This window comes from Populus trichocarpa, chromosome 1, assembly GCF_000002775.5.
Source record: "Populus trichocarpa isolate Nisqually-1 chromosome 1, P.trichocarpa_v4.1, whole genome shotgun sequence".
Lineage (NCBI taxonomy): Eukaryota > Viridiplantae > Streptophyta > Magnoliopsida > Malpighiales > Salicaceae > Populus > Populus trichocarpa.
In genome coordinates, this window is record NC_037285.2 from 7343584 (window position 1) to 7484306 (window position 140723).

Here is a 140723-nt window from a genome sequence, read left to right on the forward strand (position 1 = left end):
GAAATTTTTAAAATTTTAAATTAATTTTTTTATAATTATAGATCATTAAAAAAAATAAAAATAATCGCTATAAATCTAATAAAGATTTACGGACAACTATATTTTTCTTATTAAACATTTGCTCTATCGATTGTTCTATTTTTTTTTTTAAAAAAAAAAGATTTATTTTATGATCGATGTCCAAGTCCTTGTTCCAGTAGGCTACCACAGCTCCAAATTGTTCTTGAAAATCCCCGCAAACCTTCATAGGCTTGAAGGGTGGAAGAATCTAATTATAAATTGCCTGCCTGAAACACAAAACATAAGTAATTTCATATATCACATGCCATATACATATCGGCTATAGAGCAGCAACAAGCATTTCGATTCAGCACACTACTACACATCTCTCTCACAGGATGCAATATGAAACCCAGCACAAAACACACATAATATTTTATAATACTAATAGCTTCCAAATTTCCTCAAAAATTATGCTTCAAAAACTTGCGAAACCCCTTCAACAACCCCCACTTGTGCTCCTGTTCATGCTCATGCTTCTCTTCTTTTTCCCTCTCTTCTCCTTCCACTTGGAGGTGCTTCTGATGCTTCTTGTATCTCCACTCCCTCTGCTCTCCATTTGCCACGTCATCAAAGAAGTAAATCCTGGCCCTCTTGACAGGAATCTGCCTCCCAACGCCACGTGTCTCCTTATCATCAAGTCCATGTCCATGAACCTTCCCACCAGATACAATCATATCATTACCGTAGAAACGTGGCTTCACCATCCCTTGCCCATGACGACATCGGTGACGAGGACGTAACGGCAGTAAGGGACGTCGAGGGAAGAACTGACGGTTTATTGGACGGAAAGTCACAACTGTTAACGGCACCACCGTCTCGATCGATTCCGTTGTTGATGACCCTGGGTCCCTTTTTTCCTCGATTTTTACCTCCACTGGATGCTTTACTGCGGTTTCGAGACCCTGGCTAGGGAGGAGGAGAACAGGTGTGGCTTTCGGCTCGGATTTTGGTAATTCGGGTAGAGTCTCTAGATCTAACGGGGTGCGAGAAAATGCGACGGTGCATAGAAAGAAAAGAACAGTGACAGTGATGGTACCGGCGAGTTTATCGGCCATTTTGAGATCGAAAGGTTGTCAAGGGTTCGTCTGAACATGTGGAGGTTTATATAGAGGGAGGGAAAGCGGGACAGATTGGGCAGGTGGGAAAGAAACGGGCAGCAGGCAAGACGGGACACAAAGCACGTGCTCGGTGGAAATAAAGGATAAGCGTTTTGATCGGGTTTTTGTTTAATCGGTGGGAATTCCTTTCATTTTATAGAGTTTTTTAAAAATATATATTAAAATAATATATATTTTTTATTTTTAAAATTTATTTTTGATATGAGGATATAAAATTATTTAAAAAAACTTAACAAAAATCAGTTGAAACTAAACATGTCAAATACTCCCATAAACAAAAAGATTATTATTATTTAGAAAATGGTAAGAGTCAATAATTAAGGGAGACTTGCGTGTAGGAGAAATTTGGAGCGTGTATTTTATAAAAATACATTTGTAAATATATTTTATGAAAAAAAGACTATAATTCTTCTTAATTAATTTATAAAAATACATTTGTACCATGGAGCGTGATAAGCAAATTTAACCATTCTAAATGTATTTTTGATATTGTGAATTTAAAAAATTATATTTTAAAAAATATATATCTTGTTAAAATTAATATAAAATAGATTTTTTTATTTAAAACAAATGAAACATAGATTATTTTATCTTCTACAAAATAAATGTTTGAAATGTAATTATTTGTAGGGTTTGATGCAAAAGGCATAAACTATTTGGCTAATCATATGATTTATTTTCTATGGTTGGGCAAAAAATATAAACTACTACAATACCAAATAGTATTGTGAGTGCTTGTTTTTTGCATTATAACTTGCCTTTTAAATTACTTTTTATGTGGAAAAAAAAGCATCAAATTGATGTTTTAATTTATATTTTTAGATGATTTTAATGTGCACATATCAAAAATAAAAAATAAAAAAATATATTTTGATACATTTTCAATTAAAAAACACTTTTAAAAAACAAACATGCATCACAATATTAAATACATACTAAATATTTGATTTGAGAATGGTGAGGGAATGTAGTTAACAAACCAGTCATATGTAAAACAAATTATATGAACTTGAAAATCCTATTTTCAATAACAAAACATATTTAAATTGGCATAAAAAATTAAAATCAGATCAATTTTTTTAAAAAATTCCAATGTCCATTATTATTTTTTTTCTGGTGTCATTAAAGGTAGAAATCAACTCCATTTAGTTATTCTTTTAATTTAGAATACATACATATCAAAATAAAAGTTTTTGATAACTGAAATCCAGTCAACCAAGAATCTTTTTTTCCATCGATTTTTATAACTTTCTCGAGAAGAAGTAATAGCCTAATTTTGTAAAATCAGTCTTCAAACAACGTTAGAGAATCCTAACAAAACATAAAAAAACCCTTGAAAAAATAGATTAGAACATACATAAGTGCATAACACAAAAACATAACTTGAAAGGGCTTAATTGAAAAAAAAGAGAGTCAAGGGATCAAAAAGCAAAACTTGCAAAATACAATTGCCAAGTTGTCAAGTGTACATTTAATCAACAATGAAAATCACGGTTCTAAAAAGACATCCTATTATATAATTTTGTGCAATCTTGTTTCACTTTTTGGTTAATAAAGAAGGGATGTTGTTTTAATGGAAGAATGATGGAATTAATAAGTCTATTTTTGTATAAATGTCCACATTTGCTTACCTTCTCAGGGATAATGATATCACTCTTTATATATATATAAAATGTATTTTACCATATTTGCTTGAATATAAATAATATTCCAAGCGTGTTTCATATATTTATTATAATCAACAACTATCTAAAACTTAATATACATGTGTAAAACTTGCCTTTTTTACACCAATGTGTGTGTTTTCTTGTAATAAAAATAAAAATAAAAGCTCTTATTTGTAACAAAATAAAAATCTGTCCCATCAACTTTATATACCAAACAACTAGAGGAATGAATCAAATATTAAAAAAAAAACACATAAATAAGTTTAGTTTAACAGTTGCGTATTAAGTGAAGTAATGTTTGAATTATAACAATTACAGTTTCTCATTTATGATTATGTAATGGTAGAAAAATACTTTTAATAAAATAAAATAAGAAAAACAATTTAAACGCCATCCACGCGCCCCTCTCCAAATGAGGGAGGATTAGTGATGGTACAAATTCAAAGCAAATTTTATAGCTTATTTTGAATTGCGATAATGATTTTATTTAGAAATATATAAAAAACAATTTATTTTTAAAATTTTATTTTTAAAATTAAAATATCAAAACGATCTAAAATTATAAAAAATAATTTTTAATTAAAAAATTTAAAATTAAAAAAAACACAGTTGCCGCGTTTCCATTAGGATCCTATAAAAAGTTGGGGACTATATTGTAAACTCAAGGATGTGAAAAAAGTAGGGCAAACCGACGTCAATCAGGGGAGTAAAAAGCAGGAACGCGTTAAGATGGTACATTTTCAACAAGTCCACCTGGCATGATGGTGAAGGTGGGAACCACCTTTCATGGAACTACTTACCAGGCTTTCAACCGGGTCTTACACGGTATAATTTAAATTTTAACCTCTGCTTGTATACCTGTTTTGAACCGGGTCTTACACGGTATAATTTGGTGGGCTCCAAGTTTCCAATTGGATTAACTGGGCCAGACAAAGAAAATGAAACTTGGATATGCAGGACCAGGTTCATTTTCCAATTAAAAAAAAGTGCACGACCAGGCTTAGGCCTTCTACAAAAGTCTTGGAAAGCCCAATTACTGGGCTTTTAGCATGTCCCGTTATGCCTCGTGGTTCATTCATATTCTCATGCCTTTCAGCGACATCTAGTCGATCACTTGAGGACTTGATCCTCCTCAGGTCCTAGTCGCTCTTGGCCCTTGCACCCTTGTAATGGCCCTTTTAATTGCCACCCCATGAGGGATTCAGTGATACCGAGAATCCATGAATCTAGCTGCACTGCTTACAAGTATAGACGAGACAAATTAAGATGCCTCAAATAAAATAAAAGGTACCCAAAAAACTCTTTAAAATAACAAAAAAAAATCTCAAAAAATAGATGCAACAAGAATATTATTTGGGCTCGAGCTTGGTATCCAGAGCTCAAAATACAACAGCAGGCCTAAGAAGAGTCGGCTCAGGTGTGGTAGCCCGAGCCCAACTCTATAAAGGGCATGAGCTTGGGCAAGAAGCCCGAGCCCATGCAAGGTGCACGCCCTGCTAGGCATACACCCAACACCCCCATGGGCTCGGGCTTCCATACCGGAGCCCAACGTGCTTGGCCTTAGAAGTGCGCTCCAAGCCCAACATGCTTGAGTTCAGGCAGTGCACTTGGATTCATTTCTCACTTCCAATACTTTCGAAGCTTATCGTATTTGGATCCCGTAAGCACGCCCGGACCCACTTTCACCCTCGTGGGCTAGGACTGCCACACCCGAGCCCAACGTGTTTGGATCTAGGCAGCGCACTCGGGCCCAGTTGTAATTTTTTTTTCATTTAGCTTGTAATTTTTCCTGACTTGCCTTTTACTGTGTTGTCCCATTCACACCATCCGAGTCTTGAGACTTGATAAGCTAATCCGGGTTTGCTGGATTGTTTTTTCCTTTTTGTTAATTGATTTGTTTTTTCAAATTAATTCTTCTATATTTAATTTGTTGGGAGATGGAGGTTGCATATTTTTTTAATTTGCTTTTTAATTTAAAGATGTACTTGGATTGACTTGTATTATTATTTTTTATTTTCTAATCTTTCTTGTTTTTATTTTTCTTTTAATAACTGCTTTTCTTCTTCGTTCTCAATCCATCTGATGTTGTTACTTTTTTTTCTTTCTTTTTTTTTGGTGTAAAACAAACTTACTCAACACAATGGGTTATATGATCTAAACCAAGACTTTTTCTTACTTTTTAAAACACCCTTGTGACATCTTGATATTCTTTTTTAAAGGTTTTTTTTTCCTTCCCGGCCTGAAGCGTATCACAGGCCACGATACCAAGTAATTCCTAAACAACAACAATAATTTGGACACCATTAATCGCAGGCATATGTTAAAGGTCTGACGACCCGCATCTTATAGTGGGAACAGCATAATGAGCACTCTTGGAGGATAAGATTTGTCGTGTGGGAAAATAAAGAGTAGTACGCGAATCACTCTTAAAAATGTTGGTTTCAAGGGGACACGATCCATTCAAATTCCATTGGAACATAGGTCATGGGAAGTTCATCATGATATTTAAGAACAATTCTTTTTGTGTTTTGGCAAGAAAGGTTCAAAGAGGGTTGAAGATACTTACTAGCAAGGTTTCACCTCTGTCTTTACAGGCTCTCTTTTCTCAACGCCAACACCCTTGAATCTTTTCAAAAAGTGCCAACGTAATCTATGGTCATCAAATAGTTGGCTGAAAGCTCGTCTCTTCTACTTTTCTTTCAGTTTTTCTTATTTTTCTCTCTTCTTTCCCTCTTGAACTCTTGTAATTTCCCACGAGAAGCACTCTTAAGAAACCGGAAAATTTAAAATTACAAAAAATGGGTCCATTATTGGCTTCCATGGCTATTTATCAGCCCGTGACTGGATTGGAAATTGTTGAAGACTTGTAGAATTGAAATTGATGAAATCAAAACTATAGGTCAATTACTTTTCATTGTGAATTTTACCCCTTAACTTTGTGGTATTCAACTTCTGTTCCGTAATCGGTAAAAGCAATAGCTGGAATGGTAAATGCAGATTTATCCAACTCGGTATGATGGCGCTATAAATGTTCTTCTGCAACCCATGTGGTTCAAACTGATTCGATATTGGAGTTTTCTTGCAGTCATTCACAACAAACACTCAGAAGTTCAGACCGATCCTTATCCTCATTGTACAAAACGGCATGTCAATCTCATGTGGTTCCTGTAACTGCATGTCCTCCTCCTATGTATTAATTTCTGAACTGTTCAAAACCGACCAGCCCGCATCAAGATTTCATTCCTACGAGTACGTTTGGAAAAAATAAAACACAATCTGTGTTGTATCTCATCTTCAATATCTCTAGCTTAATCATTTGCAATAAATAACCAAGATGGGGATCTACTGAGGAACAGAGAAACCTTTCAGAATATTATGTCTGATGAACAGGTGAGGAATAAGTTGAACAAGGGTTAGACCGACGAGGAAAACTATCTTCTTGTTTTGTCTCTTGTATATGCACACTAATTAAGAACCAAAACAAGTAAGATTACTCTATCATATCCTGTACATACGATCCTTTTCCAGTATACCAAATACCGTCACAGTTTGAGAGTTTCTGTGGGCAGCCGGGTGCATGCTTTCATTTGAAAAGGCCGGGCTTGAGAGTGGGAAAGTTGTGACTCGTTATGCAGAAATGTGTGGATCTTATGCTGATGCTATGTGCCAGTGGATTGATTAGAAAAAAACATTATCTATGTGCTTCAAAGAAAGGGCATTATTAGGCTGGAGAAGTGGCATGATGTATTTTGATATGTGTAGTGGGTTCCCATGTGGTGGAGAATATTTACTTGTTGACTGCTAGACCAATCTTCGCTCCCAAATATATAAATATAAAAGTTGATAAATAAAGGACAAGATTAATTGTTACATCAAAATTACTTATTTCTAAAAAGAAAAAAAATAATGTTAAAAATAAATTTTAAAAACCAAAGTCACCGTACATGCACTGAGTGCCAAATGCCAAAAGGCAGCTCTTGTGAGTCAACTTTAGACAACTAAATAAGTTAAAGGTTCGTACTTGTCATGAGTATCAACCAAATTCCTACATTTGCCCTGAAACAACAATTTGGAAGGCACACATGCCACGCTGTATTACTTTTCCTGCTTCCTCCTTACCTTACAGTTAGATATCTAGTGCGATTAGGTGTGTTTTCTCAGTCTGATTAAATGCTAATTATTCATATCGGTGCTGCTTAATTAAATTTGCGTGGATTTACCTGTCTTCCACAAGCAATTCTTGAATATCTCTTTCACAAAACTTCAAATTTATTACCCAGCTATTAAGGTAGTGTCAATTGTACACCCAAAATATTTTTCGTGTCGATTTTATCGTTATTTTTTTTTTTATTTCTCAATTGAGTCATTATGTTAAATATAGTTAATAGATTCATTAAGTAATCACGTGCGCCTCCTATGATCCCTATTAGAGAAGGAAATTAAAGGGGAAAATCACTGTTTGCCCACATATATTTATATTATGATGTCACATGTGTCCAGTTGACAAAACCCCAGATGATAAATTTGTCTTTTTTCCTTCTTTCTTTTTTGTTACTGCTACCAAGGTGGGAACTTCAAATGGGAGTCAAATGATGGTGCTTCCATAATCAAAATGTTAATTAAGCATTTGCATTATCTAGCACCAGAGCAGGTAGGGGCACGCTAGAAATTCAGGTTTTCAAACCCTATTGAATCATTCAACTTTAATAAAATAATAAGAAGAAGAAAGTTACTGCTGGATAAAAAGACTTGAGAAATCACCCCTCCTCCCATTTTATCCTTCTCTGGAGAAATATTTTCTCTTGACAATCAGAAATCGACGAGCCTCTCTTTTGACTCCAGAGTAGACTGAAACTCTTTATAAATAGCTACCATATGGAGCTGAAAGGCATTATATGATAAAAGAAAGCAGAGGCAATGGGGAGTACAAAAAGTGAGAGATACTTTGTTTTCATGAACTATGATCCTGAATACGAGCGCCTTCGAGCTGATCGGTCAGCGATCTAAATTATTAGTCATTACTAATTAGAAAATGTTAATGTTACTAATTAAGATATCTTTATCTCTTTGATTATGCGTGCACTGTATTGTTCTTTGGATCTCTGGCTAGCTATCTAAGATCAATGTTCTTCTTGTTTGTGTATAATAGGACAAAGAGAGGGGCTTATGAGCTTGATATGTATCTAAGCAGGAAGCATGATGAGTTATTGGCAAACACCCTTGAGCATGGCAGCTACGAGAAGAAAATATCTTTGGTCATTGTTGATGGCTTTGCAGTAGAAATCACCGAAGATCAGGTGACCATTTATGCAACATGCATTTTGTTTAATCAGTATTTGTCCAAGACACACCTTATTTTTTTCCTATTTAATTTGTTATTCAAAACAGGCCAGTGTGCTTAGATCTGCTAGTGGGGTGAGAGTTGTGGAGAAGAATCAAGAGCTTCCTAGTTAATTATCAAGGAGTTACAAGGTAGGGTATCCACCATGCAGGAAAGAGCTGCAGTAAATTTGGTGTCCCATGAGTTTCTATATACAAACTCATCTGTATACATGGAGGTTGGGATTACTTATCTCAAAGAACAAAATCAGACATATAATAATGCTGGTGAACACTAGGGAGATAAATATGTAGCATCATGGTGCTATCTTAACAATCCTGTTCCCTCATTAGTTAGATGGGATTTCTTCATTAATGATGACCGAGTAGTATTGAAAGTATTGGAATCTATGTATTAAGTTTTGGAAGATTAATGATATCAAAATGAACGCTGGAAAAGCTTATTTTAAGTACTTGTGATTAGAACTTTATAGTTAATTTTGATGGATGATTTTACCTGGTACTGGGTTTCCATGTGTTTGTATTGAAGACTTGAAGATGTCCTTCCTACATCATGTCCATTAAAATTATCTTTGTTCCACTGCAACATGCAAACAAATTTTGAGTGGCAGAAAGGTCGACAGGCTCCTGTAATGTATGCTGGATGGGACAGGACAGTTTATGCAATTCACATGTAAGGGAGCAAGGGGGTGGGGTCTCCCTCTGTCCAGTTGAGGTTATTAAGGAACAGCAAACATGCTTTAAAATGGTTCCACCTTTCAGCCAAGTTCGAGAAAAAAACCAGCTGACCCATCAGTCATATGATGCTCTGCTATCACATGTTTGGTAAATTTGCTTGGGCGTTGCAGTCTCTTCCCGGCTTCAATTTCTTAGTCCAGTTCTTTACTTCTTCAATGGCCAGGTGCCCCTCGATCATTTTGTGCCTCGAAGTCTCTCTTCGTCTTGAATCACCCTGCCGGAAGCCGTTAGCAAATGTGTGCTTCTCCTTTACCTAGCTATCTAACCTCTCCGTTAAGGGTGTAAACTTTCCTCCCTGCCTCTTAAATAAATTTTTAAATAATATAGTTTTGGGTTGAATTAAGTTCACTAGTAAAAACTCTAGCTTGGGACAGTTCATGATCTAGAACAGTTCTTATAACCATGTCATAAAATTATTAGATAGTTGGTGCGGTAAAATACTCAAGATACCAGTATTGATATGGTACAATGAATCAATTGATTTGATATAATATACTGATAAATCAAATTGTTTCACTTTTCCTGTTGAAATTTGTGCCTCTATTATTCCAACCTAATCCCACAATTAAATGGACGCCCAAGATAAAGCTTGTAAAATACAAATTCGACAGGGGCATCCATCTTGCACGGACCACTCTGGAGGATTTCGTACGTACTAGTCTTCATGATCATGAGCATTTCTTTCTTCTTTTTTTATCACAGATTTCAAAGGCTAGTATAAATCCCATCTCCCACGGAAGTACTCTTGCCTCATTGACTGAATGTCTATTGCCGACAACTTGTAGGCAACCGGCAGAAGCTGCAGAACCAAAATTCTATATACTGGTATGTTCTTTTAATTCTTAATTAGTTTAATGCTTAGATTAGTGGCTCGCGTGATGTTTTCGGCTGGATTAATTTTTTTAATTTAAAAAAATAATTATTATATTAAAAAAAAACAAGAAACTCGATCATCAAGTTAAAATTTAATTAATTTGATAATACTATAAAAATTAAGGTAACATTAATGAAAAAACAAATGAAAAAAATATTATTATAGGCAAAGATGGGTTAACACACGAAAGACATTACCTAGATATGAGATATATCAAGATTACATGTCTTTCATGCATCATAGATCATGAAATCGGGATAATTCGATAGAAAAAAAAATAACAATAAATAAAAATAAAATTGCAAAAATTAAGAGACAAATATAAATTAAGATATTTAATAACGCAACAAAGGATCATTTACACGATAGTGTTTAATGTTTTTGTTTATTAAAATCAATATGTAATAGAAATTAATTGACACAAAAATTCTATTACATATTAAAATTTTTATGTAAGGTTGCACATATTAAAAATATTATAAAAGAAAAAATTTTAAATTTATAAAAATAAATTTAATTCATATTAAATATAAAAAAATTTACAAATAAATCATATTAACCTCATAAAAAATTAAAGACACCCAATATAATTAAAAAATAATCTCTATTTTAAAGAAAAGAAGCTAGATAAGCTAGGAAAAATGACATAAAAGAGGTATTAATTAAAAAACAAACTTAAAAAGTTGATTTACCTATGGATCCGTGTATTGATGCTTTTTTTTTTATATATAAAAATCAATAAGACTTTTATAAAAGATCAAGAAAAAAATTAGAAATAAAAAAATAAAAATTAAATTGAAAAAAATATCATATAATAAATTATAATTGAAGAACTAAATTAAAAACAAATAATTTTTCCACAAAAGAGCCGAAAATCAAAATAAAAAATAAAAAAAATAAGTGCCTGAGTAGAAATGTAAATAACAAAGGGGACCAATATGTAATTATAAAAAATATATTAATTAAAAAATAAAAAAAACCAAAAAAAAAAAAAATCAAGCGTGTTGGCTTTTAAGCTGAGACCTGTGCACTTACGCCTGCTATTTTTTTCTTTCAAAAGGGTCATCCTTTTTTTAATAGATAGACGACACGTCACTTACTGTCATAGACGACACGTCACTTACTGTCATAGACGACACGTCACTTACGACCAACAAATGGCGCGAAGATGTGTCTGCTGTGCTGATATTTCACCAGCAACTAGCGTGAAGTAAATCAATTTTCGGTGAACGATTCTGATTTTTAGGGTTTCGAAAAGGGGAAAGATTTCTGAACATTGAATCTTTATTTCTTGAACACAAATTATGGATTCTTCACCTCCAACAAAGAGAAGGCGCAAGACCAAGAGTGAAGGCACAAACGACAAGTCGTCGTCCTCGCCTGTGGTTGTCTTTGCTCATGGCGCTGGTGCTCCGTCCTCTTCAGATTGGATGCTCAGGTTGTTCTCTCTCCCATTGTCACTGAAAATGTTCAATTTTCTTAATAAGTTTTTTTGAATTCTTAAATTTTAATTAAATGCAGATGGAAGGAGATGTTAAAGAATGCTTTGGATGCTGTTGAAGTTGTCACATTTGACTATCCCTGTAGGTTAATTATTAGCAGTAAAATTTATGGTCTTGGATTTTTGGAGTCCGAATTCACGCGCCAATGCCATTTAAAATAACGGGGTTTTTGTTTTTTTTAAAGATATTGCTGGTGGGAAAAAAAGGGCTCCTCCAAAAGCGGAGAAATTGGTGGAGTTTCATAAAGATATTGTGAAAAAGACTACTGATAAGTACCCCGCTCATCCTCTTATCTTGGCTGGAAAATCCATGGGTTCAAGGTATAAATTTATGGGAGTTTGGAAGTGTAGATATGACAGGTAAGTGATTTAGGAGCGTATTCTACATTGCAAATCCATGGTGTAGTATTTTATTGTTTTTATGCCTGAACTTTTTGTCATCGATATATGCAAGAAGTCAAATAACAATGGTATGTTGTGGATGTGTTTTGGATTTTTTGATGAGGTTGCCATCATATAGTAACAAGGGATCCACATAACTAGATATTTTAGATTCATATCAAATGCTTGTTTCTGTAAGTTTTACTGATTTGAGACTAAACCTGTATACATACATAATATTTTGGTATGCTGTAGAGTGAGCTGCATGGTTGCTGCCGAGGTTGACATAGATGCTTCAGCAGTCATTTGCTTGGGATATCCACTTAAGGTTCATCACTTTTCATTCTTGCCAGTTTTTTACTTAGTTGGTAAATTGTCTTAGTTGGTAAATTGTCTAAGAAATGTTGTTTTCATTCCATTTCAAATATGCTTAATAAGCTCATTTCAAATATGCTTGTATCTTGCCTGTTTACTTTTGTGTATTGCGATGATAGAGGTGAGATGTTTTTTATTTATTTATTATTATTATTGGAGCCATTTTGTTTTCAATTGTCTGCGACGTCATCCCTGCTATTACAGATGTAGAACCCATTGAACAAGGTTTATTGAATTTAATTGACTAATGTTTCAGGCCATGGGTGGAGCTGTGCGGGATGAGACTCTATTGCAACTTACTGTCCCTGTCATGTTTGTACAGGTACCTCTTTTGAATTGTATTACTTTTAAAATAAGTTTGAAACAACTGTGGTAATTGTAATTGTGCATGCCTTTGATTACCTTCATCTAATCATCACTCCGAGTTTGAATCAACTGATGGTAATTTTAATTATTAAACCTTGCAACTCAATCTGGTTGATTTTGAGTGAACTTTTTGTGTATGGCTGTTATTTTCACAGTTTTGTCATACTGCATAAAATTCTCAGCTTGATTCTAAGTCACTTCTGTTAGGTTTTCTTAACTCTATTTGTTCTCTACATGTATGTGTGTGAAGGGTAGCAAAGATGGGCTTTGTCCCCTTGAAAAGCTGGAAGCTGTTTGCAAGAAGATGAAATCTCACAATGAGTTGCATGTGATTAATGGTGGTGACCACTCTTTTAAGATTGGCAAAAAGCATTTGCAAATAAAGGGTTCAACCCAAGATCAAGCTGAAGATCTTGCTGTTCAGGGTGTTTCATCATTTGTCTCCAGGTGTCTTAAAGGAAAGTGACCCTTCTACTGTATTGGGGTTTTTAGCTAAATTCCAATTTTTATCATCTTTTTTTACCCTCTTTTGCCTGCATATCATCCTACCAGGATGGTTGGAATCATGTCTGTAGTTTCTTACTTCCTGTCTTTTATCAAGCTAACTACTACAAGTGTTCTTTGAACAATGCCATGTTAACCTGGAATTTCCTTTTGGTTTAGTGGTGAATGCAGCACATTCTTCATCACTGAAGAATGCATGTGATTACCTGCCTGTATATAAACGTGGCAAAATGGAGTTGATGTTTTAGGGCCTTGATTATGGAAATTCTATATGGTTCGGTAAGGATCTAAATTTCTGATCTTGACTGGAAATTTTACATTTCCAGTTACAAGTTAGATTGATTTGAGTCGGATTCTTAAATTTTATTTTGGCTGTTGCTAGTTATTTTTTGCTTTTGAGATTTGATGATATGGCTCACTTTAGCAGAGATCTATCTTCCTGCAAGTTTCACATCTGGAATGAAATCATTCTCTTGATCCCTAGCTCCGTGTATTGAGATCTAGAATCTTGTGTCTGTATATAAATTCACCCTATATTATGATTAGAATTAAAAATCGATAGAACACAAACATAAGTCATGCATAGGACACACATGCTAGTGAAGCTACCTGCTTCTCCAGTCAATGGTCAAGTATACTGCACTTATTTTGTATCGTCTTTTTTTTTCCACTTACATAGTGGTTTATTATTGTGTTGACCGGAATTTTATCCGACTTGATTTCTGTATGCTGCTCCTGCATCCGCATGCATTGAACAGGAAAAAAAACGTTTCGGATTGCTGAAAATATCAGCGATATTAATAGTTTTAGATTATAAGACGCCGTTATTCTGAAATGCAAGAAATGCATCGTAAGCCGCCAACAACACTTTCACTGCAGCTGCTGTCATGCTTCTTCTACTTCTTGTCCCCGCTCTTTTCTTTCTTCTTGTCATTCTCCTTCTTGCCCTTCTTCTCCTTCTCCTTCTTCTCCTTCTTTTCTTTCTTGCCCTTCATTTTCTTCTCGTTCTTTTGATGGTTCTTTTTCTGGTCGACATGAGCTTGGCTGCCGGGGCCATTGGTTTGGCAATTGCATTGAGTTACAGAATCGACCTTCTCATGGGAAAGGCTTTGCTCTGTTTGGACATGGACCATTTCTTGTTCTTGGTCGCATGCCTTCTCGTCTGGTTTGATGCATTGCATTGAGGCCATGGTGATCGAGGCTAAATGGGATTCTAATGAGTATTTTCTCTCTTCTTTGTTGTTGCATGTTACTCCATCGTAGAAACGTATAAATAGGCGCGGGGCAAGTGGGATTCCTTGTGATTATTTATCACCCTTTGAATCTGCTTTTTTACATGATGGACCGATAGCATCCCCATTATCAGAGAGAGAGAGAGAGAGAGAGAGTATGGTTAATTTGTGCTTGAGAAGGGAATAGATGCTCCCATAAATGTTGATGGGAACCAAATTCTGTGCCGTCTGAACTACTTACGAGTCCTTCAGAGAATCCGAACATACAGAAACGGATGTAAGATAGTTTAAAGTAGATGTAGCTTGACTGTCGTCATATATGGTTAGTAGTCTGACTTCACTTCTAACCTGGTACATTATGCATAACAAGCAGGATTTATATAAAAAAAATTGTTAATGAAAAACAAAATATCTATTTTATTATTTTTTAAATAATTTTATCAGGTTAATTATTTTTTTATTTTTTTTCTAACGCTACTAAATTATTGAGAAGATTTTTTTTTATTGAACCTTGTTTCTCATATGAGCCAACAAGATCAGTGCCACTTGACTTGACCGATTGATAATGAAGAAATCAATTAATAGAAAATGTACTTAGGCTTAAGTTAAAGGAAAACAAAATATGCTACTTTCATATGCATGCATAACATCAATTAAATCAATGCCACTTGATTTAACCGCTTGACCCTTGCTTGTAATAATGCACAGCAACATGTTAAAGGGACAATATATAGCCGGTCCATATTGATATGGTATTCTTTCACTTGGTTCGCCACACCATTTTGATAAAGTCGAAAATATACTCCGCAGAAATTTACCAGAAAAAAAAAACAAAACTATTAAATGAAACTTAATGTAGAGAGAAGTGAGAGAGAAAAAGAAAAAGAACTAAAAAAACTTTGGAGGCACATTAAGACGATGATACTATCTTTATTATGAGAAAAATCTTAACAAATTAAATCTAATAATAAAAAATGTTATCAACGATACTTGGAATGGGTCACACAAACCACCAAAAGTAACCGGTGGCTCGTGTGACTTATTTAGATCACTATTTATGATTTTTTTATATTATTAGATTTATTTTATCGAGATTTACATAATTAAGTTGTATTTACATGTTGCATTTATAAAAACAAAAATAATTTATTTTAGCAATTTTAATTATCATCTAAGATAAGAAAAAAAATGAAGATATATCGAGTAAAAAGAACAACCAGAGTAAAATAGTTGGTATTCATTTATCTTTTAATTTTGCGAAGAAGAAGCCGACAGATTCTTTTCTTACATCAGAAATTAACTTGGAGGACCACCGAACTCTAATTTTCTTGGAAGAATCAAGTGCTCTTGGGCCTTCTTATAGACCAGCATTTAATTTTTAATCGATGGCCCAAAAGCGAGAGAGGCATGGACAGGGTCTATAGTTAGGCCACTGTCCAGTACAGAAAAGCCTTAAGTGATTTTTAGCCTTAATTTTAACTAGGATATATATATATATATATATATATGTCATTAAATATGAAATTTGATTAATACTGCCTTGTAATTAAAATTAATCCTCCAATGACTCAGAGAAAAAGGCATAGCATAGTAATCGGATTATTAACTTGTTTGTTTTTGAAAAGTAGTTTTTAAGCTTTTTTTTATATTTGGTTAGCTCTAGAAAATTACTTTCCAGGAAAATGATTCCGACAAAAGCAAAAATAACCCTTTCACATAGAGAAAGTGTCTTTTAATTCTGAAAAACACTTTTCTTGTCTTTACACAAAAAACATCCCACACATATTTATCCTCGATACAAAATCTTCGTATCATAAAAACTTAAATATCTAACTCTCTCAAGTAATACCATTAACTAACTTAGTTTTTTCATTAATTTTACGAAGTTATTTTGAGGTTTAAAATAATTTACTTAAAAAATATTTAACAAGGTCATATGTTTATATTATTATATTTAAAATATTTATATTTTATAAAACAAGCTATATATAAATATATGATATAATAATTTTTTTCCCCGTAATTATACTTTTTATATTTCATTCTTTTATTGTGAGTAGTTAAATAGTTACATTCAATATTATATATATATTAGATAAACTGGGAAAAAAAATTAAAATATTTATAAGTTATTTTTCACTTTATTTTTCATAGCATTGCCAAACATTAGAAAGTAAAAACATGTTTTCCAACTTATTTTCTATGACGCTAACAGATATCAAAAAATAATTTACTTCTTGGAAATTTATTTTCTATAAAAATTACTTTCTAAAAAAATTTTATTTTTCAGCAAACAAACTGTTAGAAACTGAAAGCTTTATTCAGTGTATAACGTAGATAGATTTGTGAAAAAACTACATTTATTCATTGAACATGAGTCTGACTTAAATAGAATTACAAATAACCAAATTGCAGAAAAATAACAATGACTATCCCATGACTAACAATCTCCTAATCATCTGGGATTTTCCGAAGGAATGGGTAAAAACAACTGATTTCCTAATAACTAGGAATTTATCCAAATAAAAACTCTTAACACTCTCCCTTAAACTGATTTCTATGAAAACAGTTTAGAGAGTTTCTACCATCACAAAACCTGTCAAGGCTGCCAACCTTTCTTGTTTAAGATGTTTTAAATAAACACACTCCAAGTAAACCACGCAGCTTTTCAAATGCATTCAACTTGAGGGGCTTGGTCATGATATCTGCAACTTGATCTTCACTTCTACAATGAACTAAATCAATTATCCCTTCATTCGTAAGATCACATAGGAAGTGGTATCTCACATCTATGTGTTTGCTTCTCCCATGTAGAACTAGATTTTTTGAGAGCTTGATTGCCGTACTGTTATCACAATAGATTATTGTAGGTTCATGCTGCTGAAAGTGTAACTCTTTAAGAATTCTTCTCATCCATATAGCTTGACATGCAGACGTTGCTGCAACTATAAACTCTGCTTCAGTTGTATACAAAGTAACTACTTGCTGCTTTCTTGATGACCATGAGACAATTCCTGAACTCATCATAAAAACACTACAAGAAGTACTTCTATCATTTAAGTCGCCCACATAATCACTATCAGTGAATCCAACAAGTCTCGAAACTTCTCCTTTCTTATAAAAGACTCCAAAATCAGTTGTGCCTTGTAGATAACGAAACACCTTTTTTGCAGCTTGGGAATGAAGATTTGTTAGTAATTCCATGTACCTACTTAGGAGACTTACTGCACACATGACATCCGATCTAGTGGCTATTAAGTACATCAAGCTTCCAACCATCTGTTTGTAGTAGGTGTTATCAATTCTTTAGCCACCAAGATCCTTATGCAACTTCAAACCTGGTTCAATTGGATTTTTGACTGGATTGCAATTCTGCAAATTAAACCTTTCCAAAATTTCTTTTGCATACTTCTTCTATGTAATAAAAATTCCTGCTGATGATTGCACCACTTCAATTCCAAGAAAATAACACATCATTCCCAAATTAGTCATACCAAATTCAACCTTCATGGAATTTTTGAACTCTTGAAACATTTTTCCATCATTCCCGGTATAGATAAGATCATCTACATATAAACATACAATTAAAAATTTACCTCCATCCTCAGATTTGACGAACAAAGTATGCTCATATGGACATTTTTAGAATCCTGCTTTAGAAAAATAGGCATCTATACGACTGTACCAAGCTCTAGGTGCTTGTTTCAGTCCATACAAAGCCTTTTTCAATTTGTAAACTTTCTTCTCACTTCCTTGTTGCACGTATCCAGACAGCCGATCAACATAAACTTGCTCTTGTAGTTCTCCATTCAAGAAAGCTAATTTTACGTCCATTTGAAAAATAAGCCAAGAATTTTATGCTGCCAATGAGATTACAAGACGAATGGTGTCATGCCTGGCTTCTGGAGCAAATACTCCCTTGTAATCAACTCCATACTGCTGCTTATAACCCTTTGCCACTAACCGAGCTTTGTGTTTGTCAATTTCCCCTTTCTCATTCAGCTTGGTTTTATAAACCCATTTTACACCAATAGTTTTTTGCCCTTTAGAAAGACCAGTAAGCTCCCAAGTATCATTTCTTTCTATAGCTTGGATCTCCATATCCATTGCTTTCTTCCATTTTTCTTCCTTCACTGCATCTTTAAATTTAATGGGATCGGAATATGCAAATAAAGCAAATTGTACAATGGTATCCTCATCGGATAATTCATTGCCACTAACATAATCATGCATCTAGGCAGGTATCTTCCTTTGTCGTTGGTCTGTTGCTAGCTGATGTTCACGTGGCATAAGAACATTTGATGAAGTATTTGATAGACTTTCATCACCAATAAGGGATTGCAACTGCTCTTCTATCTCGTTATCATTGTCAGATGACATAATTTGAGGTTCAATCCTCTGACCATTCATGGACTGCTCTTCTATTTCCTCATAAACTACATCTGCATCATGATTAACTATATTTTGATGATTGTTTGTGCTCCTCCAATCCCATGTGCTTCGTTCATCAAACTGAACATCACGACTGATGATTATCTTCCTGGTGATGGGATCATACAGCTTGTACACCTTTGACTCCTCACTGACTCCAAGAAACACACACTTCACTCCCTTGTCATCCAGCTTTGTTCTCTTTACATCAGGAATACGTGGATATGCTATGCACCCAAAAATTCTGAAATGATCAATCGTTGGCCTAGCTTCACTCCAAGCTTTTTCTGGTGTACTATTTTTAACAGCAAATGTAGGACTTCGATTCAGTACATGGACACTTCAATTTACTGCTTCTGGCAAAAAATTCTTCGGAATGTTTCTATTCACCAGCATACTTCGAACCATGTTCATAATTGTGCGGTTCTTTCTTTCAGCCACGCCATTTTACTGTGGTGCATACGCAGCTGTAAGTTGCCTTTGTATTTCATGCATTTCACAGAAAGTTGCAAAATCATGTGAATTGAACTCGCCACCGCGATCTGTTCTAAAGACTTTAATGGAGTTTCCAGATTCTTTCTCAACTTGAGCTTTAAATCTTTTAAACAAAACACAGGCTTCAGATTTTTCTTGCAAGAAATAAACCCATGTCTTTCGACTATAATCATCTATAAAGGTGATGAAGTACCTTTTGTTGCCATTTGATGCTGGATTGATTGGTCCACAAATGTCTGAGTGAACCAATTATAGTGTTTGTTCACCCCTCCATGCTTTTCCTTTGGGAAAGGAAACCCGATGTTGTTTGCCAACAACACATTCTTCATATATTTCCGTGGGACAATGAATTTTAGGAAGGCCTATCACCATATTTTTCTCTTGCAAAATCTTCAAGCCATTGAAATTGAGATGTCCATAACGAAAATGCCATAACCATGTTGAGTCATGCACTTTTGTAGAGAAACACGTTTGAACGTTGTCCTGCATGTATAGTGGAAACATGCGATTGCTTGTCATTCTTGCTTCAACAATTAAGCCTTTCTCTAGATGATGAATTTTATAATAACCTGCTTGAATGATTATTGTATATCCCTTCTCTTGCAATTGACCCATGCTAATAAGATTACTCTTCAGTTCTGGAATATAAAAGACACTAGAAATTATTTGCATTGTTTTGTCTTTCATATGAAATTTGATATTCCCCTTCCCCATGACAGAGATGCATGAATTATTCCCAAGCTTCACAGTATCTTTGTAAGTTTCATCCAAGTATGAAAATAATGCCTTATTTCCACACATGTGATTGCTACAACCCGAATCTAAATACCACTTATCTGATTGGAGTTCATCTTTGTCAAGATATGCCATTAAAAGCATTTCTTCTTCTGTCTCTACAAGATTTGCCTTCTCATCCTTTTCTGTGCATTCATATTGATAGTGACCATATTTATGACAGTGATAGCACTCAACTCTGGACTTGTCAAACGGTTTCTGGTCATTTGTACGTCCTCTGCCTCGACCTCTGCTTTCTCGACCCCAACCACGACTTCTACCATATCCATTTGAAAATTCACCACTATGCATTATCACCTTCAGAACTTGTTCTTCAGGTAAGTTACTCACCATCCGCTGCTCATGCACTAACAACGAGCTCTGCAACTCATCAATAGAAAGCTCATCAATGTCATGTGACTCTTCAATTGAACAAACTACATAGTTGAATTTCGCAGACATTGACCGAAGAATCTTTTCGATTATTGTGATGTCCTCCATTTTGTCACCATGGATTCGCATCTTATTTGCGATTGCAAGAGTTCTTGAAAAATAGTCATTGACCGACTCTCCTATTTTCATGTGAAGAGTCTCAAACTCTTTGCGAAGAGCTTGAAGCTGCGCCCTTTTCACTTTTGTTGAGCCTTGATACTTTTTTTTCATGGAATCCCAGATCTGCTTAGAAGTCTCTTTGTGAAGAATAGTCTCTAGAATTGCACGATCAATAGCTTGGAATAAATAATTTTTGGCCTTGAGATCCTTCAACCTCTGATCCTCCAGTGTTCTTGTTTGTGCTTCTGTCATCGCACCTCCACTGGCTGGTTCAACAATGCCATGTTCTACAAGACTCCAATACTCTTTCGACCTCAGAAAATTCTCCATCAACATACTCCAATGGTCATAGTGACCATCGAAACGTGGAATTGCAGGTTGCACATAGTTGTTCTCAGAGGCCATCGAATCTTGCTGCTGCAAGAAAAAAAAGCTGCTGCTTTCTCAAATCAAACACCCCCAATGAAGGCTCTAATACCACTTGTTAGAAACTGAAAGCTTTATTCAGTGTATAACGTAGATAGATTTGTGAAAAAAACTATATTTATTCATTGAACATGAGTCTGACTTAAATAGAATTATAAATAATCAAATTGCAGAAAAATAGCAACGACTATCCCATGACTAACAATCTCCTAATCAACTGGGATTCTCCTAAGGAATGGGTAAAAACAACTGATTTCCTAATAACTAGGAATTTATTATGAAAACAACCAAATAAAAACTCTTAACACAAACAACACCTATGCGAATTAGAAAGTTAATGTAAATTTTTCTAAAGTTACATGATGGCAGAGAATTAATCGCGCCTTAATTAGGTAAAGGGAAAATAAAATTATAAACTCATTTCATTCCATCTATTAGAAACTTTCTTATGGGACAAGAAATTCTATGAAATCGAGCTCCCCAATTTGACGTTAGAGCTAAGAATAAGATATTGTAATTTTATTATTATTTAAGTAAAATACAGTTCAAAAATGATTTAAAAGAAAGTAACATAATAGATGGTAATAAAGCCACGAAGAGATTTTCACCCAAAAAAAACAAGAAGCTATGGAGAGGTCAAGCTGCAAATTATCAAGAATCTGTTTGGAAGTTTGGTAATAATTATTTTTTAAAGTGTTTTTTTTATTTCAAAACACATTAAACTAATACTTTTTTTAAAAAAAAATTATTTTTGAAATTAGTACATCAAAATGATCTGAAAATATCAAAAAATATTAATTTGAAGTAAAAAAAATAAATTTAATTTTTTTTTAAAAATACTTCAGAAACATAAATGACAAACACACTATATATTCTCGTTCAAAAAGCTTGGGAATGAAGTGACATAAGATTAAATAAATAAATTCAGGGAGGGGAGGCTGCTGATGGACAGACGACCTCGTTTTTTTTTCTTTAAAAAATAGTCTAATCCAGGTTTAAGTGGCCCATTAACTTAAATGGTCCACAATATATATATAGACACAAACTGTTGTAAAGTGAAAACATTACAATCACGCTACAGTTGCAACTATTTTTTTTTTTTTCCAATGTTGATGTTTTGGGATAGTTTTTAAAATTAATTTTTATTTAATTATATTATAATTAATACATATTTATAAGAAATGTTGTGTAGCCTACCCTACTATCTCTCTTTAATAGTTTTTTTTTATGAGTGATGAGATCAGAGGCTGACCTACACTCGAGGATGAGGAGCATTCCATTCCTAAAATTTAAGAACTTTGCATTTTAGTTTCATAAATTTTTAGTTTTTTCAATTGTTCCCTCAAAATTGAAATTGAAGTACTTTCTTTATAGAAATTAACATAGAAACATGAATATGTACGCATTTCTAATGCCTTTTTTTTTTACTTTAATAAATATTTTTAATTGTAAATAAAAAAATAATACATGTATTTAATTAAATAAATTGATAATCATTTATTTTAAAAAATACCAAAAAAATCATTAACGAGAACCAAATATTGAATTTAAAATTTAAGAAATATATATAAATCAAGATATGTGATCTCATAGCATGGATCATAGACTCGACCACATTTAATAATTTTTTTTCTTGGAATTAATTTTATATTTAATTAACAATAATAAAATCAGGTACACACATGAAAGCGAATGAAAAAAATTCAAAAAAAAAAAAGACTTCACATGGTTTCATAAAAATAATTCCTAGTTATGTTAGCAAAAGAATATTATAATTTTATTCAAAAACTAAATAAGAACTAAAAAAACATTTAACCAGAGACTAAACTTGACAGATGAGAGATAAATATAAATTAAGATTTGGTTTTGTAACACAGGTCATGGACCCGGTTGTCTTCAATAACTTTGTTTCTTGAAACTAATTTTTTTTATTCAATAAAAAATAATACAAATAGAAACGTATAAGAAAGAAATTAAATAAAAAAATATTATTATGGTTGCACAAAAAGAACATCTACTGATATCATAAAAAAACAATTTACAACCTTATTCTTAAGCCAAGTAAAAATTAAATGATATATTATTAAAAAATCACAAAAAATTATTTAATTTATTAATTTTAAGTAATCCCAATTACAACCGAATACCCGCTAGATTGGGCATGCCACACATATATTGAATTAATATATTTTCATCAATTTATATTTAAATAAAAATAAATTAAATTTAAAAAGGGGGATGGGTGTCTGGGACTAGTGGCCTAGTGTGCTTGACCTATAAAAATAAAAGGCCATGTGCGCGGGCATGCATCGCTAGGCCCATGGTAGGCCCACACTACTACCTTTTTTTTTTTTGTAATAGAGAAAAAAAAACATGTCATCTGGTTGTAATTCTTTAAAAAAAAACGTAGGAAGCAGATGTATCATTTGCATGCCTAATATTTTATCACTAGATAGGTGGTTGGAAAAATCAGATTGGTATTGTTTTGACATGGAATAAAGTTTTTAACCAATTTTCACCTAGTAAACATTCTTATGATGTCAATAAACTAAGAAATCAACTCGAAACACCTTAAGATTTTTCTAAAAAACACAAAATAAATATGAAAGAAAGAATTATCTCACAACTTTTATCTACTTTTTTTTGACACGATGAAGAGTAAAAACATTTAAATGAAACTCCTTCATCTAATACAAAGATATTTGATCATGCGTTGTGAGAAGCCCTTTAATTTTATTAACTTGATTATACGACACTAATATTTTTTTTACAAGAAGAGAAATAATTTAAATTCATTTGAAACAAAATGATTTTCTAGCAAAAGTATTCGCTCCCTTATTAATATCTTTAATTTTAAAAAATAAATCAATTTTTTCCATGTCATTTATTTAAAAAAAATGACGATTTAAAATGAGGATAAAAAAATACATCTCCAACTAAAATTTCTTTGTGTCATTAACATGGTTTTTTTATAAAAAGTTTTCACCAGAAAATTTGTTCCTTAGACAACATTCTCTCATCATTCAAAAACAAGTTTTAAAAAAATCATGACTATTTGAAATAAAGATAGAAAAGATACCTCTCCAACTAAAATCCCTTTGTCTCGTTAACATTTGTTTTTCAAAAAAATTCACTAGAATATTTGTTCCCTAAACAACATTTTCTCATCATTACATAAACAAATTTCAATTATAAGAAAATATGATAATTTTGATGGGAGTGTATCAAAAAATATGATAATAATACAACACTCATAGTTGTCGCGAGGAGCCATTTGAAAATGTCATTAAACATAACTCGGTTAAGCATCCTTGAAACCTTTTGCACCTGAATCCTTACCTAACTCAAGTTTCAAATTAAACTATGTTGGGATTGACGTAATATGATTTGATTGACTTGATGAGTCTAAAAATAATTTATAATATTGATAAAAACATGGTTTGACATAAGAGTTCAAGACATCATGCTTTTTTTTTTTTTAATATTAAGGTGAGAATATATCAATTCAATTCAAGCCAATTGGCCACACATGTGGCTCGAGTAAAGGATTTGACTAGGTTTAATAAATTTATTTTTAAAATTATTATTATTTATTTATATGATATAATAAAGAAATCAGTGACCATAACAAATCACCCAAATAAAATTAAAAATTTTAATTATTATGAGTTGTAAAAAAAGAACAATTGTTCAAGAACAAAGTAAAATTTAAATGGAATTTAATAAAATAAGATCTAATATCATTCTTAATTAATCTAACAATTTAAAAGAAATTGTATACACACACACACACGTGCTTCGACCATTAAGTTTTTTTTTTTTCAAAATGGATGGACGACACGTTGTCCGCCCAGGGTTGACCCGATGTAACCTGGTTGCCTTTGCGAGTCCAAAAACAACTTATACAACCTATAAAAATATAGTTTGACTAAAAACATTTCAATATGATATTATCTTTTTTAATATTAAGATAACAATATATTTGATTGACTTGAGTCAACTCGAGTTAACATGTCAAATCTGTGACCCGGGTTTTGAGACTATGATAACTCCATAGAAAGCAAATCAAAATAAATTATGAAACTTAATTCTCAATCAACCTAATATTGAAGGATGAAATTAGAAAAAAATCAATTAAAAAAGGATCTAAAAAAGTGACTCGAGTTAGCTTGTTAAACTCGTGACCCGAGTCATAAGACCGAGATAACCCCATGGAAAAAAATAAAATAAAAATTACAAATTTCAATCTCCAATTAGCCAAATATCGAATAATATGATTAAAAAAGAAATCAATTAAAAAAATAACATAAAAAACAACTCGATTCAATCTGCCAAACCTGTGACCTGAGTTGTCAGACCGAGATAACCTCATAATTAGAAAAATTGACTTGATTTAACCCAGGTTAACATGTCAAATTCACGAATTTGATCATGAGTCAAAAAAAATTATAAAGTTTAATTTTCAATCGCTCTTGTCGGATCCAATATTGAACGATGAAATTTATAAAAAATTTAATTAAAAAGATAATACAAAAATAAACAAAGTCAACTTAGGTTAACCTGTTAAGTACTATTACTGGGTCATGAGGTTGGGATAACCTAATAAAAAGTAAATCAAAACAAATCATGAAGCCTAATTCCCAATCAAACACAATATTAAATGATGAAATTGAAAAAAAAAGTCAATAAAAAAATAACTGAGTCAATTAAGTTAACCTGCCAATCCCACGACCCAAGTCATGAGACAGGGACAACCCAATAAAAACAAATCCAATGTTGAAGAAACCGTGATTCAGATTATGAGACCGAGATAACATTTTAGAAAAAAACAAAAAAACAACCCAATTTAATCGGTGTTAAAATGCCAAAACTCGCAACCTTAATCATTATACCAAAATATCCTCATAGAAATAAAAATAAAATAAAATTATGAAGCTCAATTTCTAACATGAAATTGAAGAAAAAATAAATTAAAAAAATGACACAAAAAACAACTCGAGTCAACCCGTTAAACACTATTCCTAAGTCATAAGGTTAAAATAATATAATAAAAAGTAAACAAAATAAATCATAAAATCTAATTCCTAATTAAGCCAATATTAAATGATAAAATTTAAAAAAAAGTTAATTAAAAATAATAATTGAGTCAACTAAATTAACCTGACAAACTGAATCAACTTATCAAATTGCTGATCCATGTCATGAAAATATAATAACTTAATAAAAAATATATTTAATATTAAAAGATAAAATAAAAAAATCATTCATAAAAAATAAAAGAACCAAAATACTAATTGATTTGTGAGGAGGGGTTTGCCGTTTTATAGTTAATATTCTAATTTTATATATCAAGATTAAGTCTTTTTTTTTAAAAAAAAAAACTGGTTTTTACTTGTGCCATCAATTTTTGAAATAGTGTACCAACCATGTTTTTCTCATAACATCTTATATATTAGAATCCTTGATGCTGACATGGAGAGGAAACTCATTCGCTATATGAACCAACACCTAAACACTAACTTGAATGTTAATTTTGAAGATAATATATACAGCACGTGAGGCTCCAGCACTTTGAACCTCCGTGCTGATGTTAAACCAGTAATGCGGAATGTTGAAAATTCTTGGTCCGCACTTCCCTCAAGCTTGAACTTTGACTTTCTAGTTTCTAACTTGATTCTACGTTTCAATCATTCATTCTTCTCGTACAGTGAAAGTAGAGAGCCCCTTTTCTTTGGAGTGTTTGAACTTTGAAGAGTAGAATCGGTCAGCTCTCTCTCTCTCTCTCATCTATTTTCTCATATGACCAAAGACCAGTCTAAGCTGAAAAACTCGTTTTCTTAGTCAAACTTCTAGCTTTCTACCTTCCAATATATTTACCAGCTCTCTTCCTTCAGGTTTTGTCATCCTCCTTTAAATTCCAAACCTTCACAATTTTCTCTTTAAATACAAAGCATCACTCTCTTTGCTTCCTCAGCTAAAGCTTCACTCATATAAATATATCCTCTATCTCTTCTAACATTCCATATACCACCAGCTTACCCAATAAAAAAATAATAATTCTAGCTCTGGCTATTCCTATGTTATTAGCTTATAACTCGATCTTTACTATTTTGCTCATTCCAAACTTCTTGGCTCTTACTTTTCCAGCTAAGTGGAGATTTCTTGCTTCTAAGTAGCCAAGTGTAGAAATTGTGCTAATGTTGTTGGACACGAAGTTCTAGCATCTTTAAGGTAGCAAGAAGCATAATAATTGTGTTGCCTGTTGTAACTTTTAAGGGAGGAGTACAAAAAATGGAGAATGGTTGGAGCTGGGAGCAAAAGACATTGATTACTGAGCTAATCCAAGGGATGGAACTAGCAAAACAGTTGAGGGCTCATTTGAATGCAACGTCATCAGTTGAAACTAGGGACATGTTAGTGCGGAGGATACTATCTTCTTATGAGAAGGCTCTCTTGATTCTCAACGGGGGTGGATCAATGGGACAACCACAAAATGCTGGAGTCTCTGCTGGTGTTCCAGAGTCCCCCAGATCCATTAACGGAAGCTCTCGAAGTGATGATTTTGATGGGAGTGTTAAGGATAATCAGGGCTATAACGAGGCCTCAAAGAAGAGGTGAATGTGTGGTCTACCGCTGTAACTCTTGCATGCTGCTAGGCGATTATGTCCACTTCAGTAGCACTAATGCTTCTTGTAAAATGTTTTCTGATTTCGATTGCAGAAAGACCACTCCCAGATGGACAGATCAGGTTAGAGTCAGTACTGATAATGGACTAGAGGGGCATCATGATGATGGCTTTAGCTGGAGAAAATATGGGCAGAAAGATATTCTAGGAGCAAAATATCCTAGGTGACAATTCCTTTCTCTTTTATCTTGAATTACGTCACAAATGTCACTTTTTTTTTTTTAATTCACAAGGTAAAAATAACATTTAAACTAACACAACTAAAAATAAATAAATAAAGGAATAGCACATTTTGGAAAGTTGTCATATTCTCATTAGTGCGAAATTCTCATTAGGGTCAGATAACATTGAAAAGGTGTCGCCAATCAAACACTGAAAATCATATTTCTCAATAGAATCTAATAAGAGATTGTTACATGTGCAGAAGCTATTACAGGTGCTCCTACAGAAATACTCAGAATTGCTGGGCTACAAAGCAAGTGCAGAGATCAGATGAAGATCCCACCGTATTTGAGATCACATACCGAGGAACGCACTCTTGTGCTCATGGAAACCAATCAGTCCCATCACCGGAAAAACAAGAAAAGAAACGAAAGAATACCAATAACAACTGTCAACAACAGCAATCACAGCAAGCCCTCTTTAACTTCCACAACAGCTTAAGGGTTAATACAGAGGACTTCGACAATAAAGAGATGGTATCTCCCTTCTCTTTTCCTTCTACAAATGGATGCACAAAGAGTGAGGGCAGTTTTTCTCCATTTATATCTCCAGCCACACCTGAACCAACTCACTACTCACTTTCACCATTCCAGATGAACAATTTTGTAGGAGTTCAAAATTTGCAACATTTGGAATCGGATTTCACCGATATAATTTCAGCCAACACATCAGCCACCAATTCTCCAATTGTGGACTTGGATTTCTCACTTGATCAAGTGGAATTGGTTCCCGACTTTCCATTTGACTCACCAGGATTTTTCTCATAATTTCATCTAGACACTGGAAATAAGAAAGGAAAAGGTGCTGCATTTGTGTGCAATTCAACACACTGGCTGGTTCTGCCTGTGGAACCTAGCTTGTATTATAAATGAGGCGAGGATGCATGTAAAATAGGATTAGCTATGACAGCATTGCAAAATTTTGAAGTTTCCTACAAATAACATCTGTAATTGTTTTGCTTCTAAATATCAAATTCCATTAACTTACACAAACTTCCAACCTCGGTAGACAATTCAGCAGCAGATGAGAGGCAACGGCATGTTAATTTCTAGGACATAAAAGAGAAATTTAAAGCCAAAGGAAAGGTAAAAACTTTAGAATTCTCGTAAAATGAGAATAAATTTAAATATCATGGAGAGACAGTACAGTACAATGGATTCATCACTCTTGTTGAACATGATCTTTTACATGATAGCTGGCAAAGACATTCTGTCATTCTTAGGATATCACACATACTGATGAAGTTTCTAAAGACAATAACCACATATCAAGATTGTACCCTTAGAAATATATACGATTTACTAAATGCTAAGTTGGAAATTTGTGTTCCTTATAAGCGTTTTGAATATCTCGAGCATTCAGTTGGAATTGAAGGCTTGATGCATAGGTGCACTTGGCGGAGCAGAAGTGACATGGACTGCAGAAAGTATAGAGTATTCTCTGCAAAAAGTGGAAAAAGAGAAAGAGCACTGAGCCCTGTTTTCCAAGTAAAGAAGGAGATATTGTGCTCGAATAAACTAACCGAACTTATGTAGTGTACCTAGATGGAAGACTTCTTCTCCTCTTCGATTGCTGAAACAGGATCTGATGATCTTTTTCTGGAACCACTTGCATTCCTAAGAGCTTGTCTTAGCCCCAAGACAATGAATAAGTTGGTTAGAGTGAGAAGTGCCTCAGCCCCACCGTGCAACCAATCCATCCACATTAGGTAAGGAAGTACCATAACGCACCTTCGCTGCCTCAACCATGCAACCATCAAGTCCCAATAGAAAGTTAAGACATAGGCATGAAGAATAAAGCTGATGAATGTTCAAGTAAAATCCTATTTAATGGGAGAAGTTACCATAAATTCTAGCCGGGACTGCTCAACAGAAGTGAAGCCACCAAGGTACAATTACGAAGAAAGACATATAGCTTACAAAAGCTGTTGACAACAATAAACATCCCAAACATGTATAGAGCAAGAAATATTAAGTTAACCAGGAAAAATTTCAGGCAGAAGGATGTGTGTTAAAACTCCACCAAAATTATACATCAACATATATCAAGTTAATTCTCAAGTTTTGATCCTACTATACAACATCATATCTCATTAATGGCACCAGTACAATGCCAATTGCATAACAATTTCTTCTTTTTAAAGGAACAAGTTTGGCTGTTTCCCTTAATCCGTTCATTCACAAGAACTTCTAGAGTCAGTTCCACTTTTACTAATTTCTACATTTAATCCACCAAATAATTAAAAGTCCTAAACTTCAAAATTCACCACCCAGAAATTTCAGAAACTTCAAGCACAAAAAAAAAAAAACAGAATCAAAATTTGCACATACACACACAAAAATATCGAGAAAGAAACTTACTTGTAGCCCCAACAAATGCAAGCAAGAAGTAGAAACCAAAGAGAGTGAGCTTAGGAGCAGACTTGGATTTGGTAATGAAGTACAAGATACCAATGTAAGGAAATAAAGAGAAAGCAAAAAGCTGTGAGGCAAGGCTCTGTGAATCAATGTTGGGTGCCCATGGATCAACTGGAAGCATCAAACCAGCACCACAAACAATCCCCAATCTCCTCTTACAGCCACCAAGGCTTGTGTTTTTGGTAAACCAAAATACTAGAAAATGATAAAATCATGGTTATTTTGGACATAAAGGAGCACACTAGTATTCGAGATAGTTGACATGTGTTATTTATAACAACAACTTTATTTTTTTTTTCAAGTTTTCAGATATTGAGATTTAAGGGATTTAAATTGATGATTTACAAAGAACAAATCTTAAATTACACTAATTAAATTACAGTCTTCAATATTTATTAATAACAACTTATTAAAGTGCTTGATTGATAAAAATTTTTAAGTATAGATACTCAAATAAAAAAAATAGTATAGACACTCAAATAAAAAATTCATAAAATACAAAGTACATCGTTAAAAAAAATAAAATTAAAATACTATCAATTTGGGACCCTTAATGGATAGTTAACTCCCGACAAAATAATAATAATAATAGAGGTAGTTGATAGATAAATTTAACGAGTATAATTACTTAAATAGAAGAAAATAGTACAAGTAATTAAATAGAAAAAGAATAAAAAAATATAAATACTTCAAAAAGTCATTATCCTTTCTAGATTTACTTCTAGATGATATATCTAAAAACCAAACCTACCTACCATACAAATCAAATTTCAAGGGCAAGTTCTTCTTCTTCTTCTTCTAAATTGTATACTCACATCGATATGGGTAAGTTTTTTTCTTTTTTTTTCAGCTTTCTCATCCTCTTCGTTATATCAAACTTTTTATTTAGAGTTTAACTACTCAGTTTCGTTTCCTATGCGCTGTTACAAGAATTTTTTTTTTGATAATATTATTAAACCCAACCAAACTCATTAGGTTAATATGAAAACATGTTAACCTTATCTCTAGATTGGATTATGTTTCAAGGTAAATTGGATAGAAGTTGACTTAGTGGAACCTAACTGACTTGATAGGTGCACCCATGACTCGATCAACTCAGCTAAAACCTAGTTTGATTTAAAAAAAAAAAATTACATTGATTTTTTGTTTTTTTAAATATTAGAACAATGATGTTCTGAATTGATTCAGATCAAATCATATTAACTTGCCTAACTTGTGACCCAAGTCACGACTCCAATTGAGTTTAATAACCTTAACTTTTGAAATATTTTTTATTTAATTAAATGGTTATAAAAATAGATATTTGTAGTAAAAACAATAAATAAAATTATAGAGGAGAAATATTTTTCTTCCATCTAAACTCCATTTCTTTATTAATGCATCTCTTTATTTTTTTAACAAAAGCATATTTTTTTTATTACAAGCTTTGTTTTGTTTTTAAATAAAAACCTATCATGATCTCAAAATCATTATTTCAAAAGTAATGTTTTTTTAATATATTAAAATAATAACTCAATTATTTTTTCTGTGATTGGAGGAAAACAAATCCATCCATTTTTTTTAAAAAATTATTTTCATTGAATATTCAAGAGAATTTTCTTATTTTTATTTTTGCATATTAGATACATAATAAATGAGAAAAACTATTAAAATCTATAATATTATTTAAGAACATGACAAAATTTAATAATTTTTTCAATATCATGTTAAGCCTTTCTTTTACTGCATTTCAACCATAATAATAATAAAAAAAAACATGGAAAGATGCTAGTTGTTTATGATAAATAGATGGGCTCGTGCTCTTTACCTAATAGTAAGAAGGTCTGACAAGTGTGGGCCTCTAAAACCAAACCCACACACCTATCATTCTATGTTTTTTGTATTGTTTTTTTTTTTAAATAAAACTAATGATACATCATCTATTATGGAAGACGATCATTTGCTTAAAAATCAGGTTAGAGTATTTTAAAACAAAAATTATTATTTTTTAATTTATTTTAACCAAAAACCACACAATAAATACCATTAAAATCTTAATAAACTAATTTCTTAACTCAAAACACTTATAAATCATTTTAAAAATAAACACTACTAAACCATCTAGGTGGTGACCCAGTGATAAAAGCTTGGGACCAAGAGGTTTGCTCCCTCTGTGGTCTCAGGTTCGAGCCCTGTGGTTGCTCATATGATGGCCACTGAAGGCTTACATGGTCGTTAACTTCAGAGCCCGTAAGATTAGTCGAGATGCATACAAACTGGCCCGGATACCCACATTAAACTAAAAAAATAAAATAAACACCACTAAAATCTTAATAAGCTTTTCTATCTCTCTTTTTCAGCTGTCATCCTGCTACAGAATAAATTAATGGAAGGCCCAGAAACTATAACGAGTTGCTTTAGCCATGTAGTGGAGGTGGACTCACAAGTCACTTTCTGTTCCCAATTTCATTAACTGCAAGCTTAGATAATGCTATACTTAGGTGTCCAAACACGACATATTCCCTTCTTTTCTTTGCATTTCTCAAGTAGTTCAACACCTCCTGTTACGGAGAATGTGCCAGGTTAGAAGTGAAATCAGACTACTAACCATACAAGACAAAGCCAAACAACTACATCTACTTTAAACTATCTTTATGTCCTTCTGTGTATGTTCGGATTCTCTGAAGGACTCGTAAGGTAGTTCAGACGGCACAGAATTTGGTTCCCATCAACATTTATGGGAGCATCTATTCCCTTCTCAAGCACAAATTAACCATACTCTCTCTCTCTGTCTCTCTGATAATGGGGATGCTATCGGTCCATCATGTAAAAAAGCAGATTCAAAGGGTGACAAATAATCACAAGGAATCCCACTTGCCCCGCGCCTATTTATACGTTCCTGCGATGGCTTGAAGTAACATGCAACAACCAAGAAGAGGGAAAATACTCATTAGAATCCCAATTTAGCCTCGATCACCATGGCCTCAATGCAATGCATCAAACCAGATGAGAAGGCATGCGACCAAGAACAAGAACGAATGGTCCATGTCCAAACAGAGCAAAGCCTTTCCCATGAGAAGGTCGATTCTGTAACTCAATGCAATTGCCAAACCAATGGCCCCGGCAGCCAAGCTCAGGTCGACCAGAAAAAGAACCATGAGAAGAACGAGAAGAAAATGAAGGACAAGAAAGGAAAGAAGGAGAAGGAGAAGGAGAAGAAGGAGAAGAAGGGAAAGAAGGAAAATGACAAGAAGAAAGAAAAGAGCGGGGACAAGAAGAAGTAGAAGAAGCATGACAGCAGCAGCATTATTGAAAGTGATTAGAGATGCTGCGAAATGAAGGCAAGTGTTGTTGGTGTCTTACGATGCTTTTTCTTGCATTTCAGAATAACAGCGTCTTAGAATCTAAAACTTTTAATATCGTTGATATTTTCAGCAATCTGAAACCTTTTTTTCTTAACCTGTTCAATGCATGCCGATGCAGGAGGAGCGTTCAGAAATAAAGATGGATAACATTCCTGTCAACACAATAATAAACAGATACATAAAGGAAAAAAGAAGAAGAAAAGATGATCATATAAAATAAGACCAGCAGCATACTGCACTTGCATGACTTACTGTTGTTCGTCTTATCAATTTTTACTACTCTTTCATGTTGTTAAGATACATCGAGTTGTTGCAGAAAAAGATATTTGGAAATACATGCTATTGAAAATGCTTGTGAAAAATTGCTACAGTGATATAAATAGATTTTACGTGAAGATAAAAATCGAATACTTTCAATACAAACAAAAGTCAAACATTATTTGCAATTTTTTCATCGAACACGCAATTGAAAATTAAAAAAAGGACCTCATGCTGTGGATAGTCAACCTTTGCTTTTCTTATAGCGAGGAAGGAGATCGAGGATTCAAGTTAGACAAACCAACTCTTAAAGTCTAGCTTGTGATTGTTCAAACCAATCAATAAAAAATAATAATAAAAAATTACCACTTCAAACTGCAAATTTAATATCTGAATGAAAAAAAAAAAAGAACTACAAATTTAAATTTGTGTGGTTGAGTTCTGAATTTGATTAACTAATTGGAGAGCTCCCAGCCTTTTTCCACATTCCAAGCTATCATCAATGATTTTTATCATGTCATATTTATACTCAAAGCACATCTTGATCAATTTTGATGAATCACATTTGATTCCTCTGGTCTCTGGTTCTTCGCTGAATCTAAAATCAAAACTTAGGCATTCTTATTAGCAAAATCAAGATAGAAAATATATATGGAATGCGCCCCCATTTTTTTTTTTCCAGAACTATAGGTTTTAAGCTGGACAAGCTTGTATTGGCTTGAAAATGTCACATGTAGTACTGAAATCTCTAGTTGTTTATCATGAGGAAATAACATTCTGATTCTAAGCAGAATCGAATGCAATTTTTTACAAAAAAGAAGAAGAAGGTGCATGGTTTCATTTTATGGGATGATTTTTTAATAGATGTTATTGCTAATCAGCTGATATCTCAATTAACATCCATAGTTTGTGTCTCCATACCTGGGGTTGAAACTATTGAATAATAATATAAATTATATTGTTATTGAGTTGAAATTGGTTCTTTGATATGATATCAGAGTCTTGATGATCAAGTGATCACGAGTTCGAATTTCATCACCTTCATTTATTTGATAAAAATCAAGCACGAGGTAATGTGGGTCTGTGCAAGTTTCAAGCCCAAATGACTTTTACTTGAGGGGGTGTGTTGGAGAATAATATAAATCATATCTTGGAACCTTACCTAACAATTTAAACTATTGGATTGAGATGGTTCTTTAACATCTACAATCATTCATACCTTGTACTTCCATAATACAGGAGTTCGAAACCAAATTCCACCTTGACCAGCGCTAACATCATAACATCTTTCCATCATGGCATGATATAGTTGTGCTGTTTCATAAATCCTCCTCTGTGAGGACCCATTCTCCACACCACGGTCAACTTGGGGGCAAGCTTTGTGATTGATGGTTCAGGGCAAGGTTGTTAAAATCGCGATTTTAACACGGCACGGAAAGCCGTTCATAAACTCGGATCGTAAAAACGGATTGTAAAATCGTAAGGAATTTTAAAATATATATATATAAAAAATTCATGATTTAAATAAAAATAAAGATTTTTTTTTAATTCAAGGCATTTGAAATATGTAGATAAAATATATTTCTTTAATCTAAACTTTATTTTCTTATTAATGCATCTCTTAATCATTTTAATGAAAATATTTTTTTTTAAATTGCAAACACGGTTTTCTAAACAACAATCTATCATAATATTAAAAGTAATATTTGCCTCCTGATAAATTTTGGTCCTTGAATTTTAAATTTTTTTTCAAGCAATGAAACTAAATTGTTTTGTTTAAAATTGAGCATTAACCTAATGACATAATCTTTTTTGACATTAAGATAACCACTTAGAAAAAAAGTAAAATAAAGTTTTAAGCTTAATTCCTTGTGAACATTACGTAGAATAACAAAAATGAAAAATAAATCAATAAACATAGTAGAAAAAATTTAAAGGACGGAAAAAAAAAATTTAAAGGATGGGAAAAAAAAAAAAACATTGTTGTTTCTCCTTTTAATACCTCCTAGTATACAGTAAAAACACCTTTAGATATTTTTGTTAATAATTGCATGTTGTACAATATGCACTGAAGAAACCAAAACGTGAACGGCTTTCCGTATTTTTCTTAAACCAAATCCTAGGGAAAGCAAATCATGCCCGCGAAGCTTTTGCTCTTACCAAAGCATCTGACAGCTGTTCAAGAGGGGGAGATTTTGTTTCAGGGCCTCATTTTATTAAAATCGCAAAATCGGTCCTGAAATCACGATTTTGCGCGATTTCATCCGATTTTTGCGATTTCACTTGATTTCAACCCGATTTTACCCATTTTCGATTTTTTCAAGCGATTCAACCCGTAATGCATGTTTTGACTCGTAAAATCGTATGATTTTACGAGTCAAAACGCGATTTTAACAACCTTGGTTCAGGGGCATTACCTCTCCATTATGCTGCCCGAGGAAAGGACTAAGGTGATGAAGAATAAAGAGTCAATTAAGACATGTAGTTTCATTAGATACATCAATTTTCATTTCTCATTGTAGACACCATGCATCATTCCTGGAGCTTTTGTGCATAGCAAATGTATCTTCAACAGTCAACAATAGCACAGACATAGTTCTCCAAAACCGGCCATTGTTTACTAGTTCAGGAGGAAAAAATTCATTATCACCAGTCATCAGGAGGGTGCTGTCTGTTCATTCTTCAACATGTCCACTTGAATTTGTCCTGTACTATTCATTTCAGGAGGTGCCTGATTTGTTGTCCAAATTTCTTCTGACACCTTAACATTTACCATATTCAAATTCGGAGAAGGCACATACTTATTGCTGCTGAGCATTATTTTTGCTCTCCTGACCAATTTTCGCTTCAAAGTGACCTTTTGTAGTTTGGACATCCCTGATTTTAGACCCACATAAGTTGTAACCACCTCTCTCAGCTTTAATAGATGCAATGAGATCAGCTGTAGGCCACAAACCTTTTCTCCCAATCAATTTCACTCTAGCTTCTCACATAGATAATTCATCCTCATTTCATCACCCCCTCTCACCTCTCTCAACTCAAGCGCGTGTTGTTTTGACAATAAAATGTACACATGAAGTGGTTGTTGCTGATTGAAATACGACTGAAGCTGCTGGAAAAGTAACTTATTGGAATGTCGTTGATCTGGCCTAGAACCTTCCTGACTTTTCTTTCGAGGTTCTCTAAATGTCACCCTTAAAATTGCTGTTGACTTCGGCTCAGTCCTCCATAACATAAATTTAGGATGGTGTTGGCCACGATACATTGTTATTGCTTTTCAACCCTCTCATATGAAGTAATTAATCTATATATATACATTAAAAATCAATTAATTAGTAGCCATCAATTGAAGAATCATATGCCTAAAATACTTTTCCAAATGATGTATTATTATCATCAACCATTTATTGATCCTAAATAACAATTGTTCCTGAATTTGAATATCTGATGGTAAGTAGCGTTCTAGCTAGGTTTTGAAATGACACTTCATGTGTATCAAAAACCGCTCCAATATTTTTTATTTATCCATCTATGCCTTCCAATAAGAGACCATCATTCAAAACACAGTAACGCACAGACAAAAGCCATTGAACCCATAAATTGGTTGGAAAAGAAAGGCTAAGCAACCAATCGAAGAATCTTGAAGAGACAACTGATGTGAAAAAGGAAAGATAAAGAACGCAGCCTCAACTCAGTGATGCGAACAACGCGGCAAACAGTCTTATGAGAAGACAACCACTGAAGCAGTTTAATCATTGCAAAACAAACTATAAACAGTTCAAAACAGATAGAAAGAGGGCAAGGATGGCGAAGAATCTGTCAAATCTTTGGTTTAAACAGTCCCAAATGAACTGATCAGCTATTCCCAGGGAAAAAAAGAAAAAGCAAACCCCTAGAGATCGTAGAGCCAGTGAAGGCATTTAGTGCACAACTAGATTTACGACGGGTTAATTTTTTTTCTAGCATCAAAAATGATATTCAATCAAATGATAATAAATTGAGTGAACCTACTTGATTAAAAAAAATATAAATAGTAAAGCCCAACAAAATTATTTTTAAAAGATAAAATATATATATATATAAAACCCAAGTCAACTCGGGTTCACTCTACTAATCCATCATCCACGAAATAAGACTAAGATAAAAAAATTATTTTTTTCTTAAAATGATCTAAAAAAAAAGATCAACGTTAAAAAAAAACCTGAATCACACTAGATTAACCTAATGAACCTGTAACTCGGGATAATCATAAAAGAAAAGCATAAAAATAAAAAATTTCAAGACCTAACAGCTCAATGTTAAAAAATAAAATTAAAAAATATTAAAAAAAGACCAAAGCAACCCTTGTTAACTTGACTAACCTGATGCCCGAGATAACTTTAGAGGAAGGAAAATGAAAAAAATAAAAAGCATAAGGTTCAATAATCTAATATCAAATGATGACATTAAAAAAAAATAAGTTAAATCATGCTAATCTTTGAAATCAACAACTGTGGTCATGAAATCAAGATAACTTTACAGAAAATAAAAACTAAATCTTGAATAAAATTCTTAACTATAAAAAAATTAAAAAGAAAACAAATAATAATCAAAACAATAAGAATCAAATCTAGTATAAAAACTAATGAAAAAAAATAATGAGGGACTTAATAAAAAAAGATTAAAGAAAAAAAGAAATTAGAAGAATAAGGACCAAAGTTAAATAAAAAAATAAAATAAAATATTGAGGGATAAAATTGAAATAAAAAATAAATTAAAAAATGATAAAAAATCAATTAAAAGAATGAGAACCAAAATTGGATAAAAAAACAAATGAAATAAAATGTAGAGGGACTAACCCCGTTTATTTTTTAGTTTCAAAAGCGCTTTTGATAAAATTTGAATTTATTTTATTTTTTTCTTTACTTCAAATTAATTATTTTTTAGTGTTTTTTTCTTTACTTCAAATTAAGACTTCTGGTTTATGTCAAGAAACACATCAAGGTGTGTTATTAGGTGACCTAACCATCATTCATATGGTTAATTTTTTTTTTTTATCTATTCAGGGGTAGAGGCGACTATTTTCCTAAGTGTTTGAGAATACAGTTAAAATCGTGTTTTTTAAAAATTTAATTTTTTTAATTTTAAAATTATTTTTTTGTTTTTAAATCATTTTGATGTGATGATATCAAAAATAATTTTAAAAAAATTAAAAAATATTATTTTGATACATTTTCAAACGAAAAACACTTTGAACCGCAACTGCTACCTCACTTTTAAATACCCCTAAATAATTATAAATTTGAACTTATATATATATAGCTCTAATACTTGTCTTATTTACAAACTTTGGATCACTAACGTCATCAATGCTGGCAAAAATCCCGAGTATCCTGCCATTTTCTATTTTCTTGATCTCATACGCAATATCATAATCTCTAACGTATAAAATAAATCTTATAGACAAATAGGCAGTCTAAACCGTACACGTAAAGGCTTTGAATTCAATTTGCTATGGGCAATTAATGACATATACATGTATCAATTATTTTCCAACCTTTCCGTAGTTCTAAAAATCACTGATCATATTATTAAGCGTTTGGATTTTGATCAAAATATCTTTGTGGTATTAGAGGTGATGGCCCAGTAGTAAGAACTTGAGATCAAGAGGTTTGCTCCCTCTGTGGTCTCAGGTTCGAGCTCTGTGGTTGCTTATATGATGACCACTAGAGACTTACATGGTCGTTAACTTCAGGGCCCCTAAGATTAGTCGAGATGTGTGCAAGCTGGCCCGGACATCCACGTTAAACTAAAAAAAAAATCTCAATAAGTCCAAATCTATCTTCATCGAGATAGGAACAATGGGTATAAATCCAAATATATGCTCATCAAGTTAGGAATTGTTCATGTGTTTTTGGTTTACTAGTAGCTAGCTAGGTCCATGTAAAACGTAAGCATTGTTATATAAAAAAAAAAAAAAAAAAAAGAAGAAGTTAAACATGCATGCATTCAATAAAAAATAATTCTCTTGACCTTTCTTAACCTAAATTGGAGCAGAAATTAATTAATTTCATGTCGCTCAGATCAACATCAAAAACTTCCTAATAGAATATTAGCCATCTTTACGTGCCATAGTTGAGGGAATTAAGGATTTGCGAATTAGCAAAAAGAAAGACTATACGGTGTAAAATATCTCCCTGAGTTTAAGAGGAAACATAAATACTCCTTTGAACAACAAATTCTTGATTTTCACCTCAAATTATATAATATATATATTTTTTAATTTGCCCTTTTTGTTAGAGTTTCATTTGAAGAAGAAAAAACTCATAATATCCTTTTAATTCCTTTCTCTTTCTTCGCTGATGACAAAATACAAACACATAGAAAAGAAGCAATCAAATCTCTCTCTCTCTCTCTCTTTTTATTTAAAAAATCTCTTCTTTTACTTTAATATTATCATCAACCACAACCATCCAAAATCGATTCAAACTAAACTTTGAAATGTAAATTCACAAATTAAATTATTATTCAAAACTCAAAACCAAAAAGAAAAAGAAAAACAGTGACTTTTAATGGGTTTTCTATAATTAAAAAATTCTCAAATTGCGATTTTAAAGATAGATTTAATTGGGATTTCAATGTGTTTTTTTTTTGGCTTCTTGGGCCTTTCTTTGAGTTTTTTATGTCTTACAATTTAGAGTTTGAAGAGAGAATAAAAGAGAAGATGAATATGAGTTTTTTTTTATATTAGGAGTTGCTAATAAAAAAAAATGCATTAAAAGAACTTTTTCTGTCAATTTCTGCTATTTAAGGGTAAATTTAAAAAATTATAAAGTTCAGGATGCAAAATCACGACTTTTCTTTTTTTTCAAAGAATATTTGTTTATTCACTTCGGCTTTCTACATGGCCCAAAAAGTAAAGTCTAGCTTGTGACTGTTAAAACCAAGCAACAAAAAATAATAATAAAAAAAGTTACCACATCAAACTGCAAATTTAATATCTGAAAGAAAAAATAGAACTACAAATTTATGTGGTTGAGTTCTGAATTTGATTAACTAATTGGAGAGCTCCGAGCCTTTTTCCACATTCCAAGCTATCATCAATGATTTTTCTCATGTCAAATTTATACTCAAAGCCCATCTTGATCAACTTTGATGAATCACATTTGATTCCTCTGGTCTCCGGTTCTTCCCTGAATCTAAAATCAAAACTTAGTCATTCCTATTAGCAAAATCAAGATAGAAAATATATATGGAATGCGCCCCCATTTTTTTTTCTTTTTTTTTTTCAAAACTATGTCATAAGCTGGACAAGCTTGTATTGGCTTGAAAATGTCACATGTAGTAATGAATTCTCTAGTTGTTTGAGGAAATAACATGCTGATTCTAAGCAGGATCGAATGAATTTTTTTTTACAAAAAAGGGTTCATTTTACGGGATGATATTTTAATGGATGTTGCTGCTAATCATATCTCAACTAACATCTACATTCCGCGTCTCCTACAGAGACTCGGGGTTGAAACCTCTCTCTTGCAAGAAGAAAAGGAAAGAAAGGAAGGAGATGACAACAACGACAATACGAAGGTTTTACTCAAGAGGGATTTTTAATCAAAATCAGACTATTCAATTTATCTAACACAAAAAAGATATAAAGATCAGAATTAGAGAAGAATTCTTACTTTTCTTCTATCATGAATTCTGGATGGTTTTCTTCAAGGTGAGTTTTAATTTCTTTGACAGTTGGATCGGCAGCTGAACAGAGGAATCTACCTTTCATTGATGGCTTTTCCATGCAAAATATATGTGCTTCACAAACATCATCAATGTGAACAAGAGGAACTGAACCCAAAAGCTCTTCCATGAACTTCAAACCTTGATAGTAACCAAATATGTTGCCTGAAATCTGTGAAAAAATCACTTGTACACTCAAAGGTAGATGGGAAAGTATAGTCTCTCCTCCCACTAGACCACAAGCAAGAGTCACCACTTCAAGTTTAGCATCCCCAATTTCATTATAGCTCAAAACCTCTTTCTCTGCTAATGTTTTTGCACTTGTATATTCCTATGGAAAAGGAGAGAAAAAAAAGCCAGTAAGATTTCAAGTTGTTTGTAATTTTTGAAAAGAAAGAGCAAGTTTCATACTGTGGTAATTCAGAGTAAGACAGGAGAAATACCAGAACATAATCATTGGCATAAGTGAGTGATAGATCAGAAGGAGTCCAACAGGATTCATCCGTGCAAGATTTATAGCCACTTCCATCTTCATTCAATGGTGATGTTGCCACCACAGATGCGGTGTAGATGAGACGCTTAACAGTTCGTGATTTGACGCAAATATCAGCTATAGCCCTCACTCCAGCAATGGTTGCTTCCACTCTATCTTTGTACTGTTCTCCAGCTTTAAAAAATATACGTTAATTGCCTGCCCACAATTTAAATCCTAACTACAAGTTTAATGAACACGGAGGCTGACCTGAATGCTTTTGGGATCATGTTGCATTGGAGTGGCAACATGGAAAACAAATTCACACCCTTGAATTGCTTCTTCAAACTCATTCGGATTGTATATATCAGCTTGGAACAGTACTAATTTGGTGTCTGCGTTTGGTAGGGACTTGAGGAGGCCTACTTTGGATTTGTCCCCTGTGATACAAAGAGAACATGTAAGACATCTATGTTAACACACAAAAAAAGTAACAAAGAGAGAGGAAAGACAGACCCAAACTTCTCAATGTTACATGGACAGTATAGCCTTTCCCCAGCAGCTTCATGACGAGCCAGGAACCAATATATCCAGAACCTCCTGTCACACAGACTTTTGTGCAGCGCTTGGCCATGTTGTACGACGATTGTTCTTATGTTGTTTCTGCTTTTGGGAGGGCAGATGGCGCCTTGCATATATAGGAGGACACTGGACAAGAACTTTGTCCTGTACCAAGGTTCATTTATCACCAGTAAATTTGCATGGTTGAATATTTTAAAAAAATGTGTTCAATTAAATCGTCCCTCGACTGAGCCCAAGTATTTTTAAATCTAGAAATCTCAAGTTCCATATTCGGACAAGAGATATTTTATCCTTTGACACGTCGTAGACATTACCTCTGATAAGTCAAATATATTTTGCCTCAGACAATGAGTCAGAAATATTTCTTCCTTTTAGCCTCTCTTCTACATAAAAAGAAAGGTAAGCTATAAAGATGAGAAGGATCTCCTTTCTTAATATTTGACAGAGCATTTCTCTATCTCCAAAATACGGTTTTTTTCTCTCTAAAAATATACTTGTTTAAGCTTTAGAAAGTCCATAAATTCATTGAATGACGTCTTTTGCAGGTATTAGAAACCAGACATCAGCCATCATAGATAAAAAAAAATAATAATAAGATTGTCGGAAGTAAAAGATTAATTTATTATCTAAACATAAACATTACCCCAAACTTCTTGAAGTTGTTGAAGCATCATCAGCAAGTTTCTCAAAGTGTCGTCTGTCTGACGAATGTAACTGTCATTTGCTCTGCACAGTAATTGTAAATGCTAATTTTTTATGCCGAGCGGAGGAGACGACAAAATTTCGTTCAACTTCTCTGGTGAAAAAATGTCCAGACGGTTTGGACGCCCTGTAAAAGATGAAAAAAATTCATTTGCCATAACGGCCCATTATTCTAGGAATATGTGGGGGACAAGTGCCACGTTGTCAACCTTCAAGCAGCAATTGCAATTTGCGGACCAAATTAATAAACAACAAATAAACCAAATGAAGGGTATTAATTAATAGCCACAGGGGATCGGTCCCTCAAACCGTCCAGCCCTTTCTCAAGCAATTTAACAACCACAGGGGATTGGTCCCTCAAACCGTCTAGCCCCTTCTCAAGTTGATGGGGTCAATTTAACAACCACAGGGGATTCGTCCCTCAAACGGTCCAACCCCTTCTCAAGTTGTCGGGGGTCAATGTCATTCGCTTGCCACTCTATCCACATTCCTAGCTTTTGTTCTTGTTTTTCATAAGACTATTTCCAGTTTTTTAAATGTTTTTTATTTAAAAATTTATTTAAATAATATATTTTTATTTTTAAAAATTTATTTTTAATCAGCACTTCATTACACCCCAATAACAACTAGAAATAATCATTTAAAATATAAAAAAATAGATTTTCAAAAAAACACATGGACGCCTTCAAACAATACCTTCGTTAAATAACATTTGGATACTCATAAATTTTATGATGGGTACGCATGAAACGTCACTCGTATAAGACACATTGAAAATAATTATTCTTTTTAATTTCCAGTACGGCACGGAACTATTCATGGACTCCTGGGAGCGTTGAAAGGACAGTCAACAATGGAAACAGTGGTTCCTGGAAGATGATACAGGGGCTAGGCTGTGGGTTCAAATGCAGCCTGTTCATGCCAAACCCCTTTCATGTTGGATTGCCACAATCTTACCACCCATCAGTTCCCGAGGTTGCTAAGGTCATCCCACTCATGTCCCATAATTCCATCTGCCATGAAGTGCATTAACGAATTTTAACCGAAAAAAAAGGGGGACTGAACTTACTAACCCTAATTTTGGAGGTGGTAGTGAAGGGAGAGGAAGCAGGGTCACGTGACGCGTTAACAGGACCAGTGGCTAGTCTTTGGCCACAGTAGTTCCATGAAGTGCATGCTGTGCCTTTGTCTAGCGTCGCAACTGGTTTCTCCATGTCTGAACTGAGCACACAGAAGTTGCGCCGAAGAAGTCAGAGGTTACTGAATCATGGCTGCTCTTGGAGAGGTTTTGCTAGGCCCAGTAGATTCCAGGCTCTTGGGTAGGAAATAAGATCAAGATTTTATATACACTGGTCTAACAAACCCAGGACGCCCAGATATTCCAAACGGGAACCCAAACCTCTCTGTTTTTGTATCTGCACGTATTCCTCCATCAATTCAACGAATTCTTCAAAGTTTACGCCCAGATGTCTACATATAGTCATCGATCACGTCTCCACAATTACATCCAATTAGACCTTAATAGTAAACGTACTTCCAAGTATCTTGTTAATTGTTGCTGAGGTAGATGCTAGCAGCCATGTTTCTCCTATTTTTAATGATAAATAACATTCAAAGTGATGCCTAGCCCTTGAATGGAAGTGCCAGTGCTTGAACAAAGAGAGAGTCGACGGGAAGTAATGTTTTTTTTTATTATTATTATTCTTCTTCTTGTCTCGCTCCTTGTTACACTAGAAAATTAATACATCCATTGTAAAATTCTACATTAAATCGAATATATGATTCGAACTCTAAAACTTAAAAACTTCCATTTTTATTGATACATGCACTGCCATGCTTTATGCTTTGCCTAGTACCGGAAATTACAAGTATTTGGTTAGTTCCAAACAATAAAAGAAAGAGAAGTCAATTAAAAACAGTAGATTGACAGCTTGATTTGGGTTTAGATCATGACGAGAAGAGAGAGATGGAGACTAAAGAAACAGAAATCATGTAGAGAAAGAAATTTTGATATGTTGTTTATGGAGGTTTCTGATGTATGATAAATAAGAATAGTTTGACCTTTTATCTAAAATGAAAACATGTTCTCAAATTTTCTTCTCTTCTCTCCGCTAGAAATCAATTGCTGTTATAAATTTTATATCTTTAGATTACACACTTGCTAATAGAGATTCGTTTTACATTATTGATTTCAATACATGTTAATGTTAATTAGTATGCAATTTTTTTTATTTTTTTGATTAACGTGGGTGTCCGGGCCAGCTTGCGCGTACCTCAATTAATCCCACGGGCCTTGAAGTTAATGACCATGTAAGCCTTCAGTGACCATCATATTAGCAACCACATGGCTCGAACTTAAAACTACAGGGGGAGCAAACCACTTGGTCCCAAACTCTTACTACTGGACCATCTACTATATGGCTAATTAGTATGCAATTATTGTTTTGATAATAAGTGTCTTATATTTATAATTAATATATATTTCAAATCATAGAACTCAATTAATAAGAATTTTCTTGCAACTGTTTTACTTGTTTATATAGAATACTTTACTATATCTCTATTAATTAGAATGTTATTAGATTATTGGCTAGTGTTAAATTGTGGTTTGGATCAATTTTTTTAATATATAAAAATTATTGAATGATATAAACTCAAAAACATAATGCATGCTGGAAGAAATTTTTTTAAAATATTAATACGATGATATATTAATATAATAAATAATAAAGTAAAATTCTAAATCATCCAAATATTGAAAGATAAAATTAAAAAAAATACAATAAAAAGAGGAGCCAAAACAAAAAAAAATAACAATTAAAAGAATGAGGATTAAGTTTAATACAAAAATAATTTAAAATCAAATACTAAGAGATGAAATTGAAAATAAAATTCAATTAGAAAAAATAATAAAAACAAATAAACAACAATAAAAGGAATGAGGACAACATTTAATATAAAAATTAATAAAATCAAATGATGAGGGGTAAAATCAAAGAAAAAATCAAATTAAATGGCACATTTATATTTTAGCAAGGAGAAGAGAGAGAAAAAAAATTCACTATAACCCAACCATCATATACACACCGTGACACCAATGGAAAAATAACGATGATGTGCTTCCAATATTACCCTGAAAAGCATTGTTTGGACTTGAGACTAGCCTTACACGTTGCATACTCACTCACTCGTATGTTGCATAATAAAAAATTTTAAAAAATAATATTCTTATTAATTAATAGATCAAATCGCCACCTTTCTACTTGTTTATTAAAAAAAAAATTGAAAAGATCAAATTGCAGCACCCATTCAGCCTTCCAAAAAATTCTGCCTTGGAACAACATAGTCATTACACAACGTATTTAAAAGAGAAAAAAACTGCAATTATTTTCAAATTGAATACGATGATAACTAATAGATCAAAGACTATTTATCTCCTATAAGAAGTTTATCGAACAGTGGATTTACCATGGTTCTCATGTGTATATATTTTTTTTAATAAAGAGCCTAATGGTAAATCAAGTGTGCTCCTTTCCTTGTATATACATAGAAACAGAAGGGTAAATGTGGCCCCACAACTTGATGCATCAAGTCACGTTATTCCTGGGATCCATCTTTCTTTTTTTTATATATATATATTTTTTATTTTTTATTTGAAAGTATATTAATAATTATTTTTTAAAATATTTTTATTAAAAAAATATATAAAAATTATTTTTGATATAGCACATTAAAATAATCTGAAAAGATCAAAAAAATTTTAATTTAAAGAAAATAAAAAAATAATTTTTTTTTAAATTTTTTCAAAAATATTTTTAAAATTAAAAAATAAACATGCATTAATTTTTTATAATGATATGCATGCATCCCCTTTTCTCATGTGATGAATAGAAAAATACAATCTCTTTGTACAGAGTAACTCCGCCTTCGTATTTGATTGCAAGCTTCAAATTAGCCCTCTAATTTCCATCTGCTAACATGGCCAGAAGCACACATAACACCCCCACAGAATGGCCCTAAATGCAATCACCCATTCGAGCCAGGCCCAATAAACTTCCTAATTTTAAGGCCCGTTATCAGCCCATCTAGCAACCTGCCGTCTCTTAGGGCATGCATTATCACTGGTAATGGCGGTGTATTTTAGTAGCACCAAAGAAGGGGTTAATTTCATGTGCGTGAGGGGTGAAGTGATTTATTAACCAGAGGAAAGAATTGAATGGGTCCTACTTGTTTTAATTGTATTGGCGACCGTTGGATATGCCTTGTTAGGTGAATGGGTGCGTGTGACAATGATGATGAGGTACGAGAGGAGGACACGTGGCGGAATGGGATGCACATGCCACCTGTGACTAGTTTTGCTTGTATCGTCCTCGCAGTATTCTATATATAGTATATTTCAAGAGTGTAAAATGAAATTAACCAAATAAAACGCAAGAAAAACATCAATTTGACGGGAAAGGGCCAAAATAGTAGCACTACATTATCTGAGGGTCAATAATGGTTCAATTTATTTTTATTCAATTTTCTATGTTTTTCAAATCCATTAAAAAAAAAAAAAAAACTTCTGAGGAGTTAGGACCCTCCAGGATAAATTGATCCACCTACCTGGAAATTATATGGAAGGCCTCCTAAATAATCTTATGGCCCACCTCACTGTTCGAGAGATGCTGCCATCAAGTTTTATAAAGACGTGGGACTGGGTTGGATCATTTCTTTCCAGGCTCAAGCTTGTTAATAAATGCAGGGTAAGTTTTTCAGCGGTCCACATTTTCAAACTATTTTATTTTCTCTGACCGTGTGCTCACAAAAATAGGTCACGTGGATAGGAATTAGGAAGCATACCTACTCCCCGGGTATGGGTAGATTAATAGGCTTCGCAACGAAAATATACCCAGCTTCTCACCCTTCTAAAATTATTGAGTTCATGTTATACGTATGTATTCGGTCAGCAACATTACATGTGATGTACCCAAATAAAACTAACCCAGGGAATCCTCCTAAATAGGTTAAAAAAAATTCATTGGACTCAGGCTTGGCAGTCCGAGTCCATGCTAAGCCGAGAGCACACCCAATATTGAGATGACGTGTGTGCCCAGTTAGTGTTGGGCGTCCACCCTAACACAAGGGTGAAATTACTTTTCAACCCATTCTCTATACAGAAAGACAAGATTAATGAGCTATAAATACATAATGAATTCTTCATACTCAAAGTTCATAATCTTTTTATTCTTAAGACTTTCAACATATATATTTTCAGACTTATCTCTCTAAATTATCATTACACTTTTACTCTATAAAATTATCGACTTTACCATTAGAGAGTCCTCACGTCCATCAAAGAGGACCCTTTTCAAGTACCAACTACCACCCACCTTCACTTACCAGACATCAACTGCTACTACTATAGTTATCAGCCACCTTGACTTACCGGACATCACCTGCTACTACTAACCACCTGAGCTTTCTATATCAAGCCACCAGACACCTTGACTATAGAGAATAGATCAGATTGCTTAAACTAAGAGATTAACTAATTATCCAACATATCAACCTTATTCCTAAGAATCTTGGATTTTAGAACTCATCAGTTGGCATCGTCTGTGGGAAACTAATAAAAAAACCATCAGTTTCTAAAACTTATTTTTAGCACTTCCAGGCCATTCCATGGTATACAACCAAAACACACCTGAGTTAGGATGCATGACAAATCTACCCGTTACCACGAACACTTTTACCAACCAGACCTTCAACAACTCACTAGTTAGGAGCGACTCTTAACTCAGACCGTGTTGGAAACCCAAGATCAAAATCAGACATTACCACCCCAATAAGTCTTAATACCCTTGGGAACACACAACACCCTAAAGCCACGACCACCAGTCTCACCTAGAGCCTGTAGATGAACACATAACTGTCGTTCCATGTCAAAATCCTCAGGATCCTAAGAGCCTAACATAAAAATGACTAAAAGACGGTTTGTACATGAGTATACCCAAGAGAATGACTACAACCCCAATCAGTGGAGGGGTTCTTCCTTGTCCAAAAGAGTATTGAAAACTTGACTCTTCAAGGATTATATTTTCATAAAAATGAGCTTGGACAACTATGATGGCCTGACTGGCCCGAGAGAGTATGTATAGAATGTGCGCGGTAACTTGGAGTTGTTCATCTAGGACAATAGCTTAGTGTGTAAAATCCTCCCCATAACTTTCTGAAGGTCTACACATGTATGATACAATAATTTAGAGACAAACTCCATTGAAGAGTTTAATGACCTTTACGCTAAGCTAGTAGCACGTTTCAACACTAGTATACCAGCCAATAAAAGCTCTACGAAGCTATTTGGTGTTACCTAACAAGAGGGCGAGTCTACACAATCATATTTAAAGAGATTCAATGAAGAGATGCCCAATGTGAAAGAATTCCTTGAGCCAGTAGCCTTATAGGCCTTAATAAGAGAGGTAAGAAAATATGCTCTCTAAAGAAATTTTATGCCTTACCAAATAAAAGCTTGCTCAAGATGAAACAAGTTATGAAAAATCATATACAGGTGGAAGAGTTCAATTTGCTACGACATGGGCCCCTTTATTTTTACATGGAAAACTAGTATAGATCTTCTAAGCGAAATCATTCTCCTAATAGAAATAAAGGCTTGGAGAAAAACCACGAGGGACCAATTTATATGCGCTTGATGTAGCCTAAAGATTTAGTACCCCGTTGAATCAAAATGGGATCACCCATTCAAGGCTATTATGGTAGCCATGGTGAACACCTACCAACTCTGTGACATGTTTGAAAAAATCTCCCCTATATTTGGCACTTAGATCACATCAGGACCACAATTCTTAGAGAGAATATAGGTTTATTTTTGCAATAAAAATATTATATCTGATATACATTTCTTATCTATAGATCTCCAATGCAATCTTGGACTGACACATTCTTTAGGTGATGTATAGGAACATCTCACCAATTCACTAGGGGTTGATATGGGATCCTCCATTCTTTGGGTGATGCCTAATGACCTCTCACTAATTCATCAAGGGTTGACATGTGATCTCTTATTCTCCAGGTGATGTCTAAGGGTTTCTCACCAATTCATCAGGGGTTGATTTTGGATCTTTGGCTCTCTAATATAATCTCAGACTGGCACTACTCTTCAGTGGGGGGCTTCCAAGCCCCCACACCAGAACTAGAGAGGTCATATACCTTTCACACTTTAGTGCAATCACTCTTCAAGGGATGAACTTGGTTATCCTAGTACAATAGAATCGCCCTCTTTGAGTTCCTCTTAGCTCTTTAGAAAATTTTCTAAGTATGGACGTCCTCATGGTTCACTCTTCTTGGGTTCCTTTTATCCTTTTAGAATATTTACTAAGTATAGGCTCACCCTCCATGGGTTTCCACCAGTCACTTATAAATTTTTCTAAGTATAGGTTTCTTCTCTATAAGTTTCCTTGACCTTAGAAATATTTTCTAAGTATGGAGTCTTTTGTATCTCACCACACTCCCTTAAGAGTTTTTCTAAATATGGGTTCCTTCATGGTTCCTCTTTATATACTTAGAGATTTTTTCAAGTATGGTGCACGCCCCTACACACGGGCTCTCTAGTTTATTACTCAAGTTTTAACTCATCTTCTCATATGGAGAAAATTCGACGATCTTGTCATGGTAACTTAATATTTTTAAAAGTCTTTGTAGATTAATACGAAAAAGCCTTGGGAGGCTGCTGGTGGATCCAAATAAAATGGACCTAAACCCCCCTAAAAAAATATACCAAAACAATCCTCCAAAATAGACCTAAAAAACACTCATTGGGCTTGGGCTAGGGCTATAAAGCCCGAGCCCATGCTAGGATTGGTGCACACCCAGCATGTAAGGCGCTGGGAATGCATCTCAGCACCTTGTGTGCTAGGTGTGTGCCCAACACTTGGCTGGCATGTTGCCCAGCACACAAGGTGGTGGGTGGAAGCCCAGCAAAGGTGCTGGGCATGCATTTCAACACCTTCTTGGGCTCGGGCGCACGCCCCGAGCCCAACATGCTTAGATCCCGGTAGCACGTCTAGACCTATTTTTCCACTTTTAATGGGCTCAAACACCTTACCCGAGCCCAACACTCGCCAAGAATTGTTTTTGGGACCCCACGCGGGTCCCCCAATATTCTTCATTGATCCTATACATATTATTTTGAGTAGAATATAAATCAAAATATCACAATGGTTAAATTACATTTCAGCCCCTACACTCCATATAAAGACAAGATCCATGAGCTATAAATACACCATGAATCATTCAAACTCAAAATTTACAATCTCTTTATTTTTAACACTTTCTGCATACATATTTTCAAAGCTTATTTCTCTAAAATACCATTGCACTTTCGCTCTCTATAAAGTTACTAACTTTACCATCAAAGAGTCCCCGCGTCCATCAAAGAGAATCCTTTTCAAGTACTAACTATCAACCACATTGGCTTACCGGGCATCAACTATTACTACTATAACTACTAGCCACCTTGGCTTACTAGACATCACCTGCTACCACCTAGATTTTTTTATTCAAGCCACCAGACACATTGACTAAAGAGAATATATTAGATTAATTGAACTAAGAGATTAACCAATTATCAAATACATCAATTTTATTTCTAAGCATCTTGAATTTTAGAACTCATCAACATGAAACTTATCAATAGTTTTAAGTTAGCCAACGAGGTTAAGAAGTTTATGGTGTGAAGCATTTTTCAGTGTTAACCACCAATATTTGATTAGAGATTGTTTTAGATGAATTTATGAATTAATTGACTAGGTATACTTGTCAAATCAAATATTTTTCAAGACGCAAACTCATAAAATCAAAGAAATGAGTTAATGGCTTTGACTACTAGATCTAACTACCCTTTTAAGGCAAACTATATTGAAATTGATCAAAGAAAAACATGCAATACTGAGATGGACATCACTTTCTATACGTTTTCAACTCAAGTTTATGTGATTAATTAAATTAGATGGAGTAATTATATTATAAAATCACTATTTCCGTTAAACAATAATTCTTTTATGGACACAAATAACATTCGTAATTAATATTCGAATCCTTCTTGAAGCTTCATGATGTGGTTTGGGACAATTTAAGGAGGGAGATTATGCAAAAATGTTTCCTAATGGCAGCATGATTGAAGTATTAGGTTGGCCTGCCTTAATTGCCAGTAATGACTCCCGGCGGTATTAGACATTTATAAGCACTTTAAGTTTATTTTCTTTCAATAAATTATCTGATTGTGAGTACTGAATTAAGCTAGCCAATGATCAGCTGCAAGGCAATGAAAATTGGAGTCATGCATCTCACGAATTTGACATTATTCTGCACATTTGATCAATTGAAACTCTCAGGCCCTTGAATTATATAGCTGAGACTCTCAGCTATATAATTCAAGGGAAAATCGAGAATAATATTGCTTCAAACTTCTTAACCACAAGATGTTGACCTCATTAGCAACTTCATTAGTTATTCAAACCATGAAATGGTAAAAAATTTAAATTCTTAAGCAACATGGACAAAAAGATTACAAAAAGATGAATTAAAAAAGCCCTCCTAAAACATCAAATTCTCTATTATAAACACAAAAGTCTACAGCATAGAAGACATTAACTAATTAATATTCATATGATCTACAACCAGGTAGAGTGTTAAGCTCATGAAATACCGATGGAGGCGGCAGTAAACCTGTCGGATACAGTCTTTCTTACCAGTGAATTAATCTCAGGCGAAAACCCTCCAAAATCAATTTCAGGCACTTCAGGAATGGTTGTAAGAGCTCCGGACTTATCATAGATGACGTAGTATTCATCTTGCAATCGCTCTTGAACCCGAAACATGGTGCTAGAATTTTGTTTAGATTTGAACATGGATTTCAGGAATTTGTTGAGCGACCGCGAAATCTTTGAAGGTTTCTTAGGTGGTGGAGGAGGAGTAGTTAGTACTTGACGATCAGGAAAATGAGGCATGGATAAGGTTCTTGAATTAATTGCTGAATCAAGTTGACGCTCGAAAGACTTAAGCTCAAAGGAGTCATACAGTGAGCTTCCACAATCCCATACAAGAGCCTTATTATTAGCTTGTAGGGTTTTTTGGTTTTGGTTTTTGTTTTGGTTTTGGTTTTGGTTTTGGTTTTGTTTCTGTTCTTGGCGTTTATTCTTTCCTTGAATCTTCTCCATAACGCAAGAATAGCAAAATACAAGCGAAGAGAATGAGACGAATCGAAGGGGATGGGTATAACTAGAAGAGAAGATTTGAGAGAAAAAAGAAAGAGATGGGGAGGTTGCAACTGCACTTGCTTTTCTAATGGTGGGTAAATAAGCAAACGCGTTGGCTATGACCTAAAAAGACAGCAAGAGTTACAATCTTCACGGCCTTCACACACGGACCATTGAATTTACCATCTTCCTAGTCTGCATTTATTGAATGATGGTCGCCTTTAGACTATCTTGGAGTTTTCTGTATATTTAATAGATTGGTTTAATATATAAAGCAACATTTATTCACATTTTTAAGATGCTCTTGACGTGACCTTAATCCTGCCACCAAAAGTTAAGCATACATTTATAATATATAGTCGATCACATGATTATACATCCTTCTTCCAATATCTGCAGAACACAACACCATCTTGTCCTTTCTCGAGGTCTTGTTGGCTTAATTTGATTTACGTTAGAAGATTTGTAAGGTATAATTTGATTATATGTGAGGTAGCTAGGCGGCTTAATAATTTTAATTTGCTGGGTGAGCTACGTGTGTGCAAGAACTCCTGTGAATAAGGGGCATTTTGAGGGGGACTTGTAACCAAATCTTCAAAGATCTAACTTGGTTAATTATGTCTTAATGACTCTCTAATTAAATTATGGCATTGATCATTATTAAGCATGAATGCAGGGAGTGAACAGCTGTTTTCTTTGTTTTTCTTAATCAAGGGTGTGGATCCCCTGTTTGATCATGCAAGCAATTACTACTCTGAACATGCAGATAAATACTGTGATATCCATCTAATCTTTTTTATTTTCTTCATTTCATGCAATTCTGATGTGAATATCTTATTATTTTTGCTATTCTCTGGTCAATTATTACTCTCTTTTTTTTGTTTATTTTATTTGCGTTCCATATAGTGGTCCTCTGGCCTGACACTAAGCCTTAAATTAAGCAAATTGTGTCCGAAGTCACTTGAGGAAAATAAAAATAAAAATAAAGATTGAAACCTAGCTGGCACCGTGTGACAGTGAAAGCGGCTCATACATGCATGGTTTAATCTTCCTCTCAAAATGGGAGTTAGGTAGGAAACAAGAAATGCTAGGTCTTATTTCAGCACAAGCACAAGTATATGCAACCTTAATTTGCCAGATCTAGTGAAAAGGATAAAAGCAAGGATCATCATAGAATAGCAAAATAACGTTACTCCTTATAACACCTTCGAATATTTAAGCATTTGTGAAAAAACTTCACACAAAAATTGAATTTTTTATGGGCTATGATCCTGAACCAAGATGTATGGACTTCGTGTGTGGGATTGGTTATATCTGGAAAAAAAAGTTTTTCATGGAACAAAAAATAACTTTTCAATACTTAAGTGTGGAAGAGAAATGAAAATGATATATAAAAGAAAATACGAAGAGCTAAAAAATATGTTGTATTTAATTGTTATATTTGAGAACCTGTTCTGTTTATCTAATGACCTAAAACATTTATAGATTTTGATCATGTTAGCTTACATTAAAACATGAAGAGTTATATGATTGGTGTAAAGGTTAGTGTCTATCATTAGTTATAGTTTATGTTTTGTTATTAGTGGAGAGTTGATGACTGGCGGTATTATGTTAGCAAGAAATAATCATAGGTGAAAAAGGAGACACCTGCTCTATGTATAATATGGTGCGTGTTCGCATTGCAATCATTAACAAGAAATGTGATGCTAACCCATATAAAAATATGTACTTGCAAAGTATATGTCAATAAAGCATTAAATTGTGCCCGAGTATGATTTGTACAACATGTGTGGTAAGAAGGAGATGAATAAAAGTGGGAGGCGGAAAGAGAATTTGGGCGGCCGAGTCTAGCCATTTGGGCTTAGACCCAAACAACTCAAAATTTATTTAAAAAACCATGCACCATTATTTGCCCCAAAGTTTTATAAACAACATATTTGAAGGACTTATTTATCACGGGGAAGAAAACTTATTTTGTATCGTGAATGTGTCTGCACGAGGGTTATCGGCATAATTTTGTTAATGTTTGTGTAAAAAAGATGAGAGTTTAATTATCTTGCTTGTTAAGAGAAGCAGCCTAATAGTAAAAAAGTAAGCATACAAATAAGTGATATGATTTGTGAATGAATTTTAGAGGGAAGTGTCTTATGAGTAGTCACAGATACTAAAAAAGGATTCGTAGTCACAGATACTAAAAAAGGATTCTTGATTCTTTTGGAGATATGTGGTCACATAGATCTAGATAAGGATATCTGATTTTTTGGAGATAGATGGTCGTAGAAACCTGGAAAAGGACATCTAATTCTTTTTAAAAATATTGTAGACACATATAGAGATTCAATGAAAATATAGAGATATCGTTGTAGAGATTTTTCATAAAGATATATTTTTAAACACCGATTTTAATGAGGATTTTTGTTGGTGAAATTGAATATATAGAGAAAAATTAATGCTTTTAATTGAGTAATTCAAAATTAAATCTATAATATAAGCAATTTTAAAAATATATCCCTCACATCATTTAAACACGCAAAATAATAAATTGAAATGTCAAGATTAATTGTGGTTTTCCAATAATTTAGGTATATCCAGTCTCCTAGCATGTGACATATTTCAAAGGATCTGTAACAAATATTCTATAATCGTATAAACTTAAGCTTTAAGATGAAAAAATGCGAAGGGTTGACCTTTTGCAACGTTTTCTCACCTTGTACTTCCCACCCTTTTAATGCCTTCTTTGGCGGTTAGTCTGAGTTCTTTTTTCCTTTTCTTTCTGTAACAAGTTATTTTGAGTTCACACGTTAAATATACGTACTCTGACAGCGCGCGCAGTTTATATTAACAAAAGTTAGATGATAAGTGGTAACAGACTAAGAGATTAATTTTTTCCTTTGTTTTCAAGATTGAGTTGTTTTTTTAGTTTAACGTGGGTGTCCGGGTTAGCTTGTGCGTACCTCGACTAATCCTACGGGCCCTGAAGTTAACGACCATGTAAGCCTCCCAGTGGCCATCATATGAGCAACCACAGGGCTCGAACCTGAGACCACAGAGGGAGCAAACCTCTTGGTCCCAAGCTCTTACCACTGGGCCACCACCTAGATGATTAAGCTTGAGTTATTTAGTTGCGTATATGATGGTTATTGAAGATTTATATAATTATTAATTTTAAAATTTATAAAATTAGTTAAAGTATATATATGCTAGTCTGAAAATCTACATTAATTAAAAAAAATAAAGTTAAATAACACAGGAGTGTAAAAAATTAATACTAACTATTAAAAAGTATTGAAGGTTTACACATTCAATTAACAAAAACAATAAAGAAACTCAAATAGAAAATATCATAAAATCTGCATACTAAAAATATAATAATTCTCTACTAAAAATAGGAAACGAATGGGCTTCATAATAATGATTTAATTAAACGAGGAAAAGGTCTTTTAGTATATGTAAATGGTAATTTTGTTGGCTGGTGCTAGATAAGATTAGTTTAACTCACCCCAAGCTTTTATCTCACATCACCGAGGCTGGCCGTGACGCCACCACCCAAAAAGTCGTCTTTTATTACCAAACCCACTACAAACTTCATGAAATCCAAGAATCAATTACATGATTTGCGAACCCTTAAGAGGCTGAAACAATCATCTGTTTGGACACGAACCCTATATGATGTGACCGTTCCCTGCTCATGGAATAAATTTTATTTATTTTATAGAAACAAAGGTATTGCTGCCTGATTTTCCAAAACAATCATGCGGTAAGGATTTGTTTTTCTCCAATTTCTGAAGAAACAAAGGACGTGCTTACATAAGCTAATGTCGTTCTATGTGAAAAATAATGGCCTGAGATCCTCACAGGAAACGATTTCAATTAGACCATGCTCTACGGCCCTCTTATATATGCTAATTTGCTGTCGCGTATCTTATCTCATCCTTTTTGGCTAAAATACTGTGCCTTTTATGCAGTGACAGTATACAATTTATCAAGTTATCCAGCTACTGATTAGTATGTTTGGTGCTATAAGCGGAATGCCTTCACCTCAACTGTCTTTCATCACCGTGTAAATGATATTTCACTTCATATTGGCATGTAGCTGTGCACTTTCTGGATCTTGAGGCAGCTAATACCTGTTGCATTGGAGAGCATGAACACCGATTTCATTTACTTTCAAGTTAATCTACCACATTGCTGCTAAATAGCTTGAACTTTTTGGCATCAAGGACCAATTTCCTTGTTGAGGAGAATGCACCCATGAGTCCTGCACCTGTAAAGACAACCATTATGGAGAGATTGAGCCAGTAGGTGAGGGATGATTTCGGAGGTTTGAAGGTCATGTTGTAGAGGAGCATTGGAAGTACGAAATCTAGAGGGATGAAACCAATAGCTCCTACGACACCATTGATGTCTCCAAAGAAAGGAAGCATAGCTGCCATAAATCCACAGAATATCATATAAAGAGTCCGAAGAACTATCCTCGGAATTAGATTCCTTTTGGAGAACATTCCTTGCTGGACATCAGCAGATTTCTTTTCCATGATCTCATAAGCTACTTGAGAATAAACCTGCATTATGTTGGGGAAATGTTACCTCAATAGAAATGAAAGTCTGAAACCTAAAAGGAAATGGGAAATGGCTATTCAAATTTTCTATAGATTATTTGAAGAGTGAATCTGTGAACTTACGAGGCCAATAGCAAAGAGCTGAAGCAGAACAAAGACAACACCCATGCCAAGAACCCATGTTGGGGCCAAGGAAGGCTCCTCATCAGGCATTAGGCTTTTGAGAATGTTTGAGTTAGATTTGTTACCAAACACCCAGTATCCAGACATTGCAGTTGAGTAGAAAGTAACAAGTATTACAGTATAACACATCAAAAGGCCTTTAACCATCTTCCCAGTAGCAGGTGGAGCCAAAGTAGCCTGTATTCATGGCGTAGCAGAATTGTATCAATAAAAGCATGTATCAAGACCATCAAGTATTATTCATTTTTCTTATAGAATGATCCCTCAACCAAATTATTATTCACACAGAATTAACACCAACGGATAGGTCACACCTCATTCAGCGAGAATGATCATGCAATTTAGTTGAATCAATCAAATCTTATAGTCTAGTTGGTTCGAAAGTGTTCAACATAGGATTTATGAAGTATGAGCTGAAATTTACTTGTATTTCAGGCAGTATTCCATTCCCAAAGATTGCAGCTATTATGGAGATGGAAGTGAATGCACTGAAGACCCTTGCTGACTCTGAAGATTCTAAGGAATAGTCCCTCGGAGGGGCATTTTTTGACAGACCTACAAGGCAAATGCAAGGTGTGAAAAACATTTTCTTATTTCAAATAAGATTTAACTCTTGCAGGGTCATTTTAGTTTGTCCCCAAGATAACAAACACAATTTAATAAACTGAACGAACACATGTTGACAAGTTCAACTACTTCCTCTGGATAGTAGCCACCTGGAAATTATTAGGACCAATAGTTAAGGATCACAAACCAATCTACTAGTCAGGTTCCACATCAAAATTGGCCCATGTCTGGCCTAGCACCATTTCAATCATAGGTTGCACTTTCCAAGATGCACCTAACCTATTCACTACACATTAGTAAAGGAGGGATGGCCTAGGATTTAATTCCTATCCTATTCCCAACGTGTAATCTTATTCATCTTTCATTTCAGGGGTTCTGGTTAGTTTTAAAAACAGGATACGGTGGTTGCAGCTACTCCACGAGACGAAAACAAGTCATAAATCACAGCTAGAATGAACATTAAATATCTATTTCATTATGGGATTTGAGTTGAAAGAATGCAATCAGGAATTCTGCTTTGCTTAAAAGTACATCCTGTGATTCAGGGAATGAGAGAAGCCTTCCTCTACTTTCACTACAACTGATTTATTTTTTTAAATACAGCGTTGAATGGCATTTCACACATAGTTTTATATGTTTTCATACCATCTAAATGCTTTTGATCAGGCAAATGACATAAATGAAGATTGAAAGAAAGGTCAATATACCCGCATGAATACAGGCACCGACAACAATGAAACTGTAGCCCAAACTGAGAAATAGTGAAGCCAGATTGATATGTCTGAGGGAGTGGAACGTTGGAAACTGAGAGAGAACTATCATCACCACTGTCACCATTGCTATGAACTCGTACAGCTTCAGGGGTCCATCAGGAGAAAGACTGGAGTACATGATCTTCACAACTCAAATTGGAAATCGGAAAAGGAACCATCAAGTTAAATTACCATTAAAAATCCAGGATTACATTTAGCTGTAAGAACTACAAACAGGTGCAAGATGGTATTACGTCAAAAGTCGGCCAAAACCCTGTCATTTAAATCTGCAAGAAACTAATGATTCTCTATATTCACAGTTTGCCCCAAATAAACACATTATTAATGAAGGTTCCTTCAAGTGGTATTTCCCTAAATAAGCAGTAATATTTGGATTTTGCTCAGAACACAACACGGAATCACTTGATGGAAGTGTCAATGACCTTTTTTTGTTTTTGCTGGGTGATCAAAACATTTCCAAATGTCTCCGAACGTTAATTCTGTGATAAATATAGACTGATCTAGTGTCAAAAATATCATGAAACTGAATTTGGCAGACACTGATGCTTTCAAATTCGTACTTTTTCCTATTGTCATCGTGTGAAATGAAAGTAATCAGATACGAACAAAAACCACTACAGGCCCACAATTATGAATGCACTGGCCCACAAGTCCCCCACTAGAAAAGAGAAGCATAAATTGGCTTGCAGAAAAGACAAAGCCTGTCTCTATTGCAAGAAAAAGATAGGTTTTAGTCAAATTTAACAAGCAAAATACCAAGACTATATTGGAAGGGAGCATTTTCTATCAGTTTCTGCATTATAGAAGCATTAAGAGATTGAACAAAACCTGAAGGCATTCCCCTGCAAGCAATATTGCTCCTATACCAACTCCCGTATTGATGGCTGTTTGAATGACTATGACAAAATAAAACATCCATCCGGACCCTGTAAGAACATAGAAGGCAAAACTTCAAACTTCTGTTTTATTAGTTCTTAGGTTAAGCTTTAAGCTTCAAATGATTGACAAAGAGTTAAATTCATCAAAAGAAATAAAATCACAAGAGTTACAATATGCTCGTTTTCCCAACTTGAAATACTGACATCAAAGGGAAGCAGCTAGCCTAGACATGTAAACAAAAAGAGCACCAAAGAGAGTTTTTCCCCCCCGTCATTTTCTAACAGTTGCACAATCTAAAGTTGATATACAACATGTTCTGTCATGAAGTCTTAAATCTCTATTTAGCCTTCTATGCTGAGCTTCAATGGAAAGAGTATTGCTAATTAATCTTGTTCTGAAATCACTTTCCAAAAAGTCTAATGCTTTGAGGATGGATTCCATAAATCCAATGGTTAAAATTTCTTTAAGTGATTATGAGAAGAATATTTGGGTAAATTTAGCATTCCATTCATTAATAGTTCTCCAGTATCAAGCGCTGTAAAGAAACAGAGGACTGCTCTCCTATATATGTCTTCGAGTAATTTCAAAAGAATAATAATCATCACTTAATTCATTCCATGTTTTGACATAAAGTAAAACTAAATAAATTACCAATGAGAAAAATTCTAGCTCAGCGTGAGTGTCGTATGGACATGATCGATGACAAGCCCTGTGAAAAACTGGAGTTTGGCTTGACACATTGCTTATGGATATTCTGACCAAAAAGATCAGCTAGTACCCATGGCCGGAAAAAATGAAAGAAAAAGAAAACAGATAGCATATTGGCAAAGAAGTGGATGTTTCATTATCCTCCATTGAGTCTTTTTTTTTTTTTTTTCAGGATACCTCCAATGATTTTAATCATGCTAGATATTGCTTCCACCTATTTAGGCATCTTAGTTCCTAGAGCATCGTCTAGATTCCTCAGTCATTCCATTTCACAGCTTTATTGCAGGCGGAAGCAACAAGGGTAGCAGCAAACACAAAAAGAAGGAGAATGAGCGGAAATAGAGTTAAAATACATAAAATTCTAAAATCTTATTTTATTTCTGAAATATTAATCTAATAAATTTTGCATCTCTAGAGGTTTACAATGTTGAGATACGAGAAGGATTACTTGATCAAAAACTCTAGGATTTGCGGTTTAAAATCCTCATTGAACTAGTATTTAGAACCCTCGTTCATATAATAGTTTAAACTTATATTTATCCTATAACCTCCCAATAAAAATATGTGTCATGTATTCAGATTTTTAAGTGTGTGTGTTGAAAGACTTGTGAAGAAAGAAAATGGAGATGAGATCTCTGTAAATGTTTGATTTTATAGGTCCTAAGATTGATTACGTTATCAATCGAGAATGAAAGATATAATTAATTTTCAATAGTTTCTTTTAATTTATTTTATTGAACAACAATAAGGGTTGTTATTCTTTATGCCTATTCTTTTTCGTCAGCATCTCCAACCCCATCACCTCCGCCAATATTAGAGGATTCCAGTAACGTGTTGGCTAGGTTAAAACAGCTACACCCTTGGCTCATCATTTCCTTGAAAACTATAGAAAATAAAATATTTAATTCATAGTAATGGTGATGCAGACAACCTTGCTGATTTGGACGAGCATATGCCAGAACTAAATAAGAATACATCACAAATAGAATATATATATGCATTTATGAAATATTAGGATAGGTCTAGAACTAAGAGGAGGTTTGGTCGCGTTAAACCAATGTAGTGGCTTAAAAAGACTATAACAAGAGATCTAATTGTTGGATTGGGCTCAAAGTTTTCTAAGTGATTCTACAGGCAGTTTCCCATTAAGAATCACTTTATTGTTCATCATATCATTAAATCTCCTAAAATTAATCCCAAAAATTGTTGTTTGGACCAAATTTGTTATTTTTTCTAGGTTTATTTTGGGTTTGTTGTTTTAATTTGGATTTTGTGTTTATTTCCTTTATGCTTTTGAATTTTTATTTTTTTCTAGTAGAGGTAGGGTTTTTTTGGCCTATTTAAAGGTCTTGTAAACCTCTAATGAGACATATATTACTAGACTTATTATTCATAGAATAAAATTATGAATTTAGAGTTTACATCTGCAACTCAAAGGGGTTTCAAAAGAGAAATGGTAACACACTAGTATTTTCCATTCTACGTGTATCATCAAGAATAAAGTCTACAATATTATAAAAGATAATGGCAGCTGCAAGAATATGGTGTTCATGAAGGTAGTGAAGAACTACAGCTAGCAATTGAAAGTCATCCTAAGCACCATAAACTAACATGATTAAATAAAGACATTGCAATAATTATTAATAAACACTGTCTTGTTTTCTTTTTTATAATACAAAAGTATTTTGATATTGTTTAAAGTGATGTGGTGTTGATGGATGCATGCTACATTTTATTAGAGAGGTCATGGTAGTTTGATAGAAACGTGGTGTATGATGATAGAAAAAACATGTATACCCTTAGCATTAAAGGGAAACGTATAGTTTTGGCACATATAAGGGAGAAGGTGGAGACGAAGACTAAAAATATAAAAAATTTGATGTCTTTATCGTAGTTTATGGAGGAAATAAGGGGCGAATGAGTAATATATGCCTTTATACCTAGTAGTAGCACACTTGAGGGAGAGAAAGATGCTAATGACAATCCTAAAAAAGTACAAGATGTGTTGGCAGAATTTGCAGATTTGATGTTATAAAAGTTACATTAGGATTACCTCTCTCTCTCTCTCTCTCTCTCTCTCTCTCTCTCTCGATCGATCGATCGATTGATCGATCGATTGCGAGAGAGAGAGAGAGAGAGAGAGAGAGAACACCATATTGATCTTATGTCATGTTCTAATCTGCCAAACAGTCTAATTTACAGACTTAGCTTTAAGAAAGCCAAAGAGTTACAGAGATAGGTGGTGAAGTTGCTAGAGAAAATGTATATCTAAGAAAGTATGAGCCTATATGTAATTCCAGCTCTTTTAGTCTTTAAAAAGAATGGATCATGGCGTATATGTATGGATAGTTGAGCCAATAATCAGATCATAATAAAATATAGGTACCCAATATCATAGCTTGATACCGTGTCAGATTAGGTGGCAGGTTCAAAGGTGTTTTTCAAGATTGATCTCAAGTGGCTACTATCATAGTATAATCAAGCTGGGAGATAAATGGAAGACAAACCTTTAAAACACAACATGGATTATACATATGGATGGTTATGTCATTCGGTTTATCCAATGCTCTTATCGGTTTTATGAGGTTCATGTATTAGGTATTGAGATCATTCATGGACAATTCGTTGTGGTTTATTTTGATGATATTATTTTAAAAAAAATAACAAAACTTGAACACAACTGTATTTATGAATATTAGTTCTATACATAACTGCTATTCTGAATAGCAAATCTTGTTTTAAAATATATATCTTTTGTAAATTAATGAACTTTAATAAAAGGTAATCTGAAATTTTTGAAATTTTATTCTTTTATTTTAAACTATTTTTTTATAAATTTAAAAAGTTTTGATTTATTAATATCAAAAATAAATTTTAAAAAATAATTATCACCGTAATCTCATGCACTGACTTATTAAAACGAATGCAGCGGCTTGATTGCCGTCTAAAAAGGCGGAAAGCAACATGCTCTAATTATTAGATTCGACCGAACAAGAATGCTACATGTTGTCTGCTCTAGAAAAATTTAACGTAAAAGGGATTCGAATGATCAAGTAGCTAGGCTGGAAGAAACCTCGGCTAAAAAACAGAAAAAGTCAATACTATAGTTTAGCACCTGCTTGGTTAGAAATGGTAGAACTTTCAATAACCATAAATTCAATTAATTCCACGGAAAACATGTAAAAAAACAAAAAACAAAAACAAGAACAAAAACGGCGGTTTATAGTTACCTAAAACGTCGGCTGCTAATTCCCGGAATCTGATATGCCGACGACCGTCCCTTTCACAGTAGTCTAGCACCTTAGACATGAGATAATAAGCGTAAAAGGTCACCATTCCCATCACCGTTAAGCAGAAGAACCCTAAACCCCATCCTAGCCCTCTAAACGCATACGGTAACGTCAGTATTGTAGGCCCCACTATTGCCGTCGTCAAATGAAACCCGGCATGCCACCACTCCCCTGCAAAGAAGAATTATAGAAGTTGTAGGATCTGGCTCAATTTCCAAACAACTAAAAAAACGTCGCGCCAAGTGTTTTTGCATGCATTTTTCTTTTGTTTACCTTTGGATTCGAGGACGAAGACGGCACCGGCATCAACTTCACGTTGAGAGTCAGCGAGGAAAGGATCAGATTTTGGAGGTGGAGCCATAACTAATGCTTTGTTTGTTGGTGTGGATGTGATAAGCAAGAGACGTTCGGACGTAAGGCTGTCAATATTGGAGGCGTTGAAACCAAGCTAAAATGCAATGGGCAGCATATTGCCGCCCACAGTGAGAGAGATAGATGTGTATAATGCGAGGAGAGAATAGGATGTCAAAGTCTCTGATGGGTTACAGAAAAGGATAGGATAAGAGTTTTTAATTGTGTTTAATAAAAAAAAATTCTTTTTAAATTTTGAATTACCTGTCTTTGGTTTCCAATGATTTTGTAAGGTGATTTAGGTAGTTATTACCCTTTCAGGATTCCAGGAATTAAATTAAAAATTAAAAATTAATTAATACCTATCATGGTTTCGCTTTAGCCCTAGACTAGGTGCACTACATATTATAATAATCCATTTATCATTCACAAACAAAATTATTTGACTGTCTAGGGATAAGGATGATTCAATCTTTATATATATATATATATATATATATGGTTAATTAGTCTTTATCATATTAATCAAGGATAATTAACTCTTTTTATATTTTTAAATAACAGTAAAATGACTAAATGATTTTTAAAAGCAAAAATTATTTAACTGATATTTAAGAACTTTTTCATATTCACTTTTTAAAAACACAATAAAATAATTAAATTATCATTTTAACTGACATCCAGGGTTTTTTTGTGTTTTCACTAAAGTTCTTAGTTATGATCAAGTCGATCGAGGAACAATTTGATATTTCAATAAATTAAAAATATAATGAGAAAATTACATTGAGCATCCTATAGTTTAGTCATTTTTACACTTTGTCTCCATACTTTTAAATTTACATTTTACATCTTGGGTCAACTCAATTTCTAAATTTAGATGAAAAGATAAATTTACCCTTGTATATAACATAACATAAACAACTATGATTTTCTATTAAAAAAAACACTCAATCAATCAAAATGTAATTTATTTCTTCTCTCCTCTCTAAGAAAACAATCCCTAAACCCCAAATTAATTTTAAACCCTGGTTTTTCCCTTCAAAAACTTCAATCTAATCTATCATCAACCACCAACATGTCAAGATTAGATTCATGATGAGACCACCAACTCCTTGGTAAGATGCCTAAGGTTACCAAACGCCTAACATGTCAAGATTCAAATTGTTCTTGGTCCTAGTTAGAGACCATTGTGTTCGCTTTAGCGGTCCAACAAATATGCGAAATAGTGGTCTCTTTCTCTACTATGGCTCTTTCTTCTCAAGTCAGGATGAGAAGAAAAAGGTAGGCGGCCACAAGCCGACCATTACAGGGGACCAAGACAAAAGGAATGAATTTGATTCATATCCAGGTGACCACTTTAGTCACTCATAGATGAATAAATTCGTATTTTTCTTCTTTTATTCATACTTTTGATTATTATTTTTTAAAATTATTTGAGATAATTTTTAAAATTAAATTTTTTATATATAATTTTATCCTTGATGTTCTCTTTTCAAATTTTATCATTATTCTTTTGATTACTAATTTATTTACTTTGAAATATTTTTTAAATTGATATTTTTTCTCTGATTTTATCTTTTAATATTAAATTGGTTGGAAATTTATTTTCTTCATTGAGCCCAAGTTTAGGATTTCATGAGTAATGAATTTAGGAGATTAACCCAGGTTTAGGAGATTTTTCCAGGTTTGCTTGGTTTTTTTCCTTTTCTTAAACTTATGTTTTTTCAGTTTCATCATTCAACATTTATTTAATTGAATATTAGGCTCCGTTATTTTTTTTTATTTTCTTTTTATAGGATCTTTCACTAATTTTAAAAATGATTTGGGTTATCTCTAGTCTTTTAATTGTTAAATTTATCTTTTTGAAAATAAGATTTTTTTAATTAAATTAATTTAATTAATTAAATATAAACATGAGATGCTCACTTCATGATATTTTATTTGGTTTGTTTTCCGAGTCGTTGCTTTGACGACGCATGTGACCTTTTTTTGTGTCATCGTACAGCTTTTCACAATGGTGTTAGAACCGTCTCGCTACGCTTTTCCTGGTGGTGGGGTGGTGTCCATGGGGAAAACAGTGAGTCTCCAATGAATGTTTTCTTTCTCCTCCTCTCGAGCATGATATTGACAACTCATTTTTATAGTTAATTGTTGCTAATTTTATGTTCATTTTATTTATTGTCATGTTGTTTTTTAATAATATTATTAAATTAACCAAGCTTATTGAACCCAATCAAGTCAATAGGTCTTATATTTTTCTTACTTCTTTAAAAACATTAACGTCGTTTGAACCTCTTGTTTTTACATTAGAAATAATCTAAACCGATTTGTAGCATAGCACAAGCCACCTATCTAGTAAACTACTAATAGTAGTTCCATAACTTAAATGCTAAACAAACCAAAATTTTATGGCAAAACAAACAAAAAATGATTAAACCTATTTTTTTTCCCCTACTTCGCTTATCTATGTGATTAAATCCCTTCTTACTAGTGCAGTTTGTATAGGAGAGAAAAAAGTTCATTTGATATTGATGTGATCCAAGCAATACCAAGAAACACGTTAGATGTTCTAGTTGGTCTAGTGACAAGACTTGGGGCTAAGAGGTTTAAAGAGGCTTTCAATGGATTTCTTCAGGATACATGGGCTAAGATGCACTTCAAGAAGATATTAAATAATAAAGAACAAGTCTTGATTAATTTAATTCATATTCAAGAAGGGCTTATTAGTGGGCATTCAAACATTATAAAAAAAAATGGAATAAGAAGATTCAAATATGTTAGTTGACCTTTTACTTGTTTTTTTGTCATAATTGGAGCTACAAAAAGAATTTTAATGTGATTCTAGCTGCATTGAAAAATAGACATCCATGGATTTTCAGCGATATATGGCACGCCTTATAATTCATTAAGATAAGAGAGAACCATGCATTTGAAGTTGAACTTTGATTGTGCTAGCAGATTAAAAAAATGAGTTCAGTCTTATTTAAATTAGTTAAAATATTGTTTTATTTATCTTTTGTTCAATATTAGGTCTTTTAGAGATATTAGAGCCTTTATTTAAATTTAGGTTTATTGGATTATTATTATTTATTAGGTTTATCCATATCCATTAGGTATATCCTTTTAGACTTTGGATTCTTTATAGTATAAATATTGTTTTGTAGAGACTTTTTGAGGTTAGATTATTTTTAATAAATAAATTGGCATCTTTGTTATCTTTTGTGTGGTTGAGTGATTCTCATACTAAGTTCTTGATTGAACTTAAAATCTCTTTAGATGATTGAACAACTCCATTATGATTTTATACTACTCGTTCACGTCTCTTTATAGGCGTAAGGTACGAGTGATCATTGCGTATAACTTTGGTTATTCAAGGCAAGTTCTTGTTAGGTCAAGTTTTAAACTATTCAAATTTGATTTTAGCGTTTCTTGGAAGGAGTCCGCATCAGCTGGTATTAGAGTTTGTGCTATTATCAAATTATATCCCTTTAGTCTTTAGTTTGTGTCATTTCTTTTTTTCTCTTCCTAGTTTTGACTAGGGTCTTGTTTCTTTAAAAAAAAAAAGAGTATATTATTCTCTTATTATTTCAAAGTTTGTGTCAAACAACATACTAAAAAAATCATCTTGCTTAGATTCTTAATTTTGCCGAATACATCATAGAAATATTATTTTCTTGATCCTTATCTTCTATATTTCTTGATTTTGGCCTAGAGTAAAAAAAAACAAAGAAAAAAAATTCATGTTCTTGCCAAATTGTGTGGATAAAAAAAATGGAAGAAAACATTACAAGAATTGATTGAATTAACAAGTTATGGCTTGACCGCATACAAGCCCTTGAAGTTTAGGGTTGGCTGGAATTTTCTTGAATATTTTCTTGATTTTTCCAAATATGTACATACCAAATCTTGGTATTGCTGAATTGAATTCTTGTTTTTCTTATATTATCTCGCCTTGTTTTATTTAAATTTAGGTAGTATAGATCTTTATTTATTTACTTGAAATTCTTGAACTTGAGTCTTGACTTTTTGAATTAGTTAGTTTTCTTTGAATCTTTAACATAAACTTCATTCCTTTTATTTCATGCCTTCTTTTTGTTATTATAGTTTGCATGAATTTGCATTGATATTCATAAATTTATTTTGGAGTTTCGTTTTGATTAGTTTCATATATTTATTGATTCTTTATTATTATAAAATCATTATGTTGTTTTAATTGATTATTTGATAAGTTGTTAAGTTATCTTTAAGAACCTAAGTAAGGTAATAATGAGGTATAAGGCATAATGCGATTATTAGAGTGAAAACCCCAATTAAATTATGTGGAAAAGTTAGGGTGACTAAACATATTTTAATCTCAATCTCAATAAGGAGATATAAGGATAGGGTTTTATGTAATGTTATTCCTATGCATGCTGCATACATATTGTTGAGGAGACGTTGAAAATTTGATAAGAAAGCCAAGCATGATGGTTTTAAAAATAGGTATACAGTAGAAAATGATGGGAAAACATACATGTTTGCATCATTGTCACATGGACAAGTGTATGAAGATCAGTTGAAGCTGAAGAAAGCAAAACAAGTTGAAAAGGTCTTGTTACAAAATAATGGTGAGGATGTGAGGCTGATTGAAAATAAGGTGAGTCATGAGTGTAAAACACCAAAGGGTAAAGTTTTGGCCATTAAAAAAAAAATTAAAGGCATCGACCAAAATAAAAGGGAGGGGAGAGGTCGAATGTGGAGAGAAAATGAGTGGAGAAAGAAATAAAAAGTGAGAAAAAAAGTGTGTAGAAAAAATGAGGGAACACCTTGATTTTTATGTAAAACAAAGTGATCTTGCACGTGCTTATTTTTCTGATATACCTATGATTTTACTTTTGTATAAGAAGGAATATTTTAACTCTAACGAACTTGATTCATGTGTTCTTAGTGTTTGTGTTCTTTGTTACAAGAATTTAAAGATATATTTCACGATGAAATTCCAAATGGATTTTCACCTATAAGAAGAATATAATATGAGATTGACCTAGTACCAAGTTCGGCTATTCCTGATAAACCAACCTATAAAAGTAATCTTAAGCAAACAAAGAAGCTTCAAATGCAAGTAGATGAGTTAATGTCAAGGGGGTACATTCGAGAGAGCATAAGTCTATGTGTTGTTCCTATATTTTTAGTACCTAAGAAAGATAATACTTAGAGAATGTGTATTGATTGTAAGGCAATCAATAATATAACGGTAAAGTATAGACATCCTATCCCTAGAGTAGATGATATGCTTGATGAATTGCATGGATCTTAAAAATAGATATCATTATATTATAATGAAATAAGGTGATGAATGAAAAACTGCTTTTAAAAAAAATAACACTTTTGCATAGAAAATATTGTTTTTCTTTGATATGTTATTAGTGTAAAAGTTATTGAGATGGATGAGACTAAGATTAAGACTATAAAAGAGTGGTCTATACCTAAGACAGTAAATAAGGAAAGAATTTTTCATGGATTGGTTAGTATTTATAAAAGATTTGAAAAAAATTTAGTACAATAGTTGCTCCATCAGTTGAAATTGTAAAGAAGACAATAGATTTTAAATGAGAAATTGAACAAGAGAAAGCATTTAATTTGTTAAAAGAAAAGCTTATTTTGACCTCATTACTTGCTTTGCCTAACTTTACAAAAACTTTAAGATTGAACGTGATGCTTCCGATATAAGTATTGAAGTTGTTTTAATGCAAGATAAAAGGAACATACCTATTTCAGTAAAAAGTTTAATGGAGGAACTCTAAACTATCCAACATACGATAAAGAGTTATATGCATTAGTAAGAACTTTGAAGACTTGATAACATTACATTTGGCCTAAGAAGTTTGCAATTCATACCAATCACCAATCTTTAAGACACTTGAAAAGTCAAAGTAAGTTGAATCATAAATATGTCAAGTAGGTGAAATTTATTGAGACATTCTCATATGTCATCAAATACAAGAAAGGTAAGAAAAATATAGTTGTAAATGCATTATCATGAAAATATGTTCTTCTTAATAATTTAAATATTAGACTTTTAAGATTTGAATATATGAAATAATTATATCTTTATGATATTAATTTCAGTGAATTTATTTACAATGTGAACTTATGACAACTAATGGATTTCTTAGGCATGATGAGTTTTTTATTTAAAGACAAAATATTATGTGTGATATAATTGTTCAATGCATGAATTGCTTGTAACGGAAGCTCATAGTGGCAGATTAATGGGACACTTTGGAATTATTAAGACTTTAGAAGTTTTACATGAATATTTTTATTGGCCTAACATGAAAAGAGATATGCAAAGAATTTGTGATAGGTCCATAACATGTAAATAAGTTATGTATAAAGTGATGTCGTGTGGGTTATATACACCTTTATCTATTCCTAAGAAATCTTGGGTTGATATTTCTATGGATTTTATTTTGGGTTTATCTAGATTAAGGTAATGAAAAGACTTCATAATTATTATTGCAAATAGATTTTTTAAGATGACACATTTCATATCTTGCCATAAAATTGATGATGTAATGAATATAAAGGATCTATTTTTTAGAAAGATAGTTCGATTGCATGGTATTTCAAGAAGTATTGTGTTTGATTGAGATTTTAAGTTTTTGAACTACTTTTAAAAGGTTTTGTGATGCAAGTTAAGAACTAAACTTTTATTTTCTACTTATCATCCATAAACAAATGGTCAAAATGAAACATTAAACAAGACTTTAACTCAATTATTAATAGTTATCATTAAAAAAATCTTAAAAATTAGGAATATTTTTTGTTATTTATTGAATTTGCATATAATCATAGTGTGTATTCTATGATTATTCATTATTTAAGATTGTTTATGGTTTTAATCATTTAACACTTTAAAATTTGACGCATTTACCTATTAATTAAAGTGTTAGTCTTGATAGTAATAAAATGCACAGATGGTGAATGACTTACATACAAAGATACAACAATAGATAGAAAAAAAAAATGAGCAATGTGCATTTTAAAGCTAATAGAGTACACAAATTAATAAGGTTTGAATAAAAAAATTAGGTTTGGGTTTTTTTTTATTGGGTCAAGTTGTAAACTATTGAAATCTGATTTTAGTGTATCTTGGAAACTGTCCTTGTTAGATTACTATGTTTTATTTATTTTATTATTATTATTATTATTGTGTTGTTATTATTATTATTATAATAGAGGAGAGGTTTGAACTAGAACTTTAGTTTGTAACTTTGTTACCGGGTATATGATATTTTTGTGCTAATTATATATTATGAGATTTTATGAGGAAGTTTGAATCGGGAATTTTTATGAAGTTGGGGTTATAAGATTACCGAGGACCAATTATGCTATATCGTGTTGGCATTCTTAAAGGGAGTTCCATATCCATATTATTACTACGTTGTTATGTGGATGTTTTATTACTAAGCGAGGTAAAAGCAGTGAGAGCCTTCTTACCTGCCAGACTTGTGTATGATATCATTAATTTAATTTCTTGCTTGTATCAAAACTCAAAAGTAACTTGCAATTCCATATCCTTCAATTTCAATCTCAAATTCAACATCGAATGAAAACAACCAGAGACTAGTTTTAACTCCTTTAGATACTAGATGTTCAACCAACAGACACTTGAACATCATCATCATCCACAAAAGAGTTTGTGATTTTGACTAACTGCAGCTATCTATTAGTTGAAACAAGCCTTTCGCTACTGCTGTTTGTCAATCTAAGTTGCAGCAACAGATTTGTGGTACTCCTCCAATTCCTTCTTGTATGCTTCCATGGCTTCAGCAGCCTTGCAGTTCCAGATTTGCTTCTCTTCTTGAATAAGTTCCTGTAATCCCACCAATACAAAATTACAAAATCAGACACTTGAATTGCTAAGCTAACCAATTAGCTCAACAAAAACGATGAATTTTACAAAATGAATACCTTCCATTTCACAGAAATCATTGCAGTTAGAGTGGAACTGTTAATTCCAGGGTGCTCATGCACTAAACTTTTCCTTGTTTCTTTGCTGCATTGAAGAAAAACAATTGCTTAGTAACTTTAATTGCAAATGCCTCGTTGTAGAGTGTGACTACTCGAGAGAGGCTTTTTACCTGAACAGAAGGAATGAAGATGCAGGCTTCTTAGGCTTGTTGGGATCAGCATTCTGCTGCTGCTTCTTCTGGCGTTGCTCTTTGGTTTTCTGTACATTTTAGCCATTTAGCCACCAGAAAGGCTCCAAAAATAGCATTCAACAAACACTTTTAAAAGCAACAGATGAATAACCTAACCTTGATAATGTTTTCAGTTTTCTCTTTCTTCTTTAGCAACTGCAATGCTTCCTGTTTCTGAAGTTTCATCAGTTCTTCCCCTTCTTTCTTGAGATTCATAGCTTCTTCATCCTTGTTCTGCTTGTAAGCCTCCATTTCTTGCGTGTACTTTTCCTTGTTCTTCTTTGCAATCTGCAATTTCCAAAGGCATCTAAGAAACCATACCGAGTAAATAAGCTCCCTACTAAAAAGAGTATGTTGTGTGCAGTATAAACCTCTTCGTAAGGCCTCTTTTGCTTTTCTGTCATGTTCTTCCATTCTTCACCAGCAATCTTTGCCACCTCCAGAACATTCTTGTTCTCTGCAAGCAGAGCAGCTCTTCTTTCATTAGAAAACAAGAAAAATGCAGACAATGGATGCTTTGGTTTCAATGGATCCTTTTCTTTCCTGCAAATAAACAAAACAAACAAATAAGTACTTCTATAGTCAACAAAGTTAGGAACAGACACTAAGGAGTGTTGCTTCTGATTTACTTGGTCTTGTTCTTCTTGTTCTCTTCCTGACCTGCTTCCTGCTTGAACTGGAGGTATTGTTCAAGCAATTCCATAGCAGTCTTCTGCTTCTGTTCCTCTTCCAAAAGCTTCATTGCTTCACTCTCGCGCTTCTCCTTTGTCATCAACTTCAGATAGGCTTCTTTTTCAACCTGATACTTCTCCTCATAAGGTTTCTTCTCCTCTGCAGTAATGGTCTTCCACTTTGCCCCCAAAATGTGAGAGATATCTTTGAACTCTGCATCTGGGTTTTCTTTCTTGACCTGTACAACAAAACCCCTCAAATTAATCATCAAGATAGAAACAAAGCATGCTTAATTGAAAATACTAGAAGATATCACGTAGCCCAATTTCTATGTTTACCTCATTCCATTGATCTTTGCACCAGAGGGAGTAAGGTGGGCATGGCCTTTTGATTTCATTGCCACCCTTCTTTTTCTTCTTGTCTTGCTCCTTTTCATTCAATACTTGAACGAATGGGAGAGTCTGTGCAAAGATTCATATAACAAAAACCCATCAATTCAAACCCTATAGAAATAAATAAAAATTCAAACCCTATAGAAATAAATAAATAAGAATTCTAAATAATGGTCTTTCATGCTTCCTTTGTATTACCCAAGAAAATTAACAGATCGAACCTAAAGTTCAACATTAGGTCAAATCATCCGGACCCTAAAACTCACATCAAGAATCAATCAAAAACTTAAATCGAATCCTCAAAATCCGGTACAGTCCCCTATTTACCCAACCTTTAAGACAAGAAATAAAAAAAAATCCACGAAATCAAGAAAACTGACCATGATAGGCTTAAACTCCTTCAACTTCTGCAACTTCTTCAACTCCGTCTTCATTTTCTCCTGTTCTTTACCCTTCATTTCAATCTCCTCATCTTTAGCCTTCAACATCTCATCTTTCTCCTTCAACAACACCTCAGTCTTCTCTTTCTCAAGCTTCAACTGCTGCAACATTTCTTGCATTTCTTGAAAATCCTTCTCAAAAGAAGAAGCCGCAGCCTCTTTGTTCTGCTTCGCTTTCGCGGCCTTGGACTTCCCTTTCTTGGGTGAAGACCGAGGTTGAGAAAGACTCTCAAGGTTTTCTTTTGAAGAGTCAGTATCTGATGGGGGCAAAACGCTGGCTGGAGATGGCTCGGGGAGCTTTTGAGCCATTATATTGGCTTCATTTGTTGATGGGTTCTTTTGTTTCAAAGCTTTCCTGTTGTTTCTTGATTTCTTTGGAACTGTTGGGGCTACAGCAGTATCAGCCATTCTTGAGTGTTGATTTTGAGAGAGAGAGAGATTTAGAGAGAGGGTTTTAGGGTTTCTGAGACTGAGATCAGTGAAAGAATTGTAGATTATAAAAGGAGGGAAGGAGAGGAGCCAACGGCTACTATTTTTTGAATTTCAAACGACTTGTTGGAGTTTTAAGAGAAAGTTGAGGTCCGGAATCGGAAATCCGAAATCTGATTCATCGGTTCAAAAATCTGACCGTTAAGGAGGAACGTGTAGATTTTTTATTTTATTTTTTACCACAAAAAGTGTAAGCGTTTCAATTTGGCCAATTTCTCCATTTTAGGTTTTGTTATTTTGATTTTCGCATACTTCCTCTATTAATTAACTTGGCAAGTTTTTTTTTTTTTTTTTTTTTTTGGGGTTGGTGCCATAGGTGGAGTGGGAAGCTAAAATGCATAATTTGAAGGGGACACACACACACTTACTTTTCTTTAGTATTCTATCAATCTGAAGGATTGCCCACGCATACATACCCACATAGGCACGTATACACACATAAGAGGTAGCTACTCTTGTACTCTATGAAAGCAAGTTTTATTGGTTAGGAAATGAAGAATGGTGGATGCTTCTTGCTTAGGGGTGTGAAGGTTCGGAGGTGTTAATGTTTTTTTTTATGGTATTTACATTAAAAAAAACATGTATTTTTTGTTTTTGTTAGATGTGATTTGTGCTTTAAATTATATCTTTGAAAAAAAATCATCATACCTCCAAACCAAAAACATACTAAAAACATGGTAATCAGCATGATTATGATTCGGTAGGTGGGTTTTAAAGTACTTTGATCATGTTATGACAACTAAATTGATATGTTATCTTAAATCATTCAGTATGTTGCTAATTATTTATGCCATGATTTGATAATTAACATGGATAATTGCAAGTTAAGTTTTTTTTATTTTTTTATATTTTATCTTTTTATTCCATAATGTTTATTTTCTCTGTTAAAGGAAGATAAATTCAATTTGGCCAATTTCTCCATTTTAGGTTTTGTTATTTTGATTTTCGCATACTTCCTCTATTAATTAACTTGGCAAGTTTTTTTTTTTTTTTTTTTTTTGGGGTTGGTGCCATAGGTGGAGTGGGAAGCTAAAATGCATAATTTGAAGGGGACACACACACACTTACTTTTCTTTAGTATTCTATCAATCTGAAGGATTGCCCACGCATACATACCCACATAGGCACGTATACACACATAAGAGGTAGCTACTCTTGTACTCTATGAAAGCAAGTTTTATTGGTTAGGAAATGAAGAATGGTGGATGCTTCTTGCTTAGGGGTGTGAAGGTTCGGAGGTGTTAATGTTTTTTTTTATGGTATTTACATTAAAAAAAACATGTATTTTTTGTTTTTGTTAGATGTGATTTGTGCTTTAAATTATATCTTTGAAAAAAAATCATCATACCTCCAAACCAAAAACATACTAAAAACATGGTAATCAGCATGATTATGATTCGGTAGGTGGGTTTTAAAGTACTTTGATCATGTTATGACAACTAAATTGATATGTTATCTTAAATCATTCAGTATGTTGCTAATTATTTATGCCATGATTTGATAATTAACATGGATAATTGCAAGTTAAGTTTTTTTTATTTTTTTATATTTTATCTTTTTATTCCATAATGTTTATTTTCTCTGTTAAAGGAAGATAAATTCATTAAAAAAAATGGGAGGGTAGACAGTTAATCATGTCCTTTACAATATAAAATATAAACAAATAACATTCTAATCTTGTTGAATATAAGCCAAGGACATGTTTGGAAAAAGCTCCATGTTAAAGGCCAACATGAGAGAGTTCAACGTAATATTTTATTTATAAACAAATTATTTACTAAGAAGATGTATTATACAATTTTAAATTAAGGGTAAAATAGTTAAGATGTTAATTCAATTTAATTTTATAGGTATTTCAAACAATATAATTGAATTCAATCATGTTAATTAGTATTTTATTCTAAACATAAGAATTGTAATAAGTTATTAATTAAATTCAAATCACATGTGAAATTAAATTCAATTCATATGTGATTTGGTTCTAAAAAAACTGTTAAGGTGTATTTCAAAAATATTGAAAATACTTTCAAGTCCAAGTTTTTGTCAAATCCTGAACCAAGTGTACGTGTGTGAGTTAAACCCAAACTACTTTACTAGACTTGTTTATAATCCTTTAACTTTTCACTATATAAACTATAAAAAGAAAAAAAAATTATTTGGGATAGTGGATTTTAGATTCACAAAAATATATCAACTTAGAATTTTTTTAAATTAATTTTTTATTTACCTATAATTTATTTTAACCATGTTAATATTATATATTAAAAAAATTAGAAAACAATTTACAACAAAATTTTAAATATAAAAGTGAGTAGACTACGGTATAAATTTTACCTCAAAACCATGTTTTATTAAAACAATTCCTTCATGGAGTTCAATAATAAGTGCGCAAGGTAGAATGATGGCACACACCGGTGAGAGTGAACGAAAAACTCATGAAAGGATCTTATATTATTTTTGCCCTTATAAATAAATTTGTGTTTGTTTGAAAGTGTGGTAGTTATTATTTTTTAAAGTGTTTTTTATTCAAAAACACATTAAAATAATATTTGTTTTATTTTTTAAAAATTATTTTTGACATCAGCACATCAAAATGATCTGAAAACATCAAAAAAAATAATTTAAAATAAAGAAAAAAAATAAAAAAAATATTTCTTTTTTTAAAGCGCTTCCAAAACGCTTCAAAACCTCAATCATATGATCTAAAAATTTCCAATCTAGTTTCTTAAAAGTTTAAAATTATCCATGATTATTTAACTTACTTTTTTTAATCTTTTTTCTATAATTATTTCCGATTCTTTTTCCATTTTATTCTCTCAAATCGCATATATGATAATGTTTAACAACAAAATAATTAAAAGCTGTAAAAAATAAGCTTGTCATTAGAATTCGTTAGCTATTGAATTGAATAACATAGAAAAAATTAGAAAAAATTTAAATGATAACGTTAGGACATAATTTTAAGATTTTAAGAGTAGAAACTGATTAAAAAAAACTAAAGGATTTCAGTAATTCATTGTGGATTATAAGGTAATCCATTGTGAATTACAATGGTATTTGTTTTAATTTTTTTTGTTTTGGTCATTTTCTTTTATCTAATTTTTTTATTTTTAATTTTATCTTCTAATGTTGTGTTGATTGAAGTTTAAATTTAATAATTTGTTTTTCTTTTTCTTTTATATGATTATTTACTCGGCATAGATTTAGCGTCCAGTTTGACAAAAAAAAATTGATTTAATTGTTTATGTGAGCAGATCAAAATTGAAGGAAAGGAAAAATAGCATGCGCCTTATATATATATATATATAAAAGTGTCAATATGGCCCTTTTTCTTCTTTTTACGCCCTATATTTGTTTATTTTCATTTGGATCTTGAATGTTGTGTTGATTGGGATTGAAATTTGAAATTAATAATTTATTTTAATTTATTTTTTATATGATTATCTTGATCACAAAAACTCGTCTTGGCATTTTTTTAAACTCAATTTAACAAGAAAAAACAACCCAATTTTAGTGAGAGCACCAAAATTATATTAGTGAAATATTTGAAGGTAATTTAAAACAAATGTGTAGTGCTTTTGCCTTTGGGTTTTGTCAAAAAAAATTCTTGATCCCATTAGTTTTGAAATTACATGATTAGGTTCAAAACTTTAATTTTTTTTTATTTGAGTCCCTAAGCTTGAGAGTCACTAGATTATGAGGAAGGAGAGAGAATGTTAACAAATACCTATTTTTCGATGATGAAATTCATTGTTTTTAGTGTCAATAGGTTCTAATTACTTAAGGGAGTTCCATTTAGGTCTTATTTTTTATTTATCTTGTCCAAAAAAATATATCATGCTTCGGTATTGTATATTGATTTGAGTTTATTTTTATTTTTTAATCAATTACATGGTGATTTAATTCCTAAAATGGGTTTTTTTTTAAGGCCTATATAGAATTTCTGAGGCTTTTTGGCTGAAAAATAGATCAAAATAGATTTTTACTTCTAAAAGGCGGTTGCCTAACGTTCCGGCCACCACAATTCTTTATAGCAAGCGACATGTAATCCATCTCTATAAAAATGTTAGGTAGACCAAGTCTACACTCCCATGCTTTTTACTTTTTTTTCATGTGATTTTTTTTCACTTTTATTTATTTCTCTTACTCTTTTTTTTTCATTTTTATTCTTCAATATTTTGTTTGTTTTGAATTAAGCTACATATTTTTTTGGTTTGATATTTGTGGTTTATCACAGTTTCAAATAAACACCTCAATATTTACTCGGTGCTCAATTCTCTAAACATCTATTTTTTATCGTATAATTAAATAAAAATTAATTTTAAAAATAATATAGTTATTAAACCAAGTTGAGTTAATCAGCTAGCTCACTAATTATATAATTAAATAAAGAAATAGTCTAACAAAATTTAAACATGTTGCAGTTCATGACTCAGGTCGCGATTTTGATAGATTAGACCATAAAACCCACATTAATCCAATATGTCATCTTGGAATTTTGATTTTTTTTTAATTCAAAAAAACTTTTGATGGATTAAGCCATGAAACCTAGATAAATATTTTTTTAATTAAAAAACAAATTTAGTGTGGCTTATCACCTAATAACATAAAAAAGGGGATACAATTAAAGTAATTAGTTACACTTAATTACCAACTTGTCCATGCACTAAATAAATAAAAGATATGTAAAAAAAAACACAATTTGGATTAAAATAGCATAATATAGAACCCATTAAGAATTACTCTAAAATGCGTGGGTTTTTCACTATGCAAGGCTCCACTGTTCATCCTCACATACATTATTGTGGATGGGTTGTGCAAAATTTTATATTTTTTCAATTTGATCCTCAAATTTTTATTTCTAGCGATTTAGTCCTTATTGAAGACCAATTGATTTTGATTTTTTATGAAAAGATGGGATTGAATAAAGAGAGACCGAAATGAAAAGGATGTCAAACATAGATGACATGCCATAAGTTTTGCAAAAGATGCACTCTGGTCCTTGGACTTTAAAAATCACGCAAATTATAAAAATTCAATACTTTAATATTTTCCAATTAAATTTTGGTACAAAAGTTTATTTTTGTTATTTTTTAGTCTCTAGTTGAGAGAGGAGAGAAAGAGGTCGCTGGATTTTGATAGTAGAGAGAGAAAAGTGTTGTTAACATCGATTTTGACCACCAAAATAGATTATATTTATGTCACATAGTTTCATTTGATGAGGGGTCATGTTAAGTGTTTTTATACCATTGACGTTTGTAAAAATTTTGATTTTTGAAATCGGGTTGATTTTAGTTTTTGGATGGTTTTTTGGGTTTTTTAAGTCATAGATAGGTTTATCATAATTCTTACAGTGTTTTATAGGTGTTTTTGGTCAAAATAGGTTAAAAATAAATTTTTGGGTAAAAAAACTTAAACCCTGATTTTTCGACCACCACAATGGTCGGAATTTGAGCAAATAAAACGATGCATCATCTGATTTTTTTCAAAAGAATTTGGGGCCGACAACATGTCATCCGCCCTAGTTAAAAACAAAAAAAATAAGGGCCCAAACACGCAAGTCTTTACAAAATGGGCCAAGTAGGCTGGCCTGGCCTAACATTTACTCTTTTTTTTAATTTTTTTAAAATTAATAATTTTTTTTATGGTTTTTTCTCTAAATTTTTATAATTTATAATAAAATTAGTACCCCTTCTCTGTTTCATTTTATTTGGAGAATCTATTTTAAATAACGATTATTTTTTTAGTTATGCATTTAAATTTGAAAAGTTTTTCTGATTCATCTATTTTTTTTTTATCTTTTGTATGGATGAATTTTATTTTTGAAAATAAAAAAATATTTTTAGATGATATTTCTAATATGTGCAGCCTTGTATCATTTTTTCCCTTTTTATTTTATTTGATCAATTTAATTTGTCTCTATTTCTAATATCATTTGCTTAAGTAAAAAAATTATTTTAATAAACAAAATTAGCACACACAACCAGGTAAATTTATCTGCCTCTTGATTTTTCAAGTTTTATTTTTAGGTATCGTTAATGACTTTTTATATATTTATTCGCACACTTAGTTCTCGATTTATTTGATTGCATGTATGCATAAAAATATTTATTTGAACTTTGTTTTTTAAACTACAAAAATGCATTGAAAAAAAAATACATATACAATTTTTTTATATATAAAAAAAATTATTTAACCTGCAGCGAAGCACGAGTTATATTTATATCTTATCTTTATTAACCTTGTCCATGTATAAATTGATAATTTAATACATAAAGCATCGTTCAGTATGAAAAAAACTTTTATTTTCAATCATAATTTAAAAGAGTATTTTTTTCACAAATAACTTGTGATAAAAATTATTGAAATTCAAAATTTATATAAAAAACTACTCAAAGTAATTTCTTCAAGAAAGAAGATGACATGAACTAGAATCGTTAAATTAAAAGTAAAAAATTTTAACTTTAAGTTTTAACCAAAAGTAGAGTAAAGTTTTGATTAAAAGTTAGAAGACAGAACTATATTATTTAAGTAGAAAATTATCTCTAATAAACCATTTTTTTCTTTAATGAAAAAAAAAAACAACTTAAATGAATTCACAAAAAATTAAACCACAATTGATCAAAGTTACCTGATAATTTATAGGGCACGCGAGTTTGCTACGTATAACATTTGACATCATATTTAGTTCAATACTTCAACTTTCAAATAGTTAATCTTAGTCCCTTAATTTTACTTCCAAGTGATTGGATCACGTGCACCGACAGGAAGACAACACTTGACTGCCATATAATAAACAAAAATTATATATATAAAGGAAGGAGACCCTTGATCGAATATCAAGAAGTGGAAATCTTATATGAAGCAATGGTGAATAAATCTGAAAAATTATAGATACAAACATGGACTAAAATTAAGCTTGACTATCTCCTTCTTCACTATCTCCTTCCCTGCAGTCTCAATAGCTGAAAAAATCTGCTGGCTGAATGGTCGGTGAACTCCAGGTAAAGCCAGATATGTGACAAATGTAATTGACAATGAAGACCATGGACCACCACATATACACAAGCTCCCAATGCTCACATAACCAAAAAAAAATGTAGAAGAATATGGTAGGTTTTAATCATCTACTCCTAGCTAATCTTCTCAACCATTTACAGCCATCTCCATTATCACATCATTCCAGTAGTCAATAGGCCCAGGTAAACACCAATGTAAACAATCATTCTGAACTTTCGCATTTTTGTCCTGCGCAAATGGATGAAACTGCCTGTACGGACCCGGATGGCCATCAGGTCTTGATAACAAAAGATTCGTGAAATCGAGGAGTTTAAGATTTACCCCATTTTCAGCAGCTTTCACAGATGCCTTCTCAAACTCAGCTAATTCAACAGCACGCAGAATCTTGTTCAAGTCCTTCAATTCAATCTCACCTTCTTTAGCTGGTGTTGTTTTCGTACAATTCCCTCCATTGTGCCATTCTCCATTCTCAAAATGATCTGGTGTGGATGTCCTGAAAAAGATCAATCCCTTGTGTTTGGATGTTGCAATGAAGTTCATTGCATATCTCAGGGCTTTCTCATAAGCAAAGACAAATCCCTTCTCTGTCAGGTTCTTTCCAGGACATATATGACAGCCCACCTCTGTGTCATTCTCATGGTAGATAGCAGCTTTGAGGAACCATTTTCCAGTAGAGATTATCATGTAGTCAAAGCTCTGGTAGAGATTTGTCCAGTTCGTATCAAGTTTGTCAAGCTGCAACTGAACTTCAGATGATGAAACACCATTATTATCTTCAAAGATGGCAGCTTTTACAAGGAAAGGAGACCAGATGTTTGACATGGTAAAGTTGTGGGAAGGAAAGTGCCATCTTTTGGATTTGTACTCCTCATCGTGGTAAACTTCAACTGCTTGTTCAACCTGCAGGACCATATAGTTCAATCTAATAAGCTTTATAATTCCCTTTGCCTCTTTTTGATGACTACAATCACCAAAAGAATTGGTACACTTATGGTTCCCTCATTCAACAAAAGTTCACATAGCATAGCATGCTCTTATTACTTTAGCAAAAGGAACATTTTAGGTGACAGTAATAGTGACAAAGTAAAGCATCCTGCCTCTCAAGAGTGCAGTACAGCGGTGGAGGTACTGAGTATCGGTAGATTTCATAGTAAAAATGGTTGTCGAGCGCAAATGTGTTGTGATGACTGAAAAAGGCAAGAAACAATTCAGGGAAATTTATATTTTAAGCACCACCATATTGTGACAGAAACTTTTGAAGTGTTCGGATAGACAAGAGTTCTAATGACTAGAGGAAACTCCGAGCATCTTCCAAGAAGACTGCACACTCCTAGTACATTTTGGACATGTCTAACTAGGAAATCAATTCTGATTAACATTCACCTTGGAAACGTGATGAAATGTTTCTCCATTGACCAGCCAACATTTTAAGGCCCATGTGTATGTGTGCGTCAAATTCTTGGGATAACTTTCAAGTGGTACATCATGCAATTTGCAGAAGCATTATAATTTATAACTACACGGTATAAAAAAACTAACATGAAGCAGAGTAAATTATGCATGCAATAGTTAGTAAAACAACCTCATGAGCTAACAAAAAAAGCGCTGGGTTCATTATGATTTGGCTGGTGAAGCACTATAATAATCTTGTTAAATTCACTAAACAAGCCAGAATCCAGTGACAGAGCATGATAACATAATGAATACACACATATACAAACCACCGAGAGTCAAAGAGAGTATGGGACATGCAGAAACACTCATGATAAATGCGTATCTGTTTAATAATTTCAATAGCATTCATAAAAGAATGAAGGTGAAGAATCAATGGTGCTCAATTACAGAGCAAACAAAAGATAATGTCAGGCAATGAAAAAGCTACCAAATATCCAAATACAAGATATAACAGCAGCCCAGAACGGAGATCAATTGTTGACACCAAGATCAATGATATAATGAGATTTTTAGGAAAGGCCACATACTAATGGGAAATTAATGAGAACAAATTACTTGGGAAAAACAAGGATCTGAATGTCCCTAAAAAACTGTCCAAACTGAAACAGAATTCAGCAAACCATCAACCATGTAAGCATTAATGGATCTCGGCATCGTCTCAGAAACCATAGCATAAAGATTTCATTAGGATTTAAAACACTGAAACTAAAACAGTTTATTTGTGTCAATTCTGCTTTGGTTAACTACATGTTTATTCTACTCTATATAAATATTCTAGTAAATCAGAAAGGCGCAGCAAGGAAAAATGTGAAATGTGGTTCAACTGTCCAAAGCCAAGGTTCAAACTTCAAAGTGCTTAACCAACCCCAAAACTTACTGTTGAGAGAATGCATAGCAACGACTGCACATGGTTGCGGGATATTGAATCACCAATCAATGCCCATCTTTTATTCCTCATCACCTCAAGAAACATTTGAGCATCAAATGGAGGTAACTCACAGTCTCGCGGATTCCACCTCCAGAATAGATAGCCTGAATCTGGTCGTCCATTCCTCATACAATTCTGATGACCTTCAATCAAGGAGCAAGTGGCATTTGTGTAGATTGGTCCGGATGAATTGGGAATCCAATCCCCAGTGAAAAGATCACACTTTCCATCATTAAGTTCTGTAAAACCAAAGCTCAGTCTCAATAAAATCTGTGGTGAGAGATTTTATGGAAAGTAAAGGGGCATTAATCTTCAAAATAGATACTAATAGATTCATTTATCAAACACGCAGCTAGAACAACACCAATGAGCACTCAATTGAACAAAAAAGAGCAATTAATCATGCAATACTAGACGAAAGCACCCATAATTATTTCCAACAATTTGTATAGTAACAACCGAACCCTGACAAAACCCACCAAAAGTTTCAATCTTGCTAATCACAAAAACTTTTTTCTGTGCTTGGATCTCATAGTACACTCAATGATGAATAACTTTCTCAAAAGCATAGTCTCTTTACTCCCAGCTTATCTAATTTTCATGTACATTGCGTGAAAAAAACGGAAAAAGAACAGATATTCGAGAACAAAACAACCCAAATTTGTTACCTTCTTGAGGTGTCTCGTCTTCGTGTTCTTGTACACCGGAAGATAGAGAAGTCTCTGAAGTATTCACGGAAGCAGGTGGCTTTGGAATATCAACAGTAACAGGTGGTGGTGGTTTTGGAATCTCAACAGAAGGAACAGGTTCCTTCGACAATTCAGTGCTATCAACAAACGGGGTTTCTATATTTGGTTCAAAACTTGAAGATTGATAGAAAAAGAATCTAAAAGCAAAACCCAACAAGAGAACTGCAATTGCTAGCTTAAATATCCAATTGTTGTACTTATTAAGAGAATTTAGCCTCCAAATTAACTTCATTTGCTTGCTTTTGCTACTCTGCTTTGATCTTTGTTGCTTCTTCTAAAGCTCCCTTGATATGATAAGATCTCGAGCTTTAGTAATGGAAGTGTCAGGCAGGAATACAAGTATTCAAGAAGAAGAAGACGGTGAAGTGGATCAACTAAAAGTAAGTGACCGACATAGAAGACTGTTTTTTATAACATAAGCAAAGTTAATTGAGGGAAAAGACAAGATTGGTACAAACTACAAAGAAGGTGAAAACCAGAAGATGGGGTTGTCAGCTGGCAGTTGTTTATTCTTTTCTTTATATATTTCACTTATTTTCTTCTTCTTTTTCCTCAATAATTTTATTATGGACAGTCATAATACTTTACTTCAATTATTGTTCTTTTACTTATAAATAAATACTGAATTCAGTTATCAAAAAATAAATAAATTTGATTAAAGTGATGGGTACTTCAAGTTACAAAAGAAAATCAATTTAAGCACACAAAATCTGAGTTTTTTTTCTTCTAAAAAGATATTAAGCAAATAATTTGTATACAAAATAGTGTTTTCAAAAAAAAAAAATAGAACTTGTTTTTTCTCATACTGATATTCGTATTATGATAATGAATGAGCAAACTATTACTTCTTGAGTTTCTTTTTTTAATTTCTTTTTTCCTTTTAGTTTTTTTTTCTAATTTTATTCTCATATTTTTTTTAATAGTCATTCAAATTATTTTTTAACCGGTTAAATTGATTAGATCATTTCAAAACAACTTACACAATGTTTAATTTTAAACTCAAGTTGAACAAGTAGTTCAATCAAGAGGTTTTTTCTATCAATTTTATTTTTTTTTCTCAGTTTTATCATCAAACTTTTTTTATCAATTGATCGAGTTATTAATGGATCAACTAAGTTGACTGAATCATATCATGACAACTCCTATATAATTTAATTTTAAACTCAAGGTAGGTAAGAAGTTGGGTCGAAAAATATTTTTTTATTAATTTCATCTTTTTTTCTTAATTTTATCCTTATATTATTTTTTTTTACCGATTAGTCGGATTGTCTTTGGACTGTCCCAGTCGAATATGTCACTTTGAATCAACTTCTACATTGTTTAATTTTAAATATAAGCCGGGCAAAAAGTCAGATCGGAAGGTTTAGATTAAACCAGTAAGTTGGGTTTAATAACAATGTCAGATAGTTCTTGATTCAAACAGGAACAAAGGATAAAGGATTTGTTACCGGTTAAAATCTTTAAATATCAAAGATACCATAAGTATAGGAATACAACAAAAATATTCAATTTTTATTCATTCATGTTTTCACTTACCAAAAAGGTATTGCAATTTTTTTTATGTAGAAACAACTAGAAAACTCTTATAATAGTGAATAAGAAAAAATAAAGTAGGAAAGATATTCCATTTCAATATGAAAAAAAAAACTAGAAAAACATCATAATAAAGAATAGAAAAAAAAATATTTTCATAAAAAAAAGCTCTTGCATTAGTCTCCCAGGTGGAAAGAAACTCGTCCTCATATTCAGTCTTCAGTTAAAAGTTTTACTCCATCAAAAATATCATTTTTGTATGTAAGTTATCTCATGGTGGATCTCTAACACCTTCGTGCAAGCCAACTCATCATGGGTCTCTAACACAACTATTTTGTATAAGTCGCCCCAACATGAATCTCACCATCAGGATTTTGAATGACAATAATTTTCATATATGAAAATAACACACTAGTTCATGGATGTATTTTTTCCCAATAGGGAACCTCCTCATCCCCTTCAACACAAGCATGTCGTGTTATTTTCATATAGCACGCTAGTTCATGGACATATTTATCCCAATAAGAAACCTCTTCATCCCCTTTAATATAAGCACATCGTGTTTTGGAACCTCTTTCAATAATGATTGTTTTGAAGCATGTGACAAAACAAAACAATCAACAAGGATCGTTGGACTATAATAGCAATTGATAAAGACGAGAGTAAATAATAAGAGAATTTGTTACAAGTTAAAATCCTCAAAGATAAAAAAAAAAAAAAAAAAACTACAAGCATGAGGAGACAACTAAAATATTCAAATTTTATTAATTTATGTTTTTACTTGACAAAATAATATTAAAACTCTTTATATATATATATATATATATATATATATATAAAGTAGAAAATCCTAATAATATTGAATAAAAAAATAAATTAGAAAAAGTATTTCAGAAAAAAAATTATAATAAAGAATAAAAGAATACATATTTTTCAAAAACAAATCCTAACATCATTTATGGATGTCCGGAATATTTTTTTTGTGACATTAAAAAAATATATTTAACACTGGCCTGTAACCTAGCGCATTCTCTAAAAGGGTTATTATCATTCCAAGTGCGGCAACCGGCAAGTGAAAACACTTTCTTTTTGTCTTGAGAGAAGCGGGGCGTGGCGTTAACGACAACCTATGGTCACTGCTCACTGGTTAAGTCTCTTTTTTTTTTTTAATAAAATCAAAATTTGAAGCCTACATAGAAAGTGATTGTGTAATAATTGTGATTAAAATAGTTAATGATTGGAAAGGTGTCGTAGTTAATGATTCTTTTTCTTAAATAGACAAGTAATTATTATGGGAAAGTGGGCGTAGGGTTCCAATTTTTTTAAAAACAAAACAGCAATTCCACATTGCTTCTAATTGTGTTTTAAATGATATTTTATTACAAAAAAAAATTAATTTTTTATTTAAAATTAAATTTTTGTATATTTTTTTTATTGCTATGATGTGTGAATATTAAAAATTATTTTTTAAAAAAATATAATATTATTTTAATATATTTCTAAATAAAAATTAATTATTACCAGACCTACAGTCACCTCTGACTAAGTAATAATGAGACCGGTCTACTGCTAAGCTTTCATCTGAATAGAATAGGAGAGTTTCCTGCTTCAAGAATTTATGTCGCCGCAAAGGATGCAGATTTACCCTAAAGTTCAAGTAAATCACCAAAGCCAACAGAAGAGGACCACTTTGCGACTTTGGTATTTCTGTAAATTGAGCTTCACAGTAATATTATAGTATATGGTAATGGGCCCACCCCCACCCTCCAGCTTCTCACTGGGGCAATTTTGTAGGTGGGAAGACAGCGAAACAAACAATCCAGATAGAATAACTTATTCTCAAGTCCATTGGTTTTAAATACTATTATAACTTAGTCCCTTTTATTTGACTCTTGTTGTTATATATATATATATATATATAAAATGTGCCTTTTAATACTTTTAATTTCTTAAAGAGAAACCAACGTAGTAGAGGGTTAAGAAAGATAAGACGTTTTAATAAAACAATGGTCTATAAAAGTCAGGCACTAGGGACTAACAGTCAACAAGTAAGAGAGTCAAAAGAGTAAGTTATGACTTCTAAAAAATGAAGGACTAAGCTATGATCAGATTTAAAACCTAAGGATTAAAGAATAATCTGCTCATCCATATATCACCGTGGGTGAAATAAAGTGTTTTTTTATATATAAAAAATTAGCACAGTAAATATAAGAATTTGACAAAATAGCACCATTTGAAAAAGATTTGGCAAAATAATACACTTTAACATTGTTACGTTTCTGAATAGTGATAAAATAGATGTCACGCTTTAGAAGCACGACATTTAGTAAATGTCGCGTTTCAAAAACACGACAACTTAAGATGTATGCATTTAATTTACCCGACGCTCCTTAAAGATTTTGACGTCATCCCCACATATAGTTGGAGATTTGTTGTCTTGCATGCTTGTACAGACATCTATGTCTTGCATGCATGAAGAGAGCAAACAAGTCGAGGGGATGTTTGCTAATCCTATAAGTACGAAGCGAGAAATATTATCTAAAACTTTAAATGTTTGTTGTTAACACAGTTGATTCAAAAGGTTTTTTTTTTATTGAATAACAGTTATAGTCATGGGAATATCTTCACGTGGGCAGACCTTAGTTACCTCGATTGCCTTCTATGAATGTCCAGACTATCAAATTATTGTTGTTTAATATTTAAAAAATTTATATTCTACAAGTCATGTGAACACCTTACTCGGATAACAAATTGACAATTGCTTTGGCAGTTTCCAATAGCAGGGTGGACATTAGTGGTCCCACTGATATTTTTTAAGATGGTCGAGCTACATTGCTCAAACCGGGTAATGCAACAATTCGGCTACAGACAACACATTCTAATCGACATCGACACTAGTAATGCATTGCACGCCATAACTCATTATGGTAGAAATGATGATTACAACTAGTTAAGCTAACATGGAGCTTATGTATCATAGTGGGATATACAGAGGAATGAGATATTTACAAAGATCCATCTCGTTATTATAGATAAGGAGTATATGATTCGATACATGAGTATCACACGTCGGGTTATTACTCCGGATCTCGAGCAATTCCACCACCTGGATACATGCAGTAGGGGCAATTGTCCAGTGGATTCACAATCTCGCAAGTATCAAATCTTTTCATAATTATGAAATGTTAAATGTTAGGTTCTATGTATTGATCTTTTAATTTAAATTTAATATTTTATTAATGTTAGGTTGGTTTCATACTAGAGGAGGGTCAAGAGTCTGCATATTATCTCCGTAATACTGACGAAGAAGACAAAGTTCACACCGTTGCGTCCCCGTGGTTAAATGTTTGTCGCACTAGACTCGATAACTTTTGAGAGCGGTTAACTCTTGATAATGTTATGGCAGAGAATAAGGTCACTCAGGCAGGTCTAGGAGCTAGATCCAATCATGGTACCGATGAGTCCAGATTATTCAATAAACAATATAGACGTAGATAGATAGATGTTTTATATTTCTATATTTTGGGATTACTTGAATATTGTATTATTGAATTATTTTTGTATTTATTTAAAATGTATATTTGTTTTTTTTTTTTAATTCATGGGGTTACTTTGTTGTAATGAAATGTGAAAATTTGTTGATTGTTGTGATTTTTTTGCAGGTCTTTTTTAAGTGATATGAAATTTTAGGTATAGTTCATATATAGAGAAAACTTTATTTAAATTTTGTTAAAATTATAATATTTTTAGCTTTCTAAAATCAAAAGTAAATTAAATTTCAAATTAACAAAAACTAATTTTATGAACTTTTTCAGGCTCAAAACAAAAAAAATTCAAAATTAAGCAGTAGCCAAAACAATCCAAAAAACGATTAGATTATTTTGGCTACTATCCAACTTGTTTTCTAAATTATTTAGTTGTTTCTCAAAATGATTCGGTAATAAATATCTCGGTTAAGGAACCACAATATTTAATCATATATCATGGTTTTAAAGTGTAACATTACAATAATATTGCCTTTTAGAATCATAATAAAATTATAATTAGTGTCATGATTCTAAAACACAATATTATTATCGCTCTTATGAACCACCACATCCTCCACATAAACTGTGTTATAATCTTTTCATCCTGTGTTACTTTCCTCTTCTTCTTCTTTTTCCTGTGCTATTTATCCAAATAAAGCAGCATATGATTTTAAAGCCAAAAGCATCAAGTGGTTACTGTGTAAAGAATCCTCAAAATCTTATTAAAAGCATTACAGTAGCAAGTATTTTATTAATCCTATCGTAGCAGCATTGTTTTCACTTTTCAGTTGACAAATGATGGGCCACCTTCCTACAGGGACATAAAGTCTGCCTATGTGCCTATGCCCTAATCTGCCTGCTAATCATACATTAACTTCTGAATGGAACTATTCAAGTATTTAATGATCATTAGATTAAACCCTGTAGCCTGTTTTTCTGAATAACTTGCATTCCTAACCATTGACAATAAACAGAAAGGCATCCAACTTTACATACTAGGATGTACAAGAAGACTTCATGAATACCATGTTGCGTGTAGACATTGGGATGAATTTGACATTGCAAGGACAAAGACAACTCAGGATATCAACAAAACAACACACCTGCAAATAATGTAGGGTTGATGACCTCAGAATCCCCAACTGATCAAGGTCCTTGATTACAAAGCTTCCTTGGAACCTTCATGCCAAAGCCACGTTTAGCCTTCTCAACTCTGTTCAAAACAGTCAGCAATCAGTTTGCATCAATATACATTGAGATCCAGTCTCCTGAAAGCTAGCAAATGTAATTAGTAAAAAGCGTGAGCTGCCAAACAAGAAGTATTCTACACTTTCAACATTTCAGGCCATGGGCCTTTTGATGGTGATTTTATATTGATCAAGGCAAGGCAGAAACGAAAACCAAGCAGTGTCAACTACAAGAAAATTAATGAAAATTTTCCTTCCTTTAGTTTTCAGACATCCTTGAGTTGATATTTTGTTCTTATAGAACAAAGCAACAGATTTCACAAAATGTTCCTTCTCTTCCTTTTGACAGTCCAGGCACATGATGCGAACATGAGCGATGGCATTCATGATAAAAATTCTCCAGATAACCACAATGGCAAGACCTTGAAGAGAAGAGGCAGGCAAAGTTGATTGGACATATATGTTTCCGAATCTTCTTGTGACTGGTTTTAATTAATTGCTTTTTATTTACAAGAATCACAAATTTTGGGCCAGTTTTTAGGAGTGACATTTTTTAAACTTCACTTTATCATATTGTCCATATGATATCGAATCATTTAGAGTTTGATATCCATGATTCTGGTCACAGAACAAACTGTTTAAGTTTCTACTGTGTTGGAAAATTTATTAAAACATGATTAATGAATACATTTGACGCCAAAATAAAAGTGAGCTTCACTCACTTTTCAAGTTAAAACTTTGTTGAAATTTAATCCCGATATAAACTCTTTAAAACATAACATTAATATGATTTAAACAAATTATGAGTAAATAAGAAATAGATCTCAAAGAATCATTGATTGGCATGCTTTGGTGAAACTAAAAATTCTTTAAAAGAACTTTATATCACATAGAAAATTTATCTCACATAGAAAAGAAACAAAACTATCTTGATGTTTATAAAGTAAAAAGCTGGAAAGCTAAAATTGTACCCAAAAAGCACTCAAGCTTTTAAATAGAAGAGGTCCTAAGAAAAGTGATGAGTTGACTTAAACCAACATTCGCACCAGCCCGACTCGTGCTCGGGATGAGTTTAGGTTTATTGTAATGGTGAGAATTAATTTGTGAGCTTTGAAGAGTTTTACACAAGTTTTTTCTATATTTTTATAGCGTTTTACTTCTCTTTTTATGCTTTGTTTTCGTTTTACTTTGGTTCAAAGACCTTATTTAGAAATGCATCAAAGTGATGTTGTTGGAATCTTTGAAGACAAAGTGAGGAATAATAAAGTTTTAAGGACAAAGAATTCATCATTAACAATAACAAAAGTTTTGTTACTTTAAAGTGCTTCAACAAGTAAATTTTTTACTTTGTTTTAATTTAAACATAGATATTTTTATTATTAGTATACATGCTAAAACTTTGATTTGATATCAATTGCAAGTTTGAATATATATTTAATATGCATTCTAGAATTCTATTATTATATTTATATTAAAAGCATGTTTGCCATGAATTTTATTTTACATGCTTGTAGATTTGAACTTATATGAACTCTTGGCTTTCCTTAAATATATTATATTTTAAATTATGATAAACTAAACATCACCACAGTCTAAAGCATTGTATAAGTCTTTAGTAAGCAGTTGTGGAAAAAGAGGAACTTACGTTGGGGCAAGTCTGCCAAGGCTATCTAGCTCTTCGCCAGTATCCTTGTCAAAAACTCTCCCGGAAATTTCGACGATGTAGAACTTCTCTCTCGTGATTGGCAGTCCTCTACTGGAAAGTCGGTCAAGATCTTTCTGATGCAGCTCTCTCCCATTAACAAAGACACTTGTGTTACCAGCAGCACAATTTTCTGGCATGGGATGATTAAATTCTTCAATGGAAGGCTGCAAGAGAGCAAAGACAGTTAGCCTGCGGAAACATTAAAGTTGTCATCTAAAGAAGAAATATCCAAACCAATGATATCTTGATCTCACAGGAATAATGCCAAGGCAAGGTTGTCCAGTCACGCCCCAAAATCCAGCTCGAACGTCATACCTGCTAAAGGCAGATTCAGGGAAAATATTAGTATTTTGTGTATGAAAAACAAAGGCCATTTAATCTCTCATATTCATGCTTTGACAAGAAAAAAGACATCAACAAATGGAAACTACATGGCTCTATTGTAAAGAAAAATCCTCAACATCTTTTACATGATAATTTACCCAGCTACCAAATTTGGATTATAGAGGTGCTGTAAATATGTAAGCACAGAAAAAATGGTACTCTTTCCTTCTTCATTTTATTTTTATGTCTTAGCCATTCACTCATGAGCCATTTTGTAGTATACTACAAGGGAAACACAGATATCTAACTATTACTATACAACACTAATGTTTTGCTGTCAGCAGGGTGGCATCATTTACAGTTTACGAGCACTATGTTGCTTGTACAAGTTACGCAACAAACAAGATGCAACAGAAAGCAAATACTAACCAGTAATCTCCAGGCTGAATTGGCCCGGCAAGCTTTTCAGCCCTTTTGACCAGGCTAGCTGGAATAGGTTTCCCATTAATTAAAACGTTGGGTTTTTCATTATGCATGTGTTGATTAAATCTTGAGAAATCCCTGAAGCTCTTTTTAATAAAACCCACCAAGAATGGTTCAGTCCCCTTGTTGCTCCTCAATTGATCTTCTTCTTTGCTTACCTTCACAGAGTCTTGAGATACACTGGTATGTAGATACTCATTGAAAGGAACTTCCACTTCAGTTGCCATTGAGACATCTTTCACAGAGCTCTGCCGAGAAATACTCTTCTCAAGTATTACATTCTCCTGCTCCGTCCATCCAACCCTGTTTCCTTTATCACATTTGTTTCCTGCATGACTAGATAAGACATCACCAGAATGATCTTGGGTAGGTGAGCTTTGAAATGTTGAAGGCACTTTATCTTTTATGGGCAACTCAGCAGCATAAGAAAAATCTCTCTGAACAACCATGCTATCCAGGTTCTCCTCTTCCTCAGAAATAATAGAAGATGACAAAGTAAGGCCATGCCCTTTCTCACATTTGCTTGGGTTTAGCTTCTGTTCTTCTGATAGTACATCTTTGAAATCTACCGACTGGAAGTCATACCCAGGATTATCAAAATCATCTGAGCAATTTGTACCAACAGCATTCAAACAGCCATCAGAATTTAAGAAGACTTCTTTAGACGCCTCATGTGAGGCACTGTCAGCCCCGACCAGTATTTGCTTGCTTTCTGCAGGAACAGAAATAATCAGCCTCTTGTTTTCTATTTCAAGCAAGATAAGTGCTGAGCATGCACCACATCGCAGCTTTCGTAGGTTCTTCTCCCTTGCTTTAAGTTTTCTAGGCAGTTTTAGTAACTCAAAGCACTTATAACAACTTATTAATGGGGCCCCACCAGCTACAGGACAGCAAAGCTGTTCATTTCCACGGGCTACCACCACCCTTCTAGGACGACTCTGGGGAAAGCCATCCATATCTGATTCAACATCAATTGGCCATCTTAGATGTGGCCGTGGATCCCGTGAACTCAATGCAGGGGGGTTTGCTTGAGGATGGTGAAAAGGCAGACCATATGTTACTGGATTGACATGGTGATTGAAATTGGTTTCAGTTGAGGTCATTGGGAATTTTATATTGCCAGGAGTAATGGGTGAGGCTTGTGAAGGAATACGCCAGTTCTTGTTGTAGCAATGAAAACAGGAGCACGCAGGTCTGTGATGCAAGCTTTCATGGGGATACGATACTAGAGGTTCATGACTGTAATCACCATATTGCCCTGCAAAGTTGTCACGAAGTGGTTGATGCAAGTATTGTTGGGGTGGTTGATGGATACGCATCCTGGGAGTTTGTTGCTGGTATAGATCCGCATAATCTGGCATTTCATTTGCAGAATGCTTTGATGGAATGTATGAGTTCTGCATATCCATGTCATCACTGCTCACATAGGGAGCAGGGCCACGGCCATAGTGCTTGAAATAAGGAAGATTCGCAACATGGTTATCAGTAGGCAAGGGATGCATCAAACTATTGTAAGCATCACGACCGTGGTAATGATCAGGAGTAGCTATTTTGCTGCCCATAGGAATCCTTTCCCTCTGTTTCACACCCACGGAACAAGATTGCCTGAGTTGCTCTTGCAACCCATCCAACTTCCTAAGAAGCTCAGCTGGATCCTGTTCTAAATATGCAATTTTGTCAGGAATGTAATAATTCCTCACTGGCTGGCTGGATTCATAAGGAGAGGAACTCAAACGACAGTTTGAAGGTCCCTCATCAGGATAAGCAAAATTTGGAAATTTACTTCGTTTGACAGACGTTCTGAGATTCCTTCCCCATAAACCCTCTGTATCTGAAACCCATTGATCCATCACCCTTGCTGGCCTCAAAAACTCAGCAGAACTCTTAAATTGTGCTGGAGTTTCTCGAATACCTTTTTCTCTACTTGAATCAACTGACTCACATCTATTCATGTTCATGTTATTACTATCTCCGTAAATCCTATCATCAATCAGGGGCTTCAAAGGTTTTTCTTTATCTGCATAACTTTGATAACCCATTTCCTGTTCCTTCACATTTGTGTTGCTATTAGCAGCCAAAGCCTCTTTATTCTCTGCTTCCGACAGAGGAATATTAACAAAATTCACAGTTCTTTCTTTAAAGATTCTTGATTTTCTCCTTTTGTTTATAATCCCATCACTCTCCCTCCCTGTCTCAGATGCATTACCTACCTTACCACTTTCTTTCTCAGATAATCTCTCCAATATCCCAAAACCCTCTTCATCCCTCTCCACTCCAGACTTCTCCAATATCCCACCATTAACAGCCCCTTTCTTCTTTGCTGTTTCATGAATAAAAACAAGAAAAAACGATTCAAACTCCCTTTTTCACCAAAATTCGACCTTTTATTCACCTACTTTCATTAAAAGAAGTGCCCAAAGGGAGAAAACCTTACAAAAATTGAAACTTTGAAGCTATTGTTCACAGGTTGGAACTCGATGGAAGTTACAAAAATCCAAACTTTCCTTTGATTTCTCACCAACAAAACAAAGAGGAGAAAACAAACTAAACCAAAATCAAGACAGATGGAGAGTAAAGCAAAACTAACCTCGAAGAACAGCATCACAACCACCACACTGGTACACAGAGTAGTCAGTAAGCTCTGGTAAGAGATCTTCACACTTTGGACAATGAACTAACCGAACTTCTGTTGACCCTTCAGCCATTATTAAGCCTCAAAAACTAAAACCCAGAAACCAAAACACAACAAAACAAGCTCACCCCAGAAAAAAAAAATGCCCTAAACAAGCCTCGGCAACATCGAAGACAACAAACAAAAGCCTCGGAACTACTTACTTCAAGACAAACCAAATATCAGAATCATGGAATAGTGACTAAACCAAGACTATTATACACGACGAGACTTCTAGTTTTGAAGCTTATTATTATCCTTTTTGGGAGAACTTTGAGTTTTCTATTGCAGTATAACATTGAAAACATTTAACATTTTTCTTGCTTTGGAAACAAACAGGAAATAAGACATTGAAAAAGAGGACAATTAAAAGAAACTAGGTGTTGGGGTTTGTTTAAAATCTAAGAATCTGTGGTTCCCAATAAAAATGGAAGTTTGGAAGGAAGGGAGGGAATGAGTTGGACCGATTCTCGACAGCACTGTTCTTTTTTTTTAACCTTTTTCCCGGGAAAGTAAGGGAAAATGTGAGGAAATGTGGAAATATGTGTGGTAGTTTGCTTGCAAAAAATGTTTATACGAGCACGGTATTGTTTTTTACTTTGCATGACCTGACGCATGTTAAAGCAGACATGACAATGACACTAGTTGCCATGTCTTGTTTCGAGTAAGACACTGTTCAGATTTAGGTTCTTCTTTGCCCGTTCTTCTATAAAAAAAAAAAATAGTTTTATTCCTTTCTTTTTTTCTTTATGTTAAAGATAAAGATTAGTAATCGATCATGCTAAGGTGTATTCAATAACAGAAAACTATTTTTATTTTTTTTTAGTTTTCCTTTATAGTAAAAAAAAACAAAAAAAAACATGTTCATTTATTAAAAATAAAAATAAAATTTTAAACAAAAAAAAATGAAACACATCAAGAATATAACTATTTTCATTCAAAAAATAAAAATCATAGTTTATAATAGTCATTTTAATATTTTATATATTTTATAATCTAATTATAAAATATAAATTTTATTTCATTCAAATTAAATATGATCATGAAAAAACTATGTTATTGACTACAAAAATATTTATATTATAATTATAATAAAAATTAAACTTATGACTCTAATTAAATATAAAAAAATATTTTTCATCTTTTATATGGTTAAAAAGTGTTTGTATATAAAAGAAAAAAATTGTATTGTTTTTTTTTTTCATTCAAAACAATGAAAAAATTATATTGAAAAACAATGGAGAGCCTCTCAAATATGTTTTTCAAATTTAGTACAAAGTTGAAAATTTTAAAAATTAGTTTTTTAAATATAAAAATATTGTATTTGAACAAGAAGTTCTAGTTTTTCTTTTTCTAACCTTTTTTAAATAGAGAATTATTTTATTTCTAAGAACCTAAAGCTTCTAAAGAAAATTGTTTTCTTTCTAGTTTCTTGAATTAAAAAAATAATAATAATTGGAGTATTGGTTTTACTCGTGTGTACACTATCTTTTTTTTATTTGTCATTTGAAAATTTTCTATTTTGATCCCATTAATTTTTTATCTCAATTTCATTCTTTCACGTAGTGATGATTAGGATTTTGGCTTGAAAAGTTGTTTTTATTTGTCTAGAGTTATTATAGAATTGAAAAAATAATTTAATATTGAGTTGATATTGAATCTTATAAAATATAATTCAACTTTATTGTTTAAAAATAATTGAAATTATACGGATCAAATTTTATAGTCAAGTAAAAAAAGGGCTTCTTGTTCTTTTTTTTTTAGCCTTTATAATTTTTTTTGTTTTTATTTTTATTTTTGATGCATTTAATTTGACACTTTTATATATATTTATTTTTTTTTGTCTAAAACCATTTTGTTAACAACATGATCCTAGTGCGTGAAAAAAAAAAAGAGAGAATCACTAGAAAATAACAAAAAAAAAAAGGAAATTGTTGGATAGTTACATTTCCGCAATCATAAATATCAATTTCAGCAACCACACAAGAGAGAAAAATATCATGTAGGTGTTTTTGAGCTTTCATTCCTGCATGTAAATGTTTAGGTGAATTTGAAGTGAGATTTTTTTTTGTTTCTGAATCAGTTTAAGGGTATTTTAGGGTTAAAATTGGTTTATTAAGCTTTGTTGTGTGTTTGTTTGTGCGGCTAACAACATAATTGAGAACTGAACTAGCAAACAATGTAATGCTTGCCTCTATAGACTTAACGCATTCTGTTCTTATTTTGTTATATACACACACACACCTGCATGCGCAAGACCTTCTTTTATCAAGTTATGAGTTAAAGCACATTTTTTTTAGGTCCAAGTGTTTGGCTTTTTCTATATATATATATATATATATATAGCATGATATCTGGATTAAATAAAATAAATAAATTCTAAGAAAACAACATTATTAATTCTAAGAAAACAACATTTTTAAATAAAAATATTTTTAAAAGTAATTGTTATTGCTATTTCAAATAGCTATTAAAAGAGTGCGTGTTCACGCGGTAGTAATATTTGTAGAATGATTAGACATGAAATGTGGAAATTGTCCAGAAACATAAATGCGGTGTGTGTGTGTGTGTGTGAAAGCAAGAGGAAATGAAAGGAAGAGGATAAGTCATTTAGTAGAACGTGAAATACAAGCTAGATCGTCGACGACCGGCGGTTTCAATAAATGAGAAAAGGTAGTGGGTGGGTCATGGGTGCACGTCCGACCAAATGCATTGCATGCATGGATTCTCTCCTGGATGCCATAAATTGAAAGAAAGCTACACTTTAATATTCTTATTACAATAAACTTTCAGGATAGACCCTTCTCTTCAGCAAACTAAGGGCAAAAACTATGACTTTTCCCCCTTGATTAAGTCAGAACTGGTGTGCCCCCGCTCTGTTGTTGGCCTGTATTAATCACAGTTGACCTGTCAGACCTGTCAGGACGTGAAACTAGCTAGGCCTAAACCTAGAAGAATTTATTGGGCTAAAAGAGGCTGAATGGATATTAATATACGTGCCAGTTCATTCAGCATGGCACGATCCTAGCTAGCATCCGGTTGGTTTGGATCATCCAACCCAATTGGTTTTTTTAACTCCATTTGGATTTCATTTTAAAATTTTTAAAACCAAACAAATCCATAGGTCATCTAGCTGGGTTTTTATTTTTGATAAATTTTGACTTAAGGAGTTGTCTAGGATTTAGTTTATAAACTAGACTGGTGCTCGAGCTGCACCATGGATCCATATTAGTTTTTGATAAAATATCTAGGCTTTATAAATGCATTATTTTGTTTAAAATCTAATAACTTGTGTTATAGTCCAGACCAATTAAAAAGTTGGTTTTATTTAAATTATTTGAATTATATATATCATGATAGCATGATCCAAAAATAAAAAAATGGGTCATTTACTTAGTTTTATTTAATGAATCTGTTTATTAAAATTTAATTTTTAATAAGAATCGAGACACACATAAAATTTATTAAAAAAAATAAAAGGAAAAAAATATTATGCAATACTATACATATTAAAATTATCATAAGAAAATAAATATTTGATCTATATGAAATATAAAAAAGAATTACGAATTATACTAACCTCTTAAAAAATTAAACACACCCAATTTAATTTAAAACATTGCTATTTATAAAATGATAAATAAGCAAAATAAATCACAAAGAAAAGATATTAATTAAAAATTATTTTAAGAAATACATATAAAAAGTATTAATCAAAATTGAAAATTAAAAAAAGAAGATCAAGCATTGTGGTTCTAGTAAACCAAGCCAAGCGCCCGACCCACTAAGAAAGGCCTACAAGTTTAGGCTCATACACGTGGGCCTTTGTTTTTTATTTTAAAGTTAATGGGGTAGACGACATGTCGTCTACTGTATTCTTTGATAAAAAGTTGTCAGTATTGGCAAACGACACGTCATTTATAATTCTATAGATTCCAACCACTGTAGGGGATGAAAAAATGAGGTTTTTTTTTAATCCAAAAATCTATTTTTTTAACCCGAAACACTCTTGTAACCTTATTAAATCAATTTATGATCTCAAAAAACCGCTCCAAAACACATAATCAACCCAAAACAAAAAAAATCCTTTCAAGGTAAAAAAAAACAGTTAATCTTAAACTCTTTTCGTCGTATAAAACCATTTGTTATAAAAATTGACTATTTTAGTGACTAAAATCATCTCCAACATAAACTTTGTCTTTTTATAATGGAATCCAACGACCCTATCTCCATTCTCTACAAAAAAAAAAAGACTGAAAAAATAAAAAAAATAAAGTTTGATTTTTAAATTGAATTTTTTAAAATTAGAATGATGAATCACCTAATAGCTAAAATTATGGAAGATTAAAATTAATTATTTAAATAAATTTCAAATCTGCCACCAATTAATTTGACTTGTTCTTTTTAGTACTAATTTGAGTTCAAAAAAATTTAATTGTGCAAAATAAAAGTTTCAGGATAAAATTAAAATTATATAAAAAAATTCACTTTTGAAATCTACACTGATACGTGGAAAATGAACAATAAAATAGCTACAATAAAATCTATATCATTTTCAGTTTATACCATAATGTATTGGGTTAAAAAAGGCCTAAAGAATCCATTTAGGGTGAACCGAAGTTAGCTGGCATTGATTGATTTGGATCATTAAACCCAATCTTTCTTTCTTTCTTTTTTCTTTTTTTTTAATTCAATTTGGATTTAGTTTTAAAAATTTTAAAACCGAATAAATCCAAAGGTCATTTAGCTGGGTTTTTTTTTTTTTTTTTTTGACAAATTTTGATTTAAGGATGCTGTCTAGCCTTTAGTTTATAAATAGGTATCTTTAGTTTATAATGGGCCTTTAGTTACTTAACGGGTCAAAAAAAAAAAAGAGTCTTTTAAATATGTAGTCCAACGGGCATGGAATCACAAAAATGACTGCAAATGATTCAGTCAGCTTAAATCCAACTCCAACAGAGGAATGAGACTGAAATATTTGTAAGGTGGGAGCTGTGGAAATTTCATGTGACTCGTAGAATTGGTGGCAGGCTGCCACCAAATCCAATTTGAACAACATCTTCTTGCCTTCCCCTTGAGATGAGTCGGCGCTGGCATCAGAAAAAGCCAGCAAGCCTCAACCACTACAATGGTCGGCAAATGAAGAATCAGCAGTAGGAATAAATGATATCAAGTCTAACGCATAGTATGATAAGATGTTATGGACAGAAAAGGCAAATGATATAGAAAAAAAGTAATAAACTGCACGGTTAGTCAATCTACTGAAGTTTCTCCTGGACTGAAGATAATATATATATATATAAAAACAAAATAAGATGGTTGTCCCTTACCCCAAAACCCAAGTAAGAATGAGATGCGAGATTGCGATGAAACTGAATCAAACTGTTTTTTTTTCTAAATTTTCTAATCAAAATCACCCAGGAATTTTGGAAAAACATTCAATTCCGTTTTTACAGATATATATAGCAGATAGCATGGAATCTGCTCTCCCTTGCTTGCGACAAACTACACCGGATTGTTATTCTATGAGCTGGTTCGTGATCTCATTATCAACTTCAATGATTCAGAGAAACATGAATGAATTACCTCATTAGTACCTTTTTTTTTTGTATTTTATCAATGTTACTTCAAGTGTAATTGATATTAAACAAGATTTATACTTTATGTATTCATTGTTAATAAAAAATAAAAAAAATTATCTGATATATTAACAGGTGTTCATCAAGTTTTTTCATCCAAGATATCTAATGAAGTCGTAATATGATATAAAGAACAACTTCAATGTCAAATCATTATAATTTATCATGCTAAAATATTCATTAACGGTGAATGAGGTTTTCTTGAGTATAAGTTGGGGATTAAAACAAGGTTTTCTAAATGATTTCTTACACACAGCAGCATGATCTCTAACATTCAATTCAACCTGGATTATTTTTGAATGGATTACTGCAAAACGAGGGGAAGAGAGAGATAAAAAGGTATTGCCAATCATCAATATCTTTTTTTTTTTAGGGTAAGCAAAGGAAGGGAGACAAGAAAAGTAGTTACCCATTTCCCTGCTCTTCAGGGATGTGCTAATTTCTATGTAAAGATTATGAAACCTTACGTTATTTTCTTCACATTTACAGCCCTTTATGTGTACAATGATCCAACATGGGCACATAAACAATAAAATCCATTACCAGGCTCTCTGGCCTTGTGATCATTCCTTTCCCTGATAATTGTTCTCTTCCAGAAGAAAATCCTTATAATCTTGGATAACAATCCTTCCTTCTTGACCTCCAGACCCTTTTCTTGATCTCTTGGCGTTCTTGCATGATCAATGACAGCCCTTCCTTCCTTTTCTGGTCCACATGGAGAAGACAAGGCCAAACTGTGCCTATCAATGAGATGACCGAGTGAAGCTATTTCATACGAATCATACAAGGGACTCCCGCAGTCCCACACATTTATAGCTGCTTGCTCTTCCTTTCTTTCCCCCTCCATATCATTAAAAAAACGTATTCTGTTTGCCTTTTTATCATGCTATCGATTCCTGAAGGGTCTTTCGTGCTTATTATAAAGACCTCTGCGTGAAGATTGACGACTTAAAACACGAAGAACTGGATGGGACTGTGATTGCTGTAAGGCTTGGAGGAGCTTTTCTTTATATATATATATATATATATCAATTGAAACGTGATCCTTCAAGTTAAAGCAAAGGATTAATTTGCCTCCGCATCTAAAAAGGAGGCCACCCACCAAGTCCTGCTTGGTGTTTTTGTGGTCTGCATTTCACATTCATTATTCTAATGCTTGTGGTGTCTTTATCCCTGAAATGAGATAGTGAGTGGGTAGCTATAATTTTAAAATTTGTGCAGTGAAGATAATTTCCTAGAAGAGAAGCGCTGCTGAGTCGCTGACTCTTGAGTGCCTATAAAACAGAACCAAAGATACGTGTGACGGAACTCCCATCACCTGTTTTTTTGCACTTGCTAGTTGAATGTTTTCAGACTCATTAATTGCGAACCACGCCACGGTAACATTTCCCTTTCAATAGTGAATTTAATACATGGTAGATGAGGAAATTATGAAGCAAGCCGTGCCTTTTCTTTTTTCTTTTCTTTTGGTGCTGAAAATTAAGAAAATAAAATTCTGTAAAAAAATTGAATTGCAGAAAAATTAAGGGACTGATTGGATATAGTTTGAAGAGTTAGAGGACTAAATTGAACTTTTTATAAGAACTTTAAACCCATTACTCATTTTCTTCCTTCTTTCAATTTTGTTGTTGGCCATCAAATTTAAGTAGATTATCCTTTAATCTGACCTTAGAGGATGCAATTGTCTAAAAAACAATATATCAACGGTGCATATATCTATCCCACGCTTTTTAATGTTTGTTAATTTGTTTATTTTTAATTAGTATCGAATAGCATTTCCAGACAGCACATAATTGCATTCATGTAAAGTTAGTTGATTGACCACTTGTTGACTCAATTCTATTATTGACTTCACCAAAGTCAACAAATATTCCATGTATTTGCATCTAAAGATAAAGTCAATTGAGCTGGTGTTTATATTGTAATAATAATTATGATTTAAAGTGTTTTTTTCTTTGAAATATATTAAAATAATATATATTTTTTATTTTTTTTAAATTATTTTTAATATTAGTATATCAAAACGATTTAAAAATATAAAAAATTAATTTTAAATAAAAAATTTTAATTTTTTTAAAAACACAGTTTTAACCTATTCAATTTTAAAATTATTTTTTATTTCTTGTTGAGCATCTTTTTAGCGGTGAAAAACACTCATTCTACATTCAATTTTCATATCTCTGAGTATCACCTGTAAACTTATCACCTGTAAACTCAGTTCTGGCTATTCAGGCATCATTCTTTGCTATATTTGTTTTTGTAATTGGAAAATGTTTTTACAAGAAGTTTAAATATTTTTTTTGCTTCAAGTTATGTTTTTAGTTTTTTATATTATTTTGATGGGTTGATGTTAAAAATAATTTTTTTTAAATAAAATATTTCAATATAATTTCAAATAAAAAATATTTTTTAAAACAATCACTATTACAATTTTAAACCACAAGTATATCTATTTTCAGTCTAAGAAGCTTTTAAAGGGATGGGGTTTAATCAATAAATGAATTTATCAACAAATCAATAAGGTTGTTTTAGTCATTTTATATGAAAAAAAATTAGCGAGGACCCAAACTCATGAACATAAATGCAGACCTTTTATCTGTAATTTTAATCCTCAACCACTTATATATGTTGTCTTCGTACAAGTGAAGAAAAGAGAGGCTGGCGGGCAGCGAGGATGTAATGATAATATCCGGTGAGTCATCATACGCTCAGCTCGTATCAACTTATCACCCAATTTTATAGTAATTGTTTTTGCGATGATTGTGTTTTTTTTTTTTAAATGAGATTTTTTTTTTTAATTTTTTATATATATTTTTAAGATTATTTTGATGTAATGATTTTAAAAATTAAAAAAAATATTTTAATATATTTTCAAATAAAATGATTCTCAATCACTTTCATTTAAAGGGACAGAATATTGTCTAGGCCACCATAGTAATAGCTGAGAATGTACGAAAATAAATAAAAATCAGGCTCCATGTTCCTTCCCTTTTCTCATGCTTTTTTACGGAAAGTTAGGGTTACGGTCTTCAGGCAAAAACATTGATTTTGGGTTAGACCTTACCACAGTAAAGTCAGAAGTTTTGGGTTCCAGACCAAAGCCACTTGACAATTTACCTTACGGATGGATTCTCTTTTATCTGCTGTGCCTGTGATTTGTTTTTGTGTTTTAAAAATATTTTAAAAAAATTTAATTTTTTTTATTTTAAATTAATATTTTTTTTAGTATTTTTAAATTATTTTAATATATATTTTAATCCCCGATTTTTTGATGTATTGATAGGAAAATGATACTTTTTACACGCCCATCCCATTCATTGCGCACAAACACACAAATATATTCTGATTCCTAAAATCTTATGATGATGCTAACAAGTCTTTAGATAAACATTTTATCATTACTTTATTTTATATATATATATATATATATAAAGTATGTTAAGTCAGCTTGCCGGCGTTAAATTAGGTCTTTATCATTACTATATTATGTTTCTGCCATTGCAACCTTCAAATGATTATGTTAGTAAGAAAAAAAAGGGTTCAATTTTATACATGAAATAGCTAGAAAACTATATTTCAGTTTTCTAATAATCAGTATTTCACTTTATTATTATTAAATGATATTCGGATATTCAGTTTTTTTTTTATTATTATTAATATAGATATTCGGATTAGGTTGCATATATATCGACTAATTCTATGAATCTTGAAGTTAATAACCATATAAGATTAAGTGGTCCTGAATTTTACGAGACTCGAATTAATAATTTTTTAAAAAATAAATTTAAAATCTGATAAATTAAATTATATCATTGTATTACTGTCAATTTTCTTTAATTATCTAGAAAAGGATGCTTGGAATGGGCAAGGAGTGTTAGCATCCACACAAAATTGGAGAGGAAGCTTTTCTCTGAGTGTCGCTTCCATTGATGTTTCAGGGCAGGTGTGCTGTCTGTCTTTGACATTGCCAATCCACAGAATTTGTGGACCTGGAGCATCAAATTACCTTCTTTTTTCTCATTATCGATATGGACGTTATGGATAATTCATAAACCGAAAAATTTCTCTCCACATTATAGGGTCCAGCAATATCAACGATCCTAGTTTTGATCAAATTAATGATGTTGCTTAAGAACTAGATGGTGAATATATATATATATATATATATATATATATATATATATATATATATATATATATATATATTGTCAAAAGATACAGGAGGACTCTATTTTATGTTTTGTGATCAGATAATATTTTTAAAAATTTTTAATTATTTTTTTAAATTATTTTGATATGATGATATTAAAAATATTTTTAAAAAATAATTATTTTTAATGTATTTTTTTTAAAAAAACCTTGAAACAATGTTTATCATATTCTTAAATATACCTTTATTAGTGATTATATAGATTTCTTGAATAATAAGAGGGGAGTAATTACAGGAGATTGTTTCAATCTTATATAATGAGGTATAATATGTTAAATTTTTATATTTTTATTTTGTTTTAATATCTTTAAATTGATTTTTATATTTTTAAATCGTTTTGATATGATGACGTCGAAAATAATTTTTTTTAATATATATTTCTAAATAAAAAACACTTTGAAATAATTTCCATTATATTCTTAAATATATTTTTATTAGTTATCATATAGATTTCTTGAATAACAAGAGGGGAGTATTTACACGAGATTGTTTCAATTTATTTTGTTTTAATATCTTTGAGTTGATTTTCATACATTAAAATTAAAGAAAATTATTTATGTCCAAGCTAGTATATCCATGGAAAAATTTCTTTCTCGAGTCTTTATTAAAATTTGATTATTTAAAGGGGGATGGTTAGTATGTTATATATTTTTTAATGTACAAAATATTTTTAATTTAATTAAAATCTTGTATCATTTTGCTAGACCTAAAGTTTTGGTTTTGGATTTCTAGTCTCACTCAAAACTTTTGAATTGACAAGGTAGCTGTGAACTCTTGATCAAACATCACCTAAAGAAGATTGTGCTATAAAAATCAAACTAGTTTCTTTTGTTTTTTTTTTCTTTTTATAATAAAAAGAAACGAATAAAATAAAAATCTAAATACCTTTTCACGTTAAAAATCTAAATATAATAATGCAAAGAATAAAATAAAAATCTAAATATATTTTCAAATTAAAATAATTTTTAAAATCAGTATATAATTCAATACCGAACTCGCCATTAAAAGAAGAGCATGGATATGTGGTAGCTGGCCTTTAAAGATGATAGCAACAAGTTATATGCATGCATTGACTAATTAAATTGTTGAAGTTATCGTATTTTACAACTTCTGACTCAATCACTAACAGATAATTAAAAAAAAAAAACCCTAGAATATGGAGTTTGTGATTACAACAGCTATTGTTTTTCAAAGTATATTTTATTTAAAAATAAATTAAAATATTATTTTTTATTTTTTAAAATTTATTTTTTATATTAATAATCTAAAATCAAGAAAATTAATTTTAGAAAATTAAATATTTTAAAAAATGCTTTTTAAACGTAAAAAGAAAAAGAACCACAGTGGGAAATGATGATACCTGGAACATGAGAATAAAAGAAGGTACCATGTTGATATAAAAGGAAGAGTAAAGGGACCCAATGGACCATTAACCCAAGAAATAATGAAAGGACGTGGTAGTTAGGGACCACATATAAATGGAATAAAATCATTTTCCCTGCGAACCCTGTCTCCTCTCTCTCTCAAAACAGACGCCTCCATCTCTCTCTTTGTTAGCATATGCAAAAGCAAACCAAACCTTCCCCAAATTAATCAATCAATCAATCTTAATAATCACACCAGTCAACGCCGGAATTCTGACCGCTTTCCTAGGGTTCCGGTGATGGCTTCAGAGGACGTGAAAACAAGCGAGTCTGCTGTTTCTACGATTGTGAATTTCGCTGAAGAGGCTAAACTCGCTCGTGAAGGCGTTAAAGCACCGGGACCCGCTCTTCTTAGTATCTGCAAGTCTCTTGTAGCCGGGGGTGTAGCTGGTGGCGTGTGAGTTCTATTCATTTTTTTTTGGGGAGTTTTTTACTGATTATTGTATTAAATAATCAACCTCCTTTTATCTTATTTGTGGAAATGATTGTGATTTTTATTAATTTTTAGGATAATATTGATGGTTGTTTTTTTTTTTGTTAAGTAAAGATTGTTGTTTGTTATAGATTTTGTGAGAGAAATGACGGTTTTTTTTTTGGGTTTAAAACATAATCGTTATAATTAGGCAGCGAGGGGACTTTTTTTTCATCGTAATGATTTGTTTTTTTCCTCCTTAAAGAGTAAAAAACAGGATAGTGTTTTTTGGTTTTGCATTAAAATATGTAAAAATATACTTCAAGGTTAAAAAGCCTGCTTTTTTTTTTTTTTGAAGATTTCACTGTTCTTTTTCCTTGAAAAGGTAAAGGTTTGACTCCTTATGTTATGATGGGCTTGTGAAAATCTAATTTTGGGTGTTCATTGGTACTCTGTTGGATGTTGGTGGCAAATAAGGTGTATAACTAAGGTGTGAGTTTTTGTATTGTTAGTGAAATCCATGGTTTTTAGATAGTTTAACTCTTCTGTTTAGATATCACTTGTTAGTTGACCGGAATCATTCAAATTACTGAGAAATAGCTTAGTTATACAATTCCTAGTGCAAATGAAACCTGGTTTTGCCATCACCAATCATTTGTTCTGTTTACGAATGAGAAATTTTGGTATATGTTAATTTTCTTATCTGTTAAACCAGATTTAGATTGGCTCTGGTCTATGGTTGTGAGTTTTGGGTCATGGGTGGTGAATAAACAGCATATATGTAGAATGACCACAGATAAGCGACAACACAGAAATGATTTAATGAAAAAACAAGGGCATCCGTATGAAAATAGAGGAGGCAACTGTTGAAGATAAGGAATAATTGTCTAATATTTATGATCATTTTTCAGAAGGTTACGATCATGTAGTGTGATTGGGGATGTTCAGATTGATTAATCTGTACCACTGCCTATATATGAATGGATAATTGCTGTCATCACTGTACATTAGCAACTGATTTTTCATGTTTCGCATACTCAACACTTGATTGAGCATTTTCCTCTTTGAAGAAATTATTGTATGTGCTATCTGTTTCAGGTCACGTACAGCTGTTGCTCCTTTAGAAAGACTAAAAATACTTCTACAGGTAGTTTTTGTTATTATTATTAAGCGATTTAGTTCTGACATTCTGTATCATGGACAGTTACATTGCATACTGAATTTTATATTATTTTTAGATTTTCTCTATTATCATTCTGCATGCATGACTCTCTGTTTAACTAGAGTGATGTGTTTACTTTTGGAATATGCAGGTTCAAAATCCTCACAGTATAAAATACAATGGAACCATTCAAGGTTTGAAATACATATGGAGAACTGAGGGCTTAAGAGGGATGTTTAAAGGCAATGGAACTAATTGTGCTCGAATTGTCCCAAATTCAGCAGTCAAGTTCTTCAGTTATGAGGAAGCATCAAAGTATGTTTTGGCATTCCACCCTGATATTTTGTCTATCTGCTTCCAGCAGCATTCATTTCTACATATAAGTCTGCCTACATAAATTTTCTGTGTTTTGCTCTTTTTTCCTGTAAACAGGAGAATATTATGGTTTTATAGGCAGCAAACTGGAAATGGTATGGCTGCCCCTCTATTTTCCTCTACATGTTACTCTATTGTATTTGTGAAGTTCCTTTGCTGTTGAAATCCATTTGCTATTTTCCAACTTTTCATCACTATTTTATATGGAATTCTTATCCTGATTTTCCTTTTGGTGGGAGTGTGTCGAGTTTATGCATGCATCATTACATGTTTTATCATGTGTGCACTTACACAGCATATGCTCGTCAATTCAGTTGCACTGAACTCTGGTATTATCTTTAGCAAAGCCTTTTTTGGCTTTTAAATTATATTCATTGAGGTTAATCAATTTCCAGCTCAACAATCATCGCGTATTAGTTTCCTTCATGCAGATGATGCTCAGCTTACTCCTCTTCTACGTCTTGGAGCTGGTGCATGTGCTGGAATTATTGCCATGTCAGCAACTTACCCAATGGACATGGTTCGTGGTCGGCTAACCGTCCAGGTGTTGTGATCTATATATGCAATCTTTGTGAATGTGTGAAATGCTTTGTCATCTTACTATTTTGATGGCATAAGATTGTCCATATGAATACTCGCAGACAGACAAGTCTCCTCGTCAGTATAGAGGAATTGCTCATGCTCTCTCGACAGTCCTTAAGGAGGAAGGTCCTCGGGCTTTATACAAAGGCTGGCTGCCTTCTGTAATAGGAGTTGTAAGTAAATGGCTCCTTTTCTATTGCTTTCATTTGCATGTGCACCATAGAAATCCATGTTCTTATGCATAGATACTCCAGATTTCATCAGTGTTGGGGTTTTCATTTCCTTCATTAGGTCACTAAACCAAAAGTTCTTGTTCAAGCTGCACATATGCCATTTTTAGAGAACCATCTGTGTCGTTCATCTAATGGCTTGAAGTATGACATTTACAGATACCATATGTGGGTCTGAACTTTTCTGTATATGAATCTCTTAAAGACTGGTTACTCAAAACTAATCCATTTGGACTAGTTGAGGACAATGAGTTGGGCGTGACAACAAGGCTTGCTTGTGGGGCTGCTGCGGGGACTGTCGGCCAGACAGTGGCTTATCCTCTTGATGTTATCCGACGAAGAATGCAGATGGTTGGCTGGAAGGATGCTGCTTCAGTTGTCACTGGTGATGGAAGGAGCAAAGCACCTCGTGAATATTCTGGTATGGTTGATGCCTTCAGGAAAACAGTTCGCCATGAGGGATTTGGAGCATTGTACAAGGGATTGGTCCCCAATTCAGTGAAGGTCAGTGCACAAACTTAGTTTTGATCATCTTTATTTGGAATGCTTTGTTACTTTATCATTTTCATCCAAGGAGATCCTTTTCTTTTTCTCCATTTGTAGGTGGTCCCTTCGATAGCAATTGCATTTGTGACATACGAGATGGTGAAGGACGTTCTTGGAGTTGAGATGAGGATATCTGACTGAAGTAATGAGAAGAATAAATCATCAGAGTTTTGTTACTTTCATTGCGAGGGAAACGAAAGTACTGTTAGAGGGTCAGTTTTAGCCTTTTAGGGATTATCTACTTCGAGCGAGCAAGAAAGTTTAGAAGCCAATCTTTAGCCAGTGTTGATATTTCTCCCGTCTTATACACAACTGTCTCCATTTAAACCCATCTTTAGTTTCTAGATTTCTTATTCTTACTCCTATGGCAATAATTATTTGTCGAAATGATGCATATCGGGTGCCTTTCTACTAGATTATTTGAAGCCAGTTCTATTTGTGACAAGCTTGTTCAATTGATATCCGCGAGTTCTTTGGTGCTTCATTTCACTATCTGGTTTTGTTACTTTCCTTGGTTTTGCTGATTTCCTCTTCCTGCTCATAAACAAGGGCTGTAGTTGTCAAATGCGAATTTAAGTTCTTTGATGGATGATGATTAGCAATCGTCGTTTTCATCAAATTCCACAATCGTACTTGAAATTAAGTGGAAACGGCAACATAAATTCAATACAATCGAAGTGATGAATCCCGTGCATTCTAGCTTTGACATTCTTACTGGCGAGCAAAAGGATATCGCACCAACAAAACTCTCTGAAGGGAAAAAAAATTAAAATTAAGTAATGAAGAGTAACTCGTCGCAAGTTTTTTTTTTTAAAATAAAAATAAAAATCCAAATGAATATGAATATGCTGGAATGAGAAATGTCACTAGGGCTCCTAAGATGCCCTCTGGCTTCTGATGGGCATCTTTGAGAGCATTTCCCTGAGATAATCATGGCGACTTCGGTGATATTCAATCCATAAGCATAGCTGCCTTATGGCTTCCCTCTTCTCTTCTCCGAGGTCTGATATCCCCTCATCCTTCTCTTTCAACATGTTCTCCAGCGCTACCGCCTTTTTCTCCAGGTGGTTTACAGCTTTGGTCAAATTCTCCTTCTCCGCCCCTTCCATCCTCACCTTGACCTCTAATTGCTCAACCTTCTCCTTTAATGCCGATTCACGTTCTTTTGTATCTTGTAGCTGCACAACTAAATCACCCACTTCCTTTCTCAATTTTTCCTTTTCATTATTTGTCTCCATGAACCAATTCTTTGCAATCCGGATCTCCTTTGACACTACCAAAATACAGTTCTCATACCTGTTACAATCTTCTTCGAATTTCATGTTTAAAGCATCCAGTCCTAACAAAGAACTGTTTACTTTTTGCGAGATATCTGCAACCATCCTGTGATAAGCTTCGTTATTTGCAGTGATTATCCCAGACAATATAGCAGCCCTTTCTTTGAGCACTCTCTTCTCTTGTTGATACCTCTCTTCTGCTTTTCTAAGGCTCTCCTCATTCTCTGTTAGTAATTGTTCTGTGATGCGGAGCTTCTGGTTTGACAGCCGGAGCTTAACTTCTATATTTCGGACGTTCTCAACCAAGGTGTTAATTTCATCTCCTTTTACTTCGAGATCTCGCTTCAGGTCCTCGATCATTTCTTCCAATTGCTCTACCATCTGATCTTTAGAACCCGCATTCTTTAGGAATTCTTCTGCCATGTCTTCAATTTTCCTTTCTGCTACTTCAAGACTCACCTTGCACTCCTGAAACCAACCTTCAACTTGCTTATGCTCCTCATTTAGCTTTTTGCGTGCCTCCTCCTGTTCATCCAGCATTCTCTGCTGCTCTGCAATCTGGCTCATGAACTCGGATTTCTGATTTTCCAATTCGGTTAGCTTTTCTGAAAATTCTTCTCTCTCTTTCTCAAACTGTGATTGCGTTTGGTTTTTCTCAGTCCGCAAAGAATCCAATCCCTGTTGCAGATTGCTGACCTGTTCTGTTAAAGCCATTATCTGAGCAGAAGCTTCATTCTCTCCAGTTGTTTGTCTCTCCTGGAGAGAAGAGAACTCGAGATCTCTCTCTGCCCGTGTCTTTTCCAGTTCAAGGATCTTTTCCTGTAACCGAACCATTTCCTCTCCCAATAGTTCCCTCTCCTTGATTTCAGTACTTATTTGCTCACCAAGCTCAGTGTTTTGGTTGCATAGAGCCTCCACCTCTAGTTCCAGATCATTGATTTGTGCTGTACTACTTTCTTTTTCTGCCAGGAATCTCTGCTGATCTGCAGTCTTGCTCACTATCTCCTCTTTCAGATTTTCTATTTGAATAAGATATTCTGAAATTTCCAGAGTTTTTTTCTCGAGTTGCACTCCCAGTTCAGCTTTCTGGCTGTTTAGGAACTCCAGTTGCTGTTCTAACACGTTGACCTGATCCATAAGCCCCTCAACATGAATCGATGTTTCATTACCTCTAATTACCATCTGTTCCTCCAATTCTTCTTTCTGGGCACGTATAGATTCCAAGTCTGCTAGCATAGTATTGACCTGCACTGTCAAAATCTCTGTTCTAGATGATTCGTTCTGATTTTCCTCAAGTTTCTTTGTGAGAGCAGAAAGTTCATCTCCTCTCTCTTTTGACATCATTTCAAGTTCCAAAATCCGGGCTTCTAATCCATGATTATGTTCTCGCAGTTGCTTTGCTTCAGCCATTTTGCTCTCAATCTGCACCTCAAGATCTCTATTCTGGGCTTGTGATGATTTCAGCTCTAGTTCCAGACCTCTTACTTGTACTTCCAATTCCTTTATCCGATCTGATGATTTATTTCCATGCATCTCGTGCATCTCTGCAAGAGACAAATACTCCCTTTCCCTGTTATCCAATTTCTCCTTTAATTGACCCGATTCACCTTTGAGTCCATCAATTGTATTTTGTGCCTGCACCATATCATTTGAGATTTCAGATAATTTCAAGGTAAGAGAGTCATTCTCTTCCTTGGTTACTTTCAGATTATGGATAAAATCTGCAACTTGCTGTTCTGCAGATTCCAGCTGCTGCTTTGTGATTGAAAGTTCTGCTTTAAGAGCTTCTAGTTCTTGCCCTGTGGCAGATTTTTCCTCCTGCAGCCAATCAGTCAAGGTTCTTAAGTCTTCTGTGATCTTCTCACTCTCTTCATTGCTTTGCATGGCAGCCTCTTTCTCCAAAATCAAGCTATCTTTTTCTTTGTTCAGTTCTTCCAATTTTTTATACAGTTCAGCTTCTATCATGCCAGCAGTATCTAGTTTTTGCTTCAGTTCTCCATTCTCAATCAACAGTTGTGCCTTATCAGCGTCTGACCTTTCAACTTCAAGCTTCAAATTTCTGATGATCTCCTCTGCTTCTTGTTTCTTGATCAAAGCTGTTTCATATTCCAACTTCAAAGCTTCTGCAATCTTCTCACTCTCTTCAATGCTTCTCGTGGCAGCCTCTTTCTCCAAAATCAGTGTATCTTTCACTTTGTTCAGTTCTTCCAATCTTTGATTCAGTTCAGCTTCTATCATGCCACCTGCATCTAGTTTTTGCTTCAGTTCTCCATTCTCAACCAAGAGTTGTGCTTTATCAGTGTCTGATCTTTCAACTTCAAGCTTCAAATTTCTGATGATCTCCTCTTCTTCTTGTATCTTGATCAAACCTGTTTCATGTTCCAACTTCAAAGCATCCTTTTCTTCACCTGTAGCTGTCAACTTACTCTTCAGTTCAGCAAGTTCTAGATTCGCAGCTTCAAGTTTTTGCTTCATGCCATCTATTATCTTTTGGTATTCGCTTTCCAAACGACCATTTTTACTGCCTTTGTGCTTAGAAGAATCATCAGATTCTGAGTCTGAGCTGGATGAAGAAGAGGTATCTTTTCCATGTTTGCCATGAACTTTCTTTCTCAGCTCTCCTTTCAGATGATCATATTGTCCATAGAGTGAATGGTACTCTTTCTGTAAATCCTCAATTAACTCGATAAGAGGCTCTTTTTTGGAGTTTTCTTCTGAGAGACCTTCTTGTTCTTCAAGATCTTCCTCCTTGATAAGCTTCAAGATCCTTTTCACCTTGTCATCAATTTCTACAGAACAGGAAATGTCTTTACAGTTAAACATTGACCAAGATTACAATGGAAAGGACAAGCTTAAGGCACAAAACAATAGCATGTAAAGACAACTAAAAAGGTGCTGCAGGATAGGTCATAGATTTTCGTTTTTCCAGTTTCCACAATGCCATTTCACAACCTCCAGAATTACTGATAAAAGAAATCACCTGTTTTAGTTTCTTTTAGCTGTTCATCTTTCTCCGGATCAATGTGACTTCCAAAGAGGGATTTTAATGACTCTTGGAAATGGTGCTTCTTCTTTGTCATCTTCTCTTCAAACTTTCAATCAACTTTCTCTGAAAGCTATGCTTTCAGAAATGCATTCTCCATCTTCCGCCAAAAATTATAAAAATCTGCATATCGGGGTTTGGATAATTAAACACAACAAGCTTCCAGCAGCTTATTCATGGTTTACCAAGTTTTAACGTGTATAAGCATTTAAATGAAACGGCTCGCCTGTAAGAAGATAAATGATCAATAAACGGCTAGTGAGATCAGGCATTCAAAGAAAAAACCACACAAATGAAAGCATTCAAGCAGAAAGTTAGAGATCTTGTTAAACTATTCAAATAGCGCTCACCAGGTTGTATTTGTGAAATAAATCAGTAAAGATATTGACTTTGACCTATTCTAGGCTAATAATATTCTTTTGCTGACAGGCTGCAGCTCTTGGTTATCCCGAAGTCCTAACATTATCGATAAAATCTCACCATCATCCTAAAAACAGGATAATAGTTCAGATTTGATAATTTTGATGAAATTCGAAATACAGAATCATATTTTGCTAATGAAATCAAAATCAATCCGGTCTGAATTGATAAATATGATCGTTGCTTTGCTAAACCTAAAAGGCTCTACCTGCATGAGCTGCTGGTTATATAGACTATATTGAAACGATAGCTGTTAAAATGGATATGGCCGGTCCCTACTAAAACTCAGCTATTAAAGCAAATTACCCCAAACATTCACTGACATCATCATTTCATTAGATAAATTCAAACTAGAACAAAACTCATGTCACATTTAGATTCCCCAATCACAACCAAGCTGATAAAATTATCCTCTGCTAAACAAATTTCAGATCTACCCATTTCCAAAAATCCCATCTTCCTTTCACCTTAACAAGTCCACTAAAAGAGTCTTCCCCCCTCCAAAACCGTGGACCTAACACACCAATAAACTTCCCCTTTTTTTTAAAAAAAAAAATTCATTTTTCAACTAAAAAATGGATAATCAAACAGCCGAACATGTCATTATAGATCTGGCACCACCTCATCACCACTGATAAGGAATCAAATCAAAGCACCCCCAGAATAAGAAGTATATCCAATTTGTGGAATTCTTTCAAAAAGCATAAAAAGACAGCTTAATATTATTAAAGGTGAGCAGTTGTTTTTGGTATTTTCTATTTCCAGTATATAACCACGGAAATATTTATGGTGCATGGTAACAAATATAAAAAACCAATTTAAAAAACATTAATAATATAAAAAACCAATTTAAAATCAGAAAATATCCAATTTTCAAAGATTTTAAACTATTTTATCGCGATAGAAAGCTACAAACCACGTAAAGTTAAAATTACAAGAAATGTTTTTGACTTGCCACGAAATTTCCTTTGCTTTCGGTTTCAATCTTCCCTAGTAAGCTTCGCCTAGGCCTGCCAAAAAAAATCCGAAATTCGAACTTAAAAAAAAAGGAAGAATTAAACTAAACAATTAACCAAAGAGATTCTCAACAAAAAATACAATCAATCTTTAAAAAAGAAAAATTGAAGAACTTTACGAGAACTTCAAAAAATCATGACCTTAACGTAATTCCTCTTAATCAGACCAACAACACAGTTAATAAAAAGATTAAAAAACATGAAACCAAACAAGCGAGCGAGCCAGAAACGATTAGCATGAGCTAATCAATCACTAATTAAATAGTAATTAACCTCATCTACTAGAAACGACCCTCAAAACATCAAATTATCAAAAGCAAGAACTTGATCAAGAAAAAAACAGATAAAAACAATTAACAAAGGAAAAAAAAACATGAAAGCAAGAAAAGATGAACTAGCATAAGCAAAGGAAGTGAAAAAAAAAGCTGAGATTCTTAGTCAAGCAAGAATTACAAGCTAAAGATAGTGAGATTAAGCAGTTTAATCAAGAATTAATTACCGGTAATTCACAGCTCAGATGAAACTTGAAAAAACGAAACGCTCTAATATTTGAAAATGAAAAGAGAGAGAGAGCGGGGGTCAGAACAACCGGCAGAGCATTTTCTAGCTTTTTTCAATTACGACGTGGAGGGATGGAATCTTCGGGGCCTTCTCGATTTAACTACCTTTGTGGTTTTTTATTTATTACGAGAATGCCACCGAGAGTTACTGGAGGTGAAAATATCGTGAGTTGTCGCTGAGCAAAGTGAGAGATTTTAGTTTTTCAGAAGGAAATGATTGGTAGTTAAGAGGCCCACTTGGTTGCAAGAGTTGTTTCCCGCGCCTTGGTTGTATATCTTGTCTGGATTTTGGGTTTTATTCTCTGTAGCCACTGTACATTCTGCACTAATCATGCCTTGTTGAGGCCCACGTGGCCCACTTGGATTTTAATTTCGAGTGAGGAAAAAAAAAAGAAAATCAATTCTACAAATTTCATAAAAAAGTTTCGGTGATGCTCCGTAACGAGGTATTCTTAGATAGTAGCTATAAGGTAAAACATTAATGAGAAAATAAATGTTTAGTCAATGCATATGTATTAAGAAAATAAAAAAAAAATTAATGTTTAATAATAAAAATAAAAGAAATAAAACAAACAATGGCATCCTCTGTTTAACTTTTTAAGTTCATAGTAATTTAACCAGAAATAATAAAAAAAATTAAAAAATTAAAACATAATTTTCAACCAATCAAATATTAATAAATAAATTAAAAAAAACATACAAAAAATAGCAATTGTATAAAGAAAAAAAAATCTTGAGTCTATCCAGGTTAATCCATCAAATTCATGAGTCAAGCTATAAAATCAAGATAACAATATCAAGAAAACCACAAGGTCTATATTTTTTTAAAAAAAAATTAATGCCAAATTATGAGATGTAAAAAAATAAGTTAAAAACAATTTGATATCAGCTCTTGATTAGAAACACCAGATATGAAAAAATCACTAAGTCCAATTATGAATAAAGCAAATACTGAAAGGTAAAATAAAAAGAAAACCATTCACACAAAAACAATAATTGAAAGCAAAAAAAAAAAGATGCGAGTTTACCTGAGTTAACTTAGCAAATCCATGAGTAAAGTCAGGAGATTGAGATAACCTTATATTAAAAAAAAATATGAAGCCTATTTTTTTAAAAAAAAAATCAACATCGAGTAATGAGGAAGAAAAAGAAAATAAGTAAAAAATTAATGTGAACTGGTGATCTAGGTCATTTGACTTAGGGGCGAGCAAAAAAATCAAAAAAACTGATTAAACCAAGATAATTGAAAAAATTGAATCGTGAAAAAAAACTGATAAGAAAAATTAAAAAATAATTTGCTTTAATCTGGTTTCGATTTTAAAAGCTTGAAACCGAATAAACCGAACCAAACCAAACAGGTTCTAATAGAAATAAAAAAACCGGTGGTACTATAAATATCTTTTTCCCCATCTACTTTTAGTTTCTTCTTCTAACCCTAACAAACTCAGTCACCCCCCCTCCCCACCTACTCCTTTTTGTTCAATCTCTCAATCAAATCTTCATCTCTTAATCTTTTTGTCCTTAAAAAGTTAGTAGTCACTCCTTCAAGTTGGATAAAAAATTTGATACTGTCTATTTTCTTTTCTAAATTGTTTTTTCTTTCTTTTATCATGTTAAAAGTCTGTTTTCTTGAGTACTAAATGTCAGAAGTAATTTCTAATTTACAGTTTTTTTAAATCAAACTAACACATGTAGCCACTCACTATTAAATGCACGACTTCTAAAAGATTCATCTTAACATGCTTCTAGATTAGTCATTCATTATCCTTAATTATCCTTAATTGATCTTGTGATACAACAACTTCTACTAAGTTAATATTGTCATACCTATATTGAGACTTATCATATTGCTCAAAGTAACTAATAATTTTTATTTTTATTTTTGTAGATCTATATATATTCATTTCCTATATTTATTTATGAGATTACTGGTTTGTTATAATATGATGTGACTACTATCATGGATGTTGCAAGAATTATTTAACACTTATCCTTTCTAGCTTTTTATTTTCAATTTTAGAAACCTGCTCGATATGCCTGGCCAAGATAAAACCGGTTTTTTCTGGTTTTTCCTTTCAATTAACCAAACTAAACCGAATCAAACCGAAACTGGTCGGTTTGAACTAGTTTCAGGTCGGTTTTGGTTTTGATTTTTTTAAAAAAATAAATTGGTTTGGTTATTTTTTAGGTGAAAACCAAACCGAATTGAAAATGCTCACCCACAAGAAAATAAAAAAAGCCCCCAAAAAATTGAAATCAAGGGTAAGTTAGTCAATTCAAAGTGCTCTGAATTTTTAATTTTTGAAAATATAAATTTACCCCTCCACTCATCCAATTATAACAAAAAAAATCATAAAAATACAAAGACCCCCCCTAAAAAAAAAAAAACTTAATTAATCTTAAGACCGGGGACAATTTAGTAAGATTATTATTCAACAAAATGTACAATTTCAAAAAAATTCATAGAAACCAACAATCATTTTTTTTTTAAGATAGTGAAGGTATTTTACTGCTCAAGAAAAAGAAAAAATACTTTTGTACCGCAAATAAAATAAAAATGACAAATATATCACATGTAAAAGACTATTTTATCCCTGAACTTGGTTTTCTTGTCTGATTTGATGAAGGGAAAAATCATCAATCATTATCATAATCCATAATAATATCTTTTTAGTGCTATAATATTTTTTTCACACCCTGTATATTTTGTTAAATGTGTAGATTTTATATATATATATATATATAACATCATGTATATTTTTTTTATTTCTCTTAATTACTACCTAGTTTTGTTCTCTCTACAAAATATTTGTTTTTAGTAGCTTCCTAAATTATTCTGGTTGAACATTTATTGTTTATTTTCTTTAAAAGTTATACCCCTTTGTAAAAAAAAAGGTGAGAGTATCCGTAATATACTAGAAAAGCAAATTCTACAGTCCTCATGTAGTAATTAGTAGTATTCTACTAATTATTTTTCTAGATCCATTTTTTAAAAAAAGATAGACATATAAAAGGAAAAGAAAATAAAATACAACACTTAAAAAAAATGATAAAAATATCTTTGCAAAAACTTTTTTTCTTTTTATTTTGTCTCTTTCTTTAAAGTAAACCGATAAAAATAACTAATAAAATACTACTATTTACCCACCAAACATTATAAGATTTCTGAAAATACAAAACATTTATATTTTATCTTTTTATAGGAAAATCACTACATCAAGTAAACTCATACTAATTCTATGGAGAATTTGGCACTAAATTCTTGGTTTTTTTATTTGATTTCCTTAACTCAGACTTATATCACCTTCAATTCCTAAGCTAAAAGCATAAATAGGTCATATTACATATATACTAAAACACACGTAGGTACAACTTTACAGCAATCCACACTAACTGAATTTTCTTTCATTTTTGTCCTTGAACTCTCTTTTTTTTAATTGTAGACTTCTGTGCCTAAATTAATGATCAATTTATTAAATTTTATTAAAAAAAAGTTTCAACAAAAGATAACCAAAATGCAAGCTATTGCAGAAGAGTTTTTATAGGAAAATTCATTTGTAAGCTTAATCATTTTATTTTTTCTTGTTTAGAATTTTTATTACTTTCTTTTAATCTATCTAAATACAAAAATTAAACAAATAAAAAAACTTTAAGTATCCTAAATTACTTTCCCCGCATGATTAAAGAGCATTGAACTTCTCTTAAAAAAAAACAAACTTCTTAACATCAAAATTAGTTTTTTTTTGTAGTTAGAATGTCCTCATTCAAGCAATTTTTCTATACTCAATATTCTCTAAACGTAAATTTGAGATTGAAATGTGAAATTTCAAAACAATAAGGACCAAATAAATAGGTAAACTAAAATTTTTGGGAGCAAATTGGAGTTTTCCTTGACAATATTCAAATGGGAATTTTTTTTGTTTGTTTTTGTAAAATTTCATTATTTTTCTTTTAGTTTTTTTTAAATACAACAAAATCAATCTTTAATTTATCATCAAAATATTTTTTACATTTTATAAATGTGAGAATACGAGATGAAAGTGATTTATAAAAAACCAATCATTTTTCCTTTTTCTCTTTTTAATACGTGATGTACTTTTATTGATCTTGTCAAATATCTTGTGCTAGTTTAACATTTCAATGTTGGATTGCAAACTCCATGAGAAGAGAAGGATGGAGTTCAAGTCAATTCCAAAATTAACCAAAAGCAGGACAGGCTAAAAAGAAAGATGATTGAACAAATATTGGAACAAATTTACATGCTTCAACGAGACATTAAAGCTTAACCAATTTGCTCATATGGATTGTTCAAGGAAAAAAAGTGAAAGAATTAATGTTGAAACAAAATTACAGCATTAATAAAGAAAAGAAGAAAGTGTCTGCAGATCTCTTCTAAGCCATTCTCTTGATATGAACAGTCTTCTTTGATATTGCTTCTCTGAGATGATCATAGCGGCCGCGATGATAATCAATCAAGATGCATAGCTGCCTTATGGCCTCCCTCCTTTCCTCACTGAGACCTAGCAAAACCTCTTCCTTATCTTTTACCTGCTGCTCTAAATATACCACCTTTATCTCAAGCTGGCTAACAGAATTCAGCTTGTCTCCCCCTTCCTTGCACAGCTTTGCTTTTAGTTTCCCCACCTCTTCTCCTAACAGAAGCTCCTTCTCTTCCTTGCCCTTGAGCTGGAGCTTCAAACCATCCACATTATGTTTCAGCTTTTTTATGTCATCTTTTGTTACAGTTCTTCGCAAACTGAAGCTCGTTTGAGATTCGGCTAATGGGGTCCGAGAGATTTTCATTGTCCTCGTTGGGTTTCTTGAGCACTGCTTCTGCTCCTGAAAATGCATCTTCTACTGGTTCCAATAACATCTCCCTTATCTTCCTGAGTTCAGCTTCAAATGCTGATGCTTTGTCATTAAGCTCTATGTTTTCTTGATCAAGTCTCTCTTTCATCTTCTTGTAGCCATCTTTGGTCTCAGCATGTATTTGTTCTGAAACTAAAATCCTCTGATACAAGATTTGGATATGATTTTCCATTTTCATATTGAAGTTTTCTGTCAGTTCTTCCATCTTTCTTTCTAAAGATTGAGGATTTGTCCTTGGGGATTCCAGTGGCCGATGTTTGGGGGATCCAGCAAATGATGTTTGACTAGTTTAGGCTCTTCAGCGAGCTTTTTAATAGTAACCCCCTCTTCTTTCAGGATTTTCTGCTGCTCTTCAATCTCGCTTGTTAAATTGTGGCTTTGCCTAGCGTCTGGCCTTAGTCTCTCGTTTTCTGTATCCAACAAACTCTTCTCACTCAGCGAGGAATCCAAATCCTTTGAAAACTAAAAACCTCTGATCTCAAGGCAATAATCTGAGTAGACGCTTCATTGACTCTGCTCTCGTATTCTTTCAGACAAGGAGAAAAGGAACCTCCTCTATCTAGCAAGTTCCCCTCTAGTTCAAATATTCTAGTATGCATCCTCTCCCCTTCTTCTCGCAACTGATCTGCCACTTGGTTCTTACTTCTTATCAGCTCTTCCATTCTGTTCTTTTGGTTGCGGAGAGAGTTCGCTTCTAGTCCCTGGTCATACCTCCGCACAAGAAAGGTTTCTTTCTCTTTCAGTTCCTGTTCAGTCATAGCCTTCCTTGCTATTTCACCTTCCAAAGTTTCTGTTCGAAGGAGGTTTTCAGAAACTTCATTAGTTTTCATTTCAGATGAGATTTCTCACTGTGAAGGGATTCCAATTCCTTTTGCAAAACGTTAATTTGGTTCTTGAAGCCCTTGGCTTGAGCTGATGCTTCCTTCTGCTTACCTGCTTTCAGTTTACCATTCTGAGAATGTAAAGAAACCGTCTCCAGTTGCAGAATCTTGACCTGTGTCATTAAATCTTCAATTCTAGATGTGAAGTTCATCTCATTATCCTTCATTTTCTTCTGGATTGTAGATATCTCGTCTCCTTTCTCTTTTGACATCAGTTCAAGTTCCGAAACCCATGAAAGCAGCTGTGATTTTTTCTCTTGAAGCTGTTTAGCTTTAGCTGCTTTGTTTTCAATCTGTACCTCAAGGCCTTTTTTCAGGTTGTACAAGGAATCCATCTCAGTCTTAAGTGTAGCTAACTGTTCCTCCAGCTCCTTCATGTGAGCTGATGCTTGAGTGTCATGGAGCTCATGCACCTTTATAAGAGCTGAAAGTTCCTTCTTGTGCTCATTGGCAGTGCCTGCTTCTTGTAAAGCTGCACTTTATTTGGCATGTAAAGCTTCATTTTCAGCAGAATCAGAGGCCAATCGATGCTTCAGCCCAGTAATTTCTAAGCTTGCAAGATCAAGTTCTCCAGTAGTTCCGTCTGATGTTTCAAGATGAAGATGCATATTTATCACGGGGCTGCTCCCTCTGTCATCAGGAGAATAATACTCCGAGTCAGAGGAGAATGGAGAGGAAGAACTTTCCTTTTCTTTTTTGCTATCAGTCTCTTTCCCCATCTCTGCTCTAAGATGATCATTTTGTGGGTAGAGTGACTGGTACTGTTTGTGAAAATCTTCGACAAGTTCAATGAGTGCCGATCTTTTCTTTCAATCTTCAAGGATCTTACCCTTTTTGGCTTGGCCATTATTATGTATAAGCTTCAAGATCTTTCCCACTTTATGTTCAATGTCTGCAAATAACAAGAAAATATGGAATTCATTATTTCAACATTCAACAACTGGCAATAAAAAGTATGCCAGCAATTCAAAGCAGGAAGCGAACATTTTTGAGGAATGAAACCACAAAGCTCAAAAAATCTGTGAAGAACAGATAGTGATTGAAGTATCGGTAAAGGCATGCGAAGAAATGTACTTAAGCTTCAGCCATTCTTATGAGATTCAAATTTGCAACTTTTTTTGCATAATTGTCTTGTTCAGTCTACTCCAAATAGCAAGTCAAATGCCGACATAACTGGTAAAATGCTGATATTCAGTTTTAGCTGAAAATCTCTTTCTTGATCTCGAACTTGGATGCTTATAGGTACTGAAAATGCATTCTTTCGGCCTCAATCCTTGAGTGTCATAACCAGCAGCACTGCAGATTTTACGGAATTTGAGTTTGTACATCAGAGATGCTGCACCTCTTTAGTCACTTTCATTTGTTCAATGTTTTCGGGATCTCCATGGCTACCAACAAACTCCATCACCTCCTGCACGCCGCTTGATTTATAAGTGGGAATTTACAGCCAACTCAAACAAGTTAATGAGCATCTAAAGAGCCAATGCACTCTTCAACTGCAGCATATCAGCTGGAGATCCTAAAGATACATAGCATAGAAGAAACAACGCTGATTGTTATTATGAAACTCAGTATTCATGTGTTGAAGAGTGAAACATGCACAAAACTTGTTAAATGATCATTCGTTTCTGAAAAGATCATTCACAGTTCAGAATTTTCTAAGGTTAAACATCTACAGGAAAAAAAATGCGTATGAAATTGCAGTTTAATGTATTAATTTTATTGGACTTCGGGCCACTTCAGGAAAGTGCATGGCTTCTCTGGTTACGAGATAAGGCTTCTTCAAATAACATTATATTGGAAAACTTTCAACCAATAATCTTCAAAAGTTTTGTTTTGTGGGTCTGCGTATAAAATTAAATAACTTCAAGCTACACTATTCAAGGTAAACATGTTTTGTATGCAATCTTTAAAAAACTCATTGCCCTGAGTCCAAGGTTCCTTGATATTAATTAAAAAAAAAAACCAAGAGGGTGTTGAATTTAAAACCTGGAGAAGCTTAATCAAGGCAATTGGTATCTAAATTTCTGGTCCTTGATTGCAGCAGCTCAATTGACAATAGCCATATAGTAAGCTTTCCGCCCGCGCTTCACTGCGGATAAGATAAAAAACATATAATTGTATTAAAAAATATAAACAGAGTTATTTTTGTCTGTTTGCATGAAATATTGTGAAATGATTATTAACAACTTGACTAAAGAAAGTTGGTGTGACTTGTTCGGTGAAGTGGACAAATAACAAATTAGCTGTCTAACTCAAATGGTGATCTGGTTAAAAGAAAAAATGTATCTGTCATTCTAGTCTTATCTAACTTTAACTTAAATGTAAAAACAAGAACTGCCAAAAGACTAAACCAGAAAAATAAAAACCAAAGGAGTGAAATGAAAAAACAAAGACAAACCGTATCGACCAAAGTGAAAAGAAATTAAAATGGCACTACTCCGGTTCGCAAACAAATTCAGATGTTTAAGAGTTTTTGAGAATCCAGGTGCTGATAATGAGGGGAGAAAATAATATCCATGGAGCAATGATTTTGCAGTAATTTCATCAAGTGGGTTTGTTTAATGGTAAACACCTCGCCTTATACACTATAGGCTGCATGCATGGATGGATTCAAACTCTCCTCGCTCCATTGAGGGCTGGCTATGCCCTCTTTTTTATAACCAGAAGAAGAAGAAAATTATGTCATTAAAACCAATAAATAAGAGATGCAAATCATTAGATAAATGAATCTGATGATGTGCCAGTCAATCAAATCCAAAAATACATGCACAAAGAACCCAGATGGAAAGATTGAGGATTTTAGGTGTTGTGATTATTTTCATGTTCTTGCCCCTTTCTTCTCACGTTAGAAAAAGGAAGGATGGCACATTTCTCTTTTCCTTTTCAATCATATTGTAACTCCTTAGGAACCAATCACATGAATTTCTTCCAAGTAAATAGCAAGAAACTGTAACAAGAGATTTACCTGTGAGACAGGAAAGAGGATTTCTACTGCAGATCGGAATCCATCGGAGGACAAGAGATTATTTGTAGTTAAGAAAGAGACGAAGACAAACAAGTAAGAAAGAACGAGGAGGACATTTTGGCGCTTCTTTTGAGTCTCATACCCTTCTATGTTCTATTTTATTACCATAAAACCACCCAAAAAGGACCGTAACTTCTCGCCATGTCATCAAATAGCAAACTATCGCGATATATTGTTTCTTCAGCACTAGAAATTATTCGGTGCCAATAATCTAACGACGAGTTTACCACTTCCCGCGCTTGAAAAACTATCCGTTTTTCAGAGCCCTTGTTTTCCGGATTAGAAAATTTAATTGCGGATTGAAATTGTTTTTTACTGAAAAAAATTTATAATTTGTTTAAATAATGAGAGAAAAGGAACTTATTTGGCTTTAAATTTATTTAAAGTAATTGATTTTTATGATAAAATAATTGATTTATAATATAGCATCATAGGAGTGAGAAAAAAACTGAAAAACTAATTAAATTGAGAAAATAAAAAAAAATAACCGAAAAAACCGAACCATGAAAAAAAACAGATTAAACCGATTAAAATTTTAAAAAAACCGACCAGTTCGCTTTGGTTTCGGTTTTATAAGCCTGAAACCAAAAAACTGAATCCAAACCGAAAAAACTGGAAAAAAACAGAGTCAAATCGGTTTGAACCGGTTTTTTTCCTAAAAAACCGAACTGAAACCGGTCGGTTTGGTTTCGGTTTTTTTATAAAAAAATTCGGTTTGGTTACTTTTTTTTTATAAAAACCTAACCGAACAAAAAATAATCACCCCAAACATGTATCATAAAAATCAGTGCTAGAAAATACTTTAAACAAACTTGTAAAAAAGAAGTTATTAAACCATACATCTTTTGTCAAAAACATTATAAGAGTAAGATTTTTTTAGACATATGACTTTATTTAAATTGTTTAAAATACTGAGTAGTGGGTACTTATAAGATAATAGAATATTCTTGCACATCAGAATCCACCATCCAATAAAAAGAACAAAAAATTACAACCAGAGCAGTAAAGGCTCTAACCTCTTCAAATTGCTGGCTATGGGGTTCGAACCCATGCGCACTTATGTGCAGAAGATCTTAAGTCTTCCCCCTTAACCTCTCGGGCAAACCAGCTGATGGTGATGAGGTGGTTTGTTTATAGTATTAATACTAAAAACAAAACAGCATAAAGTCTCTCTCTCTCTCTAACTATTTAACATGGTATAATTATATAGAAAAAAGTATAAGTTATGGTTATTATTCATAATCTTAATTAGAGCAATCTCGCTTAATTTAATAAAATAGTTATTTAATCATTATCAATTTAAATTGATACTTGCCATTTAATTAAATATTATCCACTTGATGATAATGAACATCCAATTTTGATTAAATACTTATCATTTACTTAAATATCATCATCTTACAAGCTAATCTTCAAAAATTGTTTTAATCTAACCATTTGATTAAGTTGGGAATATTTTCAAATATATTAAGTCGCTTAACATGAACGATTTTAAAAATACTTAACATCATTAATCGACCCGTCAATCTTTTCATAATATATTAAGATAAAGATATAAGATATGGTGTGTATAGATAGATAGAATATAGATGGTTTCTATAATGCCTTAAGATCAATTACTTTTTTGTCATTAAAATAAACACGATGCTTTATTTCCGAGCCATTTAATTAAAGAAGAAAGTAGTAATTTCCAATTGAAATCAGCAAACTTTCCTATCTTCCTGAGTTTTAATGATGATGGTAATAGAATATACGAGAAAATAAATGGAAAGAATTCAACAGTTGACTGGATAGGTTAAGAGAATCAATGATTTTGTGTGATGAATAGCGGTGCGATCCCTCACAAATCCCAGACAGTGTAATAAAATTATTATTATGAAGAAAAGAACGAGAAAAAAAAAAACCAACGGGGGCTGACAAAAATTTTGAGCCTCCCAGCTTTTAATTTGGGTGTTGTTCATGAACAATATCAACTGATTCAGGAAAACACAACTACACGCTACAAATAGCAGTTTGCTTCAAAACTGTGTTACAAGGACTTGCCAATTACATGCTTAGGATCTACTAATCTGCCAACACAGACAACGCATTCTGAAATGAATGTCTAACGGGTATAATTCCTATCTAAACCCTAGCATCAAATATGCAGCCAAAGTACTTGTTTTTAACAATGTGCCAAAAGCATTTTGGATACAGCTCAATGTATGTACAGAATAGGAAAAAAACAAAATGGTACAAAACTGAAAGATCTCACTAGTCCTCAGCACCGGATGCAAGCTTTTGCCTCTTCCATTCACGTGCTTTTTCCAAGATTTTGAGATTATGTGCATGAGCTTCTTCTGGAAATACGTAATCTATGTATTCCTCGTACCTGCAAGAAAACATTGTTAGTCAAACTGATAGGAGGACAGGAGGAGAACGTAGAAAACTGAATGGCCAAAATCAGTAGCATTGAAATGGTGGAATATCAGTTCATGGACATGATATAAGGGCCAAGCTAAGCGAGCATGTTAACAATCAATCTCAAGTATAGATGTATGTATGTGACACCCAGTTTAAAAGGAGACTTCTATCAGTAGTATTGCTCCCAACATTTAAGTGACTGCTGGAAATTTTCAAAAAACCAACTAAATCCACTTGAAACTCAATCAACAAAAGCATTTGGCCATTGCAGTTGAAGTTACTTTTGCAATGTGCTTTTTTAGGCCACAGAGCATCAAAATATGGCTTTTGGGGTTTGTTGTTTAAATTCTTTTGGCATCAACAAACAAAAACATCAAAAAGCACCTGAAAAAGAATCAACAGCCTAAAAACAATTTTACAAAGACACCTTTAACCACAATGTAAGGCTCCTAACTTGTATCTGAACCACCACCTCCAATACATTCACAAACCATACATAAATCACGAATTAAAACACTGCTGCCTTTGGCATCATTGTGATAATTAAAAAAGAAAGAACAATGACAGAAGATAAAAGCACAAGTTGATTTACATACCCAGCCAGGCCATCTTCAGAAGCAATCTGCTTTCTCTTTTTCAGTTTCTTAGGCAGTTTAGGCTCAACAAGGCTAACATCACCTAGCTGCCCAAAACTTTTCTCCATGTCCAACCATTCATCTAAGAGCATAGCTCTTTCTTCTTTCAGTTCAGGGGCGGACATTCTAAAGTAGTTTAATGCTTTCTCAAAAACCCCTAAAGAAAAATACAAAGGGTAAGAACTTAACTAATTAGATATATAAGACCTGATTAAAGAGGTCCAGATGCCTTACTTCTTGCATTTTGAACACACAGCTTCTGTTCTTCCATGGCAGATGCCTCGAATTTAGCACAGCTGATCCAAACTTTTAGATGCTTTGTGCGATCCAAAAGTCTCTTGTAAAGTTCCCGAGTTCTATCGTATTCGCCCTCAGAGATTTCAAAATCAATGTATGCCTGCAGTCAGAGGAAAAACACATCATCATCAGTACTTATGATACCCTCCAACTCTTTAATCAATAAACGATAATACTTTCTCTAAACAAGAAAAGGAATCAAATCAGACAGCTCAGAGTTCTAGGTTGACAACAACAATGCTCCTACTTTACATAGTTTCCAAAAATAACGTCTTATAAACAAACTTTCACATTTCTTCCATTAAACTATATACTTAAAATAAGAGGAAACCTCACTGGCACACTGTAATGAGAAAAGATGGTGAATAACAGCATAACAAAGGCGACAATGGATTCAAAAGGGAATCACATAGATTGATTGGTAAAAGGAATGGCATTGAACTTGAGATAAACCAGCCAAAAGCAACTCAAAGCAGTTAAAGCAGTGCTTAAATGAGGAGACAGAGAAGGATCAGTGGAGCCAGGAACTGTACCAAGTGTTAATTCTTATCATTGGTAAAGGGTATATGGTTTTGCACCTAAGCTAAGTTCCTGGGCTAATAACAAAACCCCTGCTCTCTACAAACAGCACAGCTTTTTATGTGGTGAACTAGCAATGACTTCAAAGAAGTTAAAGCAGTACGTAAATGTCTGAAAGAGAAAACAAAGCACAGATATGATTGAAAGAAAAATGTGCTTTGCTACAGTTAAGTTTAATGTGTGAGAAATAAAAGATGGGGAAAGCATATATCAAGTGTGGGAAGCTTAAGTTGTTTGACAAAAATGTCTTAAGTTGTTTGACAAAAATGTCTTCAAAACATACAGAGAGGACTAGATTCAAACAAGCCATCAAATAAATATTAAAACTTACCATTACATGAACAAAGACACCTTAAAAATACAAATATCCATCTTGTGCTCTTTTTTTCATCACTAAGCATTCATCTATTGTTTCTAAATTTTGAACATGAAGGATAAGGAAGCATAACCACTTCTGCACTGTAGATTTATGATTATTGGCTCTACAATACACTTTCAGAACACATAATGAAGAATTCGGGTCTGACAGTCAACACAGGACATGAATTACAAATATGAACTCCTTAACTAAAATGGTGACAACAGATAAATTACCTTCCACAACAACTCTGGCATATCCAAGGCTGGCTGTGCTATAGCAAGCTCAAAAATAGATCGGGCCCGTTCAGTTTCACTCAAGGATCTCTCCAGCTCAGCATATTTGCTCCAAGCATAGCAATTCTCGGGCGACCACTCTAAATATTTCTCATAGAGTTTTCGGCAACGATCGATATTTCCAAGCTGCAGCTCAATCTCAATATATTTCTTAAATATCTGTTTGTCATCATGTAAAAGTGTCAGAACATATCAACATAGTGCAATAAAACTCATCAAGCTCTATTATCAGCCTAGGTTTTACCTTATCCTTAGGAGCTTTTCCAATGGCGTTACCTAAAACTTGTCGAGCTCCCTTCAGATTCAATTGTCGGATCTCAAATTGGGCTGCTAAAAGCCAAATTTTTGCAAATGAAAATATCTCATGTGGGATCAGATTCAAGCATTCCCTGAAAACATTTAAAGTGAATTAGAAAACTCATCAAAGTCAGTTAGATGTATGTAACAATGCACCAATCCCTTTGTCTTATAGTTATGAACTTATGATTATAACTATTTTTTCTTGTATCTTTTCAATTATTGACAATACAATGCAAATTTTGTAATCATAAGACAGAGAATGATAAAAATAAATATGCATGTGGGAAAGTATGGAGTGACCACTTGTACACAAAATTAGAGACAAAAAAATAATCCGCTTTACTTATGCTGCCGCATATAGTTAGCGTGTGCCATTAAGACAGTTGAGCAGTGTAAAGGTCTCTTAGAGAGTTAGAAAATGCATACAATATATGTTGCCCCCCAAAAAAAATAAAAAATTCAATGATATCATAACGATCCTATCAATAGACAAAGCACTTGAAAACTACATAGACTCCTATCAGACCTGTCCTCTGTTAGCAACTCATTTGACAGATAAGACAATAACATATCCACCTGTTCCTTGTTTAGTAAAGGGAAATCAAGAGCATTGTACCACCACCATCAACAGAAGGAACAAAAAAAAACAGAAACCAATATAATCAGAATAATCACATTAGCAAAAGCAAGCATACCTATATACCTCACGTGTTTGTTCTATATCTTCTGCATCGAGCTCTTCATAAAGGGCATAATTTATCCTAAACCATGCAAAATCAAGACATCATTAACAATTAACCAAATAAACCAGCCATCGTAAAGAACAAAATACCACAATTCAATATAAATTCCAGCTCCAAAACTTACCACAGATAAATATATCTCTGCCAGTATCTCTTCTCTTGGGCAGGAGGGACATTAGCAATTGCACGTTCATACACCTCTCTAATCCTCTCCTTATTCCCCACACTCTCCTCCAACCTAATATAATCAAACCACGCATCATAATTCAAAGGATTCTTCCTCACTTCATCTTCATACTGAAACCTCCTCTTGCCCACAATCGCATCCTCAATCCCTTCTTTATCACCATACTGTTTCTCAAATGCGACAAACTTCCTATACAAATCCTCTGCCCTCCCTTTCGGTATATGATCCAATGCAAATTTATAAATGCACCTCGCCCTCTCCGTTTCTTTGCACCTCTCTTCAAACTCTGCAAACGCAACAAACAACATCTCTGCCTCCTCATCATCAGCCAACTTCTCAACCGCCCTTTCATATACATTCCTTGCCCTCGCAACCTCCCCATTCTTCATCTCAAACTTGGCATACCTAATCCACGCACTCACCTTGGGATGACACTGAACAAACCTCTCAAAAATCCCCCGTGCACGTTCCACCTCATTATACCTCAATTCAAACTTTATATAGGAAAGCCAACCTTGCTGGTCCGGCATCCACCCCATCCATCTCTCGAAAATCTGCCTCGCTCCAGCAACATTCCCCAACATCTCCTCCATATGAATATACTTATACCAGAGCTGATCAATCCTGGGGAGAAGAGTGACCGCCCGGTCCCACACATTTCTGGCATGATTTATAAACTTGTTTTTCATCTCCACTTCCGCGTATTTTAGCCATAGAGTATGATTCCGGTAATCCACCTCGAGTGCACGCTCCCAAACTGAACGCGCGCGATTGAAATCCTTCTGCGACTCTTCCCACTGCGCGTACTTGATCCAAACACTGATGTTCCACCTCACTCGTCTAATTAAATCCTCGAATTCTTTCCTCTTGCGGAGACGGTAGTCGGCCAGTTCAGTCGAGTCTGTGATTTTCTGTTTGGGCGGTCGAATTTCAGCTTCTTGTCGTTCTCGTGCTTCGCGGAGGATTTGCTCCGCTGTGATTTGGATCGGGGCGGGGGTTTTGTTCTTCACTCGGGTCGGGCGGGGGAGCTTTACCTCAGTGTCTTTTCGGGTTAGGTAGCCGAGAGAAGGATCTCCGTCCCTATTGGAAGCCATGATTGGATAATTAAGGTTTGAAAAGAGAAAAATTTGGGGGTTAGGGTTAGGGTTAGGGTTTCTCTGTTTTGTGGTGTGTGTGAGCGAGCGACAGAGCGAGGAGGAGGAGGAGATTTTAAAGACTGGAAACGACGTAGTAACTGCAGTGCATTTTATGTGAAATCGAGAAGTAGAAGTTGGAAAACTTTCGAGTAAATTATTCTTTAATCCCTAGATTTTTAATGCTATGGCAGCTTAGTACATTTTGCTTAAAAGCTTACAATTTAGCTCTCGTTTAGGAATACTGCTCGAATAGAGGTTTGCTAAAATTCAGATTTTTTTATTAAAATTATTTTTTTATATTTTAAAATTATTTTGATGTATTATATTAAAAATAAATTTTAAAAAATAATCTATATATTATTTTGATATATTTTTAGATAAAAAATATTTTAAAAAACATTTATAATCGCGCTCTCAAATAACTCCAAAACTCTTGAATCTTTTTAATTATTATCTTATTGAAACATTTATTAATATGTGTCCATGTAACTTATATTAGGTTGCTAGTGTGATTATAGTGATTCGGATATAAGTGGTTGATTTTTTTAATTTTAAACTTTAAGGTATGAGAGCATGATTTTGACATGTTCATCAAACAAGTAAATATAAATATCAATTAAGTCTAATGGTTATTTATTATTCGTACCTTTTGAAAAGAGCTTGTTTATTTTTTTATTTTAAAAATATTTTTGAAAAAAATTGAATTTTTTTTACTTTTTTTTTACTTCAAATTTTATTTTATTTTTTTGTGTTTTTAAATTGTTTTAATGTACTGATGTCAAAAATAACTTTTAAAAAAAATATTATTTTAATGTATTTTTAAGTGAAAAACACTTTGAAAAGTAATCATTATCACAATAACAAATAGGCTTTAAATATTAAACCCAAATTCATCATACTAATTACATTAGTTCATGACCATTTTGTATTATTTGAGCTCGGATATTGTAAAATGTTATACAATCGATTGTCAGTTAGTTATTATTAGAGAAAATTATCTAATGATCATCTTGCAATTTATTCAATTTTATATTTTACCTTTGTTATTTTAAAAATCATAAAGAATATTCTTGATCAACAAATATTTTCAAATGAATTGAAATGACCAAAATGACCCTATATTATATATATATATATATAAAAAAACAAGTGACAACTTAAACATTGCTTTCTTTGATTTATTATCTCTATGTTTTCATAATAAAAAATCTATCTCTTTACAATCTAAACTAAACATAAATCCATCATAATTTGTTATTAGTGAGTTTAGTTATTGTTCAATATTGTTATTTCATTAGAAAATAGGTTTTATGACTCGATTTAACCAAATCAGTTTCAAATTTGTAATTGTTGAACCTTAAAGATCTAGAAGCTTAGAAACCTTAAAAAATCAATGTTTTTTGTTCAAACTTCAATATTTAGCCTCTATACCTGGAGACTATTTCATGGTAAGAGGTCTGGAGTCTTTGACAACCAAGACTAAAACCCCTTATGGTGAATATCTTTTAAAGCCTCCTAGATCTTACTGGATTAAAAGGTCCACTAAGATTGTATAGGTTTTGTAGAATCACAAAAACCATGTGAGGAAGGTTATTGATGAAGATATTCTTTATAGAAGTGAAATGCAAAAAGTTTATGTGACATATTTTTAAAGGCTCTTATTTATTATAAAATTTCTTTTAATAATTGTTTCGGAGATTTCATTCCATGCTTGTAATACATTTGTCATGTTGCATAATTTATTTTTATCAATGATATTTTCCTTATTGGTTCTAGAATGACTAAGTAGAGATTGTGCCTTTATTAGCTTCCAACTCTTTTATCGTTGTCGGTTGTTGTCTTATAAGGTGTTTAAGAGTGTAGTAATATTTACTTTTTAAGTGCTTTTTTGCTCGGACATCCATTAAAATAATATTTTTTTTATTTTTAAAAAAATTATTTTTTACATCAACATATTAAAAAAATTAAAAATAAAATTTAATTTTTTAGAAAAGTTTTTTGGAACGCAATTCCAAACAGTATCTTAATGGTTAGTACCTTATTGTTTCTTGAAAAGGAAGCGAGAGAGAAAGCTTTCAGTTGACCATATTTTGATCATAAAAAAAAATAATCAATTTTGGTGTCATCATTTTAAAGAAGGAAGTTTGATATATTTTGAGCTTTAACTATACCAAAGAAAAGTTAATCGGAACCCGAAAAGTTTTTTTATTCGATTTTTTTTTTATTTTAAATTGATTTGAGAGTGTTTTGGGTTGAAAATAGAATTATTAAGGTTTCTATAATGTGTTTGTAGGTTAAAACATATCAAAAATTAAATTTATTCACCTACTATTTTTTATCGTCTTGCTAGTTTTTTTTTTTTTCAATCAAGCACAATTAATAAAGTTACAAGAAATAGCATATGTCATTAAAAATAACAAAATCAGTAAAAAAAAATAATAAATTAATCTATTCCTTTGATAAAGCTCAAATGGTTATCTTACTAGGAATAACCGATCTTTAAAATACAAAATAAAAATAGAGGATACTACCAGAAGCATAGTACTATACTAGTTAGTACCTTGTGCTATGTTATGGATCAAACTAATTTTTTTTAATGAAAAAAAAAACTAAACGACAAAAAAAATCTAAGAACATATATTTTAAAAAAGAAATGGACACAGTGACGAATTGAATCGTTTTGGGCCAACCCTGATTAACTTATTAGACTCAAGACTCGGTTCTTGAGATAATAATAATTTAAAATAAAAAAAAATTGTGATCTAGATCATGTACTCCACTGAGTTCAATAATATTTTTTTAATTTAGTTTGATGATAAAAAAAAAAAAACTTTGAGAACCAAAATACTTGAAAACATGCCTCTTGTATAGTGAAAAAAAAAGAGGTTGAATTTTTTATTTCTATTTAAAATTTGATCCTCAAAGTTTTAATTTTATAGATCAATAAAATTAATTTTATTTTGTTAAATCGAGCATCAATTTAACGTCAAAAAGATTTTTTGACATAGCAAAAACCTTATATTAACTTAGTTTTATTTATAATTATAATTATATATGTAAACCTTTGGACTAAAATTTTATGAATTTGTTGAAAACATTACAATGAATTTAAATAAGTATTAATTGGAAAAAATGATTGTAGAGATTAAAATATATATGAAATTTATCAAATAGTGGTAAATCTTGATAGAAAAAATAATAAAATAAAATAAATATATAAAAGATTAGGGGAGAAATTTTATTGAAAAATAATTGTGGAATATAAATTTTTTTAGTGAATTTACGGTGTAATTTGTACCAATAGCCGGGAAATTATTCAAAATACTCAGGAAAACTTTGTCTAATGGAAAAACTATAAATAAACATAAAACATTTCAGCACCCCCTGTAAATTAAGGTGAATGGCCATTGGAGGCCATTGAAGAAGAAATTAAGCTCTCGTCCTCTCATTTTCTTGCAATTCCACATAAATCTTTTCTAAAGTTAGGGTATTAAGGGTATTGTAAGGGTGATAAGTGGGGAATAAACACCTTAACATAATATTTGAAAAGGTTTAAGAGAGAGAAAATTATGCGTTAATGAGAAAAATAACAGAATTTTGGTAAAGGAAGAAAATCAAATTAAGAGCTTTGCAAAGGAAGTGACAAAATTGGTTTCAAATTTGCTTGGTAAAGTACCTTACACCACTTAATTCTTGTTGATTAAGTTTTGGTGTGTGGGGGGAGAGAAGTCCCTAAATTTATCACTGTTTATGATAAATGCTAAGAAAAATATGTAATTAGTTGTAAATTGATAAAAATAGGTGTGGAGTAATTGATGTCTAGTGTGGCTCTTTAGGGCTAGCCATATAGAGATTTTTGAGAAATAACATAATTGATTTGATACTGGCATGAATAATTATTTTTTAAAAAGAGTTTTGTGATGACAGACATGTGTTATATATATATATATATGTGGGTATGGGCTTGGCAAGGATATAGATATGAAGTTGAATACTTTGGTGATGTTATATGTAGCTAAATAAATTGAAAAGTTCTAAAATTAATAGATTATGTAATCTTATGGTTGAATACATATTGGTATGATGCAATATATATTGGAAGGGGTATGTGTGAATGTTAGGGAATTAGATATGGGTATATATTGTTATTTTGTTATGATATCATGTTTAAGTATGTATTAAAAAAACTGGAAATTTTTTAGTATTGTTTCATATTTATCGAATAGTTTTAATGAAATTTGAAAATGAATCAAAATGCTGGTTGATTTAAATGGTTTAAATATTTTATATGAAAATAAAATTTGGTAAATGGAATACAACTTAAACTTGAAAATAATAGGAAATTGCGTATACAAATTGGAAAGATATTGACTTAAATAGTTGAATTAGTTGTTATGACCAAACTATAAATCATTAAGGGTTTAAGTGAGATTATATAAATTATATGATCTGTTATGGTATCATTTAATTAAAATTCTGGTGATTCTTTATTAGTATGGAAAAAACTTGGGAATCCAAACAGTGAAAAGGAATTATATGAATATAAATGCACATATAACATAACGGGGGAATAAGGGAATTAAAAATAAAATATAATAGTGTGAAATAAATAGTTAAAGGACAATTGTTGAGATTTTAATATGTTAAAGTTAAGGATGATAATTATAATGATGTAATAGCAAGGATGAAATTGTGATAGCATGAATATTAATTTATGTGATGGAAATTAATGATGTACTAATATTGATTTTAGTATATCATTAATTAATATTTTTATGTTGCTGTATTATGTTGATAAATATGGTTGGAATGAGAATAATGAAGTTACATATATGTGAAATGTAAAGATGTACGGTTGAAATGGAAATATATGGAATTAAATTTTGAAAGAGTTATATGAATTAAAAAAAAAAAAAATATGCATATAGACTTAATTAGCCAGAGATGACAACTAAGAGATTGTTGATTACATAATCGGTCATAATGTTGAGGACCATGGACTAAGAGTGTGTTTGTTTACACGGTTACGACTGCGTTTTAAATAAAACACAGTAAACATATGTTCGGTTACAGAGAAAAACGCCATCTACTGTTCATGGGTCCTATCTTTTACTACGTTCCAAACTCAGTAATCGCGAAGCAGTGGAAAACTGCTTTTGTTTCAACAGTAAACAATGGCCAACACATATTTACGCACTGTTCATGCTAATAATTAGCATGAACAGTGTGACATGCATACATTGTTCACGTGAACAGTGTATGCATGTTACACTGTTGACTGTAGCCGGCTATACTGTTCCGGTCGGACCGGTTCAAAGCTTAAAATGCATTGAACCAGGTCCAGCCCGGTAAAATAATTTTTTTTAATTTTTTTATTTGAAAAACTAGTGTTTAACATTATTTAATGACACTACATAAATTAGATAGAGATCGCTAGATGATGTAGCATTTGTAGAATTTGATCGCAATCCCAATTTTGTTCTTGATTATATTTTACCTGATGTTATTGCGCGCTTAAAAAACCACAAAAACTGTAGTCCTTATCGGATGTATTTCATACGTGATGGAATTGTAGATATTTTAATGGAACAATAAAAAATATTTTATATAAAGTATTATTTATTTCATGATGTAATAATAATAGTTAAATCTATATATATATTTTAAAATTATCTTATAACCTCAATTTCAAAAGCATTCTTAACCAAACATATTAAACTACTTTTTTTTCAACCTCAATTTCAACCACAGTTTTAACCAAATATCTATTTTTTCAAACTAACCTCAATTAAAAATATTTTTTATAAAATAATTTTTTTTCAGACCATAACAACAACAGCTATCACAATACCAAACACATTTTTAGTTAGCCAATGATGGCACTTAAGGGATTGTTGATTACATAGTCAACTCTTGTGATGAAAACGATGAACTTAGTTAGTCAAGGATAACAACTAAAGGATTGTTGACTATATATTCAGCCCTTGTGATAAAATTATTGATTATATAGTCGACTTTTGTGTGTCGGGACTATGGACTTAGTTGGTTGGGAGTAGTAATTAAAGAATTATTGATTTCTTAGTATTATAATCGTTCATTTAGTTGAGGAGTAATGTAAATACTTTATAAAATAATTTCAACATCAATACCAAACATCTCCTTGTTGCACGCCTGTGCATCACGTTGGAGCTACGTGGTTTTGGTTTATTCCCGCTTTAAGAATTCACAGTCATTGCCTAATTTGCCGATGCCACATGCAGTGCCTTCATGTTCATTGATTGATGAGCTCAGCAGTTAATCTGTCACCGTTATACGACATTTGCAATGCATTTTTTTATATATATATATAACTCAACTGTCATGGTTATCTAGTTTATATATAAAAATAAGTTTTTTTTTTAATTTCAAAAAACTCTAAAAATATATATTTTACATCGTATTTTAAAATTTGAATTTTAAAAATCAAAGATGGAAAGATATATCATTTGTTTTATGTTTCAAATGAAATAGCTGAAAATTTTAATGATATGGTACGTCAATATCTTGTTTTGAAGTCGACAGAGTATTAATGACTTGACAACAGGATTTGACCCAAGCTAGATGTAACTATGAATGATTATATCTCTTGTTTTTGTGTTTTAAAAATTGTAATTTTTTTATTTTAAATTAATATTTTAAAGTATTAATGTTAAAAATAATTTTTTTAAAAAAATATTTTAAAAAATAATTATAACCACTCACCGTTAAGAAAAAGCTCATCAATTTAATGTTGATGTTGATGTAGCTGCTGTAGGGAGTGGGGACCTTACCAGCATTGAAGACCACTATGCTCAAATTGACATGACCTCACACTCGCTCTACTCCCCTCGTTGCAACCATTGAGGTGTTTAGTGAATGAGTTTGCTTCTTCAAGTTCAAGTCCGATAGCAAGTTGCCTCAAAGAAAAATCTCACTAGTGTTACGAGAATACGAATTGGATTAATTTTTTTTAAATATAAAAAAAATATTTAAATTATAGAATTTTTTTTGATAATTTTATTAAATTCAACCTATTATATTAACTTTGAATTTTTCTCACCCGATATTTTAATAACTTGGATTTTAAATTAAATCGTACGAGAATTATCTTGACAAGATTCGAATACCTAAACATGTCAAAAAACAATCGGCACCAGCAAGTAAATAATATGATTTAACTTAAAAAATCAAGATAATATCTTTTTTAAAAAAATATTGAGACAACAACATATTAGATCGACTTGAGTTTTATGGCTTAACCTGCTTTACCCGAGTCGTGGGTCTGCAATCTTGTTATAGACTCTATTGAGTTCAATAAATTTTTAAAGTATTTTTTATTTAATCATACGATAACAAAAATAAACTTTCATAAAATTAAATACCGGTTCAATATCGGGATATTTTTTTCAGATCACGATAATCCCATAGAAAACAACATGAAACAAATATTGAATTATAACTCTCAATCAACTCAAGTTAACCCACCAAACTTGAGACATCTGTCATGAACTCTTAATAAAAATTAAATCAAAATAAATAAT

General features: G+C 32.6%; 14 protein-coding genes, 1 long non-coding RNA gene and 1 other non-coding gene across 22 annotated transcripts; 4 read left to right on the forward strand and 12 right to left on the reverse strand.

The window, feature by feature from the left end:
- Positions 1-288: 288 nt before the first annotated feature.
- On the reverse strand, positions 289-1372 carry LOC7472712 (uncharacterized). Its single transcript, XM_002299444.4, has one exon. It carries the CDS (start codon positions 1116-1118, stop codon positions 465-467), a length of 654 nt encoding a protein of 217 aa, XP_002299480.3. The 5' UTR covers positions 1119-1372; the 3' UTR covers positions 289-464.
- A 6260-nt stretch (positions 1373-7632) lies between these two features.
- Positions 7633-8637, forward strand: LOC7467095 (subtilisin-like protease SBT2.5). Its single transcript, XM_002297945.4, has 3 exons — positions 7633-7842; positions 7998-8145; positions 8237-8637. Exons 1-3 carry the CDS (start codon positions 7766-7768, stop codon positions 8300-8302), a joined length of 291 nt encoding a protein of 96 aa, XP_002297981.2. The 5' UTR covers positions 7633-7765; the 3' UTR covers positions 8303-8637.
- Positions 8638-10931: 2294 nt separating this feature from the next.
- Positions 10932-13293, forward strand: LOC7472713 (uncharacterized). 2 transcript variants are annotated; one of them, XM_024599917.2, is made up of 6 exons: positions 10932-11238; positions 11322-11383; positions 11487-11661; positions 11938-12010; positions 12314-12379; positions 12674-13293. In XM_024599917.2, the coding sequence occupies exons 1-6, from the start codon at positions 11105-11107 to the stop codon at positions 12887-12889; spliced, it is 726 nt and encodes a 241-aa protein (XP_024455685.1). In that variant the 5' UTR covers positions 10932-11104; the 3' UTR covers positions 12890-13293. The 2 variants fall into 2 exon arrangements, with proteins under 2 accessions (XP_024455685.1, XP_002297982.1); XM_002297946.4 differs by having other exon boundaries at positions 10936-11238; positions 11487-11622.
- A 13458-nt stretch (positions 13294-26751) lies between these two features.
- Positions 26752-30063, forward strand: LOC7472714 (probable WRKY transcription factor 41). Its single transcript, XM_002297947.4, has 3 exons — positions 26752-27451; positions 27558-27686; positions 27947-30063. Exons 1-3 carry the CDS (start codon positions 27129-27131, stop codon positions 28509-28511), a joined length of 1017 nt encoding a protein of 338 aa, XP_002297983.2. The 5' UTR covers positions 26752-27128; the 3' UTR covers positions 28512-30063.
- Positions 28829-30424, reverse strand: LOC18094453 (uncharacterized). 2 transcript variants are annotated; one of them, XR_002980750.2, is made up of 4 exons: positions 30105-30421; positions 29588-29668; positions 29285-29479; positions 28829-29184 (listed from the first exon to the last, which is right to left on the reverse strand). It is a non-coding gene; the product is annotated as an uncharacterized LOC18094453 (long non-coding RNA). The 2 variants fall into 2 exon arrangements; XR_002980743.2 differs by having other exon boundaries at positions 29285-29668; positions 30105-30424.
- Positions 30425-40598: 10174 nt separating this feature from the next.
- On the reverse strand, positions 40599-42699 carry LOC7467097 (putative anthocyanidin reductase). The gene is made up of 5 exons (XM_024603237.2): positions 42462-42699; positions 42216-42385; positions 41917-42129; positions 41422-41804; positions 40599-40941 (listed from the first exon to the last, which is right to left on the reverse strand). Exons 1-5 carry the CDS (start codon positions 42577-42579, stop codon positions 40770-40772), a joined length of 1056 nt encoding a protein of 351 aa, XP_024459005.2. The 5' UTR covers positions 42580-42699; the 3' UTR covers positions 40599-40769.
- A 10012-nt stretch (positions 42700-52711) lies between these two features.
- On the reverse strand, positions 52712-53666 carry LOC7467099 (uncharacterized). Its single transcript, XM_002299448.4, has one exon. The coding sequence runs from the start codon at positions 53444-53446 to the stop codon at positions 52925-52927; it is 522 nt and encodes a 173-aa protein (XP_002299484.2). The 5' UTR covers positions 53447-53666; the 3' UTR covers positions 52712-52924.
- A 3556-nt stretch (positions 53667-57222) lies between these two features.
- On the reverse strand, positions 57223-64979 carry LOC7467100 (probable GABA transporter 2). The gene is made up of 7 exons (XM_002299449.4): positions 64718-64979; positions 64385-64615; positions 60396-60493; positions 59502-59688; positions 58652-58782; positions 58168-58404; positions 57223-58047 (listed from the first exon to the last, which is right to left on the reverse strand). The coding sequence occupies exons 1-7, from the start codon at positions 64803-64805 to the stop codon at positions 57658-57660; spliced, it is 1362 nt and encodes a 453-aa protein (XP_002299485.1). The 5' UTR covers positions 64806-64979; the 3' UTR covers positions 57223-57657.
- Positions 64980-72337: 7358 nt separating this feature from the next.
- LOC7467101 (high mobility group B protein 13) lies at positions 72338-74968 on the reverse strand. The gene is made up of 8 exons (XM_002299450.3): positions 74426-74968; positions 73992-74114; positions 73611-73891; positions 73353-73524; positions 73099-73269; positions 72922-73010; positions 72752-72836; positions 72338-72653 (listed from the first exon to the last, which is right to left on the reverse strand). Exons 1-8 carry the CDS (start codon positions 74891-74893, stop codon positions 72546-72548), a joined length of 1497 nt encoding a protein of 498 aa, XP_002299486.1. The 5' UTR covers positions 74894-74968; the 3' UTR covers positions 72338-72545.
- A 6796-nt stretch (positions 74969-81764) lies between these two features.
- Positions 81765-85603, reverse strand: LOC7467102 (protein trichome birefringence-like 23). Its single transcript, XM_024596618.2, has 3 exons — positions 85046-85603; positions 84327-84616; positions 81765-82894 (listed from the first exon to the last, which is right to left on the reverse strand). The coding sequence occupies exons 1-3, from the start codon at positions 85356-85358 to the stop codon at positions 82121-82123; spliced, it is 1377 nt and encodes a 458-aa protein (XP_024452386.1). The 5' UTR covers positions 85359-85603; the 3' UTR covers positions 81765-82120.
- Positions 85604-90887: 5284 nt separating this feature from the next.
- Positions 90888-97095, reverse strand: LOC7478964 (uncharacterized). Of its 2 annotated transcripts, none has more exons than XM_024600800.2 (5): positions 96473-97095; positions 93832-96205; positions 93333-93396; positions 93019-93242; positions 90888-91399 (listed from the first exon to the last, which is right to left on the reverse strand). In XM_024600800.2, exons 1-5 carry the CDS (start codon positions 96588-96590, stop codon positions 91333-91335), a joined length of 2847 nt encoding a protein of 948 aa, XP_024456568.1. In that variant the 5' UTR covers positions 96591-97095; the 3' UTR covers positions 90888-91332. The 2 variants fall into 2 exon arrangements, with proteins under 2 accessions (XP_024456568.1, XP_024456614.1); XM_024600846.2 differs by having other exon boundaries at positions 93333-93393; positions 96473-97094.
- Positions 97096-107900: 10805 nt separating this feature from the next.
- Positions 107901-111620, forward strand: LOC7479270 (mitochondrial adenine nucleotide transporter ADNT1). Of its 2 annotated transcripts, XM_002297949.4 has the most exons (8): positions 107901-108226; positions 109340-109388; positions 109555-109718; positions 109836-109873; positions 110210-110322; positions 110420-110533; positions 110750-111094; positions 111194-111620. In XM_002297949.4, the coding sequence occupies exons 1-8, from the start codon at positions 108069-108071 to the stop codon at positions 111275-111277; spliced, it is 1065 nt and encodes a 354-aa protein (XP_002297985.1). In that variant the 5' UTR covers positions 107901-108068; the 3' UTR covers positions 111278-111620. The 2 variants fall into 2 exon arrangements, with proteins under 2 accessions (XP_002297985.1, XP_024450901.1); XM_024595133.2 differs by lacking the exon at positions 109836-109873 and having other exon boundaries at positions 110196-110322.
- A 267-nt stretch (positions 111621-111887) lies between these two features.
- On the reverse strand, positions 111888-117542 carry LOC7472717 (COP1-interactive protein 1). 3 transcript variants are annotated; one of them, XM_024595117.2, is made up of 4 exons: positions 117392-117542; positions 116832-116886; positions 115394-115579; positions 111888-115202 (listed from the first exon to the last, which is right to left on the reverse strand). In XM_024595117.2, the coding sequence occupies exons 3-4, from the start codon at positions 115491-115493 to the stop codon at positions 112012-112014; spliced, it is 3291 nt and encodes a 1096-aa protein (XP_024450885.1). In that variant the 5' UTR covers positions 115494-115579; positions 116832-116886; positions 117392-117542; the 3' UTR covers positions 111888-112011. The 3 variants fall into 3 exon arrangements, with proteins under 3 accessions (XP_024450885.1, XP_002299490.3, XP_052308975.1); XM_002299454.4 differs by lacking the exon at positions 116832-116886 and having other exon boundaries at positions 117392-117537; XM_052453015.1 differs by lacking the exons at positions 116832-116886; positions 117392-117542 and adding an exon at positions 115683-116316.
- Positions 117543-121706: 4164 nt separating this feature from the next.
- Positions 121707-124607, reverse strand: LOC7479271 (COP1-interactive protein 1-like). Its single transcript, XM_052448302.1, has 5 exons — positions 124545-124607; positions 123685-124008; positions 123255-123615; positions 122792-123111; positions 121707-122306 (listed from the first exon to the last, which is right to left on the reverse strand). Exons 1-5 carry the CDS (start codon positions 124605-124607, stop codon positions 121845-121847), a joined length of 1530 nt encoding a protein of 509 aa, XP_052304262.1. The 3' UTR covers positions 121707-121844.
- Positions 124608-127256: 2649 nt separating this feature from the next.
- TRNAL-UAA (transfer RNA leucine (anticodon UAA)) lies at positions 127257-127339 on the reverse strand. Its single transcript has one exon. It is a non-coding gene; the product is annotated as a tRNA-Leu (tRNA).
- A 791-nt stretch (positions 127340-128130) lies between these two features.
- LOC7479272 (uncharacterized) lies at positions 128131-133241 on the reverse strand. Its single transcript, XM_002299456.4, has 7 exons — positions 131966-133241; positions 131794-131859; positions 131043-131187; positions 130739-130957; positions 129503-129665; positions 129230-129425; positions 128131-128601 (listed from the first exon to the last, which is right to left on the reverse strand). The coding sequence occupies exons 1-7, from the start codon at positions 133120-133122 to the stop codon at positions 128484-128486; spliced, it is 2064 nt and encodes a 687-aa protein (XP_002299492.2). The 5' UTR covers positions 133123-133241; the 3' UTR covers positions 128131-128483.
- Positions 133242-140723: the final 7482 nt, after the last annotated feature.

Coding starts and splice junctions, on each gene's coding strand:
- LOC7467102 (XM_024596618.2), bottom strand. CDS start 85,358: ATGAAGTTAATTTGGAGGCTAAATTCTCTTAATAAGTACAACAATTGG. Junction 84,617..85,045: donor AGACGAGACACCTCAAGAAG/GTAACAAATTTG, acceptor TTGGTTTTACAG/AACTTAATGATGGAAAGTGT. Junction 82,895..84,326: donor TGCTATGCATTCTCTCAACA/GTAAGTTTTGGG, acceptor ATGGTCCTGCAG/GTTGAACAAGCAGTTGAAGT.
- LOC7467100 (XM_002299449.4), bottom strand. CDS start 64,805: ATGGCTCCACCTCCAAAATCTGATCCTTTCCTCGCTGACTCTCAACGT. Junction 58,783..59,501: donor CGGTGCCTGTATTCATGCGG/GTATATTGACCT, acceptor TTTGCCTTGTAG/GTCTGTCAAAAAATGCCCCT. Junction 58,048..58,167: donor AGCTCTTTGCTATTGGCCTC/GTAAGTTCACAG, acceptor AACATAATGCAG/GTTTATTCTCAAGTAGCTTA.
- LOC7478964 (XM_024600800.2), bottom strand. CDS start 96,590: ATGGCTGAAGGGTCAACAGAAGTTCGGTTAGTTCATTGTCCAAAGTGT. Junction 93,243..93,332: donor CTTGCCTTGGCATTATTCCT/GTGAGATCAAGA, acceptor GCTCTCTTGCAG/CCTTCCATTGAAGAATTTAA. Junction 91,400..93,018: donor CTTGGCAGACTTGCCCCAAC/GTAAGTTCCTCT, acceptor TGTTTTGAACAG/AGTTGAGAAGGCTAAACGTG.
- LOC7479271 (XM_052448302.1), bottom strand. CDS start 124,607: ATGGAGTTTGTTGGTAGCCATGGAGATCCCGAAAACATTGAACAAATG. Junction 124,009..124,544: donor AAATGAAAGTGACTAAAGAG/GTGCAGCATCTC, acceptor GAAGATTGAAAG/AAAAGATCGGCACTCATTGA. Junction 122,307..122,791: donor TTATTGCCTTGAGATCAGAG/GTTTTTAGTTTT, acceptor TGGAACCAGTAG/AAGATGCATTTTCAGGAGCA.
- LOC7467097 (XM_024603237.2), bottom strand. CDS start 42,579: ATGGCCAAGCGCTGCACAAAAGTCTGTGTGACAGGAGGTTCTGGATAT. Junction 42,386..42,461: donor TGTAACATTGAGAAGTTTGG/GTCTGTCTTTCC, acceptor TTTGTATCACAG/GGGACAAATCCAAAGTAGGC. Junction 41,805..41,916: donor ATGCCAATGATTATGTTCTG/GTATTTCTCCTG, acceptor CCTTTTCCATAG/GAATATACAAGTGCAAAAAC.
- LOC7467101 (XM_002299450.3), bottom strand. CDS start 74,893: ATGGCTGATACTGCTGTAGCCCCAACAGTTCCAAAGAAATCAAGAAAC. Junction 74,115..74,425: donor AGGAGTTTAAGCCTATCATG/GTCAGTTTTCTT, acceptor ATCTTTGCACAG/ACTCTCCCATTCGTTCAAGT. Junction 73,892..73,991: donor GCAAAGATCAATGGAATGAG/GTAAACATAGAA, acceptor TTTGTTGTACAG/GTCAAGAAAGAAAACCCAGA.
- LOC7472712 (XM_002299444.4), bottom strand. CDS start 1,118: ATGGCCGATAAACTCGCCGGTACCATCACTGTCACTGTTCTTTTCTTT.
- LOC7472717 (XM_024595117.2), bottom strand. CDS start 115,493: ATGACAAAGAAGAAGCACCATTTCCAAGAGTCATTAAAATCCCTCTTT. Junction 115,203..115,393: donor GCTAAAAGAAACTAAAACAG/GTGATTTCTTTT, acceptor CCTGTTCTGTAG/AAATTGATGACAAGGTGAAA.
- LOC7479272 (XM_002299456.4), bottom strand. CDS start 133,122: ATGGCTTCCAATAGGGACGGAGATCCTTCTCTCGGCTACCTAACCCGA. Junction 131,188..131,793: donor CAAACACGTGAGGTATATAG/GTATGCTTGCTT, acceptor AAATGTTTTCAG/GGAATGCTTGAATCTGATCC. Junction 128,602..129,229: donor TCTGAAGATGGCCTGGCTGG/GTATGTAAATCA, acceptor GTTTTCTTGCAG/GTACGAGGAATACATAGATT.
- LOC7472714 (XM_002297947.4), top strand. CDS start 27,129: ATGGAGAATGGTTGGAGCTGGGAGCAAAAGACATTGATTACTGAGCTA. Junction 27,452..27,557: donor AACGAGGCCTCAAAGAAGAG/GTGAATGTGTGG, acceptor TTTCGATTGCAG/AAAGACCACTCCCAGATGGA. Junction 27,687..27,946: donor CTAGGAGCAAAATATCCTAG/GTGACAATTCCT, acceptor TTACATGTGCAG/AAGCTATTACAGGTGCTCCT.
- LOC7479270 (XM_002297949.4), top strand. CDS start 108,069: ATGGCTTCAGAGGACGTGAAAACAAGCGAGTCTGCTGTTTCTACGATT. Junction 108,227..109,339: donor GGGGGTGTAGCTGGTGGCGT/GTGAGTTCTATT, acceptor TATCTGTTTCAG/GTCACGTACAGCTGTTGCTC. Junction 111,095..111,193: donor TGGTCCCCAATTCAGTGAAG/GTCAGTGCACAA, acceptor CTCCATTTGTAG/GTGGTCCCTTCGATAGCAAT.
- LOC7467099 (XM_002299448.4), bottom strand. CDS start 53,446: ATGGAGAAGATTCAAGGAAAGAATAAACGCCAAGAACAGAAACAAAAC.
- LOC7472713 (XM_024599917.2), top strand. CDS start 11,105: ATGGATTCTTCACCTCCAACAAAGAGAAGGCGCAAGACCAAGAGTGAA. Junction 11,239..11,321: donor TCTTCAGATTGGATGCTCAG/GTTGTTCTCTCT, acceptor AATTAAATGCAG/ATGGAAGGAGATGTTAAAGA. Junction 12,380..12,673: donor TCCCTGTCATGTTTGTACAG/GTACCTCTTTTG, acceptor ATGTGTGTGAAG/GGTAGCAAAGATGGGCTTTG.
- LOC7467095 (XM_002297945.4), top strand. CDS start 7,766: ATGGGGAGTACAAAAAGTGAGAGATACTTTGTTTTCATGAACTATGAT. Junction 7,843..7,997: donor GAGCGCCTTCGAGCTGATCG/GTCAGCGATCTA, acceptor TGTGTATAATAG/GACAAAGAGAGGGGCTTATG. Junction 8,146..8,236: donor TAGAAATCACCGAAGATCAG/GTGACCATTTAT, acceptor TATTCAAAACAG/GCCAGTGTGCTTAGATCTGC.